This window comes from Schistocerca serialis, chromosome 1 (assembly GCF_023864345.2).
Source record: "Schistocerca serialis cubense isolate TAMUIC-IGC-003099 chromosome 1, iqSchSeri2.2, whole genome shotgun sequence".
Lineage (NCBI taxonomy): Eukaryota > Metazoa > Arthropoda > Insecta > Orthoptera > Acrididae > Schistocerca > Schistocerca serialis.
The window spans coordinates 444,546,225-444,690,403 of NC_064638.1; positions in this window are offsets into that span (position 1 = coordinate 444,546,225).

The following is a 144,179-nucleotide window of genomic DNA, read 5'->3' on the forward strand; positions in this document are numbered from 1 at the left end:
ATATCTTATGATGATCCTATTGTGATTCCAATGTGTAAAATCAGTGATACTGAAATAACCACTCAAAGCTACTCTAAATATTGTAAGTGAAGAATCTGCACTGCCAGTTACATTCCTATTAGATTTTATATTGTATATGCCATACAAATAAATTTATAAGACAAATGCCGAAACTGATAATCGGTCTCATTTTTTGCGTGTTCTGAACTCCACTACCAGCTCACACGGTATTTGGCTTAAAGGCGCTGATGCTCTACAATAGGCTAAATTTCAAACACCTGCTCTACTCCTTGGAGAAGAGGGAAAAATCTAACAATATTTCCGCAACAGACAAGGTTTTGAGTTCGAGACCATATTTACTTCACAGTTTCAGTCTGCAGGACGTTTCATTTAATTATTGCCAATGTCTGAACAGCCGCTCAGTCGTGTTACAAGGGGAGATCCCAAAACGTGGAAGTCGACATTTTGAAGCCACCAACAAGGTGGTGCAGATTACAGTCCCAGGTATCGTGCAGCAATTCACCAAAGCGAGCCCATGTTCACGAGTAATGGACGAAAAAGATTTTCGCCAGATAGTCTAGAGCCTTGAAAGTAATAACAGTAATTAGAGTAGCTGCATAGCGTAGTGGTTTCGCTGACGCACTGAAAGTTGTGGGTTTGAATCCCTTGGGTTGCGTTGTAATTTTTATTTGCAAATCTTTTTCGAAATGACTTAGATCATTATTTTTATTCACTTGATTTAACAGTGACTTTTATTCATTATATAAACTATTTAAATTGCTCTCGTTTTGTATTCCTGTTATTTTTCATTAAGAGTGTTTGTGCATGTGATTTAAATTACTTTTATTTATGTATCATAATATTTGGCTGTAGAAAACTGTCGATCTGTCGGTTAAAAAATAAACAACTAAACTATATGCTTATATTGTCAGAGTAGTGACGTCAAAAATACAATTTTCGTTACAAGATGTACAATTTTTGGATGGTAATCCTCAAACAAATATTTAAAACATACAGATTTTTAGCGTTATGGACAAAATACCATGGATGAAGATTTAAACGAAGGAAGGGATTACGAATAAAATGGACTTCAGTCAAAATGAGGAACAGGAATAATGAATACAGTAACGTGGAAGAAAATATTGATCAAATGGCTCTGAGCACTATGGGACTCAACTTCTGAGGTCATCAGTTCCCTAGAACCTAGAACTCCTTAAACTTAACTAACGTAAGGACATCACACACATCCATGCCCGAGGCAGGATTCGAACCTGCGACCGTAGCGGTCGCGCGGTTCCAGACTGTAGCACCTAGAACGGCTCGGCCACCACGGCCGGCGGAAGAAAATAAAAAATAGGAAAACGGAAGAAATTAAATCGAAGTTCATACATAAAAATAATTAAACTCACGTCGACTAAGATTGTAAGTGAAAAATGAATGATAGAAAGAAAAAATTACAACAAGAAAAACGTAGTACGATGATTAAAATGATACAGCCGACGGTTAGTAACAAAAAAACTACATTAAAACCCGTTAAATGAATAAACGGCTAATTTCTATAAAGACTCCCAAACAAAAATTTCAAGACATCAGTATTCCAAGCCATGTCGTTCAGTAACCCACGTGCGTATTTTAACCCCTACGCTACGCTGCCACTCTGGTTATCTTTATAGCTTTCAAGGATCTAGACCGGTGATTCCCAACCTGTCTGAAACAATTACCCCAAAAGTGCAATCAGGTCTTACATAATACCTGCTCCCCCTTTCCCTTCACGCATCAACATTAGTTTTTGTGGATGTGTTATTAAACCACGAACCAGTGAGTCAAGTTCTCAACGCATCACGAGTGCCACCTTAAGCCCTATCTCAGGAAAGGACACCCAATCTCCCTATTGAGGATGGACACTCGCTACAAATCACGTTTCCTCTTTACCTAGTGACACTTGCGTCACCCACACGCTCCACGCATATTTAAAGACAATCAAGTTAAGACTTGTGCACTGCACTTCGGTCTCTTGTTTGAAAATCTCTTCGTTGCTGGACACCTTACTTCTGAACTCACAGAATTTGGAAGATTAGGCTGCTAGTAGTTTGTATCTGACCAATAAGATAAATAAACATAATTACTAATAATAATACTGTGTACAGCACTATAGTAGCCATTACATAGTTGCTGTAGTGTTATGCTGTAGCGTCAAATAGTTCTTTTATAAGTTGCGGAGTGAATAACGAAGCCATTTATGGTGAGTTGCTGGAACTAACTTCAACTAAGAAGGTCCTTTTTTGTAAGATATTTAAGCAAATGTAACTTAGATCTCTCAATTTTAGTATTATATCCAAGGCACAAAGTAGAAAATGTATAGAACGGGTGGAATACGTGAGGGAAACGTTCCTATATTAGGTTGGTGCGTAAGTTGATAGCGTTTTTGTTTAACATGTTGGTATTCCGGTTACTATAGGTTTATTTTCCGACTGTCTTTTTTATTTGTAGTTAACTGTTTTGTTTGGGGAGTAAAGGGACCAAATTACGGGTCATCAGTCCCAGTTCACAGTTGCTGTTTGAGTTTACATACTCCCATTCTGTCATTTGGAGATAGTGAGTGGAGCTGTGCACGTTAGAAACTGGAATGTCAACTGGAGAAATCGGAACATTTCAGACATTTTCTTCTGCTTGAGTTCAGTAGAGGGGTGACAGTAGCGGAAGCAGCCAGAAACCGTTGCCTCGTGGAAAGGGATACTGCTTTTTGACAGAGCACGGCAAGAAAACTCTTTTCTCGTTTTAAGAAGGATTGTTTTGACTTTAGTGGCTCTTTACGTTCAGCAATATGTTCGGGGTTTGATAAAGATGGTTTAAATGCATTAATCTACAATGACTGACGTCAGTGTACTCGAGAATTGGCAAATGCGATAAACTATGATTATTCCACCATTATGATACAGTTTCATGCAGTGGTGAAGGTTCAGAAATCTGGTATATCGATTCCGCATGCCCTAAGCGAAATTAAAAAAAAAACCAGCAGGTGGCCAAATCTACATCTCTGCCCGCTCGTCGTCAATTGGGTCGTGAACAGCGACCATTCCTATCCTGTATCGTTACTGGTGACTAGAAATGGCGTCTTTATCAGAGCCCAAACAATGCAGCAACTCCCTCTCCATAGAGAGACCTGCACGCATTCAGATAATGTTATGCATCTGGCGGGACGACGACCATGTGGCGTACTACGAATCGCTTCCCCGAGATGTAACCATCACCTCTGACATTCATTGTGAACAACTGAGCCGCAGACCTAGAACAACGACCAGAAAGAGTATATGAAGCGATGCTACTCCACGACACCGGCTCACCGCATTCTGTTAGACTGACTTATTCGTCGCATTTGGCCCCCTCTAATTGTCACCCGTTTCGCTCTCTATCGAACATCCTTGAAGGAACTTCCTTTCCGGATGAAATTGTCCTCCGAACATGACTCTACGTGTTCTTCGTCTCAAAATCATGTGATTTCTGCCGTACGGATTTAAAAAGTTACCTGAGCGTTGGCGGACTGTTGCACATAGTGAAGGATAATGTGTTACTGAAGACTATAGTGTCAATTATGTGTATCTGCATAATGGAAAACGAACTTGTGCAACAATCCAATACTTGTGTCACGTGCTGCAACCTGCATTACAATGTGTGAGGCTTGAATGCAAGTACGAAAAAATGTATTCATTAGTAACTTACGTAATCAGTGTTACAGTGCTATGAATCAGTAATAATAGTAATGATGTTTCTAAAATAATTTTGTTTGGTGACTCAAACACGATCGAACCGTCTTGTTTTCGCCCCTCGGCGTGAGGGGGGTAAAGACCCCAAGCTTGGAAACAACTGTCGTAAACCGTCACCCGAAATTGTTTTTCGTGGTAGACTTACAAAGGTTCATTTCGATAAATGGCTGCAGGGTGTTGGGACCATAACTTACACCACTGTGCAGATGTTTTCAGAAAGTGGTATTCCTCCCCTCGGGTGCTGCCCTTGATAGTCTGAGCCGTTAAACGCAGAGCAACGCGTCTCCTCAGACTATGGCAGTAGCCCTGTAGCGGCTCAGACGCACCAGCACCAGCAGCAGCAGCTGCAGTGGGTACGTGGAGGGACCGGAGTGCCCGCTATCTGCTGGCGCCGCCCGATCCAATTACTGCGGCCACCGGCCCCGTCTCCGCTGCCGCTGCCCGTGACTCGACTCCAGCCACTCTGCTCGCATTAACAATTTCCAACCTGCCGCGAAGCGCTCCTTGCAATACATTGTTCCGCTGGCTTCCTCTGCGCGACTCATTCATTCTCTTTGATGTGCCTTTCCTGCACCGCCACCGTGGCCGCCGCCGCCGCCGCCACTCCTAGCGACCAAACACACCGGCGCCTCGGCGGCAGTGAGGTGTGTGCTGCGGCGCCATTGCGCCTTTGATCGCAGTCCTTTGTCCCCTCTTTTTCCCTCCCTCGGGCCGTCGCCGCCGCGTGTATCGGGCTGTGGTTGCGGCGCGATACAGGCAGCCATTCCGGTCACGTCGCGGTTGCTCATATTTCTGCGACTCTAACTCGACCGCCTCGACGCTCCACATATTAAACAGATGCTCTGTGCCGTAAAAGTCGAGATACTGCTAATGCCATTCGTCTGCTGCCCAGAGATACGACTCGCCTCGCCCTGCAGTGGTTTCTGGCGCCGGTGCGTCGTGGCGACAGTACAGCTCTCGTGCCAGAGCAACTACGGGCTCTCTACACTGCAAATTAAAACCGCAGAAGTGTCTACTTGCACCCCGATTACGTCCGATTGCATTAAAATTGTTAACGGAAAAACAGACGGTGTGCACCATGGGAAAGTCTGCGGAAATGTCAAACACTGATCATCATCACATATCGACTATCGAAGCGATAGACATTAAAGTGTTACGAAAGTCGCCTTTTCCATTAATCTTTATCAGATTGAAGGGAGGTACACGTAAACGTTTTTTGCGAATAATATCACCTAGATCGTTTAAAATATTACTTTAGAAATACAGGGTGGGCAAAATTAAACTGACCTGCAAAATATTCATGCACCTCACGATGGGCAACTCCGGTCACATCACCAGTCGTGAGTAGGTATGTGGTAAGAAGGAGGAGGAGGATAATACCTTACAGACGTGTAAATGAAAGAATTTTAGCAGGCAAATTTAAAATGGCTTGATGCTATATGAGCGTTATGTCAGTACATGCCCCAGAAGAAGGAAGGAAGAGTAAATCTGATAAATTTTAGAAAAGCTTCGAAACTGTCTTTGATTCCATAAATAAGAAAGATTATACTGTCAGAAAAAGAGAGATAAATGCTAGAACAAGAAAACAGCCCAGTAAGAACTTAATCTGAATAAATGATAATCAACAGTTAAACCAGAATGGAAAAATGTTTCGAGATCATGTGAACTGAAATACATTGCTTCTCCTGAAATAGAGGGAGTCACAAATTTACCTGGGCGTCCCGCAGATGTTTATCAATATAGATTATTACATACCAAATGATAAATTGTTGTCTAATAACCGGCGGTCGGGAGAAGAGGAGAACTGATTTATTTCGAAAATTCATAAAACAGATTTCAAGGAATTTCAAGAGGCCTTACAGAGGTACAAAATCCGAAGAACTCCTGGAGCTGGCAATCTAAATATAGAACTTTTGAAATAATTATCAGAACAAGCAAGTACAGGCTTTAGACTTTGTATATCAATACTGGCAGCAAAGAAAATTACAGATGGAATGTAAGAAAGAAATAGCAATGCCCATTTTCGAAAGAGGATCAATAACATACTGTGGAAATCAGGCGAATAAGCCTCTTAAATACGGTATACAAAATACATGTGACGATAACAGTAAAGAGAATGAGACTCATAGACAGCATATTACTCGAAGAACAAACTGGTTTTCGGAAAGGAAGGTCCTATTAAGACAATTTTCTAATTAGCACATATAATAAGAAAAGAAGAGAATACGTCTTAAAGATGTACAGTCTTTGCAGAATATAGTTAGGCCTTTTGCACAAAGGAAAACTATGGAATAATGGAATATTATGGGAAAAGAGGAATACCGTTAGATCTCGTAGAAGTTATACGAAGTTCTTATGAGGAAGAAAGTTAAAGCTAAAATCCGGAATATTAGTTAAGTGTTGAGACTACGATGTACTTTACCGATACATCTCAGTTTATGTTTAGACGAAGTTGTGTGGGAATGGAACCAACGGAATAATTAAGTTTATTTACTTGGCAGCTTCAAAGCAATAAATTGTGTGAAAACACTACGTTTACTTAAGGCATGATTCTAGTTGCCGATAACAAAGATAAGTTACAGAGTATGCCTCTTTTTTTTTTTTTTTTTTTTTTTTGACTCATCAGTCTTCTGACTGGTTTGATGCGGCCCGCCACGAATTCCTTCCCTGTGCCAACCTCCATCTCACAGTAGCACTTGCACTTATTTCCACATATTCCTTTCCGCTCCGATTATGCGCAGAACCTCATTCCCTGCCCTATCAGTCTACTTAATTTTTTAACATTCGTCTGTAGAACCACATCTCAGATGCTTCGATTCTCTTCTGTTCCGATTTTCCCACGGTCCATGTTTCACTACCACACAATGCTGTGCTCCAAATGTACATTCTCAGAAATTTCAGCCTCAAATTAAGGCCTATGTTTGATACTAGTACACTTCTCATGGCCAGGAAAGCCCTTTTTACCAGTGCTAGCCTCCCTTTGCTGTCCTCCTTGCTCCGTCCGTTATTCGTTATTTTGCTGCCTAGATAGCAGAATTCCTTAACTTTATCTACTTCGTGATCGTCAATCCTGATGTTAAGTTTCTCGCTGTTCTCATTTCTGCTACTTCTCATTATCTTCGTCTTTCTTTGATTTAGTCTCACTCCACTCATTAGACTGTTCATTCCAGTCAGCCTATCATGTAATTCTTCATTTTCCCTCAGGATAGCAATGTCATCATCGATTCGTATCATCAATGTCCTTTCCCCTTGAATTTTATCTCCACTCCGTAAGCTTTATTTTATTTGCATCTTTGCTTTTTCGAAGTGCAGATTGAACATTAGGGGTGAAAGGCTACATCCCTGACTTACTCTCTTTTTTATCAGAGCACTTCGTTCTTGGTCTTCAACTCTTATTATTTCTTTCTCGGCTTTTGTACATGTTGTATATTACCCGTCTCTTCCTATACCTTACGCGCTTTTTCCTTACAATTATTGTGATCATCTTGAACCATTTGACATTGTCGAATGTTTTTTCCAGTTCGACAAATCCTAAGAACGTGTTTCGATTGTTCTTTAGTCTTGCTTCCATTATCAACCGCAACTCCAGGACTGCTTCTTGTTGCCTTTACCTTTCCTGATCGTCATCTGACACATCCTCAGTTTTCGTTTCCATTCTTTTGTACATTATTCTTGTCAGCAATTTGGATGCATGAGCTGTTAAGCTGATTGTGGGGTAGTTCTCCCACTCGTCAGTTCTGGCAGTCTTCGGAATTGTGTGGATATTTTTCCGGAAGTCAGATGGTACGTCACCACATTCATACATTCTACACAGCAACTTGAATAGTCTTTTTGTTGCCATTTTCCCTCATGATTTTAGAAATTCTGATGGAATGTTAGCGACCCCTTCTGTTTTATTTGATCTTAAGCCCTCCGAAACAATCTTAAATTCTGATTCTAATACTGGATCACTGACCGCTCTTGAGTATATATTCTGGATGTTTACAAATTTTTAGATTCACATAAATCTGAGAGTGTGAAACTAATAGCAGCTGCTGTATAACAGTTGTGCTTATCAACAAGGTTAAACAACTACAGGCAGTGCCAATAACAGTAGGAGCAGTAATAATAATAATAATAATAAATGCATGACTCATCTGACAAAAAGAAGAACTGTTTTCGTGAAATTTTGTGGTTTTCTACATAATTCAGTATAGTTTAGAGCAATAACGAAATAATGTGTAAGCATTCACAACTCTCCATTTCGCATTTTTTTGTGCTTTTCCATGTTTTCGGACAAATATATAAGATCCTTAACAGATATATTTGTTCACTAATTAACTTCTGGGGTGAAAATCAGATATCTCACTGTGCACCCACCAACACCTTGTGCTAACTGTACACTTTCTTGTCAAATGTTCGCTTGTAGTCGCGCTTATTTGATTTCCTCACTCTCAATCGAAGAATATGTTCTCTGAGGCCCTAATTCCTTGGCGGCTAACTTTTCCTAGTCATTTACTTTTCTGTTCCCAGGATGAAATTTTCACTCTGGAGATGAATATGCGCTGAAATGATACGCAAAAGCCGATTCCCGAATAGTAAACAACCAACTCCAAACACAAAGTGCCGTTTATGGAAATGAATAAACTCGAGTACTAATATCTACCAACATGGTTACTTAATTACAATACAAATGAGGCGCTGAGATTCATAAGGGCCTAAAGCACATCGCCGTCGATCCTACATTTAAGTGAATACAAGAGAGACCAGTGATACAGCTTTTCGTAAATTTTCATATGTACGATGTGAGCCTACAGCACAGATGGAAGCTGACTCACAAATTTCAGAAGCCTAAATAAATGCTACAGTCTCACAATCGACGGTGACGCGCTTAGGGCCCTTATGATTCTCAGCACCTCAAATGAATTACTGTACGATAAAATTAATAATTTGATATATTATAACTCACTCCGAAACCTACAAAATAGGTTTACTGCCAGTACAGTTTTCACATATACAGACGTCCGATCTAATTTTACTACAGTATAGTAGTGAATGGCTTAGCATATCTGAGGAGTGTCTTCTGATCTAACAGGATTTATGCCGAGCGAATGGGCATAAACGTCTGTCGCAGTGTGCTGCCACCTGGTGGCTCTGGCGTAAACTTCTAGTTGAGTGGCAAGGGCTACGTGTGCATCGTGAACCGTGTACGTTGTTTATCAAATTCGTATGCTTTTGGCCAAAAAGTCAATTATATCACGCGAGTTGCGCATGCGCAAAAGCTCATTAAAACGTGCACAACTGAAAATGAGCTCGCTATCCTGATGCCAAGTTTCCATCGAGTCTAGAGGAGCAGCTGCGCGGTAGATTTAAGTGCCGTATCTTTCAGTTTGCTGCATTTATGTTACTTTTAACAGCATTCAAAGAAAATCAATCAATACATTCGCAAGGTGTCGAAACGTAAGGTGTTCATGTGCTCTTACAGAGCAACTGCCACTGCGCTGGATCCCCTACCTCTTCTAAATCGGCCCTCGTTTCTTCTTCGATCACATCAGACAAATGTAACCCCTCATAGAGGCCTTTAATGTACTTTTTCCACCTATCCACACTCTCCTCTGCCGTTAACAGTGCGATTCCCGTTGCGTTCTCAATGTTAGCACCCTTGCTTTTAATTTCACTGAAGATTATATTTTACTTTTCTGTATGATGAGTCGGTCCTTCCAACAATCTTTTCTTTTTCAATTTGTTTAAATTCCTCGTGCCGCCACTTCGTCTTAGTTTCCCTGCACTACCTATTTATTTCACCCCTCAGCAACTTGCATTTCTCTATTCCTGAGTTTCCCACTACATTTTTGTACTCGCTTCTTCCGTCGATCAACTGAAATACTTCTGTTACCCATTGTTTCTTCATATTTATCTCCTTTGTAGGCCTACCTGTGTTTCTTTCCAACTTTTGTGACTGCTATTTTTAGAGATGTCCATTCCTCTTCAATTGTACTGCCTACTGATCCATTCCTTATTGCGGAACTACAAGAGTATTTCGCCATTACTTAGTACTTCCGTAACACACTCCTTTGCATATTGATTCTTCCTGATTAATCTCTTAAACTTCAGCCTACTTTTCATCTCTACTACATTGTGACCTGAGACTATATCTGCTCCTGGGTAAACCTTACAATCCAGTATCTGATTTCGAAATCTCTGGCTGACCATGATATATTCTAACTGAAATATTCCCGTATCACCTGACATTCTCCAAGTATACCTATACCCCTGTGATTCTTCCACGCAGTATTCGCTGTTAGTAGCTGAAATTTATTACAGAACTCAGTCTTCCTCCTCTGTCATTCCTTGTCCCAAGCCCATATTCTCCTGTGACCTTTTCTTCTACTCCTTCCCCTACAGCTGCATTCCAGGCCCTCCGTGACCATTAGATTTTCCTCTCCTTTTATGTACTGTGTTACCTTTTCAGTATCATCAAATACTTTCCCTATTTCTTCATCTTAAGACTGTTTCGTCGGCGTGTATGCCTGAACTATCACTGTCGGTGTTGGTTTGCTGTCGATTCTGATAAGAACAACTCTGTCACTGAACTGCTGACAGTAACACACTCTCTGCCCTACCTTCCTCTTCATAACGAATCCCCCACCGGTTATATCATGTTCTGCTGTTGTGGATATTACCCTGCACTCATGTGACCAGAAATACTTGTCTTCTTTTCACTGCACTTTACTCACTCCTATTGTATCTAGATTGAACATGTTCATTTCCCTTTTCAGGTTTTCTGACGTCCCTACCACGTTAAAGCTTCTGTCATTCCACGCCCCAACTCCTAGAACATATCCTTTCGTTGCTGTATGAACTGTATAAAATAGCGAAGTAACAAGTATATCGGCAAAGAAAACCGAGTCCATGGAATTCCAAGGTTCGCAACCTTCAATATTTATATTCATATTCAAAAACAAAACTACTGAACAAATCTAAATACACGGCTTGCAGTTCCTGGTTGCCTTGGGATCGGAAGCACTGGATCAAAGGTGTACTGAGTATCATTTTAGGCACCAACAAGTTTTAAAATATATTTATTGGACATACATCAATTAAATCACTGAAAACACTAGGTTTTCCTCCACAGTTGTTAAAGGATTGACAATACGGATCTCAAATAAAAAATGATGAAAGTGTGTTTCGTATCAAATCACAAAACCAATACTTTAATTTAAAAGGATTATTAAATGAAAATTAGTCAAAGGTTAAGACTTGCGTGAGCAACTAGTATTCTTGACGTTTGCTTAAGAAAAATCACTGAAAACGTTACAGCTCAAAGTAAGTTACCGAACTTAGCACATAGCAAAAACAGTAAAAATATTTACATAAGTAAACTCTATTTGGGAGTTAGCTACTCAATGGCTAATAACAGGCCCCGACGTTGCAATAACTTTCGGAATATCTTACAGACCGTCACCCCCAGATTACATATATGCATATTTACAGCCATTGCGGGACCCGTCCGGAGGTCCTGTTTGCTTTAAGTGTCAACAAGCAATGAAAGCCAAAGGAGTCGGCAAGTTTTCTTAAGCTCCAGACCGAAACAAAACAATTATTTCTGACCTAATTAAAAGGGACAAAGATATTTACAACGACAAGACTTCGACCCTGAATCTTACGGGACACCGAAATGACTGAGTTAACATAACGCTCGCATATAATAACTATTTAAAAATGTAATACCTCATTAAAGAAAGACGAGCTTAAAGATCGGCGCCATATGCACCCAAAATGTGAGAGCACGACTTTAATCATTCCTTAAGCCTGTGGAAGGAGCTGTTCGTTACGCTGTTTTAACAGCCGAGAGAATAGCACAACAGGTCAAAAACCATTGTTAATTCTTGTCAAAGTTTACAATCTTAAATGGCGATATCAGCATTGGCCCATCAACAAGGCAACAGTAGAAAATAGTCCACTCAAAAGCTTAAAGCCTGTGTTAACTACTTTGTACAAGTTCACGTAAGACGACATGCATCACAAACAAACAGCTACAAAACTTTAGCTCTGGTACGAGCGAACAGAGCTCGACCAGCCACACGTATCTCGCAGTTAAGATCAAACGATGGTTACGGAACCGTTACCAAAATATAATCGCGAGGAAGATCTCATGGAACTTCAGGTACACAGGAAACACCTCCTGAGATCTAACAACACGGATCTCAAAGGAAACACTAAAACTAACACTCTGCAAATACATACGTCAGTACTACTTGAAGCTAGGAAGTCTCAGCAGTGATTATAATTTGACAGTTAATGTTGTTACTCTCAGACTCCAGGTAACAGGGAATCAACTGTTTCAAAATCAAACGGAAGACAGGCCGTGGTGATGGTACTGCAAATGACCACTGGCGACGGAATGCACACGCGCACACAACGACACTGTGTCAGAAGGCTTAACACCGAACGTAGACATTTTTACAAGGAAGAATGTTCTCGAAAGTTGCTCACCTGGCATAATGAAGGAAGCTGACGGCGCAGACGAAGAAGCTTGCAGAGGACAAACGTGCTCCCATTTGCTCCGAATTAAACTGCTTTCCCAAACGATGTTCACGGAAGAATTTCCCAAGACTAACTTCGGGTGTCTTCCTGCTGACCGGCCAGCCCCAAGTCAATCCGTATATGTTGCCTTCCTTAATCGCCAACAAAACTCGCCCCGCGTGCTAGAACCAACACCAGGCAACGAACCCACGCATCTATAGAAGAGGCCCACATGGCCACAACACTGACCGACTCGATCGTTACTGTCTCCGTTAAGCCCCATCCCCTCTCTCCGTGCACCACGCCGGTCACTGCACAAGTGCCTCTAATTCTCTCGACTCACTCCCGCCATGCCTTGCGTCCTCTTCTCTGGCCAAAGATAACGAGTGCAAGAGCATGATGCGAGATATCGCTCGCGACATGGCTCAGAGTTAATACCTTCAGATTCTTTGGTTGTGAGATATCATATCTCAGAGAAGTGAATACGAAAAAAAAAATGAAGAGAGAAGACTGAGAGATTCAATGTGATGTGTGTCACTATCAAAAGAACTCTAAGGGAAAAAGTACGACTGCACCAGTGCCAAAATTTTATGATGTGATGGCAGTTCCCTGTGGACTATATGGAAGTGAAAGCTGAGATATGAATTCAACAACGCGTACTGGATTCCAAGCAGCCGAGATGAGATTTTTTAGAACAGTCCATGAAGTAACAAGAAGAGATAGATTACAAAAATGAGATCATGAGGAATAATGTAGGATTTTAGAACTTGAATTAAAAGGTTAAGGAAAGAGCATATAGAAAGAATGTGTGATTAAAGTATTCCAAAAAACTGCTACAGTACATCGCCAAAGGAAGAACGAACATTAGTAAATCCAAGAAAAGAAGTAGTGATCAAGACACTTCAATGAAGAACACCAAAACACAATAGCATATTACTGTTAAATTATAATATTATTCTTGCTTACCTGTATCCGATACTATGTCATAAGTTTCACGCAGAGCATTTCACGCCTCGTCTCTATCACCAATGGGTATCATTTTTAGTGTTCGGGAGGATGGCCACAGAAATGTTGCTGTTAAGTGCAACGTCCGGAATTCTACTTCATGAGATTCAGGCAACCCTCTTTCAGCGCTCGTAGCACCTACAGTTAACATAAAATAACGTGACATTCGTACTATACTGCCAAATACCAATGATACTGAAAGTGGTGTTTTTCAATGAAATACAGTCTGTATCTGCTGCACACGCAGCGCGTATGAGTTAAGAAAAGCGGATTTACAGTAATTAAAAAAGTTGCACGTCTATATCGTCGTCCTGCGTTGCAATGACTTTTTTTAAAACCATAACAAAACAAACTGAACTGCAGGATATTTCTCGCCTTCGAACATTTCTGTTGGATGTTTGAATAGTTCCTTTGCAGATTCGTTATTGTGACCTATTAAGTTACTCGGCAAGAATCTCCATGATTTTGTCGTACTGTCTAACTACAGACTGTAACAGTGTACATAAATTGATCCACACAGTTGCCATTTCTTTTTTCAGACTGAAACTCGTGTATACCAAATTCACGTTACATGTATTCTTTATGAAACGGAAAATGTATCTGGCAGCATAAATCGTGGAATAAAGCACTGTAATCTAATTTTTTAGATAAAGGTTATTGAAAAGGTGTTTTAAATATGTAATTCATGCATAATGCAGAAATAACTCCAGTGTCTTGCATATATTACCGCCTCGGTCGGCGACATATGAAATCTCATTAAGGTGCTGGGGATTTACCCGTAAGTTAAATAACGTTTCCTCAGTACGATTCTTAAAAAATTACACACTTCTTTTTTCTTCTCAGAAAAGTGAGTTGCTGCCAACACCACGGTTTGGGGTGTCCAATCGTGATCAACGAAGTGTGCAGTAACAGATAGGTAACACCTTTACAGATGTGAATCAATCCACAAATCCGCTGTGCAACCACATGCCTGCATGGTCAATGCTAGGTCTCATACTCCCCCCTTGAAAGACAGCTTGCCATTCATTTTTCTTGACCCTGTCGTAGGACGAGGCACAATGTTGGAGACATCCACCTGTCCAAATTCAGAACCGACGTTTATAAGATCCTGAAATAAAGAGTAAAACTCTCCACCAAATATTAATGCAGATGTTGAAGGTCGCTAGCACACATGTGTATGCAGTTTTTAGTGGCATAGTCTTTCACTATCGTTCGTAATCTTTCACACCTTCCACTCTGTGTGCAGACAACGTGCCTTCGGATGCGTCTTAACGGATCAGTAAGACAAGAGAGCCACAGTACACATAAGCAACATGATTTTCCTGACGAAACTTGATATTGTAAATGCAAATCTCTCCCACACATCGTTACTATCGCCTTCTTTTGCACTCAGGATGTATACTTTAGAATCAAGCTTCCATCTCACACGCTCCTATGTCTCACGTTAACGTGAAATGCTCCGGCAACGAGAAACCGAGTGGCGGTCGGGTGAGAGTAGACAGACGATCGGGACAATGGAGCGTGGCACAAGTATAGTTCGGCCCCTCATCGAAACCAACTAACTTGACATTTGCCTGACTTTCCTGTAACATCACTCATGCTCACAAATTAAGGATAATTGCAGAATGTGGCGCCACACAACGTAGCACAACACAAAACTGGCGCTAATAGCATATGCACATAGGGAACACACACGACACAGATCTGAAGTCCACGGTATTGGTGATAAGTTGAGAAAACCGTCCCGAAACACATGTGCTACAATACGCCACTGTTTCCTGCGCATGTACCCCCGACATCAGTATGGGATATGATCACCATGCACACTTACACAGGACGCACAACGGGTTGGCATACTCTGGATCAGGTTGGCAAGCAGCTGCTGGGGTCTAGCCTCCCATTCTTGCACCAGCCTGTCGGAGCTCCTGAAGTGTCGTAGGGGTTTGAAGACGTGCAGCGATACGTCGACCGATAGCATCCCAGACGTGCTCGTTGGGGTTTAGGTCTGGAGAACAGGTAGGCCACTCCATTTGCCTGATATCTTCTGTTTCAAGGTACTCCTCCACGATGGCAGCCCGGTGGGGCCAAGCGTTATCATCCATCAGGAGGAAGGTGGGACCCACAGCACCCCTGAAAAGGTGGACATACTTGTGAAAAATGACATTCCGATACACCTGACCTGTTACAGTTCCTCTGCCAAAGACATGCAGGGGTGTACGTGCACCAATCATAATCCCACCCCACACCATCAAACCAAGACCTCCATACAGGTTCCTTTCAATGACATTAAGGGGTTGGTATCTGGTTCCTGGTTGATGCTAGATGAAAACTCGGTGAGAATCACTGTTCAGACTGTACCTGGACTCGTTCGTGAACGTAACCTGGGACCACTGTTCCAATGACCATGTACTGTGTTCTTGGCACCAGGCTTTATGGGCTCTCCTGTGACCAGGGGCCAGTGGAATACTCCTTGTAGGTCTACGGACGAATAAAATATGTCTTTTCAGTTGTCTGTAGACTGTGTGTCTGGAGACAACTGTTCCAGTGACTGCGGTAAGGTCCCGAGCAAGGCTACCTGCAGTTCTCCGTGGCCGTCTGCGGGAACTGGTGGTGAGATATCGGTCTTCTTGTGGCGTTGTACACTGTGGACGTCCCGTACTGTAGCCCCTGGACACGTTTCCTGTCTGCTGGAATCGTTGCCATAATCTTGGATCACATTTCGTGGCACACGTAGGGCCCATGCTATGACCTGCTGTGTTTGATGAGCCTTCAGTTACCCTAGTATTCTACCCCTCATAATGTCATCAATATGTGTTCTTTGAGCCACTTTCAACACTCAGTCACCATTAGCACGTCTGAAAACGTCTGAACACTTACTCGCTGCATCGTACTCTGACATGCACCAACACATCTCTGAGTATGTGGACTGCTGCCAGCCCTGCATGGTCATACCGCGAGGTGATTTAAACGCGCAAAGCGCCCACCAGAGTGTTGTTTCACCACGTATCAGCATTATCCTTGATTTTTGAGCTTGGGTGTACATGTACCAAGCAATTCGAGCGAGAACAAACGACTGTAGTCGGGAATAGATAAAAGATGAGTGGCATGATAGCTGCATGACTGCAAAAACATAAGAATACGTTCATAAAATTATAGACATTGTACGGAAAGAGTGATACCTGAGGATTCGGATGATAGCCAACATGGTAAACAGCAATAGATCTTTTTTAAATGGTTCGAGGGTTTAGCTAAATGTTACGATATGGTGACAATTTTTATTTCAGGACCGTCTGATTACTATTGAATGAAACACAATTTTTGAGGCGTACGCTTTTCTCCTTTATTATTTGCACAGTATCTTCAGTGACAGACATAATGGATGTTAACGTACATGTTGTGTCTTTATTCCGTTGTTACCGCTGTCCTGCTTCTTATAATTGCCTTTTGAAATTATGTTTTCAGACTTCACAATACAAGGAACTGAACACTTGTTTAAAATGATTTGTCTAAAAGTAAGGAAGAAAATATCTTGCAGAACCACGTCACGCGCCTTCGACCAATGCTTGAATTCGTGTTCAGTAACTGCGTTGCCGACTGACAATCTAAATTTTACCTGAGGTCTTAGCAATTTAAAGAGCACTAGAGGATATTCGTCTGGTGGATTATGTACACCTTGTACTATGCTGTTGTGTGACCTTGCTGTCGTCTAGGCCCAAAGGTGTAGAAAAGTTACAACAGTCTCAAAATATCTTGAATAGAGAATACTTTATATACCAGGAAATATAACACACAATTTTTATCGGCACCTCATTTTTGTGAGTGATCTCGAGCATCATTCAAAGGCATGCCGATTATTTCCATAATTTAATTTAGTTCTTACTTTCAACAAATCGTATCACAAAATATATGACTACATTTTTGCATTATTTTTACTTTTATTTTTGAGTTTTCTTCAGAAACCATGCCCTTTTTTGAGACCTTATTTCCATCCCTAGCGCCCTCTATTCTCTAAATATCCTGATTTCGTATTTGATTCAAAGGAAGCCATTTTGACAGTCAAATAAACCACCAGTGCAATGTGAAAAACACCTAGGCCTTAAAGAGACGAACTTTTTGACATACGCTTCTCTGCCTCCAACGTTGCTGGAGGACCTTGCGCGTTTACCAAGGGTCTTTTGTGATCGGCCAAGCTTGCTCACCTTGGATAATAGCTGACACGATCTTACCCATGACCTTCTATCACCATCGACAGGCGTACTGTTATCTACCAGCAACTGACGAAACCTTTTGTTATCTACGTGCAATACGAAAATATGTGACATTTGGCGATTTGACCAGACATGCCCGGAGAAGTGTCAGTGCGTGCAAAGAATTTTCTCACTACTCTTTAGGTAACTCTGCATTTCTGGACGATCTTATCCGTTCCTGAGCCTTCTGACACGCTTTTCTGCTTTCAGTGTCGCTGAAAGTACTTCTACGTTTAGCAGGTGTCTTTGGTGGTCGACCATGCTTGCACCTTGCACCTTGCACCTTGAGATATCCTGCAGCCAAGTCGGGATAAGAAGATTTCTGACAGCTAACAGCACTGTTGCCAGCTTTCAACTGTGATGCGCTAACGGGTACAGCCGAAATAATAGTCACCTGTATAGCTGAGACAGTTCTCAGGTGTTGACATACGTACATATACACAATCGCTTTCCTAGTGCCTTCTGTACTCGAAATCTCCTGAATTAAGTACTTGGGTCGAAGGAAGCCATTTTCACTGTTAAATACTGCACCAATGCAACTTTTTATACGCAAAATGTCTAGGACTTGAAGAGATGAACCTTTTCGCACGTCATTTATATAGATTGCAGCACATTTGTAATACATTTCGTTTTCCCTCAACACCTGGACGAAACATCCGATTCAGATGTTGCAACACTTCAAATACTCCCTCACGACCACGTATTTCAAATGGATCGAAGAGTTCTACGAACAGATGGATAGTGTCGCTATGGGGAACCCCTTAAGCCCGGCTATAGCGAACTTTATCATGGAAAAATTCGAGGAGGAGGCTTTGGAAGCTGCGAAAAAGAAACCGAATATCTGGCTTCGTTACGTGGATGATACGTTCGTTCTGTGGCGGTATGGCAGGAATGAACTTGATCGTTTTAACAGACATCTGAACGGGATGAAACCGAAGATTCAGTTTACCGAGAAGGGGAGATAGGCAGATAGGCGGAAGATTAAATCTTCTTGGTGTACTAGTTTTCAAGAAAGAATGTGGCAGCTTGGGCCACATGGTTTACCAAAAACCCACGTACACAGACCGTTACCTACACCGGGATTCGAACTATCAATCGCCACAAAAGCGAGGCTCATAAAAACGTTGGCGGACAGAGCAAGGAAAATATGAGAACCAGAGCTGCTTGATGCAGAATTAAAACATCTCACCAGTGCATTGCTCAGGAATGGCTATTCGTTCACTGAGATGGAAAGAGCGTTAAAACCACCAAGTAGAAATAATAGCTATGCTCAAGCGCCGGTGAAATCGTAAGTTTTCTTGCCATTCATTAAGAAAGGGACTGACCGCATAGGAAAAATGCTAAGAAAGCGGAACGTCACGATAATCTACACACCTGCATAGAAGATACAAGATTACCTAAAATTGGCCAAGGATGCTCATCAACCGCTGGAAAAATCTGGAATTTATAGGAATCCGGATAGTTGTCGGGAATTCTACGAAGTTACTACAAAAAGAACTGTCAAAAAACGACTCGAAGAGTACAAGGACAAATGCAGAAGTGGGGAGATTGACAGATCAGCTGTTGCGGAACATGCCTTACGGCCAGGAGACCATCACATCGATGTTGATAGAACTCAAGTACCGGCAGTCACAAGTGGATACCATGAGACGGTATTCAGAGAGGCCACAGAGATTGCTCAGCACGCCAGGAAGGAGGAGAGCATGAAGGAGGAGGGCATGAAACTGAATGAAGTTTGGATTCTGGTGTTGAAGAAGATGTGCACCAGTCTTCCACCATGGGATGATAACAATAGCAGACGACGGCAGTCGACAACGGCCAATTGCCTTCGTATATTAATAACATGTGACGTCACGTCACGGCGCGAAATCTCGCGGAAATGGAATTTTGCTGTAGTCAGTAGAGAGCCAGAGAGCGAATCAGACATTCAACAGAGTTACGATCCCCCTTGAAAATGTCCTCCGCAAGTGAGGACGAAACGTCGGGTCTCAAAGTGAAATCCATTCGACCACGCACAATAGCCCACAACATTTCATGAATTGATGCATCCCATTTTCTCGAGACTGGAAACAGATAGCGATTTCCATCCAATTTTTAAGTTTCATAAGCAGCAACATACGACACAACAAGCAAGAAACGCACATTCATATCGACCCCTATTTTTCGCTGCAAACTTTAAGAATTTCTCGCAGTATGTTACCTAACATTGAAATATCGCAATAACTATGACCATTAACGAAATGGCTAGGCTGTTCATGAAGGATCTGACTAATTAAGCTATAAGACGTGCGAGACTTAGAGTTTATTACTGAACAGTTTCTTTAAAACTGTTTGAGAAAAACTGCAGGTCGGCCAGTTCACGCAGTATAGCGGGCTTTCAGGGTTCCACGCCGAAAAGGCCTTCCATTATTGTCACTTCCTTCTGCGTTCAGTACACGCTGCCAACTATGCTTTCCTCCACTCACTCCGTACTGAACTGTCAAAAGTCCCAACTACACACATCAAAAAAAGGTTTGCATCACCCCGGTTCCCAGAACTCTGGAAGATAGACGATGACTGCGAATATTGTATCACAGACACAGTGCCTTTGATTGTTCAGAGGTGTCACTAAACCTGCCCATAGATGTAAACAACCATGTATGAGCAGCGCCTGCTAGACGGAGGGGGTCCGACAACCGATCAGTTGCAGTCATTCCACCAGGAAGCAGGTACACAGCTTGTGTTGTCTGTAGTTCAACCATGCCTAGACGGCCAACACCGTGGTTCAATCGCGTCCGTATTGTTACTTTGTGGCAGGAAGGACTCTCAACAAGGGAAGAGTCAAGGCGTCTCAGAGTGAACCAAAGCTATGTTGCTCGGACATGGAGCAGATGCAGAGAGACAGTAACTGTCGATGACATGCCTCGCTCAGGCCGCCCAAGGACTACTACTGCAGTGGATGACCGCTACCTACGGATTATGGTTCGGAGGAACACTGACAGCAACGCCACCATGTTGAATAATGAGTTTCGTGCAGCCACAGGATGTCATGTTCCGACTCAAACTGTGCGCAATAGGCTGCATGATGCGCAACTTCACTCCCGACGTCCATGGCGAGGTCCATCTTTGCAACCACAACACCATGCAGTGCGGTACAAATGGGCCCAAGAACATGCCGAATGGACCGCTCAGGATTGGCATCACGTTCTCTTCACCAATGAGTGTCGCATGTTCCTTCAACCAGACAATCGTCGGAGACGTGTTTGGAGGCAACCTGGTCAGGATGAACGGCTTAGACAAACTATCCAGCGAGTGCAGCAAGGTGGAGGCTCGCTGCAGTTTTGGGGTGGCATTATGCGGGGCCGACGTACGCCGCTGGTGGTCATGGAAGTCGCTGTAACGGTTGTGCGATACGTGAATGCCATCCTCCGACCGATAGTGCAACCACATTGGAGAGGCATTCGTCTTCGGGGACAATTCGCGCCCCCATCGTGCACAGCTTGTGAATTTCCTTCAGGATAACGACATCGCTCGACTAGAGTGGCCTGGGATAGATTGAAAAGGGCTGTTTATGGACGACGTGACCCATCAACCACTCTGAGGGATCTACGCCGAATCGCTGTTGAAGAGTGGGACACTTTGGACCATCAGTGCCTTGATGAACTTGTGGATAGTATTCCACGAAGAACACAGGCATGCATCAATGTAAGAGGACGTGCTACTGGGTATTAGAGGTACCGGTGTGTACAGAAATCTGGACCACCACAAATGGTTCAAATGGCTCTGAGTACTATGGGACTTAACATCTATGGTCATCAGTCCCCTAGAACTTAGAACTACTTAAACCTAACTAACCTAAGGACATCACACAACATGGACCACCACATCTGAAGGTCTCGCTGTATGGTGGTACAACACTCAATGTGTGGTTTTATTGGGCAATAAAAAGGGCAGAAATGATGTTTATGTTGATCTCTATTCCAATTTTCTGTACACGTTCCGGAACTCTCGGAACCGAAGTGATGCTAAACTGTTTTTGATGTGCGTAGTACGTCCAACACAGACTTATGATTTTTTTAGTGGACACCCAATATTATTTCTTACGCTATCAATAACATGAAAAATCGGAAAAAATATGGCGTTCTTTACATCACAATATACCAATTACATCCGGAGAAACTGCAAAGCGAAGTTGACGTTCGAAGTAAACGAAACGCGCTGCTGTCGCACATCCAGAGATGCAAGCGTGAACCTCACGTTGCTCGTAATCACGATGTAATTTACGCGCCAGGGTCGAAAGTAATAATGGGGTCTTCTGCCACAAATACTGATGTGTACATAAAGGTATACCTCTTTATGTTTTATTTATCAACGTACATGCTACAGAACAGTAACGGTCAAAATACGCAGACCCGTTACACCACCCAGTGCAATCCCTCGCGCCTGCACTTGTGTCTGGAATGGGCCGTTATCGGTGCTGTGTGTCGGAACAACTCACTGCGAAGCAGGTGAGTATGTGTGGAGATTCGTATAGGTAATTGGCAATGATGTACCGTATACTATTATTGGTATCAATGCTGTAAAGCTGATATTAATTTCTCTGTCCATCCGTTGTATACATTCGACATTTTTTTCACAAAATGAAAAAGTGGGTGACCTGTTGGTTACTCTTACGCCCGTGGTAGCCGCGCGGTATGAGGTGGCTTGCCACGGTTCGCGCGGCTCCGCCCGTAGGAGGTTCGAATCCTCCATCGGGTATAGGTGTATGTGTTGTCCTTAGCGTAAGTTAGTTTAAGTTAGATTAACTAGTTTGTAAGCCTAGGGAGCCATGACCTCAGCAGTTTGCTCCCATAGGAACTTACCACAAATTTTCCAAAAATTTGTTGTTACTTTACGGGAATGTCATCAAAATGGCACTAGAGCCTCACAATTATATATCCAGAGTTAAACTAATAGTCATGATCCGAACCCCCCCCCCCCCCCTCCCCAAACTTCACAGATATTGTTAGAAGGCTTCGCGAGACAGGACGCATATCTTCACGGACTAGGATCCGGAGTAAAATAGTGAAGCAGCAGAAGTAGCTCTTCTGGAGACTCCAGAATGCGCCCTCTCGTGAAATGGAGCGACTGGTGCGAATCCCTCGTACAAGCGTGCTGCACATTCTTCACAGGCATAAATACCTACCGCACCAAGTGTCGCTATATCAAGGGCTTCTTGGCAATTCCCCTGGATTACTGTCAGTGGGTTCCGCATCAAGGATATGACTTTATGTTTGGGGGGGGGGGGGGGGGGCTGTATACTAATGAAGCCAAGTTAACAAACCATAGAAACTGGAAAACCCACACTGGCTTCGTCGGGTAGGACATTAACATCAGTGGAGTGTCAATGCATGAGTGCTATCGCAGGACAACACATCATTGGCCCTTGTTTCTTTGAAGGAACTCTTAGCAGGAGGTTCTTGATTGGTTGGTTGATTGATTGGTTCGAGGGGGGGGGGGGAGGGAGGAGAACAAACAAATAAAAGTTCAAATGTGTGTGAAATCTTATGGGACTTAACTGCTAAGATCATGAGTCCCTAAGCTTACACACTAGTTAACCTAAATTATCGTAAGAACAAACACACACTGAAAGGTGGCTACACTGAGCCACAGCGCCAGAGATTGCGCCAAAGAGTTTTATTCCGCCGCCTCCACTGGCAGTGCTTGTCGAGATGTGGCAGTAGTCAGTGCTTGTTGAGAAGTAGTAGGAGTCAAGTCGTTGTTGAGATGTCGTCGTAGTGAGTGCTTGTGCAGATCTTGCTCAGAGGATATTGATAGCTGTGCTATTTGTGGCCATGTTGTATGCAGTTGTTTGATGGGCTAGGCAGCAGATGTTGTTCGAATGGAAATATTGTAATGATCAGAGTGCTTTTCGTCAATATATATGAAGGTAAAAAAAATTCCTTTTTTTTATTATTTCAGTGTCTTAAATAATGCGTCATTACAGGTTCAGTCAACAAAGCATCTGGCTTGTGTTCTTGTATTAGAGTGTAATTCTGGTTTTCTTGCGCAATTATAGTATTTCTATTTTTTTAATTACTTCAGTATAAATGGTATTTAAAATTTCTTGTCTTATTGAAGATGAACCGTGCCAGATGTGTACGTTGAATCACACTTCCACACACAGAACAGTTACACTTGTGCTTTGGTTTCGTACGTTTTATAGTTGCTGGGGACTTAATTAATTAATTGTGTTAATGGAAATTTACTTTCATTCTTTGTTGTTATTCTATGCAGTCAGATTGCGTACTAAAACTAGTCAGGGCCAACCGTTTACGAGACTTCGTAATCGGACTTACAGCTACTAAAAAAAATTAAAAAGAATTTGCATTCATAATAATAATTAAGCCCCCATGCAACACACCCGTGCCAGAGGGAGGACTCGAACCTCCGCCGGGACCAGCCGCACAGCCCATAACTGCAGCGCCACAGACCGCTCGGCTAATCCCGCGCGGCGGGACCAAACAACGAGGTCTTCGGTTGATTGGATGAGGGAAGGATGGGGAAGGAAATTGGCCTGAAGCGATTTAGGGAAATCACGGATAACCTAAATCAGGATGGCTGGAAGCGGGTTTGAACCGTTGTCCTCCCGCTTGCGAGTCCAGTGTGCTATCCACTGCACCAATTCGTTCGGTGGCGGTTCTTGAAATATATCTTATTTGGGTTTATGGAAGACCTACCTCTTCATTTACGTCAGATAATGTGGTATCAGCGTGATGGATGACCTGCCCATAGTGCCATGGTGACAAGAAATGCACTAAAGCAACAATTCCCAAGTCAACGGATAGGACGGGGCAGCAATATTCAGAGATTTCCAGGACAGTCGCCGGACTGCACCTCCATGGACTTCCTTCTCTGCAGACATCTTCATCTACCATCTACATTATTATGCTGGAATTGCCCATTAAGTGCTTGGCAGTGTGTTCATCGATCCACCTTCACGCTATTTCATGTGGAAAATGTGGTATATCAGCAGGTTCTAATGACAATATATAACATGGAAGTCCGTATTACCGATGCATGTGCTGCGATTTGAAGCTCAGTGACCTTCTTATGTCTGCATATATACTGACGAATCCCAAATCCATAAGAGGAGTGTAATGGATGTGCTTTTCTACGCCCTCTGATGCAAATCACTAAGAATTACAAACTGCCTAAAGGTGCTTCAGTTTTTACGGCGGTAAATGTGGCCATTTTGGAAGCAATTAATTTGTATCTTCATCTTCCTTCTTAAAGATATTAATCGTGTCCGACTCTCAGAGTGTTCTTAAGAGTTTCCAACTACGAAGATGAAATAAAACTACCAATCGTTATATTTTGGATGTGGTACCGGAATATATTCGCTGTAAATGGGGCAGACCATCACTCTGCTCTGTGTGCAGTCCCATGCTGGCATCCGCTATGATGAGGAATTTGATGTCTTGGCGAAGCAAGCTGCATTTACGGGAACTTTTCTGTATGTGAAATTACCGTATACATGCTACTTACTTGAAGTCAAGAGCCAGTGAAAACAGAAATGGCAAGTGATGTGGAAAGTGTGGCAACAAACGAAAGGTGGATATTATGCGGCGTTACAACCCCAAATTACTACAAGGCCCTGGCTTATGAGAACGTATTTGGACCGACGTACGATTTCCACCATCGTTCTACTCAACTCTAACCATACCTCGTTTCCTCTACATCTGCATAGAATCAACATTTACGATTCCCTTGCATGTGAATGTTATTCTGAGTTAGAAGCTGATATAAGCCACATCTTGTTTTCGTGTCACAAATTTGGCAGTGAGCGATCGAAATTTCTGAGGACTTTGATGAGTGTGGGTTATGTTCTTTCTCAATCTGAGTCTTCTCTTTTGGTTTCTAAAGATTTCCGCCTATACAAAGTGATTGTTTTCTTAAGAGTATAGGAAAAAATCTCTAGGACTCATATTATTTAAGCAGTAGTGGGAATTTCTTACATACATGTGTCTAGTTTTCTTATCATTCTATTTGTTAAACGTTTGTTACGGCTAAAGTTGACGGCTTGAGCTTTCAATTCTGTAAATACGCATTTTTGTGTTTTCTTCGTACAATTCTGTATACTACGTAAACAAGTGTTATCGATGGCTAAATAGAGTTCAAACTCCGGAGGCCAAATCAAACAAAAGAAAACGAATCAAATACCAGAAACACTGACGGCAATGAGCCGATCAGTGTTGGAGCTTGCACAGCGGTGTTGACATGTAAATGGTGATCTCTTCTAACAAACGTTGTAGCGCTTCTGCTGTGACGAATGTGCGTACCGGCGTTTATTTTGCGTGTTTCTGAGAAGTCGTATGTTTGTGTTGTATTAGCATTGTAAAATTTTTCACCTTGGGCAATAATTCAGTTATCAACCAGTCATCGCAAATGTTTTGTGACATGTCCTGTATATGTCATCTAATATTATGTAATTGATATACACCTATGCACTAGCATTTACCCCTGTGTTACATCCTTGATCAGCCATTAACTATGTTTACCTCGGCCGGTGATACTTGGTATTTCGTTAATGTTATGTCCGTTCTACTAATGTAGTAAAGGTCAATAAACCGTGAACGAGTAAACCCTTCCCTTATTTTTCATTGCGTGTGACTGGACATTTGTACTGTTTCCCGTCCACTTAAAAATAGAATAAATAGTAATAATTACAGCATTTGTCGAATCGTAGTACGTCAATCACACCGTGATTTCGAGAAACGTGGGGTGTACTCTTGCATCTCGGGATGTGCAATACCGTTGCGTTCCATTTATTTCATTTATTGCGATACAACCAACGCTATTCTTTTTGTGATTTTTTTCATGTTATTTACTGCGTAGGAAATAATATGGTGTACCTATTTAGAACAAACCTAAGTTTGTGTTGAAAGTAATATTTCCTTACGTTTTAGAATGTCTCATAGTATTTGCTTTCATGAGCCCCTGCCTTACATTCATACCCGTGATAATCGTTTTACAATATCTATTCTTGTTCCACAGATGTTTGCGCTGAAATTCTTAAGTGAGCCATCGCTTATACACAGAACGCATGAAATTAGAGTGGACCAGAAAAATATATAAAATAATGAGCACACAGTATAGCATAGAAAAAGTTTTTCTTTATTTTTCAAAATTTAAAAATAAAAAAAAAATAATGATCTTGAGATTGTATTACTTACATGTTGGACATGATCAGCTTTCTATAAACGAAGTTTTTCGAAATATACTAATCTTAGTTATATAATGCGTGTGTCACAGCATAAAATCGAGGATATGTTCACAAACTGTCTGGCAGAAACAAAACAAAGAAGATGTGTAACGTACATTGAATAGCAGTGCAATAGAATCGTCACCAGGTACGGACGTTATGTGTGCAGGCACCATCATCTCAAACCACACTGCCGAATTCACTAATGTGATAGAAGCGAAAGGTGAACATCGTAGGCTATCAATCTGTATGGCGTTCTCTACGGTTGGCTCCAGAGGAGTGATGAAATCATTAAACTGGAGTTAAATAACTGGAATAAGTTTCATGTATCTTTGGTTGATCGTTTCATGCTGCAAATGCATAATGTAACCAAATGGACATTCGAGGAAATTAAACGATGGTAGGAGGGGCCTGTCACATGTTTTATATTTCATAGAATATGAAATGTAATCGTGCCCTAGTACATCATAGGTCACCTGTAAAGCAAATTTTCGTAATCATCTGTCGAAGTGTATTATAGAGCGGACCTATGGACCACACAAAATCATTCATTTCAAGAGAGGGCATACCAATATTTGTCACACAAAATTTCCGTAGCACATTGTAACAACATATTTCAAAGCTCTACTAGACACAAATTGTCACATGTGTAAGGACAGTAGTTGACAGAAAAAAGTCGTGGGTACAGAGTGGCGGGCAGTTCGGAGTAACATGAAAAAAAAAATATTTCGGGAATAATAAAAATGTGCTCCGATTTCGACTTGCAAAACATCGAATATTTCGTCAAAGGCTTGGGTATCATGTTGCGTTTTACTACTGCCTGTACGTTTGTGATCATACATATTGACGTTGAATAATTCGAGCATAGGAGTGAATGGAACGAATTTGACACACGAACCGCAGTCTCTTTGCAATGTGAATCTTACCATCACGTTATTCTGAAGTACTTCAAGAGACAGATTGTTGCGTAATTTATTTTTAATTACACTTTATGTCGAAAGAGCACGTTCGACACTTACGTTTGATGTTGTTAGCGTGAGTAATGCCACTGAAAATTTGGATATATTTCCAAAACGATTTTCTCGACCGGAGTCACAATCTTGAAATACCTCGGTATAAAATTCAACGGAGTTGGTTACATTCGACCACGACTTATTTCGCAACTGATTCCATTCCGATTCTATCGCATTCTTGTCGCCGTATACGTGAATTCTGTAAATTTTTGTGAAAATGTCAGACAGACTCAGTTTTATTTGAGGCAACGCAACTTCAGGGTGAAGATTGGCCATCGTCTTCAGAATAGACAAATTATCAGGCAATCTTTTTTTTTTAATTTCTCTTCCCAAAGTACAGAGAAATTTCTTGCATCGTTCGTTGACATCTGGTAAATCTTTTTCATCGATATTGTGCGCAATTGAATGAAACTCATAGCCAAAATACATTGCGGATGTATGAATTAGATGGGACTCGAAATAAATCAAAATGCGCTAATTCACTCTCACTCACTTTCTGTAGGCTTGATGCTATAACAAGTTTTTGCGGTAAACTTTTGAGCATCAAAAATACATCTTCGAAAAACTTAGTAGGTTCCACGTGGTCACTTTGGAAAAGCAAATTCAGTTGCGTTATACTTTTCAGTTCAAATTTTAAGAAGACTAGGAAAGCTTTGAACGGTAATCTTGTCACAATTTCGTAAAGCTGTTCAGCCATAAAGCATTTATCTTCCGAGTTAGCAACTGAAAACTGCAGTTGCAGTTCTTCCCACTGATCTAATAATGTGCTAATTGCCTCAGACCGTGCAAGCCAACCTGTTCCACTAAAGCCTTCAATCTTTTTGGTTTTCCAGTACCATTCATAGTTTCGTACAGTACTTTATACTTTTGTGATCGTTTAGGGCTGTAGGAAAACCAATTAAGCGTTTCCCGTACTAAGAATTCCACTTGACGCGGTAATGTCTCCGATGCGTTTTCAACTCACAGATGAAGTGAATGACAAACGCGCCTCATGACAATTATGTCAACTATTTCATTCTTAAACAAAGCGCTGACTGACTTGTGTTTCCCAACCATCACACTCGAACCATCGACGCCAATTCCGACCATATTTTCAATTCTCGAACCACTTTCTTCTAATTGAGCTTTAATGGCACTGTGCATACAGTTATTTTTATCAGTCTGTAAAAAGGTGTGATCAGTGACTTTTTCTTTGCACAGAAAAGCCGCCGCATAACACACAAAACTTTTTGCGTCGACAGATCAGTGCTCTCATCGATTATGGTCAAATACGGACAATCACCAGATGCTTCGACCAAATCCTGAAGTATGCACGGACCGAGTGCATTTTTAATTAAGATCGAACATTTAATACGATGGAGTTTTAGATCCGAAATAGCAGGCGACGAAGAGTCTAGCTGTGGCAGTATCTCGATCCTGTGGACCGCAGTCTATAACGAACTGTGCTCTGCCATGAATGCAGCAGTTTTCAATTCAGCGATCTTGGTTGTATCTGGCAAAACTGGTTTGAACTTTAAGTCAAAGTTTTGCAAGACTTTGCAGATTTGTCGAATGCTATAGCCTTCTTTCGTTTTTTCGTCTTTGCGTGACTTACGAGATCCTTTTTGTGCGCTTTTAACGTAATTCGACAGTACTTCCAAGTCGCGGAGCATAATCAGTTGGATCAGGTCCCATACAACCTGTACTATAAATAATACGATATTCAGTAATATATAACGGTATTTATCAGTGCAAATTAAACCAGACTGACAAGTTTCAGACAATTTTTTAATGAGTTGCAAAGATCGCCTCAGCTGCCTGGGGGACGGAATAAATCTAAAAATACTAGTTAAAAAGAACTTTCACACCACCTTCATATCAAACGTCACAAGTGCAAGCATGAAAATATTCAGAATATCTTGCCGATAGAAATATCCCTATGATTCGTTCGTAAGCAAGACAGATTAACGAACTCATGTAGAGAAACAAGCAAGCGAGTACACGCAAACAGAACAAAATTGATGTGCCACACCTGGAAGTAATAGTCAATCACTGCCAAATCAAGCTCCTGTTCAAAGGCATTTCACGAACTGAACTGAAAAATACTGACAACTGACGTACATAACACATTTTACCTTTTTCAAGAAAATGTTGCGAAAATCTTGGCTGGTCTCCTGGTCTGGAAGGTTTGAAGAAATTCTTGCATAATAAATATCGAAAGAATCAAAGTTTACATGACTATTCATTACGTTTTGCTGCAGTGACCGATGGAAACAATCTGACTGCGGAAATTAGGTTATCTCCCTAACCTCATTTTACTTTTCAATTTAGATTTTCCGTGATCACATTCGGTTATTCTTTTTCTCGGAGGGGGTGTGGTAATACGAATATAATATTTCGACTAGAATGCGATATATTATGAATAATTTTTATACCAATTTTAAAAAAAAGCTTGGCTACATACCTTTGACTTCCGGACCAGTGGCCGAGCGGGGCAGCACACTGGACTCGCATTCGGGAGGATGACGGTTCAAACCCATCTCCGGCCATCCATGCAACATACATAACAGTAGACGAAAATGTTCCTCGAATTTTTCAACTTTACAGATTTACACACACATTGCGACAGCTCGTTAATTACTCACTATGGGATGTGACCTGCTCTGGCAGCAATACGGGCCTGACAAGGACGCAGCATGTGTGAATAACGTCATCAGTGTAACGTAGAGGCTACTATTCCCATTCGTCCTGTGGAGTTGCTCGGAATTCTTTGAGAGTGGTTGGTGGATGTTGACCTGGTGCCACCCGTCTCCTTACTGCTCCCCAGATATGCTCTATGGGATTTAAATAGGGAGAGAGAGCAGGTCACGACATGCGTGCAGTATCTTCCGTTTCCAAGAAAACATCAACCACTCGTTCTCTATTAGGTCGAGTACTATCGACCATCAATACGAAGTTTGAGTGCACAGCACCTCGCAACAACCGTGCATGAGGTCTCAAGACCTCGGCACGTTACCCGACAGCAGCTAAACCTTTCCGATTCACCTGTACAATTCCATGCAGAAGTGTTCGAGTGGTCAACACAATCCCTGCCCACACCGTTAGCGACCCTCCTCGATTTCGGTCCCTTTACACAATATTCTGGTGTCGAAATCGTATTCAGATGCAAATCCGTCGAGAATCACTCTCCAGACCAGATCGGGACTCATCCGTGAAAAGAATGTAGGTTCAGTGTTCGACTATACATGTGGCATGCTGATGACTCCACTCCAGATGTTCCCTTTTGTGAAGATTCGTCAGAGGCATACATACAGCAGGTCTCTGACAATGAAGGCCACTTCATCGAAGCCTTATCTACTCCGTTTGCTTTGATACAAGACGTCCAGTGGATGCTGCGAGGTCAGACGCCAGACGCTGCGCAGAGCTAAGGTGGTACCGTCGTGCCCATACCACCACGTAACTGTCCTCTCTTTCCGATGTCGCACGTGGTCGGCCCAGCCCTGGTCTTCAGGACGCCGTTTCGGTCTGCATTAACTGTGGCTACATCCGAGAAACAACAGCACGATTCACGTTACGCCATTGGGCCACATGAGTTTGCGACTGTGCTGCACCCATTCTTCCTATGGCCCCCCACCGCAGAGAGTCTGGTAGACGTCTTCTCTGTGCCATACTGCACCGTCTGTGACTGTGTACACAGCGATTGTGGATGTGGGACTACCCGACAAACACTACTCCGTTAGATAGGTGCTCTGACGTCATCGTTGGCATCGTTTTCCGTTGACCGAAACGCCATCTTCCGTGCAGAACACAATGGTACGGACATCTGTTGACAGTCTGTACGATTATATCGAGAATTAGACGGAGGGCGACGAAATAGCGGTTTGTTGCTTTAATTTTCGACACCAGTGTATATACTCTTGCAAAACTTGAAAATGGCCGAAGTGAGAGATATCCTGATTGTACAATAGACAAAATGTATTACGTGTATGTGGTCCCAAACCGTGGTAAAATTGGTTGTAAGTGTCTGTAATAAATTGCATTATCCACAGCGGTATCGTGCTGTAATAGCTGCAACTCCAATTTGCACCGCTACCTGCGCAGCTAGTAGTGAATTGGGGCACGACTCTAATGAGTCGCCTAGAAGGTACTCAGCTGTGCTTCTCCGCATCAGCCAGCACTGCTGTGCTCCTTTCGCTTCATGCCTTTATGGCTGCGATAACAGAGGCACCGGCATCGCTGCATTTCAGCAACGACCGTTTTCGATCGACGACAGCCGATCCTTTAAAATCAGTACTCCAGTACGTACCCGGTCATAATGCAGCCGATCTCATCACCCGTAGGTACAGAGTGCGATATGTGAAATTCATACCAGTTTGCTTCCTTCGCCCGAATGTGTCGACCTCCCACACGAAATAAGGACTGTGACAAACTGAGAAGTTTAGTCCTAGAAAGGCGTTTGTGACATCCTCAGGACGAAAAATATAATCTGAATATAGCTAGGAATGTTTTTTTTTTTTTTGGTCATCAGTCTACTGACTGGTTTCATGCGGCCCGCCAAGAATTCCTTTCCTGTGCTAACCTCTTCATCTCAGAGTAGCACTTGCAGCCTACGCCCTCAATTATTTGCTTGACGTATTCCAATTTCTGTCTTCCTCTACAGTTTTTGCCCTCTACAGCTCCCTCTAGTACCATGGAAGTCATTCCCTCATGTCTTAGCAGATGTCCTATCATCCTGTCCCTTCTCCTTATCAGTGTTTTCCACATATTCCTTTCCTCTCCGATTCTGCGTAGAACCTCCTCATTCCTTACCTTATCAGTCCACCTAATTTTCAACATTCGTCTATAGCACCACATCTCAAATGCTTCGATTCTCTTCTGTTCCGGTTTTCCCGCAGTCCATGTTTCACTACCATAAAATGCTGTACTCTAGACGTACATCCACAGAAATTTCTTCCTCAAATTAAGGCCGGTATTTGATATTAATAGACTTCTCTTGGCCAGAAATGCCTTTTTTGCCATAGCGAGTCTGCTTTTGATGTCCTCCTTGCTCCGTCCGTCATTGGTTATTTTACTGCCTAGGTAGCAGAATTCCTTAACTTCATTGACTTCGTGACCATCCATCCTGTTGTTAAGTTTCTCGCTGTTCTCATTTCTACTACTTCTCATTACCTTCGTCTTTCTCCGATTTACTCTCAAACCATACTGTGTACTCATTAGACTGTTCATTCCGTTCAGCACATCATTTAATTCTTCTTCACTTTCACCCAGGATATCAATGTCATCAGCGAATCGTATCACTGATATCCTTTCACCTTGTATTTTAATTCCACTCCTGAACCTTTCTTTTATTTCCATCATTGCTTCCTCGATGTACAGATTGAAGAGTAGGGGCGAAAGGCTACAGCCCTGTCTTACACCCTTCTTAATACGAGCACTTCGTTCTTGATCGTCCACTCTTATTATTCCCTCTTAGTTGTTGTACAATTGTATATGACCCGTCTCTCCCTATAGCTTACCCCTACTTTTTTCAGAATCTCGAACAGCTTGCACCATTTTATATTGTCGAACGCTTTCTCCAGGTCGACAAATCCTATGAAAGTGTCTTGATTTTTCTTTAGCCTTGCTTCCATTATTAGCCGTAACGTCAGAATTGCCTCTCTCGTCCCTTTACTTTTCCTAAAGACAAACTGATCGTCACCTAGCGCATTCTCAGTTTTCTTTTCCATTCTTCTGTATATATTCTTGTAAGCAGTTTCGATGCATGAGCTGTTAAGCTGATTGTGCGATAATTCTCGCACTTGTCAGCTCTTGCCGTCTTCTGAACTGTGTGGATGATACTTTTCCGAAAGTCAGATGGTATATCGCCAGACTCATATATTCTACACACCAACGTGAATAGTCGTTTTGTTGCCACTTCCCCCAATGATTTTAGAAATTCTGATGGAATGTTATCTATCCCTTCTGCCTTATTTGACCGTAAGTCCTACAAAGCTCTTTTAAATTCCGATTCTAATACTGGATCCCCTATCTCTTCTAAATCGACTCCTGTTTCTTCACATCATTTGTCTGATGTGATAGCTAGGAATGTACTGACTGAATTACTACGTTTATTGTAAACCAGAATTAGGAAAAATGTGTATTGGAGATTGTAGTGTAAATTATAACCTTAAAAAAATAATTGTTTCAGTTGAGAAGGGTGGCGTATCTTGTGCTCTCTGTTGCTATAGTGGATCTTTTCCAGGTTGTGATAGGTGGTCAATTTAGTTATCTCCTGCTGCTATCGGAAATTGTAGGCTTAGATTATAATAATTTGTTCATCAGAAAAAGGTGGCATATCTTATGCTTAAAGTCATTGGTAATGTATCTTTTTTGGGTCGTGGTAGGAGGAAATTAGCCGTCCACAGATTCTTATTCGTATTTACCGGTCTTTTTAAGCAGTAGGCTGGTGATGCTGTTATGTGAGGTTGTTTGCAAATGCGATATATGTATTTCCTGTTTTCAGTGCATTTAGCCGTTCAGAGAATCATTTTGTAACATTTATATTTGTCTCCCCGAGTGACAGTCATTGAAGGTTAACTCACATCGAATGTTTCTCTGAACTTATTTAACGTCGTGCAGAGTGCTTCTAATCTCGCTTTTCAACGTCACTGCGAATCATCGCACTCATGTAACAGAACATTTTTCTTTTCGTCTCATATAAGTGCAAAAGGTGAGTGCCGGCCGCTGTGGCCGAGCGGTTCTAGGCGCTTCAGTTCGGAACCACGCTGCTGCTACGGTCGCAGTTTGGAATCCTGCCTCAGGCATGGATGTGTGTGATGTCCTTAGGTTAATTAGGTTTAAGTAGTTCTAAGTCTAGGGGACTGATGACCTCAGATGTTCAGTCGCATAGTGCTTGGAGCCATTAACATTAAAACGTGAGTATAGTTGAACACACGCCACGTTCTTTTCCAGACAGACGTAGCCAATTCCAAAGCACGCAGAGTCTTTTTGATGGCAAATGCCAGCATGCAGCACTCGTTTTGAAGTACAGTGCCGTTGTGCCATCCATTCTGGGCAAGAAGGTCGAAATAGATTCTAATCTCCTTGATACATCAGATTCTACCCTAACCTAACCTCCTTGATCCCACCAAAAACTCACGAAGGAGAACGGACATTATCGGGCGGCCTCTGGCGATTGCGTCTGCCGACCTTAGCCGGTGCCACTCTGAAAACGGCTCTTAGAGCTGCGCCCTTAGCGTGGACCTGGAGTATAGGCTGCTTCGCACGGCACAGACTCGTGACCTGGATGACGGCTGCTTTTGCTCTGGAGAACACCCTACCTGCCCTTGTCCCTACTTTTCCGCGCCAGTGCGCACGTGGAGGTAGAGAAGGAGGGTGGCTACAACGAGTGCGCTACCTAGACTCGGTATCTCAGTTGGTGGAATCCTGTCCGATCGACTGCAGCGAACACTGTCTTATGTCTCAGCAGACTCCAGAGCAACAACGTCACTTCCTCCATATCATTAAGTCTTACACGTGTTTCACACGCAGCACAATTCAACTGAAAACAATAAATTTTTATAGACTATCGTAAGTATGCCGTATCTTTTCTGTGTTACACATGGTCAATGTTTTTGACAGTATCTTCGATTTTAACCGTGACGTGTTTACTTCCTCCATCAGCTCTTTCTCCCTGAAGACCTGTTGAACACGGAGTGTCCATTCCTTTCTATAGTACTGTTCTTTTGCTGGAGCCCTCTACAGCCGTCTTCATCACCCATCCAGCAAATTGGGTCTGATCGCCCTTCCCCCTCTCTCTGTCAGCCTCCCTCTCTCTCCCTCTCTCTCTCTCTCTCTCTCTCTCTCTCTCCCTCTCTCTCTTCTCTCTCATCACGCCGAGTTTATACAGAGACTGCACGTGTGTATACAACAGCCCAGTTGTTCATGATCCACAAGCGAGCACACTGCTCACAACCCTGTACGCACTAGCAAGAAGCTTTGTTTTCCTGTGAGCACACAAAGGCTCGTAACTGGTGCGCAGCCGTGAGCAAGGTGGCTCACCAAACGCCCAGGTTAGCCTCTCCAAGTCATTTTGTTTTCCACATCCATTCGCGTGTATGATGCTCGCAAGTGTACACTGAGATCAAAAGACTCAAAGGCTATCTCCTATTACCATGTCGGGCCTCCTTTTACCGCCTTAGTGCAGTAACTAGGCGTGCCATGGACTCACAACGTCGTTGGAGATCCCCTGCAGAAATATCGAGCCATGCAGTTTATATCGCCGTCCGTAATTGCGGAAGCGCTACCAGTGCAAGATTTTGTACACGAACTGATCTTTAGATTAAGTCCAATAAATGTTCTATGGTGTTGATGTCGGGCGATCCGGGCGGGCAAATTATTCGCTCGAACTGTCCAGAATGTTCTTCGAACCTATCGCGAGCAATTGTGGGCCGGTGAAATGGCGCATTGTCATCCATAAAAATTGGCTACAAATGGTCTCCAAGTAGCCCAACATAACCATTTCTGGCCAATTATCGGTTCAGTTGGATCACAGGACCCAGTCCATTTCATGTAAACACAGTGGACACCATTATGGAGCCACCACCAGCTTCAAAAGTACCTTTTGACAACCTGAATCCACGGCTTGGTGGGGTCTGCACCACAGTCGAATCCTACCATCAACTCTTACCAACTGAAATCAGATCTCATCTGAAAAAGCCACAATTTTCTATCGTCTAACGTCCAACCGATATGATCATGAGCCCAGGAGAGGGGCTGCAGGTAATTTCGTGCTGTTAGGAAGGGCTTTAGCATCGGTCGTCTACTGCCATAGCCCATTAACGGCAAATTTCGACGCACATTCCTAACAAATACGTTCATCGTACGTCCCACATTCATTCCTGCAGTTGTTTCACGCAGTGTTGCTTGTCTGTCAACACTGACAACTCTAGGCAAACGCTACTGCGCTCGGTCGTTAACTAATGCCTGTCGATCACTGCATTATCCATGGTGAAAGGTAATGCTTGAAATTTCGTATTCTCGACACATTCTTGACACTGTGGTTCTCGGAATACTGAATTCCCTACGATTTACGAAATGGCATATCCCATGTGTCTAGCTCCAACTGCCATTTGGTATTCAGTCTGTAAGTCCTGTCATACGGCCATAATTACGTCGGAAACTTTTCACATGAATCACTTGAGTACAAATGACAGCTCTGTCAATGCGCTGTCCTTTTACAGCTAGTGTATGCGATACTACCGCCATCTGTATATGTGCATGTGACTCTTGTCTCCTCAGTGTATACGTACTGTATGGTGATGGATTTGGAATAGGAGGGCCGCGGTTCCGTTACCCAACCAGTCAGTCAAATTTACGTTCCGTCAGCAGTTTAGAACAAATTCTGGAACGGTTTCTTTCAAAAGTCGATGGCCTGTTCCCTTTCCGACCTTTCCCCAACCGGAGCTTCATCACTAATGGCTCTGAGCACTATGGGACTTAACTACTGAGGTCATCAGTCCCCTAGAACTTAGTACAACTTAAACCTAACTAACCTAAGGACATCACACACATCCATACCCGAGGCAGGATTCGAACCTGCGACCGTAGAGGTCACGCGGTTCCAAACTGACGCGCTTCATCACTAATGTTCTGGCCGTAGATGAGACGTTACGTCTTATGTTTCTTCTCCTCATGACACATACATACTACTGTCGCCTTCTCTTCAGGGCGTTGTCAGACACATCAACAACTTTTAAACTTTCTCATCATTCTGGGAACTGTACATCCATCTCATCAACAACTAACCTCGTGTACTGGTTTTTAGTAGATGCCCACACTTTCGTTCCATTCAGAATAGTTTCGTTTAATACCATTCTCATTTCGCTTTGAGGATTATTTGCGTGTCACAGAACTCAAGATAGAGTTTCTCAGTTCCACCATCCATCTTACACTCCGCTTAACTGAGGATCCTCGTTTACCTTACCACAGGTGGCCCGAGGAACTTGTTCTCCGGCACTTATCTCCAGTACTCCTTCTTGGAAATGGATCGTCCTTCCTGTTAGTGCTGAAATCGACGTCACCCGCAAAGAGCATGCAGCCTAAAATTTATTGTTAGTCTCTAATTCACTCCGACGGGACATCAACAGTTAAAATAACAATCTGCCAGGAAGTTTCTTTAACAATTGTAGGGTCTGGATGATTTGTGATGCAAACCAACCGGCCCCGGTATGCATTCTGTCAAACTAGTACTGGTACTAACCGTTATGATTACATTATCAGCCGCGCGAAGTGGCCGCGCTGTTCGAGGCACCATGTCACGGATATCGTTACCCCTCCCGCCAAAGGTCTGAGTCCTTCGTCGGGTATGGTTGTGTGTGTTGTTTGTGGTGTCACCGCCAGACACCACACTTGCTAGGTGGTCGTTTTAAATCGGCCGCGGTCCATTAGTACATGTCGGACCCGCGTGTCGCCACGGTGTGATCGCAGACCGAGCGCCACCACAAGGCAGGTCTCGAGATACGGACTAGACTCGCCCCAGTTGTACGGACGACGTAGCTAGCGATGCACACTGTCGAAGCCTCGCTCATTTGCAGAGCAGATAGTTAGAATAGCCTTCAGCTAAGTCAATGGCTACGACCTAGCAAGGCGCCATTAGTAACATTGCACGTATCTACAGAGTCTCACTTGTATCGTCAAGAGCGATGTACCACAAGTATGGATTAAAGTTAAGTATTCCAGAAGCTACGTACTTTTCTTTATAGCATTCATTACGTATCCTGTTTCAGACCTCACGCCCATCTGCGTGAGCTTAGCGCGTGCCTTTCGGCTACTTCCGTGGCGTGGCTGTCTTGCTACGCCACAACATTGTTCTTAGCATAAGTTACTTAAAGTGCGTAAGTCTAGGGACCAATGAACTCAGTAGTTTGGGCCCTAAGGAATTCACACACATTTGAACATTTGAAGTTACTTTTTCATACATGTGTTGCATAAAGTGTATATACCTCAATAGCACTGGTTTTTCTCTCGTAAATGTTCAGACCACATTTTGTTTCTCGTTCCTGTGTCGACGTATTTCCTTAAGCTATTCCAGCACCAAGGCCGCGTATGTTGCCACTTTTCCTGCCATAAGTCTAAACTGCTGCTCTTATATTGGCGTTACGCCTCTGACTGGTCTTCCTTTGCCCACACTTTCATAGTGAGTGACGTAAGTCGAATTTTTCGATAGTTATCACAGTCTTGTACGCCAGCTTTATCGTTATACACTGTCTGACAGCAACTGAAGCATACAGAAAATATGGTCAGAAGTCAAGCTTCGAACACATGCACTGCTTTGGAAGATATCTACATCGTTAGAGTTACAGTTCTCTGGAACGTAGTACAGAACGGTCACCAGAGTGCATTAGTGTTTTTCGTGGTAAGTGTTGTTGTCAGACCTGGTAGGGTATATAAGGGACGTGAACACTGTCACGTGTTGAAGAACGCGAAGGTGCCATTTATTCATGTGAAACAGTGTTACCGGCACCTGACAAGAGTTTGCTAGTGGCCTCATGGCAGGTTTCATTTTATCTGGTTGATCAAATGCTCCAATATCCAGATTTATGGGGCATCCCAGTTTGACAGCAGCCCTATGTTGGGCTGCGTGGGAATGTGGGGCTGGCATACTAGTCGTCACGGTTCTGGTTACCACGTCTAACCACCACAACGTGGACCCCGTATTGTGCACCAACCATACTGTAATTCTTTTTCACAGTGCCCACCATCCGTAAGGACTGGAGTCCTCGCAACATTCTGTCTCATCCCGCACCTGGCTGCAACCGGGTTAGGGATTTCACGTCTCGCGCGCAGGCTGCCGCTACTACCACGACACAAACGGCTGTATTTGGTGTGGTGTCATGTCCGGGAAGCAGGGACTGCTGTCTAATGGTGGAGCACTATCTTCAGCGCTGAATCGCGGTGTGTACTACTCCGGATGACTATGGCCGGGGAGTATGGTGGCGAGCTGGCGAGGGGTCCCATTCTTCCAATGTTTTTGAGACGCACAGCGATGTTACTCCTGGTGTTATGGAGTGGCGAGCCATCTGGTATTTCTTCATCGTCACGACTGGTAGTGAGTGAGATAACTGTGACGGTACTAACCTCCTGTGTCTACTCATGCGACAGTATAATGGTGCCATTTCTCAAAGTGGCAATGCTGGTCCACACATGGCACAGGTCTCCAAGGACTGTCTACTCCATTTTAAGGTCCGCTCGTGGCCAGCATCATCCACAGATCTGACTCCAATAGAACATTTGTGAGACCAGGTCGAACGTCAACTCCGTCCAGGAGGCCAAGAGCCGCTTACAACAGTTGTCGGCCAGCTTGCTTCGGGATGAGATGCAAGAGCTATACGAGATCCTTCCCAACCGAATCAGCACATACTTTCGGGACAGACAGGGTGCAACGTCACACAGGTAAGTGGGCTCGTACTGTCAAGTTCTTTGTAAATTTGATTCGACTTCGTAATCACTGAAATAATGTCATATACCCTCTGAAGCCATGATGTCTCATTTCATTCTCCCCCTCGGGGCGTTTAACTTTCTTGCAGGCAGTGTACTAGTAGCTCAGTGCAATTGCGTACCACCAACGTTTAATGTGAGCTGACTGACATTGCCGACTCCGTTAGGACTCTTTAAAAAAGAAACTAATTGTGTAGAAGGATCACGAAAAGGAACCCTGGTGAATCCAAATGTGAAGTCAAACTAAGCTGATTTTGTACTTGAGACAGCAACAGGAAGTACCATTTCCTTGTGTCAACACCATTTACCCTTCCTCTGTTACATTGGAAGCAAATTTCTGCGTCTGGAATAGTTTCAGTTCTGTACTCTGGTAAATCATTTAGTAACCCATTTTCTTGCCTTTTCGTTCTGGCAACACTTGTGCAACATCGTGTGTCGTGGGAGGAAATATTGTGAGCAAACTCAATGGAAAAGCGAGGAAGTCGGATGTCACTGTGTGTCCAAAGTAAAAACGGTGCTCTGAATGGAGGTGACGCCAGATTCTGAACGGTGGTCTGTGATGAAAACGTCTGATACAAAATTGTTAAGGCTTTCGTGGCCACTTGTTGACAAACTGCCTATTGGCTTCTGTCTCGGGTTCTTCGGCCGACGTTCATCTAATGATTTTTCTGACGTTTCGCCAGCACGAGTGGCTGGCATTGTCAAAGCTTCACCCTCCATTGCCGGTGGTGAACTGGAGGCGAGCTCGCGGCCGCAGACTATATATACCTGGCGCGCCAACGTCCGAGGGCTTCTCCGCGGTCATTTCCGGTGCGGTTCTCCTCTTGCTACCTGCGACGGTCGTTCGCTGCAGTACGGGCAGCCAGGATCCGTTTACCTTAAGGCTTTCCTCTTTCTTGTTGAAACTGTTCGCGTGTTTTTGGATTTCTACAGCTTCTCTGAACAAGCGCGTGTGATAGTGCTTCTCTACAGCCAGAACTTCCGTGTCAGCGAATTTTATTACGTGGTCGGTCTCATTCAGTGCATGCTCTGCCACGGCCGATTTCCCCACCTGTCCCAACCTGCAATGTCGCTTATGCTCTTTGATCCTGGTGTTAATTGATCGTCCAGTCATTCCGACATAAACTTTTCCGCATGTGCATGGTATACGGTATATTCCCGACATTGCAAGTGGGCCTCTTTTCTTCTTCCTCGATCTAAGACACTCTTTGATCTTCCTTGTCGGTTTGAAAATCGTCTTTACGCCGTGTTTGCGCAATATACGGCCGATTCTGTCCGTCACTCTGGGAATGTATGGCAAAAAGGCCGTACCCGACATTTCTTTTTCTGGTTCCTTACTTCGCCGAGTGTTTGGCTCTGTTACACTTCTAATGTAATTTCTGGAGTACCCATTGCTCCGCAGAACAGTTTCCAGGTGTTTCATTTCTCGTTTGAAGTGTTGAGGCTCACATATTCGTCCTGCTCTCGTTACGAGCGTACTAATCATGCCTCTTTTCTGGCTCAGGTGGTGGTTTGACAGATTGTGCAGGTATCGGTCCGTGTGTGTCGGTTTCCGATACACGCTGTGTCCCAGGTTTTCGCCGTCCCTTGTGACCAGCACATCTAGAAATGGCAGTTTCTTGTCCTTTTCTACTTCCATGGTAAATGTTATGTTGGCATGGAGGCTGTTCAAGTGTCTCAGGAATTCACCGAGCTGTTCTTCACCATGGCTCCACACCACGAAAGTATCATCGACGTACCTGTACCGCACCTTAGGTTTGCAAGTCGCCGAGTCCAGTGCCTGTGCTTCGAATTGTTTCATGAAGAAGTTGGCCACCACTGGACTAAGAGGACTACCCATGGCGACACCTTCCAGCTGTTCGTAGAAATCGCCATTCCACGTGAAATAGCTCGTGGTGAGACATGCATGGAAGAGCTTTTTGATGTCTTGCGGGAACATGGAACCGATGTGCTCCAGAGCGTCACTGAGTGGCACTTTCGTAAATAACGAAACAACATCAAAACTGACCAGGATGTCGTTCGGCGCAAGTTTCAGTTTCTTCAGCTTCTCAATGAAATGTCCTGAGTCCTTAATGTATGTGTCGGTCTTCGTCGCGTGTGGCTGGAGCAGAGAGGCCAAGTGTTTCGCCAGTTTATACGTTGGTGGGCCAGGAGCGCTAACGATCGGTCTCAGTGGAACGTTGTTCTTGTGGATCTTGGGTAATCCATACAGCCGAGGCGGTAGGGCTTCTGTGTTGCGCAGGTTTCTCTGTATGTCCGCCGGCAGAGAAGACGCCTTGATTAATCGATTCGTATTCCGAGTGATACGCTGCGTCGGATCTGCGCTTAGTTTTCGGTACGTCGTCGGATCTAATAGGGGATATCACACGCGCTTGTTCAGAGAAGCTGTAGAAATCCAAAAACACGCGAACAGTTTCAACAATAAAGAGGAAAGCCTAAAGGTAAACGGATCCTGGCTGCCCGTACTGCAGCGAACGACCGTCGCAGGTAGCAAGAGGAGAACCGCACCGGAAATGACCGCGGAGAAGCCCTCGGACGTTGGCGCGCCAGGTATATATAGTCTGCGGCCGCGAGCTCGCCTCCAGTTCACCGCCGGCAATGGAGGGTGAAGCTTTGACAATGCCAGCCACTCGTGATGGCGAAACGTCAGAAAAATCATTAGATGAACGTCGGCCGAAGAACCCGAGACAGAAGCCAATTGAAAACGTCTGATGCTGGTAAAAGGCGAGGAAAAGCTAAAGTACACATTTAAACTGCTTTCTGTTTCAGTACTTATCCATAAAAACTGAAGAGGCAGCTGAGCAGTGCTTCTGTTAGGCTTTCAGTCCGATAATTCCAGGGAAATACTAACCGGAAGAGCCAACTGTTCGAGATGCGTTTAAGTGCTAAGCAAAGGAGAAAGTCTAACTGCTTATTTATATTGTAATCAAGACTAATAAATTCATAGTTTACTAGTGTGGCCAGAGCTATGTCAGATCGTACGAAAGGTGGTGAGAATGTGTCTGCTGAACTATGGTTGGCTATAACGCGTTTCCTGCAAGTGGCCTATTTTCCGATCGCATGTAGAATATTGTTTACGGTTTTTAGTGCTCATACTGAAATTAGATGATTTTGTTATTTTAGAAAAAAATATTATTTTTAAATAACCTTCCGAATTTTCAAAATCATTGGCAGTAGTGAGAACTTAATGATATTCAAGTTGGTGTGAAGAAACTATGGGCCGACCGATGTGGCCGAGCGGTTCTAGGCGCTTCAGTCTGGAACCGCGCGACCGCTACGGTCCCAGGTTCGAATCCTGCCTCGGGCATGGGTGCGTGAGATGTCCTTAGGTTAGTTAGGTTTAAGTAGTTCTAAGTTCTAGGGGAATGATGACCTCAGATGATAAGTCCCATAGCTCTCAGAGAAATTTGAACCAAGAAACTATGAGACTGGCGACGCACCATCAGAGTTTCGGAAAAACATTATCTTCACAATTCCTAAGATAGCAAGGGTACATTAGTTCGAAAACTATCGCCCAGTCAGCGTAACAGCTGATGCATCCAACTTGCTGTCAAGAATAATATACGTAAGAATGGAAAATAAAATAAAAGAATAGTTAGATGACTATCGGTTTGGCTCTAGGGAGGTAAAGGCAACAGAGAGACAGTTTCTCACGTTGCGCTTGATAATGGGAGAAGGCCGAAGAAAACTCAAGACACTCTCGTAGGACTCGTCGACCTGTAAACAGCATTCGACAGTGTGAAATAGAGAACAATAAGACTGGAAGACCAAGAACGAAGTGCACGGATTTAAAGAGATGTGAGAAAGGAATACAGTCTTTCGCCCCGACTGCTCAATCTTCACACCGAAGAAGCAATGACGGAAATAAGTGGAATTAAAATTCCTGGTGAAAAGACATCAGAGAAAGATTCGTTTGATGACATTGTTACCGTCAGTGAATGAGAAGGAGAATCACAGAATATGGGGTGAAAGCACAGTGGGAAAACAAAACAAAGATAATGAGATGTACTAGAACTGAAAACAGTGAGAAGTTTAACAGCAAAATTGGTGATCACGAAGGAGATGAAGTTAAGGAACTCGGTTATCTTCGAGGGAAAATCACCCGTGATGGACGAAGCAACGAGGACGTAAAATGCACAAACGAAGTGTGCGCTCCTCACCAAGAGAGATCTTCTGGTATCAAACATAGGCCTTAATGTGAGGAAAAAATTTCTCATAATGTATGTTTGGAGTGCAGCACACTATGATAGTGAATCATGGACAGTGGGAAACAGGAACCAATGAGAATCGTAGTGTTTGAGGCGTGGTGCTACAGAAGAGGACTGATAAATTAACGAATGAGGAGGTTCTCCGCAGAATCAGTGAAGAAAGGAACGTAAGGAAAACACTGACAAAAAGAAGGGACAGGATGTTAGGACATGTGTCAAGACATCAGGGAATTTATCGTGCCAGAACGAGAAGGGGGAGATAGAGCTTTGCAATAAAATATTTCGTTCAAGAACATATTCTCTAGCTGCGAAGATATCAAGTGTTGCTAGGGGGAGGCGTCGACTGAGTGTGCTCTATGCGCAGTTATTTTGAACTTGAATGGAATAGTGGCAGTCTGAATTTAGATCTTACAAGTGTGGTGGACAGAATAGCTGCTGCACTTAACATTCACCCATCTAAGTTGATGAGAACTGGGAAGGAGAAGGAAAGAGAGGAAGACACGAATACTGGTACAATACCAGTTCAGCCTGTACTAGAAACTATGGATAAGAAGAGATGTTACGGCAGATAGGAAACCAAGGTGGACGCACTCAGCAAGATACAGTGTCCAGGCATGTGTCTGCTGATTATCAACGCAAGGAATACCCTACTTTAAATAAAATTCCTTTCGGCCTCAAACAAGCAGAGCTGTTCAGTGAGGTAGGTCGTCACTTTCAAATTATCTTCATGAGCTTTGTTTCCGGCAGGAAAAGTTTTTGTCTCTGACATTTATCATCGAGAGAAGTGGCATACTACCCTGGAGAGGCCAATATCTGCGTGCCGAGCGAGTGTTTCCTTCGAAGTCAGTGTACGGCTGAACGAGACGTGCATCAACGTGTGTCGTACGTTGACAAAGGGGTGCACAAACCGCACTTTCTTTTTATTTTTCATTTACTGACGCATGTGACATCAGAGAAAAAAAGGTGAAATTTCAGTCAAGAAAAGCTTTATTGTTGATCATTTCGGATAGTTACTTGAGAGCATAACGGCTTACCATTTCCAGTAGCCCCCGTAATTCAGGATTTAGTAATAAAAGAAACTTGCTACAGTCGGCGACGTATGCCTGTGAGAACTGCGGTGACACAGCATGAAATGTAATCTACAACTATTACTTTGTCCTACCACCCGTGTCGTTCACTTGTGCTGAATATAAATATTGCTTCACAGTACTGACGATGTCAGTGCAAGCTTATACAGTGCAAGCTTATACAGTGCAAGCTTATGCAGTGAAGCAGCTAAAAGTCCACCAGTATCGAAGTTCAAAGCCCACAGTTTTTATCATCCTGGAATTTTCTGCATAAAAATTCCGAAAACGTTAAATATATCGGAAACCTGCTGAATGTCCGTGAGGCAGAAAAGCTGCACTATTTTGTGTAACAGAAAAAATACGGTAAAACTGTGAAACCATAGGCGTATTCATATCGTCGGTATTGTGTATCTGACGGTGATACGCATCAGTAAGCGATATCAAACATTACGCTCTCCTTTCGGCATTGCTGTCAGTGTCAGAATAAATCTTCGCATTGTTTCGATACTCAGAACGCAATAAATAATACAATCAAACTGACAATCTGACATGAGCACAATCGAATAAAACATGAATACGTGTTTCGGAGGTACGAAACGAATTTAACAGTTAAGTGGCTGAATGGTTAAGGCGCCGGAGCTCTGTTCCGGAGGCGTTCAAATCTACATCTCGGGTTCCCAATACTGGCGTCGAGTAGTTTCAAAAAAAATCACTACTGTAGACGAAAGAGGAGTGATTCCTCCGTTAATGCCATGGCCGTCAGGTCCCACTCCCGCCCCCTTTATCCCTATCGCTACCCCCTGCAAGATAGTATTTTTACTAATTACTTCCATATCAACGAGATTTGTAACGCTAATATTTTAAGAAACAGAAAGCAGCAAGTGGTTTTATAACTAACAGAAGTGTTACTGCTAGAAATTCACTGATTATATAATTATGAACCAAAGCATTATGACCAACTTCTTAATAGGATATTTGTGCATCTTTGGAACGCAGCATAACGGCGGTTCTACGTGTCATGGATTCAACAAATCCTTGGCAGCTTTCGAGAAGTATATGGCGTCAGATATCTATGCAGATGTCATGTAACAGGTAAATTAGGGACCGGTTGTTAGCAGGCGTGCAGCTGACGTCTGATGGCGTCTCTGATGGGTTGAGTACGGTAGAGGAGAGGTGTACCTGGTAGCCAAAACATCAACATGAATTCAGTGCCATACTTTTGATACCGTTGTACCACGATACCGGACTTGTGACACTGACAGTTATCCTGCTGGAAGACGTCACTTCCACTGGAGATGTCATCTAGCGGGAAGGGATGCAGGTGGTCCACACGCTAAAGCAATTCTCAGCTGTAACAGTGGCCTCAGTTTCCAGAACAGGTGCCGTAAATGTTCAAATGATTATCCTGTCATAACATAATACGGCGTAAAATAAAAATATGATTTTTTGAATTACTGCTGGATCATATCATTAACATTGTTTTACCATAGATTAAGTGTTGATGATCCCATTTGTTCTAGGAATAACTTACATTCTAGGGGTCTAGTTGCTTTCACCACCGTGAGTGAAATGCATTAGAGTTCAGTTAATTTTACCTGCCAGTCATCTTCAGGTGAGGTGAAGGAAATATTTCCAACGAGGGGAACAAAAACAAGGGACTTTTCTGGCGCATTCTCTTCTTTATCCACTTCCCTGTTCTTGGTTTTAGGTGAGACTGTCCTGTTAATTTTCCGGATCGAGCGTCCACTGTCTCTGAACACTGTCCTATAATGTGTAAGCTCTTGAGGTAAGCTATCTGCATCCGACATTGTATGTGCCCCGTGTACGTGGGTATTAATCGCACTCATGATTTCAAAATAGCAAGAAAATAATTTTCAGGTAAAAGTGATTTTCCGCCCACCATCTAAGATTTCGGACATGTTAGCATCAGTGAAGGATAATTTGTAACTGCGGAAGACGGGATAGCAAAATATCTTGCCAGTGTGGTATTGCTTATATAGGACAAACTTCACGCACAGTGGAAGAACGTTGCACAGAACACAAAAGTTGCACTCGCCTCCTGCAACCCAGCAAGCGTGCATTTGCGGAACATTTATGTCCAACGAACATTAAATGGAGTATGATAAAAAATTAATTTTGGCCACGGCATCTTTTTGGGACACCGTTATAAAAGAATCCGTTTAAATACGCATCGCGGAAAATCTAATGAACCACGACAGCGACTACCAGCTGGATAATGCATGGAATCCAGTCATCTCCGAGATTTGTTCCAGACGAGGACGCCAAAATACTCCGATAACTGCGGTGAGCGGCAACGCCGAAGACAGCTGATCCTTGCAGTTCCACTACCGAGGGCGCTGCCGCTGGTTCGTGTGGTCCTTCTGCCACCGTGACTCCGACGAGTACGCGGAAATACTATCAGCGAGCTATATGAGGCGGAGGGGAGAACGTCTTCGTCAGTCTTCGATGGCTCACCTGAAGATGAGTGGCAGGTATCCAGGGGAAATATCGTGGAATGAAGTTTACGACGACTCGCTGCAATCTCCAAGTCTCTTAGATCATGTACGTCGCTGGGAAAATTTTAAATTTCACAACCTGCAGTCTTCTAAATATGTCCCTGCGCAGACAACAGCACGTAGGTAGTAGACCCATTGTCTTGAGGCTGTGAAGAACAGTTACGGGGAATCATTTGGTAAATTTCATTGGTCGATCTACAATAACCTAACACAAGAAATTTCATCTTTTTCATACCAGCAAATTCTCTTTTCACCAGTCGTCTATGAATTAAAAAATTAGAGTACTAGCTTGAATAAAATTAATAAATAAAATGAAAACTGTAGGTTCTGCTATATCTTCAAAGATGAAGTTGTGTATGTTAATCACATGCCAAAATACTCTTCTCTCTGCATGCTAACACTTTCTAAGGTCTTGTTTCGATATCTCGAATTGTTTACGAGATACGAGAGATAATATGAATATTTCATTCCCTTGCGCTTGCGATCGAAAGTAAACATGCTACGCTAACTCTATTTTATGAAGACTGGAGGCAGATACCGATCCCCTCCCAAGCTTAAAGAAAACTTCGAAATGTTAGCTGCGTTTCATACACGTAGTTCAATATGCACCAAATGAAAATTCAGAGTGATGTAGGATTGTACATTTTTTGCCCTAAGCTATTATCAGGAATCTAAAACTGAAACATTATATATTCACTGGATACATTTATATCACTTGTGAATTGAACATGCGAAAAGTCATATCCCAAAATATACTAATAGGATTATAAGTTACATAATTGACGATTATTTAATGGTATATTTTGCTACGTGCGCCTTTGCTTCTATGACTGCATATAACTGTCATAAAATAAATAGAAATAGTTTTCGTTATTTTAGGAGAACGTTATTTTTGAGGAATCGTTGCAAAACTTTCATATATAAGGTTGATGCTTTTTAATGTACTTACACTAGGAAGATCAGATTTTTTTATAGAAATTCGTTAATTAAGCTATATATGTCTTTGTTCTCAATTATATTTAATTAGCGTTCATCATTGGTGTAAATATGACTATACGTAATTTCCTTAAAATATGTTGTATATAATTGTTCTATTACTGTGGGAGCATGTCATTTTTTAATACTTGTTACAAAGATCTATATATAAAGTCGATGACAGTGCTCTAATGGAACAGCACTGAAAACCATGAAATTCTAGTATATCCCTTTATGACCTGGTTTATAGTTGCCTTATCTTTCGCACAGCACTCATGTTAATTAATGAGTAAAGCTATAATTATACATTGTATGGTTCTATAAAGCTTCGTCGCAGAACTCATGAAAAGTTGTCTACGAATTTTCAATTTCGCAGACATTTTTGCTCATTTAAAGCCCTGTCTGACTGGTCTTTTAGACGGATTTCAAAATTCCATTCCTATCATCACATACATGATTTTTACCTTTCTGTAATTTATGTAATAATTATAGTGATTCATTAATTTCAGGTATTTTGTGGTTCGTATCTTTTAAGTTGGACGTGCTACTGTCGTTTACTGTCGCATGTTTTTTAAATCGGCTGCCATATTTCATTCCTGTTTGTACAATACAAAATTCTGAGCTTTGTTGGTTTGTACTTACTCTCAAGCAATCTTCCTCCATTCTCGTGATCCCACCGAAAATTGTCTAGTATTCTTCAGTACTGGTAATCTGAGTATAACAAGTGCGATGGGAGCCTGGGGGCTACCAAACTCCTCTCCTTTCAGAGAAATGCGATGAGGAAAGGAATCAATGGATGCGGTCCTTCTGTTGAAGTGGCCACCCCACTCGAGTCAGTGCCTACCCCGCCAACTGGCCCTGGGGCATGTGCGCCAATGCCCCAAATGCCACCGCACCTTCACAATGAAGATTAATCTTGTCGTTCACTGCGCCGTCAACACTCAAAGGCGACGAATGCAGAGATCGATATGGACATGAAGAGGGGATGATGGAGTGAGGAGGAGACTCTGTCACTCCCGTGAGTTGAAGCGGAGCTCTTCCATTGGGGCGACACTCGCATCTGGGAGCGCCTCACAGTCCTCCCTGCCTCGCCTATGAAGTTCTAGGCTCTTGGCATTCTTATGGATTTTGTCTGGGAACTCTGCCCGATGTCATCTTGGGCATCCTTGCAGATGCCGTAGACATTGTCAGCAGCATGGGGGAGCAGGTGAAGAAGAATCCATGGCCTCCACCATCTATGCTGCAGTCTTATCCGAGCCCTCCCATGCGGAAGTGGCGCAGGCAGAGGAGCTGGGAGTATGCGCACTGCTAGGAAGCCTTCCGCCAGTGCCGTGCCCACGTGTGCATAGCGACTTCGAAGAGATGGTATTCCGGAAGTAACCAAGCATCCACAACCTAGTGGACTTCTGGGCCGACCTCTTCACTAAGAGGCTGACATCCACCCTTGGCCTCATCAAAGATCGGCTACTACCATACTCAGAGCCATTAGCCTTCGACATGCTGTGGGCAGCAATCCCCACTGAAGAGGTCACTCCTTTGTTGCCACCCAGAGGTCCCGCAGCTGATCTAGACGATCTTACTTCCATCCAGCTTTGCCGTCTGCAGAGGAAAGTACTGGACAAAATCCTAAAGCTTTCCCTCCTATTCAGAGCCCTTCATTACCGTCTCCTTCTTCTGAGGCGCTCACTGATTCCCAAAAAGGCTACACCAGCATCCCTCGTTGACTTCCGCCCAATCACCATCTGCTCAGTGCTCGATCGGGTGTTTCACATAGTTCTAGCGTCGCGTCTGTTGCGGGTGAGTGCGCTGGATGAACGTCAGCGGTAGCTCATCTCTAGGGACGGAATATTGGAAAACGTCTTCCTCCTTGACGTTGTCTTCATCGACGTGACTCGCTGATTTTGGTATGTCAAAGTGGTGTCAGTGGACGTATTGAAGGTATTCGACTCCCTGGACCATGCAGCTCTCGGCCCTGTGCTAAGGGCCCATGGTCTAGCAGACGAATTCCTTTACTACATATTGCGCGGTGGATGGTGATAATGAGTCCAGCAATTGGAGTCTGTCAGAGCGACCCGCTGTAGTCGTGGCCGGGAAGTCGAGAGGAGATAAAAGGAAGGTTGCAACGCCATCGAGACCACCAACTAAGTTGTCCAGAGCTGCGGCAAGACCCATAGCTCACACATAAAACGTCAACCCAAGTTGTCGGCGACCACCTGTGTCTAAACTGGTGTCACCAGTAGAAGACCACCAAGTACGATAACGAGACGTCCGTCGTGTTGTTCAATGTCTGCACTGAGATATTAAGACGTACGAACAACTTTTGAGACGCTGAACTGGAAAGGGACACAGGCACAACAATCTGCAAAGCGCCTCCTCAGCTAGGACTGTCCATATGGGATCTCAGGTTCCGTGTACGCGTGTGCTAATATTTGGAAACTTTTCGTTCCGCATTTATCAGAGCATGACTACTAGACTACTAGTAGTATGAAGAACAGGGTCGGTGTGGGTTAGAGTAGCGAGTGTGTGTGTGGCGCTGCGTCCTGGCGCGTCTACTCAGGCCCAATACCATCTTCATTCTTTTCAGTGTCTGTCTTTTATAATTTCTTTCCATTTTGACTTTTTTATCATTGTTTACTACTTAATTTAAGTTATTAAGCACCTTTGTAACTTTCAGCAGTTGTTCAAACCACTTCCGATGTAACATTCACTGAAAGTGAATAAAGACGGCTTTAAATAGCCAAATGCCTCGTCATCTACTTCGTGATGCGCTTGTTGCTCGTTGCCAAGTGTTGTTTTCAGGCGCCTGCATAGTTGGTAGATGATATACAGGCACTGTGACGAAATGACAACGCCGGCCGCTGTGGCCGAGCGGTTCTAGGCGCTTCAGTCCGGAACCGCTACAGTTGCAGGTTCGAGTCCTGCCTCGGGCATTGATGTGTGTGATGTCCTTAGGTTAGTTAGGTTTAAGTAGTTCGAATTCTAGGGGACTGACGACCTCAGATGTTACGTCCCATAGTGCTCAGAGCCATTTGCACCATTTGAACGAAATTGCATTTGTGAGAGCAAGTAAACGCTAATTGCGGCCGGAAAGTGTGGTGACCAGAAAAATAATCACTGTTAACAGAGGATCCGAAGCTGACTTGTCGGGACACATTGCTGCATTCACTCGTTACAGTCATAACACGTTGAAAATTAAATAAATAAATACATTGGTTGGCTAGAGCTATAACCCTACCCGATTGACCTGGAGACAGTTTGCCATACAAATTGAAGCATTGCAATGTTGTGTTATCCGTTCAGGTCAGTCAAAAATTGGGTTTACGGAATTACACTCAAATTTTTAGAGAATAAATCGTTTAATGCCTCAGTAGTAACGTTTATTGTTTTGTAACAATGTCAAATTCAAGGATTTCCATTTTGTGTTTTTCGTATCGATATTCTACATATTATAAAAGTGGTTGTATGTATGTAAGTATGTTCCACATCTTCTCCTAAACCACTGGGTCAGTTTCAATAAAATTTGGTACACTTATCACTTAGAGTCTGGAAGGAACCACTGTGAAGGTAAGAACTACCGGCCTTCCAAAGGAGTTGGTGTGGGTGTGAAAAAGGCGCGTAGCTCACGACGCGCAGGTAGCCTTATTAAATTCATACAATATTTGAGAATGAGAGCACTTTGTGACTTGCAACAAACTGTACGCGAGCAAAGAGGGAAGCAGGAAGTAAACTGATGGAAAATAGGAATAAATACATAGCTGAACAACGCCGAGTATTCATTTAGTAGGTACACAGGGTGAGTCAGAAGGAAAGGCACGTGTTTTGACAGGTGATAGCAATAGTGAGTCAAAACAAAAAACTTGGATAATGTGGACATACGCGATATTCCGAATGGTTTCCGAGAGAGAACACTTTTAATGTACATTTCAAATTATTTTCAGTATTATTCATTGTTATTGTTTACAACGTACCACAGTAGTATAAAAGAAGTTGAGACGGACATTTTGATACAGAATGCTTGTGGTTAATCAAGTCGGAAAACTAACTCAAAAAGTACCTAAGGTGTAGGTAACGCGCGTCCCGTGAGACTTTCTATATTCTCGCGATCTCTTCGCTCGAACTGTTAGTCCTAGACAAAAAATAAACAGAACATTTTTTGTAGAAAACTTAATTTAGTTTAATTGTGTACTGAGACTCGTTTTCGTCGGAGTGTGGGTTTTTCGAGTTATTAAAGAAAAACGCGCAAAAGTGATATTAAACGTCGTCTATCTCGGGAATCATTAATTCTCAGCCGGTATTATCTTTAAATGCCAGATACCTTTTTAATAACAATTTTGTACAGTTAAAACCTGCGACTGATGTTGTGTAGACTGTCTATTCAGGCCAAAATTGCCTGACAATGGCCTGGAAATCCAAAAGTTGGTTCACAGCAAAACTGAAAATAAATATTGTTGTGGAACGTTGGTACAATGTCTTTCGGTTTTTAATGTGTGTATGTTTCTCCATGTACAGTTGGAAAATTCCGTATATATTATAAATTGTAATTTTTTGATCTGATGCGTACAATGAATGAAAACAAACATTTCAGTACCAGCTCAGTATACGGGGTGAAAATTATTTAAACTGATAGCTCTGGGAGGTTGCACAAGACACGACATAAGACATGACATATTTTCCGGTGTGAGGATTTTATAAACCAGAGGAGGGAGTTTTAAAAAGTAACACAACCAAGTTTTAACTCTTTATTACCAAGAGACAACAGCATTAACACAACACTGTTCCTTTAGTTACAGTAGAGGTTAAGAAATGCTTCAGTTTCCTTGTAAACAGAGGTTACACGGGCAGGTCGTGTTCTGTCTGACACGGTAAAAACTACAGGAATGTCCTTAATTCAATTACTATCCGGGCACTCAGGTGCTCTTTTGATTCAACAGGGGTTTTGTAAACAAGGTTGCACATCTCCCGATACACAATAACTCCAGAGGAGTTAAACCAAGGAATCGAGTAGGTCATGGTACAGGTCCACCACTGCCAATCCAGTTTTCTGGAAACTGTCGATTCAAGAATCGACGCCTAGGACGACAGCAATGCGCCCACGCCCTTTCACACTGGAACCACACGCGCTGTCTTGTAGCGAGTGGCACGTCATCGAGCAACTATGGCAATGCTCAGGCAAGGAAACTTTAATGATGCCTGTGAAATTGTAATAATGCCTGTTATTTAATGACCTACGTGGGAGATACAGTCACCAACAACATCCTCCTACATGTTCATGTAGCACGGCAATTCATGAGCGCGAGTAAATGTAGTATGTGGATTAACCTTGTAACACCACAACAGGTGTCGTTACACGACTAAAAAAAAGTGAATGCAAAAAACTAATCTCCATAGTGTCTGACGTATAATACTGTAAAATTAAATCAATCTTTATGCAACTAATTAATCTCTGCTCCGGCAGCTGCATGCCTGTAAAAACAGTTTGGGTCGACACATTTCTTTTCAGTCTTATGAGCACGTCCTGTGTCCTGATTTTCATTTCTCACCCTTCCTGAAAGTGTGTGGTCAAGTGTGAATGAATTAAATGAAGTAGCAGACGGACCAGAGAAGTGGTGGGTTTCCTAATCTTCTACCAACTTAAACAATGTCGGTGGAAGCAAGAGAGCAGGAACAGGAGGGCTTGGTCAAAGATGAGTAAAGCAAAAACGTTTTTCGTAGCAGAGGTTGGTCATGGGCCTTCCCCACCACCTGGGATAGTTCGGATAGGATTCCGCGCGAGGGTTACAGGAAGTTGTTCGGAAGACAGGTAAGCGACCAGATGTTCCTTCAGAACGTCTGCGTCGAACGAAGGACAAAAAGGTATTTTAATGTGATAATAATTTTTAATCTCAACAATTGCTCCTCCTTGCTATTTTGAATTACCATTTAGGTTCTGGTTACAATTTTTGTTCAGTTAATCAGTGGCGTAATAAGATGATTTCCGTTAGTCGAGACCACGCGGTCTCTAGATTCAAATCTTAGCCCAAGCCTTAATAATTTCTGCTTGCCATATTATTTTATTTGTGGTGGACTTTTAAATTATCAGTAAAATTGCATAGAGCGTACATTTGGCAAAGAATTAATCGATTTCATTCGAAGCGCTTCACGCATGGGTATGCAGCCACCCAAAATCCTGCTCGATGCCAACCACGAGGTACATACAACACTTGTTACTAAAATGCTATCAACATTTTGTTCGGCATGTGGATTTAGTGCACGTGAGTGTTTGTGTTTCGAAACTGAGCAGTGACCATGTGCTTTCCAGATCTCCCCCAGCCCACAGGACTCGCCAGATTAAGGCAAACGTGAGGCCATAAGTTCATTTATGTAAATGTATCAAGAATGGTTTGTCTATCCGTTAAATACAAAAGACTACTGTTATCAAGCGAAATCTTAGCCAAAATAAATATTTCATCATTTGACGCTATTTCAGTGCTCGTTTAATTTATCCCTTTTCCACACGTCTGAAAATAGAGTCACATTCGTTTCATTGATGATTATCCAACTAAAATACGCAGTTCTTGGCTCAATTGTAGCTAACGGGGCGTATTTTTCTCTGACTGCCCTATAATAATTCACTACGTTATCCGTTGCGACCTTTATAAACTTAATCTGTGAAAGGATTGTTACCTAAAATTTAGATGGGCCTAAACCTTTTTTCAAACAACGGGCGAAGTTATTCTGAGAACCTTACGTTACGTTATAATCTCACTCAAAATATGCGAATTGTGGACTTTGAAGACCCCATCATGATCGAAAATTGCTTCATCTATAAACAGCACACAGGATGGAAACGTAGGTTGCGTTTGTCACTGTTCTGGGTCCCATTGGGAAAATTATGCTGCTAGTGGATAATCGTCTAGTTCTGGTTGTGAACGCACTGTAAGCGAAGTGAATTAACAATTGCTTATGAAGGAGGTTTCTTACACCCGTCTGACTCGTCCCCTTGTTGTGTCCAATTGCACGAGTACTAAGAGATTACGCCATATACCTGAATAAAAAAATGCTCACAGGTAGTTTCGAGAAACAGATTTTTTTGTGTCCATTGCAATCTCTCAGAGTTTGTCGGTTTAAATAATTTTCATCCTGTGTTAAGAGAAACACGCATTGACCTGCTGTCACTCAGGCATTCGCAGTCACCTGGTCACTGAACGAGGGCAGTCGGATTTGTGGCCCCAGTTGTCGGCAATCAAATCTGCTCGCAGCGCGTGCATGTCGTTTCGGATCGTCACGGCGCTCTCCGCTGCCCAGCTTGCGCCCGCGATACATTTCCTTGATGACGGGTCTCCAGTCTGTGCCCGCACGCGCGCACCTCAGCGCCCGGTCAGCCCACTTCCCGAGATGGGCTTGTTCCGCTGAGTGGACACCATTGCTAGCCGCGCACAACAGCTTCGCTGCGTGTTACACGCCCGGGTCGGACACGGTCTCTATAGAGGCAGCCCCCGCTGCAGAGCTTAAAGCCTCGTTTAATCTGACCTGTGTTCATTCAGTGTCAAACATGAGAGCAGAAGTGCACTCCTTTTCCATATGTGACGATACTGTACTTCGCAGATAACGACGGGCCACTGAGCTCCAGAGCACCGACTCCATGAAAGGTTCTATAAAATTTCTTTTTGACGCTCTCTTCATTATGCTCAGCGTATAGACTGGTTAGCAGCACATCTCGTTCTCCCTTTCTTCGTATCGTCGACAAGTCTCTTCAGTTCACAGTAACTGGTTAATTTGGGATCTCATATTTTCTGCCGAATCTACTATTATTTTTCTTTCTACGGTTTTCACCGTAAAATGAGATAGAAAATCGACCGAAATCGCTCAACACAGGAAAATCCACTGGGCCTGATGGGGCACCAGCACCATTCTTATAGGATGGCTCTGAGCACTATGGGACTTAACATCTATGGTCATCAGTCCCCTAGAACTTAGAACTACTTAAACCTAACTAACCTAAGGACATCACACAACACCCAGCCATCACGAGGCAGAGAAAACCCCTAACCCCGCCGGGAATCGAACCCGGGAACCCGGGCGTGGGAAGCGAGAACGCTACCGCACGACCACGAGATGCGGTCTCTTATAGGATGCCACAAAACTACTAGAGGAGCGAAGCGTTCCTAACGATTGGAAGAAAAGCCCAGGTCATTCGCGTTTTCTGTTTCCGGAAAAGGTCGTCGAACATCACCAGGTGAGACTACTTTCGTCTGGGCAGAACTGTGCGTTCTTTGATTGATGGGTGAGGTAGCACATCGAACTAGAGGACATTAATTCCTAGTTCATTTCATTATATAAATGAATAAAAGATTTACTTAACTTCTTTTCTACAGGATTTCTTGATACTTTAACACTGTCATGTATTAGTAAAGCACCACTTAATACATTAAGTTAAGTAATGACAAAAGTACGTGCCCATGCGAAGCTTCATCTGACATTTCTTTTGTATGTTCATCCTTCTGACAGGAGGTCTTGGGACGACGGCCGCTTACTATTGGGAGAAAATGAAACGCCTGCTGCTGTCCTTATGATTTTATTTATTTTGTAGCTACCAGTTTCGGCGCTTCAATGTGTCATCTTCAGGATGTAGGTGATACTGAAGGGGTTGAAGCGATCCCTATATATACCGTATCAGCGGCCAACATAACTAGTTAGGAGGACTATCTCAAACCCTTGGTGTCAGCTCTCCAACCATCAACTGTCACTGTCCTACTCGATGATGTTGACTGCTGTAGCTGAGATCTGCAACTAGAGCAGAGACGTTGCTAGCTGTAGACCCTAATGACCTCAGCGTGAGGGCGCTGTTGCGCTCAATGCGCAGGTGTGATCGTCAGGAGAGCCTCCCATACGCCGTTGCGAATTGCACTGAGCCCTCGCTAATATCTGTGGTATCGATTCGCGTTGCCAACTTTTGTGATACGACATTTTGGAACACGTGTGACAGTTTTGTATTACATTTCGAAGGAATCAACTTGTCCCCTGAAACAATGACTATGTGAAACTTAGTTCGCTGTTTTCGTCCGTGAGACACAAAATGCTGCAGTTTCCGGGTGAAGACGACACCAGGAGTCGCTCAATACAGTCTCACGCTATTCCCTAGTGAAAAAAAATACAAATAAATAAAAACTAAGCACGTACGGAATATCAAGTCGACTGTCTGATTAGACTGAAAAATTCGAGGGAAAGAACACAGCACGTTATTATCAACGGAAATAAATATCCAGACATAAAAATAACTTCAGGAGTATCCAAATGGTTTGCAATAGCACCATTTCTTTTCACTATATATCTAAATAACCTAATTGATAACGTCGTAAGTTCAGTGAGGCCTTTCTCGGATGATGCTCCCGTATACAGAAAATACGCAAAATTACAAAATTGTAGCGAAACGCAGGAAGACCTTGTAATAGTTCTTTATTTACGTGACCATTACGGCACTCCAACCCCAGTTCTCGATACCAGTAATATCGTACTACTTTTCTGCGAAGTAACAGACATACACTCCTGGAAATGGAAAAAAGAACACATTGACACCGGTGTGTCAGACCCACCATACTTGCTCCGGACACTGCGAGAGGGCTGTACAAGCAATGATTACACGCACGGCACAGCGGACACACCAGGAACCGCGGTGTTGGCCGTCGAATGGCGCTAGCTGTGCAGCATTTGTGCACCGCCGCCGTCAGTGTCAGCCAGTTTGCCGTGGCATACGGAGCTCCATCGCAGTCTTTAACACTGGTAGCATGCCGCGACAGCGTGGACGTGAACCGTATGTGCAGTTGACGGACTTTGAGCGAGGGCGTATAGTGGGCATGCGGGAGGCTGGGTGGACGTACCGCCGAATTGCTCAACACGTGGGGCGTGAGGTCTCCACAGTACATCGATGTTGTCGCCAGTGGTCGGCGGAAGGTGCACGTGCCCATCGACCTGGGACCGGACCGCAGCGACGCACGGATGCACGCCAAGACCGTAGGATCCTACGCAGTGCCGTAGGGGACCGCACCGCCACTTCCCAGCAAATTAGGGACAGTGTTGCTCCTGGGGTATCGGCGAGGACCATTCGCAACCGTCTCCATGAAGCTGGGCTACGGTCCCGCACATCGTTAGGCCGTCTTCCGCTCACGCCCCAACATCGTGCAGCCCGCCTCCAGTGGTGTCGCGACAGGCGTGAATGGAGGGACGAATGGAGACGTGTCGTCTTCAGCGATGAGAGTCGCTTCTGCCTTGGTGCCAATGATGGTCGTATGCGTGTTTGGCGCCGTGCAGGTGAGCGCCACAATCAGGACTGCATATGACCGAGGCACACAGGGCCAACACCCGGCATCATGGTGTGGGGAGCGATCTCCTACACTGGCCGTACACCACTGGTGATCGTCGAGGGGACACTGAATAGTGCACGGTACATCCAAACCGTCATCGAACCCATCGTTCTACCATTCCTAGACCGGCAAGGGAACTTGCTGTTCCAACAGGACAATGCACGTCCGCATGTATCCCGTGCCACCCAACGCGCTCTAGAAGGTGTAAGTCAACTACCCTGGCCAGCAAGATCTCCGGATCTGTCCCCCATTGAGCATGTTTCGGACTGGATGAAGCGTCGTCTCACGCGGTCTGCACGTTCAGCACGAACGCTGGTCCAACTGAGGCGCCAGGTGGAAATGGCATGGCAAGCCGTTCCACAGGACTACATCCAGCATCTCTACGATCGTCTCCATGGGAGAATAGCAGCCTGCATTGCTGCGAAAGGTGGATATACACTGTACTAGTGCCGACATTGTGCATGCTCTGTTGCCTGTGTCTATGTGCCTGTGGTTCTGTCAGTGTGATCATGTGATGTATCTGACCCCAGGAATGTGTCAATAAAGTTTCCCCTTCCTGGGACAATGAATTCACGGTGTTCTTATTTCAATTTCCAGGAGTGTATTTTTGTGACAATATTCACATTGGGCTTTATTAATGTATAGGTACTCCGATGTATCGATATATTAAAGTGATATGGTTCTTGTGTGTATTCATTTCTGTGAGACTGTCATAATCTTTGACTTACTTGCAACCGTTTTGGCGCGAATGCCCACAGAGCAGTCTTCGTTTCACTTTGCAGAAGTTAAGTTGTTATTTCACGTTGTAAAAGAACAGTCAAGTCTTGTGTTTGGTTAAAGTGGAAATTAAGTATATGAGGATTGATTAAAAACTGTTTTCTTGATGATGTGACTATTAAGAGGAAATATATGTGATTTTACAAGAAGTTTAATAAAAATGTGGATCGTGAACACCAAGTCAAAAATTATTTCTACCATACCATTGTTCTGATCTGGGATTGTTTGATCATTAAGAATTTCCTGATAAACGCATTTGTTAGGACTTCAAATAATGGTAAAATACAGATCTGGACCTTCTAGCAGTAAAAGTGGAATCACCCTAGAATCAGCAAGATGAGCCATAACAACTTCGACGAAATCTACGTGGGAATCCATTCAAGATAAGTGCCAAAATTAATGACTTTTTTACAGTGACTTCATTATTTCCATTCTGATGATACCATCCACAGTCAATAACTTTGTTGTTGCCCGATAAAGCGAACATATGCTGCGAGAGCAACATTATTAATCTGATTTCTAACCTACTTTGCAGGTGTTGGTATTGTTAGACCCTGCAGGGGATGAACACTTTTGTGCAGGGATTGCCGCTTGACCATTAACATAAATGCGCAGAAATTAACTGTAAGACTCATTACTGTAAGACTACCCGCTTGCAAAACAGTCATAGGGAGCAGTCACGTCTATAAAATATGTAGGATTATACATACGGAGAGATTTAAATTTCAGTGAGCATATAAAAATAAACTCACATAAGGGAGATGCCAAACTAAGATGCTTTAGAAGGATCCTCAGGCCAGCGTAGTCCATTAACAAGGGGAGTACGTTACAGAATCCTTGTCCTAGCGATATTTGAATATTTCTCGACAGTCGAGATCCGTAGCAGATGGAACTGATGAAGAAAACAGAGAAGACCAAGTGAAAGGCAGCGAGTTTCGTGAAAAGTTTATTTTGTAGCGCGAAACCTTCACGGAGATGCTCATCCAACTCCAGCCGTAAACGCTACGAGAAAGGAGCTCTGAACCTCTGTGTGATTCACTATTAAAAATTTCTAGACCGAGTGGCACAACTTGACTAGAAGAAGGGATCTGTTGGTAGGACATGTTCTGAGGCATCAAGGGATCACCAATTTAGTACTGGAGGGCAACATGGAGGGTAAAAATGATAGAGGGAGAGCAAGAGATGAATACACTAAGCAGATTCAGAAAGATGTAGGTTGCAGCAGGTACTGGGAGATGAAGAGGCTTGCACAGGTTAGAGTAGCATGGGGAGCAGCATCAAACTACTAGAAAAATTCGAGCTCACAGGAGGCTTATCCAATCTCTCAGTTCCTCCATTCCTTAAAAGTCCAGAATAGTTATCTTTTCTCTCCTATTCTATGAAAGACTTCTTCATTAGTCATTCTGTCTGTCCATGAAATCTTCAGGAGCCTTCCCAATCATCCGTAAAAGGTTTGTAGCTAGCATTGTTCGGCTATCCCACTGTTCACTTCTCTTAGTCACACAACACTCCTAATTCCTCAAAAAGAAAGAAAAAAGAAAAAAATAGGTTTACGTACAGTTTCCTCGAGTTTACACTACTATCGTTTGATGTTAGTAGCTTCTTCTTAACGAATCATTTTCTAGTTTGCAGACTTCATCTCAGGTTATTCTGTTGCAAAGTAATATAAAATTGTTGACATGTTTCGAATTATTTCTATCTATGTTTCAGTTTGTTGGTATTGGCATTTTGTAGCATGCCATTATATCATTTTTCCTCTTATTTATTTTAATATTAAATATTTCTGAAAAGGTCTTACTCATACAATGTACGGACTTCTGAAGAGCGTGTTCATATTCGGCTAATACTGCTGTATCGCTTGCATACAGAAACATTTTTATGATTCCACATCAAACACGGCTGTGTCGTCTTAGGTTCGTAGCATATTCAGCACAAATGTTCAGCAGTATGGGATGAAGGCTGTACTCTTGCCACATACCTTCACACGCTCTTGCAAGTGTTTCCACATTTATTGTTGGTTTCTAAATTTTATCTATTAGAAATTATTGGTAAAAGCTTGCGACCGTAAGGACAGTAGTTCTGTTCGTTATTAGAAAACATTTACTGTTGGCAGTAACGATTTTCCTTTATTTATAACTTTCGTGGCACGTTTCGGAAGTAATTCCTATTATCAAGAGCCTTTTTCCTATATTAAGGCATTAATACGTGGTGTGGTTTTCGTGATGTGTTAGTAGCTGCATTATTGTGGTGCGTTTACTGTAATATGCAGCACGTAAATGATATATGTTTACAAAGTTCCATAGTTATGTACGTGACGTCGAGAGGAACAAGTTGTGGTCTCTCAAATCGGAAGACAGCCTCAAGATATCCTGCAGAAGCTACCTAAGCTACAGTTCATGTGCGCCGCATGATATTTTTGTTAAAATCGTCCTTGACAGAAACTTCTTGTCCCTCCACGTACAAAATGTAAAGTTGACATTTGTGTAAATTAATCAAAACAATATTGTAATGTAACAGCATAATAATAATAACAGTTAATTAGTTTATTTGTATGGCCTTCTTCCTAGGAAACTAAAGTGCTTGTAAGGCTTATATTGCACTTTAAATGTAATTAGCTGATGCGTAGCGTTTGCAAAAGTCGTTTTTATTTTATTAGCATTATGGCGAAGTTCAAATAGGTAATGTTAACGATATAGTTGACTAATCTGGTGGCTCAAATTGGCGAGACGATATTGAAAAATCTCGTGCTTCATGCATGCGCTGCAGCTTAGGGGCTTTTGAAAGACATTTTGAGGTATTTTAATGGTTTTATAGACCACAAGTGTCCTCTATCAAACTGACTGTCTCGAATTCTCCTACATCACTGTCCTACGATGAAAACAGTTATCGTTGCTGGTGAGTCTTCGGGACTGTATGGCTATGGTCGAAGAAAATTTTCGATTACTGCCTTTTGGCCCAGAGCTGCTCTGGACATCTTCGAAGGTGATCCTGGCGACGCTGAGTCTTCTCGACTGACGAGTTTGACGTCGTAGAGCGACATAAATACTGTGAAAAGTAGGCGGGATAGAGTTTGTACTTAATTAGCAGAGATAATCGTTTCCGGATATAAAACTTAACCATCGGTTATCGGCTGTCTAAGATAAAAACTTGCTATTCTGTCTTACCCACTGCCCGCATATCACTGAGATTCATTGCTTATTCCTCTTTGTTAAAATTATAATTATGCTTATATATTTCGATGGCTTCTCTATATAGTCGTCGATAATAGTTTGTAATAGCTTATAAAATACTGTTTTGGGAAAACTACACTCCATTATTTCCTGACTGAAGAGTATGTTCTGCTACAGCTGATTGTTCTGTTTTCCGTAGTCGGCAAACACTTCTATGTTTTTTCAGTCTAGTATTCACGTTCTCTTGGTAGTTTCAATGTAGACCTCTCCACAATACACGGAATCTTACATACTCCACCTGCTAACGGAGGAGAGTATTTATCCTTTAGAGATCGGAGTGCCTGACATATTTTCTTAGTTAGTCAAAAAAACCGATCTGACATAATTTTTTTCGTATAGAAATCGTGTTCTTCCATTGCTGTATTTTATCGTTGTCCTTTTTCCTACTGTAATTAGGTCGCAGAACCCTCTTCAGTTTTTTGCTTGAATAGCCATTCTTCTCGAATTCCTGTTTCACATGTTTTAATTCGGCGTCCGGACCTTCCGGCGTGAAAATTCTTTTGGTTCTGTCATCAAGAGTTTTAATGCTACCTGTCTTTTGTTGCATATGATGGTTGGAGATCTTATGCAAAGGCAAAGAAATAAATAGGATTCTGCGATCGAATGACGGTAGGAAAAAGAAAAAACGATAAAACACAGCGATGGAAGTACACGGTTTCTCCTCCCTTTATCAAAAAAGTAACTGATCAGATCGGTAAGAGTTTATAGAAGCGTGACATAAATACCAATTAGGTACATTACAAGCTACTGTAATAGAAAGAATAGTATTTTATCTATCCTTAACAATTTTAGTTGTATATAACGAAATAATAAGCAACATTTGCATAAAAGAAATGTAATTTCTTTGCCGGTTTCAAGCACATAGTGCTCTTCTTTGGAAGATTATGCATCACGTGCGATACGTGCCCGAAATCGGTATGGAAATTAAATTTATTTTATGGAAATTGCTGCCTATTATTTTGTTATAATAGAAAGAAGAACTGGTATTCCGTGCAGTAAGGGTGCTATATATTCTCACGTGGCAGTGTAACTGTAAAGTAGTAAGGATCGAAAATTTCATTCCCATGGATTCCACACCATACACTAACAGACTACCGACTTGGATGTTCGACAGGTCTCAACCACCAACGATTTTTTGCTGCCCAGTAGTACATGTTATGGCGGCTCATTGCAAGATAGTTTGTGAATGCGGACTCATCAGAGAAAATACCGCTTTGTAAGCAGTCTAGAGTGAAATTACAGATGACCCATTTACAGAAAGTAACTCTTCGATTGAAATCGTTCCCATGCAGCTCCTGTCTCATTCAGTGGCGGTACGAGTGAAACCTGTCTGTTACTGTCTCCCTCTTGCTCTCTCTTACTGCTACCATCTCATCCATTAATTCCCGTTGTTGCTGTCTCTTCTCACTATCACTACCTTTGCCTTCCTCGTTGTCATTGTCAGACTCCGACTCTCATTATCACTGGCTCTCAACACTTCCATTCCCTCCTTGCCTTTACCCCTCTCCCACTGACGCTCTATCCTTCACTCTATTTCTAGCACTGTTCTGCCACTGTCAACTATGTTTCCCTGCCAACGTGTCCCTCTTCTTGTCTTACATTGACACGAAACTGATAAAGATATCAAAAACATTTTCAAGATTATTCGAGGTGGGAATCTTAGGATTATATCGCAAAAATTACAACCACTTGCAGTGCATAGCTGTCTTGCAATACGTGCTCGGTACTGGTGTCCAAAAAGCAGGTTTTCCAGGTGTTTCTCGATACCGGATAAAGATTTATGAAAACGACAATATGGCATTTCTAGATAAATGTATGAATACACTATTAAAATTTGTGCAATTTTCTTTTCGAAGTTTTTTAGATATCAGCTGCTGACCGTGAAGAAAGGAGAAAAAACGCTTTCTTCGGGTTTTCTCAAGAGCTTCCCATGAACTAACACATGCCACAACAACCCCCTTAAGGCGCACCGTAGACCGCATATGATACAAAATAATTAAAAAATAATCAACAGATTTCTCTGTTTGCCTTAGATGGACGAAGTGTGTAACGTTCAAATTTTGATCCTGTACTGCAGGATAATTACAGTAATACGATCCTTCTGTTCGGCATACATATGGTCCCTAGGCCAGCGGCTACCCAAAACACTTGACCCTATGTTTCTATCACCAATAGAATCTGAGGCACCAGCTTTGGAAAAGTTCCGTTTCTCTGCGTGGCTCCTACAAAGAAGAAAGACGCACAGCCAGGACTTAATTATCCACCGAATGGCAGTATGAAAGCTGCAACTAACGAAACACGTTGTTCAATCGAAGAAGAGCTGGTTGCTAAATTAAACCACTTATCACCGGAGGATCGGGAAATAACTTCACCAGTAATACTTAGCTAGTCTGTTCGTCTTCTTGAGCGGGATAATCTCCCAGCACCTCTGTTATTTGAACACAGTATACCAGGATACGTACGGGAGGAGCAGCACCGATCACTCAACAACCATACAGAAATACAGAATTATGTGTAGCCAAAAAGCCTTGGTGAACAAGATGACTAAACAACAAATGGAAGTCGAGTTCAGGGAACCTAGGGAATCATCGAATCCCACCTGCTCATCGCCAATTGTAATGGTGAAGAAGAAATCGCCTACAGGGCAAGCGAAGTATTGATTTTGTGTTGATTACCGGAAGCTGAATGCTGTAAAGTTGCCGGATATTCATCCATTACCGGATCTTGTACACTCATGGATTATCTTTGTTCGTACAGAATCTCCTCTGATTTTGACTTAACGAGCGGGTACAGTCAAGTGACTGTACATCAAGACTATCGGGCTAAAACATCATTCATTATGATTACAGCTGTGTACAAGTGTAGGAGTTACTCGGAGATGGAGAGGCTTGCACACGATAGACTAGCATGGAGAGCTGAATCAAACCAGTCTTCGGAATGAAGACCACAACAACAACAACGAGTGTAACAGTCTTACTTTGGGTCTTCAGAATTCGCTATCAACGTTCCAACGGCCTATGGATACTGTCGTCAGAGGGCTCAATGTCTGCATTACCTAGAGAATGTTAGGTTGTGCGGTAGCGTCCTCGCTTCCCGCGCCCGGGTTCCCGGGTTCGATTCCCGGCGGGGTCAGGGATTTTCTCTGCCTCGTGATGACTGGGTGTTGTGTGCTGTCCTTAGGTTAGTTAGGTTTAAGTAGTTCTAAGTCCTAGGGGACTGATAACCATAGATTTTAAGTCCCATAGTGCTCAGAGCCATTTGAACGTAGACAATGTTATCATTTACAGCCGAGACATGAAACAACACTATGAAGATCAACTAGATGAGCTTTGGGGGTTGAGTGTGTATCAACTGAGGTAGTCCACCGACACGGGAAGTTGCAAAGCAAAGCGGATGGACGAGGTAGGAAGGTCAGAACATGTTTAAAATCTGGCGGGAAGACCAATTAGTAAATGATCAAGAGGCTGACAATTAGTTTCAGTCATGGAAACACGATACTTAATTCGAAGTTTTGATGGGATATTGTACAAAATTACTGTTAAAGGAAATCGCATAATCGTACCTGAAGTGCTAAAACGGGAACAAGTGTTAAAAGAAAGTCATGGTAGTACATTGACTGGTCATAGTACGAAAAAGGCAACTAACCTACGAATAAGACAGCTCTATTGGCGGCCAGACCAGAAAACTGATGTTTACAGCTACGTTTCGCTTTGTGACTCATGCAATTAACGGAATTATATGGGTAAAACTAAAGCACCTCTGCAAGAATTTCCAAAAACGAGCATTCTTTTGAACGAATAAGACTTGGGTTTGTAGAATCACTACCGAAAACAAAAGTTGGAAATCGGTATATTTTGACTATTGTTGACCATATTTTCGGTCATATTTCGAGATATCTATTAATGACACCAATCCCAGACCAGAGTGCTGGAATTGTGGCACGAATATTTGTTAAAGAGTAGATACTAAAATAAGACTCACTTCTCCTGTAATTAGTGAGCAAGATTCCATTACCCTTCGAACTGCTATATCAAGTGTGCACGTTATTTAAGACCATTCCCCTGATCCAGAGCGAAATGGTCGAGTGGAACTAGTTCATCAAACTCTCATGAAAATGATAAGTCACTATGTGGGCATCAAGCACGATTCGTGGGATACCCACATTCAATACGTGCTCAGTACTTACAACATAAAGGTGCACACCAGCACGCAGCTAAGCCCCTTAGAAGTCGTCTATGGTAGGCGAATGACTTCGCCGTTCGACTTCGCAACTTCAGAAAGAGGCTGCAGCAATGTACACGGCAGGGACTTAACCTGCAAACTGCAGGAGGTATAGAAACATGTAAAACGTCGGAACCATCAGTCCTATCTCCAACAGGCCGTTCAACGCGAAAGCGGAGCTGTCATAACTAAGAAATGCGTTGAAGACTTAGTCTATTTGAGTAACTGAGTTAACAAGTTCAAATTGTATTCAAAAGTACGACATAAAGTCCTTGAAATCATCTGCCTTGTCAAATTACCGTTTCTCTCTATCATAGTGCACGAAAACCGTGCAAAGCCGTATCTGAGCAGCCCAGTCCCGAAACCAGTTGATGAACCGGAAGAACGACACCGAGGCAGACCACGGAAGCAACTGAGATACATGCAGGACATCCCGAGACCCACAGTTTCACGCTGCCGGTCGAGCACTGGTGCAACCCTGAGTTCCACCTCGTCACTGTATCTACTACGGCCGAGGCAACGTTAAGTGTGTGCTTAGTGGCTGCACATCGATTACAGTAGTGTGCGAGTGTCTAAGTGAGCATGTGCAGAAGTGAAAGTGTGTTATTTCGTGTGACAACCAACTGAGTCAACATTAACAATGTCCTTACCACAGAAAACTAACTGCCGGACTTTAGTACATTACGTTTTACAATATCGATTACTGTTTTTGGTTTGTTCACTTGTTTTTGTTTCAGGTTTTGTTCGTCTGTTAGAATCCTCCTACATCAGTGTGGTGTTCTTTTTGAACCACAAACAAGTATGGTAGTAGCTAGTGGTAATCTTAAGCTTCTTTTAAGTATAACTTAAGTGAGGTGGAAAAACAGCTTCAGAACATACGTGAGCTCATGAATCTTATTGAGGCTATTCCAGACACCCACACGATATGGGATTCTGCAATGTCATGGTGCCATAACTGTGATACGGCTAAATCAAAAGTTTAGGTACCCTTTACTGCGTATAGAAGGGAAATCGATTACTCATAATAGTCTCGTAAGACGCAAGCGGCTATGGTTTAGAATTTGGTGTTACGATACTTAGAGCTGTCTTAGGCACATGACTAACAACGACTGAGTCGACGAGACAAACAGCTTAGAGCAAATAGTGGAAGAAGTAAATTCTAATACTATGGAATTCGCTAAACGTTTTGTGATACTACCCAATATGCAACAGACAATTGCTAATAATAACCTCTTTATTGATAAGGTTAAGAGGTTAATGTCTCCATAGCTCATCTCTACAGTGAGACAACAAGAATCCAAAATGAATTCTAAAACGAAATCTATATCCTGAACACCCATGAAGAACTAAATACTTTCCTGTTTAGAATTACCAATTGCACATGTAATGCACGACTGAATGGTTGTAGGTTGAGGCAGGCCATTGGAACTAGGGCCGATGATCATTTGAGCAATGTTTTGCTAAATCCTAAACATTCTTTGCCATTGTTGATAGCCGGGGAAAGACAACCAAGCAATCCTACGACCATTATCGTACCTGTCAATATGCAAAATTTTTATTCCCACTAACAAATGAGTGACGTTGATGCCATAATGACGGACAGTGAATTGACCCAAAGTGTCACCGTTCCCTTGGCCGACTCCAAACATCACTTTGAAGTTTACCGTGCGTACACCAATCCAGTGTTCTGAACACACTTTCATACTTACATTTACTACCATGTGCGAGAGTACTTTTTAATCAGTCAGGATCGAAGATATTTCTTAGCTTTACCACAAACGACTTCACATGAATGTGAGAAAACAAAAAAGTAACTTGTCTAATACAGTATTTTACGACAGCCGTTTTCACAGCTTTGAGACAGATCTCTTCATTAATGTTCAGCTTCTTAACTACTGTCTCAGGAACCTGAAAATACTCACTCAACCCTTCCTACAACGGTTCGCAGATGGTATCATCTACTCTTTCAACTCAAAACTTGACCTGACCTCACTTTCTTTACCCACAAGACAAAGATAGATACGGAAAGCTGTGAGGTGTCGAGCGACTTTTTACACGTACCCCAAATATCCCAAGGCGCCGAAGTCAAGTTATTCCCAACTCCCATTTCTACAGTATTACACAACAGTACTTACTTATTCCAGCCAATTAGTTCATTCAGCTTTAGTTTAAGTGGAAAGACGAACTATACAACCAAATCGTTCAAGTTATAAGTACTAGTGGTAAAGACTGGAATTTAATTCATGCTTTCAGTAGTATTGACCAGTATCAACAAGCTAATCTGAGTACTATTACTTTAAAACTTTCAGTTGAACTGGATACAACTTTGGCAATCATTTTGTCGTGTTTGACCACCTTAGGATTCTTTGTGTTAAAGCGGCCAAGCAACTTTACACCTTCCGAGCTCAAACGCGTTACCACTAGTGGCAATGTGGTTGACTTAGCGCCTACTGCGGATGAAGTGTAATAATATTAGAGTTTTTCGGTAGAGTATTGTTTTGATGGACCACCTGGTAGTCACTTTTATTGGGGAGGGTACTGTAACGGGACGAGGATGTGGTCGTCACCAGCGCAATTCAGATATCAACACGAAATAATGCTGGGTCTTTCTAACAGCCGGGGGACGCTGTTGCTATTGTCAACCACCGGGCTTCCACGTCGGGCTTCCATGTCGTGTACGAGTCGGTAGGCTGCAAGGACGCTGACCCCTACAGAGTGTGTTTGTTACATTATTTGAATAAAACAAATCAACAGACGGGGTTCGAATGCTGTTCACGTAAGAACCTCTCATTCATACCTCCAGCCATCCAGACCAACAAAATACCTTATACTATAGTTATTATCGGGGCATTTCTCTATTCAGTGTACCGTACAAACTGTTACCATTAATAACTCTTGGAAAGATAAGGCCTTTTGCTGATTATATTGTTGGAGAGTACCAGTTACGTTTTCAGGCAGGAAGATCACCAATGGATCAAATTTTCAGCATGAGACAAACCCGGGGGAAGTGCTCGGAATTCAACCTCAAGTCCCTGCTAACGTCCGTAAATTTCTCAACGGTGTATAATAGTATACACAGATAAAGTATGTACAACTTCCTGAGGGAGTTGGGCATGCCAATAAAGTTAATTGACTTGAAGATGTGTACAGCAGAGACAAAAGTCCAGGGGGATTTACCCAAGAAATTCAACGTCAGAACGGGTATGAGACAAAGTTATAGCATTTAACCATTGCTTTTAATTTAGTCCTGAAGGGAGTAACTCGGAAAATGAAAAGAGAAGGTAGAGGGGTGAAGCTAAATGGAAGAACACAGCTATTGGGATAAGCAGATGACACTGGAACCAACGCAGAGTCAAAGGAAGAAATGTTAGAAACGGCAGAGGACTTAGCAAAGAATTCCAATAAGACTAGACGAGGATTATTATAGGGAAGACTGAAAGGACAAAAGTATCAAGAGGAGCTCCTAATGACCTACTGCAAACTGTGATATGAGACATAACCAGGATGGAAATTTTTAAGTACCTTGGCACAATAACCTCTAAGAAGAAATTAATCAACAAATTAACGTATTTTCAATAGAATCGAAATTTATTTTAGTCTGAAGTACACAACTTCATCAAAAAAATCTGTCAGTTAAGACCCAACTTGACGCCTATAATACAGTAATAGTACCTGTATTGTTATATGGGACAGAAACGTTAAGCACCACAAAAAAAGCTGAAGTGAACATGCAGATCATTAAACAGAAAATTATAAGAAAGGTCTTTGGACCAGTCCACGAAGAGAACACATTGTTGTTGTTGTGGTCTTCAGTCCTGAGACTGGTTTGATGCAGCTCTCCATGCCACTCTATCCTTTGCAAGCTTTTTCATCTCCCAGTACCTACTGCAACCTACATCCTTCTGAATCTGCTTAGTGTATTCATCTCTTGGTCTCCCTCTACGATTTTTACCCTCCACGCTGCCCTCCAATACTAAATTGGTGATCCCTTGATGCTTCAGAACATGTCCTACCAACCGATCCCTTCTTCTGGTCAAGTTGTGCCACAAACTTCTCTTCTCCCCAATCCTATTCAATACTTCCTCATTAGTTATGTGATCTACCCATCTAATCTTCAGCATTCTTCTGTAGCGCCACATTTCGAAAGCTTCTATTCTCTTCTTGTCCAAACTATTTATCGTCCATGTTTCACTTCCATACATGTCTACACTCCATACAAATACTTTCAGAAATGACTTCCTGACATTTAAATCAATACTGGATGTTAACAAATTTCTCTTCTTCAGAAACGCTTTCCTTGCCATTGCCAGCCTACATTTTATATCCTCTCTACTTCGACCATCATCAGTTATTTTGCTCCCCAAATAGCAAAACTCCTTTACTACTTTAAGTGCCTCATTTCCTAATCTAATTCCCTCAGCATCAACCGACTTAATTAGACCACATTCCATTATCCTTGTTTTGCTTTTGTTGATGTTCATCTTATATCCTCCTTTCAAGGCACTGTCCATTCCACTGAACTGCTCTTCCAAGTCATTTGCTGTCTCTGACAGAATTACAATGTCATCGGCGAACCTCAAAGTTTTTATTTCTTCTCCATGAATTTTAATGCCTACCCCGAATTTTTCTTTGCTCAATATACAGATTGAACAACATCGGGGAGAGGCTACAACCCTGTCTTACTCCCTTCCCAACCACTGCTTCCCTTTCATGCCCCTCGACTCTTATAACTGCCATCTGGTTTCTGTACAAATTGTAAATAGCCTTTCGCTCCCTGTATTTTACCCCTGCCACCTTTAGATTTTGAAAGAGAGTGTTCCAGTCAACATTGTCAAAAGCTTTCTCTAAGTCTACAAATGCTAGAAACGTAGGTTTGCCTTTCCTTAATCTTTCTTCAAGTCGTAAGGTCAGTATTGCCTCACGTGTTCCAGTGTTTCTACGGAATCCAAACTGATCTTCCCCGAGGTTGGCTTCTACTAGTTTCTCCATTCGTCTGTAAAGAATTCGTGTTAGTATTTTGCAGCTGTGACTTATTAAACTGATATTTCGGTAATTTTCACATCTGTCAACACCTGCTTTCTTTGGGATTGGAATTATTATATTCTTCTTGAAGTCTGAGGGTATTTCGCCTGTTTCATACATCTTGCTCACCAGATGGTGGAGTTTTGTCAGGACTGGCTCTCCCAAGGCCGTCAGTAGTTCCAATGGAATGTTGTCTACTCCGGGGGCCTTGTTTCGACTCAGGTCTTTCAGTGCTCTGTCAAACTCATCACGCAGTATCATATCTCCCATTTCATCTTCATCTACATCCTCTTCCATTTCCATAATATTGTCCTCAAGTACATCGCCCTTGTATAGACCCTCTATATATTCCTTCCACCTTTCTGCTTTCCCTTCTTTGCTTAGAACTGGTTTTCCATCTGAGCTCTTGATATTCATACAAGTCGTTCTCTTATCTTCAAAGGTCTCTTTAATTTTCCTGTAGGCAGTATCTATCTTACCCCTAGTGAGATAGGCCTCTACATCCTTACATTTGTCCTCTAGCCATCCCTGCTTAGCCATTTTGCACTTCCTGTCGATCTCATTTTTGAGACGTTTGTATTTCTCTTTGCCTGCTTCATTTACTGCGTTTTTGTATTTTCTCCTTTCATCAATTAAATGCAATATTTCTTCTGTTACCCAAGGATCTCTACTAGCCCTCGTCTTTCTACCTACTTGATCCTCTGCTACCTTCGCTACTTCGTCCCTCAAAGCTACCCATTCTTCTTCTACTGTATTTCTTTCCCCCATTCCTGTCAATTGTTCCCTTATACTCTCCCTGAAACTCTGTACAACCTCTGGTTCTTTCAGTTTATCCTGGTCCCATCTCCTTAAATTCCCACCTTTTTGCAGTTTCTTCAGTTTTAATCTACAAGAGAACACATAGAGACGTAGAAATAACGACCAACTGTACGACATAATGAAACAGTCGAGCATTGTGCAGAAAATGAAAGCGCGAAGAATAAACCTGACAAGGCCCACTACCTGGAGGCCAGAAACGTGCCGGGCGAAAGCTGTCCTTTGGGAAAACCTGATGGAGCTCGTCCAATTATAAGAGTAAAGAAGCGATGAGAGGATGAACTGGAGAAGGACCTTCAGCAATTCGGTGTCCGTGAGAAGTGCACAAGATCGTTACCTATGGAGCAACAATGTACGGTTGGCGCATGATCTTCAGGGTCAGTGATCGCCGATAAGTATTACGTTCCCTTACATGAAGGAAATTTGAACTACGTAACAGCTTGTGTTCTTAAATACTACTGTCCCTTACAAAATAAAGACATGACGACAAATTATCTTTCAAAATGATCAGAATAGAGGGTGCCTCTATGTGAACAAGGGAAGGAATTTTAAACGCTTGGACACGATCCAATAGGCTGCAACAGAAACAAGTGTTGCTGAGGTCAAAGGACAAGAGAGAAAGTTGATATTACTCATTTACAGACATTCATGGATCTGAAAAACTTACAATTTCGATAAATGATTTACGTGGAAAAAATGAGCAGAGCGATAGAGAAACTGATGTTATTTACAGTCATTAAAGGAAGAGAACTAACATATCAGTTAACCTAAAACAGTACTGAGTAAGGAATTGAGAATACGACACATATGGTACAGATTTCAGCAATTGGGAAAGATTTTCGTAAAAAGAATTATGGTTAAGAAGAATCTCTGATCACGACCTAACTAGCAGTACACCAGCAAGCACTTGCATTGCAGCGTTACAGCTGCACAGCGAGTCCCCACCGGCCCACACCATCTCCAACACTTCCAGACTGTAACTCGCTCGTCTACAATTGGCCATCGTTCACTCCTCAGCACCCCGAGAGGATACTCTTCTTTGGCGCGCGCACCTTCCGGTCAGTCACGGGACTATCTTCCGGGCGCAACACAACAGCCCAACTGGTCCGCGTCAGAAAGTGAGCTACGGATCCCTTGTTCGTCCGATTTAACTGACAGATTTTGCAGAAAGAACTCGAAGCTTCTACCGTGAACTTCCAGCAAGCAGTAGAAACACTAGCCCACGAATTCGGCGGGAAAGACCGTTCACCAGGACGCTCCAAGTCACCTATGTCAAGACAGATAGAGCAGGGTCCTCTGCCACCATTTCTCTCCTTTTATTCGATTCCCCAACACCCTCCCCACTCCTTCGCCCCTTTGCTATTGTCCTGTCCATTCCAGCGGGTAAGCCCTCGGAGGGTGCAGAAAATTTGTCTTCGCCCATAGCCAAACTAACAAATGGGTTTCATGCAAGGCAGGGAGTGTTCATGAAATACGAGGAGGTTGCTGATCAGAAAAGGCAAGTGTTAGGATTAAATAAAACACTTACCCCACAGATCACTCCCCACAGCCACTGGCCCGAGTAGAATATAATAAAAATAGCATAGAAAAATGATTAGTAAATCGAACCTAGTTGATGGGATAAATTGTAATGAAAGAAGTACTCCAATATACGTACATCTTTCACTCGTATGCTCCCGTGTTCTCCAAAAGATACAGGTCACAGACTGCGTAGAATAGCGCCGAGTTTCCTATGACTCAGGTGCGATTTCTTTTTTCACACACACACACACACACACACACACACACACACTCATACATAGGGTGGCCCATTGATAGTGACCGCGCCAAATATCTCACGAAGTAAGCATCAAACGAAAAAACTACAAAGAACTCGTCTAGCTTGAAGGGGGAAACCAAGTGGCGCTATGGCTGGCCCGCTAGATGGCGCTGCCATAGGTCAAACGGATATCAACTGGTTTTTTTTATATAGGAACCTCCATTTTTTATTACATATTCGAGTAGAACGTAAAGAAATATGAATGTTTTAGTTGGACCTTTTTTTCGCTTTGTGATAGGTGGCGTTGTAATAGTCACAAACGTATATGTACGTGGTATCACGTAACATTCCGCCAGTGCGGACGGTATTTGCTTCGCGATACATTACCCGTGTTAAAATGGAACGTTTACCAATTGCGGAAAAGGTTGATATCGTGTTGAAGTACGACTATTGTGATCAAAATGCCCAACGGGCGTGTGCTATGTATGCTGCTCGGTATCCTGGACGACATCATCCAAGTGTCCGGACCGTTCGCCGGATAGTTACGTTATTTAAGGAAACAGGAAGTGTTCAGCCACATGTGAAACGTCAACCACGACCTGCAACAAATGATGAAGCCCAAGTAGGTGTTTTAGCTGCTGTCGCGGCTAATCCGCACATCAGTAGCAGACAAATTGCGCGAGAATCGGGAATCTCAAAAACGGCGGTGTTGAGAATGCTACATCAACATCGATTGCAACCGTACCATAGTTCTGTGCACCAGGAATTGCATGACAACGACTCTGAACGTCGTGTACTGTTCTGCCACTGGGCACAAGAGAAATTTCGGGACGATGACAGATTGTTTGCACGCGTTGTATTTAGCGACGAAGCGTCATTCACCAACAGCGGTAGCGTAAACCGGCGTAATATGCACTATTGGGCAACGGAAAATCCACGATGGCTGCGACAGGTGAAACATCAGCGACCTTGGCGGGTTAATGTATGCTGCGGCATTATAGGAGGAAGGAAAATTGGCCCCCATTTTATCGATGGCAATCTAAATGGTGCAATGTATGCTAATTTCCTATGTAATGTTCTACTGATGTTAGTACAAGATGTTTCACTGCATGACAGAATGGCGATGTGCTTCCATCATGATGGACGTCCGGCACATAGCCCGCGTGCGGTTGAAGCGGAATTGAATAGCATATTTCATGACAGGTGGATTGGTCGTCGAAGCATCATACCATGGCTCGCTCGTTCACCGGATCTGAAGTCCTCGGATTTCTTTCTGTGGGGAAAGTTGAAGGATATTTGCTATCGTGATCCACTGACAACGCCTGACAACATGTGTCAGCGCATTGTCAATGCATGTGCGAACATTACGGGAGGCGAACTACTCGCTGCTGAGAGGAATGTCGTTACACGTATTGCCAAATGCACTGAGGTTGACGGACATCATTTCGAGCATTTATTGCCATTAATGTGGTATTTACAGGTAATCACGCTGTAGCAGCATGCGTTCTCAGAAATGATAAGTTCACAAAGGGACATGTATCACATTGGAACAACCGAAATAAAATTTTCAAACGAACCTACGTTGTGTGTTTTCATTTAAAAAACCTACCTGTTAACAACTGTTCGACTAAAATTGTGAGCCATATGTTTGCGACTATTACAGCGCCATCTACCACAGAGCGAAAATAGTGATCCAACTAAAACATTCATATTTCTTTACGTGTTACAAGAATATGTAATAAAAAGTTGGGTTCCTACTTTAAAAAACGCAGTTCACATCCGTTTGGCCTATGTCAACGCCATCCAGGGGGCCAACCATAGCGCCATCTGGTTTCCCCCTTCAGGCTAGACCAGTTTCGTTCTTTGTAGTTTTTTCGTTTGACCCTTATTTCGTGAGATAAATTGCCCGGTCACGAACAATGGACCACCCTGTATACAGGGTGTTACAAAAAGGTACGGTCAAACTTTCAGGAAACATTCCTCACACACAAATAAAGAAAAGATGTTATGTGGACATGTGTCCGGAAACGCTTAATTTCCATGTTAGAGCTCATTTTAGTTTCGTCAGTTTGTACTGTACTTTCTCGATTCACTGCCAGTTGGCCCAATTGAAGGAAGGTAATGTTGACTTCGGTGCTTGTGTTGACATGCGACTCATTGCTCTACAGTACTAGCATCAAGCACATCAGTACGTAACATCAACAGGTTAGTGTTGATCACGAACGTGGTTTTGCAGTCAGTGCAATGTTTACAAATGCGGAGTTGGCAGCTGCCCATTTGATGTATGGATTAGCACGGGGCAATAGTCGTGGCGCGGTACGTTTGTATCGAGACAGATTTCCAGAACGAAGGTGTCCCTACAGGAAGACGTTCGAAGCAATTGATCGGCGTCTTTGGGAGCACGGAACATTTCAGCCTATGACTCGCGACTGGGGAAGACCCAGAACTACGAGGACACCTGCAATGGATGAGGCAATTCTTCGTGCAGTTGACGATAACCCTAATGTCAGCGTCAGAGAAGATGCTGCTGCACAAGGTAACGTTGACCATGTCACTATATGGAGAACCAGTTGTTTCCGTACCATGTACAGCGTGTGCAGGCACTATCAGCAGCTGATTGGCCTCCACGGGTACACTTCTGCGAATGGTTCATCCTACAATGTGTCAGTCCTCAGTTCAGTGCAAATGTTCTCTTTACGGGTGAGGCTTCATTCCAACGTGATCAAATTGTAAATTTTCACAATCAACATGTGTGGGCTGACGAGAATCCGCACGCAATTGTGCAATCACGTCATCAAAACAGATTTTCTGTGAACGTTTGGGCAGGCATTGTTGGTGATGTCTCGATTGGGCCCCATGTTCTTCCACCTACGCTCAATGGAACACGTTATCATGATTTGGTACGGGATACTCTACCTGTGCTGCTAGAACATATGCCTTTACAAGTACGACACAACATGTGGTTCATGAACGATGGAGCTCCTGCATATTTCAGTCGAAGTGTTCGAACGCTTCTCAACAACAGATTCGGTGACCGATGGATTGGTAGAGGCGGATCAATTCCATGGGCCTCCACGCTCTCCTGACCTCAACCCTCTTGACTTTCATTTATGGGGGCATTTGAAAGCTCTTGTCTACGCAACCCTGGTACCAAATGTAGAGACTCTTCGTGCTCGTATTGTGGACAGCTGTGATACAATACGCCATTCTCCAGGGCTGCATCAGCGCATCAGGGATTCCATGCGACGGAGGGTGGATGCATGTATCCTCGCTAACGGAGGACATTTTGAACATTTCCTGTAACAAAGTGTTTGAAGCCACGCTGGTACGTTCTGTTGCTGTGTATTTCCATTCCATGATTAATGTGATTTGAAGAGAAGTAAAAAAATGAGCTCTAACATGGAAAGTAAGCATATCCGGACACATGTCCACTTAACATATTTTCTTTCTTTGTGTGTGAGGAATGTTTCCTGAAAGTTTGGCGGTACCTTTTTGTAACATCCTGTATATTAGGTCACCAGTCTTCTGACTGGTTTGATGTTGCCAGCCACGAATTCCTCTATTCTTCTCGTGTGCCAATCCCTTAATCTCATCTCAGAGAGGCACTTGCAACCTACGTTCTCAATCATTTGCTTGACGTATTCCAATCTCTGTCTTCCACTACAATTTTTACTCTCTACAGCTCCCTCTAGTGCCATGGAAGTTATTCCCTGATGTCTCAACAGACGTCCTATCATCCTATGCCTTCTTCATCCCGGTGTTTTCTATACGTTACACTCCACGCCGATTCTCCGGAAACCTTCCTCATTCCTTACTTTATCAGTCCACCTAATTTTCTACATTCTTCTGTAGCAGCACATCACAAATTCTTGAATTATCTGCTTTTCCGGTTTCCCCACAATTCATGTTTCACTATCATACAGGACTTTCTTCCTCAAATTAAGGCCTACTTCTGATACTAGCAGACTTCTATTCATCAGAAATTACCTCTTTGCCAGAGCTAGTCTGCTTTTTGTGTCGTCCTTGCTCAATTCGTCATGGGTTATTTTGCTGCCTAGGTAGCAGAATTCCTTAACGTCGCGATCTCCAGCCAGGATTTGAAGTTTTTCACTGTTCTCATTTCTGCTACTTCTCATTTTCTTCTTTTTTAGTTTTACTCTCAATTCATCTTCTGTACTCGTTAGACTGTTCATTCCACTACACACACCATGTAATTCATCTTCACTTTCTCTGAGGATAGAAATGTCATCAGCGAATCTTATCACTGATATTCGTCATCGCTTCTTCGGTACACAAACTGAACATCCTTATTACACCCTTTTTAATCCGAGCACTTTCTTCTTCTCATTATTCCCTCTTGGCTCTTGTATATATTGTACGTTACATGTCTTTCCCTATAGCTTACCCAATTTTTCTCAGATTTTTTTAAAATTTTGCACCATTTTACAGCATGGAATGCTTTTTCCAGGTCGACGAATCCTATAAACACCTCTTGATTTTTCTTTATTCTTTATTCCATTATCAGTTCCAACGTCAGAATTGCCTCTCAGGTGTCTTCACCATTCCTAAAGCCAAACTGATCATAAACTAACACATCCTGAACTCTCTTTTCCATTCTTCTGGATATGTCTTACCGGCAACCTGGAAGCGTGAGCTGTTAAGCCGATTGTGCGATAATTCTCGCATTTATCGGCTCCTGCAGACTTTGGAACTGTGTGGATGATGTTTTTCAGGAAATCAGATGGTATATCTCCAGACTCAAACATTCTACGCACCAACACGAGTAATCGTTTTGCTACTATTTCCCCCTATGATATTAGAAATTCTGATGGAATGTTATCTATTGCTTCTGCCTTTTTGAAAATTAAGTCTTCCGAAGTTGAATTAAATTCTAGTTCTTATACTGAATCTCATACCTCTTCTTCATTGACTCCTGTGTGCGTCACGATAGCCTAGTGGTCAGTGCAGCAGAATGCCAAGGAAAGGGGCCCCGGTTCGATTCCCGGCTGGGTTGGAGATTTTCTCCGCTCAGGGACTGGTGTTGTCTTCATCATCATATCATCCCAATCCCCACTCAAGTCGTCGAAGCGGCGCCACCTAAGAAGACTTGCACAAGGCGACGGGTCTACCCGACGGGAGGCCCTCGCCACACGACACTTCATTGACTCCTGTGTCTTCATCCACCACATAAGACAAATCTTTCCCCTCAAAGAGGCTTTCAATCTAATCTTTCCGCATATCTTCTCTCTCCTCTGCATTTAACATGTGCAACTTATTTAAGGTTTAACTTCAAAGGGGACACACGATATGTACTACAGTAAGTTACGCTCCGTCTGGCGTCGGACAAAAAGTTCGCATATAGAAGTCCATCCGCCAAACGTAAACGTGAGAAAATACACAACTCCACTCAGCAGTTGGTCATGTTATCCATGTTGGATATTGTGAACTCCGCGGCCATTGATAATTGTTAGTGAAAAACTGAGCCATCAACAAATACTTTTAAAATGGCTTATTTTAAAGCAATAGCAGCTTTCTGGCTACCACTCCCACGTTCAGATGACTGGCATTTCCTATTATTAGGTCAATAGCTTTGCTTCCGCCGTTTTTCTCTAAATTCTAAATTTTATTCTAAAACACTTGCAAAATATTTGCTTTTCAGTGTAATGTCATAGCGGGCTACTACTTTCTTCCAATTTTCATGCGCTGTAATAATCCCGCTGTGGAAGAGTTGATCGTCTTTTGAAGAGATCCATGAATCGATCGAATTTAGCATATCACCAGAAGTGCTGATCAGCCAGGTCGCATGGCACTGATCGAAAAATGTGACAGGCAGAGAGACCAGTTTCTGAAGAACATGGATGGTGGTGTAGAAGTTCCCATTTCAATGTTTCCACGTATGTTTTGACAGGTTTTGAAAAATGGAGTCAAATACTGTCAAGTTGCGAAATTGCCTTTTCATGTCTATTACCATAATGATGCCGTTTGTCTTTCAGTGCTCGGCTCAAACACATTAGATGATTGCGATAACGATCTTCTGTGATTGTTTCCGTTAGCTTCAGTAGCGTCGAAAACCTCTTTTCCACTCCCATGCCGGTCATCGGCGCCAAAATCAGCCTTCTTGAAGCGTTGAAACCATTCTCTGCAAGTTCTTTCACTAAGAGGTGGCTCACAGTCTGTCTTACCCAGTGCTTTATGAGCCCCGATCGCAGATTTCTCCAAGAAATTAAAACTCCTCACAAATGACAAGAACTGGGCTTTTAAGTTGACATAACCCCATGATGCAATCACAAATCGTCTAATATTTGGACAGCGTTATGCTTAAAGGTGCCTAAGCTTATTACACGACACTTAAGACCTATCGCCTTAAGTTTTAGACCTAATACATTCATGGTTTGGTGAATAGCATGTCGTCTGCTCCGGAAATGTATTACAGTAGATGGCGAATTGTTTTGTTGTGGTCCTTATGGTTATCCAGGACGATACGTACGTTGATGCATTACAAACAGCGCACATATTGTCAGCAAATGAGTTAATTTTCTTCTTTTTCTTCGTCTGTCATCCGTTATTTTGCTTGCAAGGCAGCAGCATCCGCTACATCTCTTACACAGTCCCCAAGTTTGACCTAACGTTTTAGCTACTATTCATTACTTTCGTCTATCTTCGACACACTCATGGTCTATATTGTGCACTCGTTACACAGTTTACTCCATTCAGTACCGGTGCTGTATTTACTCATTACTTTCTCTGAGGATAGCAAGTCGTCAAAGAGTCTGACAATTGACATATTTACACCCAGAATTTTAATCTCACTGCTGATCATTTCCGTTGTTCCTGCGATATGCAGAAGGAGAAAAGGACTGCTTGCCTGTCTTACACAGTTTTTAATCCGAGTACTTCTCTAGTGTTCATCCAGTCTCATTGTTTCCTCTTGGTTCTTGTAATAGTGTATACTATCCACCCTGTCCTACACTTTATACCTATTTCTCTGAGTATTTCGAACATCTTGCACCAGTTTAGGTGTTTGAAAGATTTTTCTAAGTCGTTAAACATTACGACAGTGTCTTGACTTTTTATGTGTTGCCTTCATAGTTTTCCTGAGTTTAGATGTTATACAAGTAGCTGTGTTTCTTCCCACTGCTTTTCATCATATTCGTCTTACCATTACCTACCCTTTGCTAAGTAAACTGACCTTCGATAGGTATACTGTCCATTCAAAATATTTCTACATTATTCCTACATTCATACCGATTGGTCATATCGTCATAGACACACTTAGTAGTTCCTTGTCCTAAATTCCTTCCGCTACTTTGACGTTCTAGTTTGGATAGATGCTAGCACCGCCTTGACGTCATGTGCATTATTTTGTACTCCACCGTCATTACGCATAGACACTCTTAACTGGAGTGTCAAAACTGCGTGTCTGTTTACTTATCTCCTTGAACAAGGCCTCTTAATATTTTCTCTTTCTTTTTACCTCTGTATATTTTCCTGGTTATTCGTTTACAAGCATGAAATGTTAGATGTAAACTTCTACATATAAATTTCAGCTGATATTCTTCGCGAGAGAATTCAGCAACTGAATTGATATTTGAAAAAATTATACATGATTTATTTTCATCCCCAGCTGCAGAATACCTGGGTCATCTTCAGATCTTTGTACGGGGTGATAATCCTTAACGCTATCACTTTAGCTGCATGCGCCTGGCTGTTGCGTCCATCGCGTGGGTGGCAGAAGTTTTGTGGTAAATATACGCTGAAGAGCCAAAGAAACTGTACACCTGCCTAATATCGTGTAGGGCCCCCGCAAGCACGCAGAAGCGCAGCAACTCGACATGGCATGGACTCGACTAGTCTCTAAATACTGCTGGAGGGAACTGATACCACGGAAACTGCAGGGCTGTCCATAAATCCGTAAGAGTACGAGGGGGTGGAAATCTCTTCTAAAAAGCGCGTTGCAAGGCATCCCAGATATGCTCAATAATGTTCATGTCTGGGGAAAATGGCTCAAATAGCTCTGACCACAATGAGACTTAACATCTGAGATCGTCAGTCCCCTAGAACTTAGAATTACTTAAACCTAACTAACCTAATGACATCACACACATTCATGCCCGAGGCAGGATTCGAACCTGCGACCGTAGCGTATCTGAGGAGTTCGGTGGCAATCGGAAGTGTTTAAACTCAGAAGAGTGTTCCTGGAGCCACCCTGTAGCAATTCTGGACGTGTGAGGGGTCGCATTGTCCTGCTGGATTGCACAAGTCAGTGGGAATGCACAATGGACATGAATGGATGCAGGTGAGCAGACAGGATGCTTACGTATGTGTCACCTGTCATAGTCGTATCTAGACGTATTAGGCGCCCCATATCACTCCAATTGCACGCACCTCACACCATTACAGAGCCTCCATCAGCTTAAACAGCTCCTGCTGACATGCAGGGTCCATGGATTCTTGAAGCTGTTCCCATACCTGTAACACGCCCATCTGCTCTATACAATTATCGCTACCTCGGAAATGCTGTGTCCCATCCCTAGTGCGCCGACTATAACACCACGTTCAAACAGACTGAAATCTTGATAACCTGCCATGGTAGCAGCAGTAACCGGTCTAGCAACTGCGCCTGATAATTGTTGTCTTATATAGGCGTTGCCGACCACAGCAGTAATTGGGCAAGGCCGGCGTCGCCCCACTCTGCATTGTTGAAAGATTTATTCAAGATGGCGAATCCCAGATGACGACCAAAAATGTGGTAACATTGCAATGACGTCATAGCCGGAAGTTCCAATTTTGGCAGGAAAAACGGCCAATTGGGCTACCTCCACTAACCTAAAGCCCTCCTCTCCCCTCCCCCATACCTCCCTCCCCCCCTCCGCAAGAAAATGGCGGGAGGTTCAAATATTTGTGGGAAAAATGTCACTTGGGCTACCTCCATTAACCTAAGGAAATGACGGCGAAAAAAGGTCACATGGGCTACCTCCACTAACCTAAGTCATCCAACCGCCCCCGCTTGCTTGGAATTGGCAGGTAGAGGTCTGCCCTGTTCTGGGCTGCTGGATAGGATGGATGTAAGTCTTTATTTTGCATGCATTGTTAAACAATTTGAGTGGACATAGGCAGTAGCTCCATCCATTCTGTTCACCATAAGGTCCAGATTCCGGCTGACCTAGTACACAATACTGCCACCAGTGGGTGCTGTTATCCCACGGTGGTCTGGGGAAAAATGGTGGGAAAAGGACTGTGTCCAGCTGCTGGAGAGAGAAAAGAGTGTACTTTATATATTTTCGAATAATTTTATTTAGGGATAGATTTCACGTAGTTTATTTATTACACTAATTCAAAACAGTCACCCTAGAATGCTTGAGGTCAAAGTAAATAGCCTACAGATCCGCAAAGGTCTCGTAAATTACCGAAATAGTGCATTACCCTGATGTACAGACATGAGAACAACTCTTAAAATTTCAAAACAATGGACATATAACACTCTGCAAACATCCTCAAAAACTGTAAAGTGTCGAAATAAAGCATTGCACAGCCTACAAACGTGCAAACTACTCATAAATCATCGAAATAATGCAGTACACTGATGTACAGAAACGGAACCAACTCATAAATAGTCAAAATAATGCATGTATAGTGCTCTGCAAACAAGCTCACTGAACTGTCGAAATACTGCATTGCACAGCCTACAGACCTGCAAACTACATGCAAATTACCAAAATAGTGCAGTACACTGATCTGCAGAAGCGCAAACAACTCAGAAATCACTAAAATAAATGTAAAAGGATGTGAAAACACGCTCAAAATGTTTAAACATGCGGTGCACAAACACTAGTTGCATATAAAAACGCTTTCCAACTATCGGTAAGAAATTCGATTACGACATATCATCGAACTGTTCCCTCACAGAGGCCCCAAGGCATGCACGCCGGTGGCCAGATGTCTCCATCCACGCTCGTGTTTACTGCTGCTGGCGCGATGATGCATAACTTTTTCACGTGAGGTCCACCAAAAGATTTTGCCTACCGAATCACCATCACAAGCGCAGCTAAACGGTGGTATGTGGTATACTGAAGTTACATGTATATGTAAACAACAGCCAAGTCTCCCCCTGGACGTGCTGCAGAAATCTTTTGCAATGCTCCTCAGAGTAACACAGGATGTGTTGCTCTTAGCAATCCTAATAGGACAGCACTTCCATTACATATCATTCCGTTCTTGGAATTCGTGAAGTGTTACAGAAATAATTAACGGCCACTTTTGAAGGAGCTTCTTTCATGTATCAGCTTGTCTCCATGGAAATTCTTGTCTTACCAGAATCTGTTCACGATATAGCTCAGAATTCATTCTTCCTGACGGTCCTGACGAAGCATCCCATCCATCATGTGTTACCCTTCCTGAAAATCGGGAATTCCTGAATTCAACAAACATCTCTGAAACGAGAAAATTTCTCACCACTATGGTAGAGGCTCCTCTGTAAAAAGCACAAAAGTTGTCTTATGAACAAATGGAGCATCCTTGTTGATTCTTACTGAAATTACGCGCCAAATTACTGATGCTGCCGTTGTGGAAGCACTGTCTGCCTTTTTCTTTCTGCAGCTGAGACTTTCATCACCAAAACTATTTTGTACAGAGTGCCACATTTCACTAAAAGTTATACCCTGCAAAAGCGGTCGACAGATCATCAAATACAGAAAGACACTTCATCAATTACACTGCTCTGGCACTACCGATGGATGCTTCTATATTTCAGCGTGAAACCGATCTCCACATACCATATCCATGTAGTAACACTCCGTCTTAAGGCCACAAGTGGCCCATCGGGGCCATCCGACCGCCGTGTCATCCTCAGATGAGGATGCGGATAGGAGGGGCGTGTGGTCAGCACACCGCTCTCCCGGTCGTTATGATGATTTTCTTTGACCGGAGCCGCTACTATTCGGTCGAGTAGCTCCTCAATTGCCATCACGAGGCTGAGTGCGCCCCGAAAAACGGCAACAGTACATGGCGGCTGGATGGTCACCCATCAAAGTGCCGGCCACGCCCGACAGCGCTTAACTGCGGTGATCTCACAGGAACCGGTGTACCCACTGCGGCAAGGCCGTTGCCCTATATCCATGTAGTAAACACAAATTTATATCCTGGGCAATACAAAATAACCACATTGGCAATCTGCATATAGCTATGATCCCATCAGTTACTCGTACATATACTGCTAAGACTGTTGTACAAACGCAGGGTCCGTTCCCTTCGCACAAAGGCGTTACTGTTTCTGGTCCTTAGTTGCTTGCTTACTACACCCATCTCCAGACTCTCGGATTGCAAGAACGTGTGTATTTTCACATGGATTGCCAGAATATCATACCATTTTCGCGATACTTTTCTACATCAAGCACATAGCAGTATGCATTGCGTTTCCTCTGTTTTCTGTATGTCTGTGTATATGCACGTGTTGCAGATGGCTCCAAGGAATTTCAGTAGATTCGAGTTAGCTTCAAGTGCAGATCCTCCACGTGTTATATCCAGAGCAATGTTGGGATGTGGATCCTCAATTTACCGCATCTGGGATAGCGTTTAAAGGTGTATCTTCCACACACAATGTCAGGAGCGATTTTGGGTTGCAGATATACGATATACCACATCCGAGTTACCGTTCAAGTGTTGGATCTGTTGCACATTATATTGAGTGCAATATTTCGAGGAGATCCACCACACATTACATCCTTGATGGGGCTCGAAGGTGAACTAGCCACGCGCTATGCCGGAAGATGTGTTCTATGTTGGAGTTGGGTCCACCAGCAGGAGGACTGGGTCCTGTGAGCCATCCATGACACACACACATACACAGACATACAGAAAACAGAGCAAACACACTGAAAATGTAGAATATGTAGGTGGTGGCGACTGGATGCATTCGAGTACAGTTCTATACTATGCCACTCAACCAGAAAAATAGCGCATTTGCGCTAGGTGCTGGCAGTTTTACTACATTGACAAGCAGTTTTAGAACATGGAATGAGACGTGATGTCATGATTGCATGAGTAGGACTGACATGAAGTCGATAGAATTACCAAAAATGACAGAAAATACGAATAAATTGAAGGGAAATACACTGAAATGTGGGGAACTTGAGGAGGTACTTGCGTTTCTTATAGCTGGTGCAGAACAATTCTTGTGCATGGGAACGAGTATGTGACAGAAAGAGGAATATGAGAAAAAGTTAACTGGGAAGCGCTGGGAACCAAGGAAACAGTCATTATTTCTTTCCATCGAGGCAACATTCTACTGTGTCTCTATTGAGATAACAACGATACACACGAGTAGAGTACTGTATATGACGCTTTCCAGGAAAACAGAGAACCATCTGCCTCCAAATGCACTTGCATTTGCGTTAAAGGATGGCAGAGAGTGGATGAAGTGATGGGTTGAGCTGGAGTTGTAACAAGATATGATTTAATGGTAGACCAATGATGCATTCTAGAGAGAGAGAGAGAGAGATGTTGTTGCAGGTCATTTGACCATTTCTTCTGTTGTTATGTCAGGATAATTCAGTTGTATGACATATTCTTCATTTAACTCGTATACAGCTGCATGTTCTGTGTGTGATTTAGAGTACTATCTACTTGCGATAGTTAACAGCAAACCTCTCCTTCATCAGAGGACTTCCTTCTCATGTATGATGAAACGTGACCATCCTGTTTCGGTACATTCCTCTAAACGAATGAAGATTTATGCAATGTACTCCACCCCTTGTCGCATCTTGGGTATTAAATCGAGACTTCAGTTCCATAACTTAGATGATTCTAAGTTAACAATAGGTGTTTGTGATTCACTGCAATCCCTGTGAATACATTTGATGAAAGATACCCTGTTTACAGAATTAGTAGTGGTCTGATGTGTAATTTCACTGTCAAACGCCGCAAGTGTTTATCTGTCCTTGTAAGAGGTATTCTCGATTACTAATGATCATTTTATATAGGACTGAAGTGGGTATAGTATAATTTCTGAACCATGATAGTATGTGAACAGTGGACGCTATACATCTTCAGAAATCTATATTGTGCATATAGCACACACAACCAATGTTTTAAGGAAGTAGATTTTTTTTTCATTTTACAGTTTGTTACCATGGTTTATCGTAGAGAAACCTGCAAGAAGGATGTATGTCATGCGCTGAAAATGTATTTCTTATATTGGAATATTAACAGCATTGCATTCCAGATGATTAATAGGTCGAAAAATGCAGTGATCTAACATTGTAGCCTGTTTTAAGTGCATAACCGAGTAGCCCTAGGAGTGCGTGTGTTTATGTTCTCTCTTACCAATACCCTCCTGGCCTGGTACTGATCCCAGACACTAGAACAATACTTAAGAATTGATAGCGTAGTTGATTTACATAAAATGCTTCAAACTCCATCTGTCTGGAGCTCTGCCATGTAAAAAAGCCACCCATTTCTTATTCTTCTTAACCGTCTCCTGTTACATCACAACACTTTCAAATCTACTACTGTACACCAATAAATGGTGCTAACCTCCTCGATATGTGTGCATCTGGAGAAATCTTGTCCATTTGGATGGGTGTGGACTTGGCAAGCTCCATTCATTCATGAGACATGGAACGTGGCAGTCTGCTTCTGGTCAGCTGCAGATTAAATCGGTAACTGTGCTGCCGGGTGGGTTGGTCAAAGACGGTGTGAGGGAGTCTTTCAATCTCTAACTTTATCCTAAGAATGCAAGAATGCCCTGTGACTCCCATCGGCATAGAGACAGATCATAAATTGTGCACCATGCTTGAGTAGCTACAAATATGAAGATCTCTGTCTGATATATCTTGATGATGTATATGCTCGAAAATTAACATTGAATGGATGTACTGCACAGTCATCTATCTATATTCGCAATGGTGCTCGCAAAGTAGAGGAGCGGGAGGTTTAGCGATGATACTGAAACTGGGAAGCATGCTGTCGCATCATTGGTCAGTGTTGAAATTACTGTAAGATTGCTAAAATTGCTCATACTATCAACTGTGATGCTTATTATTATAGTACATCGATAGTGGTTTTTCCATCCCATGTGTTCACTGGAACACTGTTGATTACCACATAATGGTTGATGGACATTGTTTGTTTAAGATGGAGAAAGAGCTTTTGGTGGAGGGGCAACACCTTCTGAGGATGGGTAGCACCGAAGCTGTGATTGCATACGTGACTACAATTTGAGGAATCAATCAAAATGGAACACAGAGTCATCAGCTACCCCATCACTGTGACAGATGAGATTAAATGTAGACGTCATCAGTCCCCTTCGGAGAGCAGTTTAGAAATGCTCCGCAATGCGGCAAAACTCTTCATTATGTTTGTTGTAACTGTCTTTTATATAAAACCATCCATTGTGTGTGTGTGTGTGTGTGTGTTTGTGTGTGTGTGTGTGTGTTATGGTAGCAGCAGCAACAACATGATTTACACTGTGTGATGTCTAGTATTCCGTGAGAGGCAATGGGTCACGTGTTCATGCTAGTTTACAACTTGTCACATACCTCGAAGTCATGGCGGAAAAAACAAAATATATGGCCATGTGCAAAGTGTGTTACAGCAGAAAAAAATGTTTCAAACAACAACACAGGGTCACAGGGAGCGTCTCTGGCGACCTATAGTATAGTTGGTGGGATACAGTCATCCTCCTACAGTACAGGCGATGAAACTTTGCACCAGTCTCTGAAATGGATCAATACCTGTATATTTAATAGGATGGCCACATGTGCTCGATGCTGGCACACAGACGGTATTTGTTTTCATTATATGGGAAGAGAGAGATGTAGTGAAAATCTCATTGAGTTCTCTATTGGATGCAGTTAATGGAGCTTTTTTTTTATAGTTCGTGATTTTTCTCTGTTGGATGGTACAGAATAACGATGATAGCATGTTGTGGTGATAGACGCGAGTGGGCCCTGACGGATGCGGATCTGCTTCAGACTGCAGTACCTGTATGTAGTTTGGAGACACACCAAAATGCAGTAGCAAAATCCTAATCCTTCTCCCCGTTCCTGCACCCTCTTTAATACTGCCTCATGTTGCAGGAGCAGACTTTGTTTGTTGTTGACCTTACACATCATGCATGGATGGTAAAGCTACGAAAACATGTTGCCATTTCCAATGCATGGTCAATACACAGTCGAGTCGCACTAACTCAGCTTAGCCTGTTTCTACATGGACTGAAGAATGTGGTAGATATATCTTTCTCTGACTTCTACTCAGTTCCGACTTAAATTGGAATGCTCATATGCGCAAAGCTGCAGGTATGGTAGCACAGCGTCTGAGGGGCAGTTGAAAGATGCAGAGAGACTGGCTAAAATCTTACTGTTGCAGATAGATTCGAAAAAGGTGACTTGTTTCGAGATATGAGAGTGCCAGAAACATGATTCACTACTAGCTGCAATCATTAAAAGATTTCTTCTTAGGATGCAATGCAGGTATGTGCTTGAATGGAAAGACTTTATTGCAAAGCACAGATATCGTTTCTACTGGAAAGTATAGCATTAGAGATCTGAAAAACTAATGTACATTTCTTACAACCTCAATCAGCATACCATCTACTGTTTGCGATCCTTCTCAATCAACCAGCGCCTATAGCCGAATGGATATATTGCAGAACCTCTCATGTGGCATCGAGACAGAATGCATTATAAATACTGAACAAATATCTCACGGTGGCACAAAGGAGTTGCAAATACTGGTTTCATACCGCATTTGTTAGCTAAATCACTTTCTACATCAGGTGATTTTACTACAAATCTGAACCTGTAGGCGACGTTTAACCGCTCTGTTAGTCTGATAATATACACTCCAGCGATCATTGGTTATTTTCGGTGTCAAGATATTCGTCTGAAAAACCTACTTCATTCGGAGATGATGCCATACCTTTATTTATAATTCTATAGTTTTTGATATGGATACGTTAGCAATACTTCTGAGCACCTGTAGAAGCAATACCACTTGTGACAGTAGCATAGGCGCTGCGATCGTGTTTTTAAGATATGGCGGCTTGTAAGACCATTTCCTTTCTTTTTCTAAGAGACTGTGGTACCACTCGCAAGAAGAACTTATGAGACATGTCCACTCCCTCATCTCTGATTTTCAGTCAGTATTGTTTCGTATCGCCAGCAATCAGTTATTGGACAAGTATTATACTTAGTAGTAGGGGACACGTGATAGTTTCGTCTTCAGCATCAGGCTTATAAAGTATGTGTTTGTGTGTGTGTGTGTGTGTGTGTGTGTTCCGACAGGTGAAAAGAAAATGACCATATCCAATCGTAAGGCAGGTATGGATTCAATGTGGAATACTGTGATAGCAAAGGGAAAGTATGTCAAGCCATGAGAATGTTAGAGATATTTCTATTTCCAGAGCCAAAGTCATAAGCAAGGTGTATTCATGATACTTTGCTCACTGTCGAATATTGTCCAACTGAAACTGCGACCTCAATATGTAATTGTAACCACAGTACATATGCAGCCAGTTTCCTAGGACAGTTCTGTCTAGGGATGAGTGGCGCATGGCGGAGGTGGCTGTGGCAGTGATGATTTTCATTACTGGCTAATGGTAGAAGCTGTCCTAACAGAAAGGCCTGTTGGGGTAGGGGATATACCTGACCTAACCGTGTCATCCTCTAGACGGCTGAATAGCGAACTAACACTCAGTATGTATTGGGCAGCTCTCACGATCACGTGTGTTCTCCTTTGAAATTTGACAAGATTCAATATGGACGTGTGTTTGTGCTGGACCATTATTCCCTCCCATGTCAATTGTCCGGTTGATTGCTTCTGCACATTTCTTGTCTTTATTAGATTGAGATGACATGGATTGTGGTGTGTGTTGTGTGCATCTAGCAGGTGAAAGATGCTTGGGAGACACGTATGCAGTTTCTCTAGACATCAGAAACACCTTAACTGACTTAATAATTATAAGGATGATTTGGAATCTGTTATATCACAGACATAGATATACGTGAATGGAGATACCAGTTTCCTCTATGTTCTTGGGTTTTGACATAAAGGTCTTTGCAGATGAGGTAAGTTCCTAGTTACTCAGTGGTTTACAGCACTTTCCACCTCGCTAAAGTTTCGAGTTTCTAAGGAAATTATTTCCAGTCTATATTTTCGGATTTACTTTGTAAGCGATCAGTAACCTTCTGCTATGTGCTTGATATAGAAAACTATCGCGAAAATAGTATAATATTCTGGTAATCCATGAGAAAATACATACGTTCTCACAATCTCTGAGTCTGGACATGAGTGTAGCAAGCAAGCAGGAAGGGGCCAGAAACAGTAACGCCTTTGTAACGAGGGCAACGGACCCTGCCTTTGTACAACAATCTTCACAGTATATGGACGAGTGTCAGATTGTCGGTAGCTATATGCAGAATAATAATGTGGTGATTTTGTATGGCACAGGATACAAATTGTGTGTTTACAACATCGATGTGGTATGAGGAGATCAGTTTTATGCTGCAATATTCAAGCTTCCATCGTCAGTGGCAGAGCAGTGTAATTGAGGAAGTGTCTTTCCGTGTTTGACGATCTGTAGACCGCTTTTCAAATATGGCGATCTGTACAAAATAGCTTTGCTGATGAAAGACTCAGCTGCAGAAAGAAAAAGACAGACAATGCTTCCACACTGGCAGCATCAGTAATTTGGCACGTAATTTCAGTAAGAGCCAACAAGAATGCTCCATTCGTTCCTTTGTGCTGGTACATTGGGGCCTCTACATTGCCATTTTGGAGATGTTTGTTGAAATCAGGAATTCACGATTTTCAGGAAGGGTAACACACGATGGATGGGATACCACGTTAGGACCATCAGGAATAATGCATTCGGTGTTATTCTGCGCTATTTTCGTGAACTGATTCCGTTAGGACAAGAATTTCCATGCAGATAAACTGAGACATCACGAATCCTCCTTCAGATGCGGCCGTTAACTATTTCTGTAACACTTTACGAATTCTTAGAAGGGACTCATATGTAATGGACAGGCTGTCCCGTTAGTATCGCTAGGAGCAATTGTATCCTGTGTTATTCTGGGAAGTGTTGCAAAAGATTTCCATAACGCACCCAGAGGGAGACTTGGCTGTTACTTACATAGTCACATAAAGTCAGTATACCACTGACAACCTTTTAGATGTACTTGCAATGGGGAGTCACTAGGCAAACGTATTTCACTGGACTGCAGGTAAAAAAGGTATGCATCATCACGCCAGCAGTGGTGAACACGTGTGCGCAGATAGAGGCATCTCGTAGGCTCGACGCCTTGCTAGAGCCGCCCAGTATGCACGGCCTTGGGGCATCTATAGGGAACAGTTCGCTAATATGTCGCAGTCGAATTTCTTACCGATAGTAGGAAAGCAGCTTTTTGTGCAATGAGTGTTTCTGCACTACATGTTTAAGCATTGTGAGCGTGTTTGCACACCCCTTTACATGCATTATTTTAACAATTTACGAGTTGTTTGCGCATCTGTGCATCAGTGTACTACATTATTTCGGCAGTTTACGAGTAGTTCGCCGGTCTGTAGGCTATTTACTTTGACCCCAAGCATGCCAGGATGAGTGTTTTGTATCAGTGTAATGAATAAAGTATTTGAAATCCGTTCCTAAATAAATTGTTCCGAAATATACAAAATACAGTCCTTCCTCTCTCCAGCAGCCAGAGACAGATTGAGCCCTTTTTCCACTATTTTCTCCAGACTGCCATGGGACGACAGCGCCCTCTTGTGGCAGTACTATGTACTAGGTCAGTTAGACTCCCGACCACATGGTGAACACAATGGATGGAGCAACTGCCCATGACCAGACAAATTGTTTAAATGAACACCGCATGCAAAATAAAGAATTACGTCCATCCTATACAGCAGCCCAGCACAGTTTGAGTCTTTCTCCCACCAATTCCAAGCAAGAGGTGGCAGTCGGATGACTTAGGTTATTGGAGATAGCCCAAGTGACCTTGTCGAGTGTCGTCGTAACTTCCGTCTGCTTCACATCTCCTGTGCAGCAAGCTACGTAAATTTAAGTATTAGCTGTGTTCTTCTTACTTATCACTTCTTTTTCCATGTGTTTTTGCTTTTAGGAAGCTTTAATTTTCGAGTACTAGTAATAGTGTTCCATAGATTTCGTGTTTGTTTTGAATACAGTCCAGAGACAGTTAGTGCTTATTTTCATTGTTTCCAACAAGAAGTGTCTAGTAACCACAGTTTAGTCAGCTATCAGCGGCCTTTAGTGAATTAGCAGTCTACTTAAAAGTAGATTACTTAACTCTTTACAGTAAATTGTTGATTTCTTAGGACGGATAGGATGTGTGACTGCTGTGCACGGACGCAGAATGAGCTGGCCACTGTTCGCGAACAGCTGAACGTGCTGATGGCCATGGTCAGCCATCTTCAGGCTGCTGCCTTGGAGTGTAGCGGCAGTGGAGAGTCTGGTGCGTCGCATGGTACACCCCAGGTGTTACATGCTTCACCCATGGTCCCTATTGTTGAGACATCTTCGAAGGCACCGGGCGCGGTTGGGCCACCCTCTCCCCAAGGGGAGTGGCGGGTTCAGCGGCGTTCGCGGCGCACGAGGCGGAGGGTTAATGTGGAGGCTGGCCGTGTGGCATCGCCCGCTCTGCCTGTAAGTGGACATGTGGCCGCTCCTTCAGCAAGATCCGAGCAGGCACACGGGGGGAGGGGTTTATTAGTTATTGGGAGCTCCAACGTTAGGCGGGTGATGGAGCCTCTTAGGGAAATAGCGGAAAGGTCGGGAAAGAAGGCCAGTGTTCACTCTGTCTGTTTGCCAGGGGTTCTCATCCGAGATGTGGAGGAGGCCCTGCTGGCGGCGATAGAGAGCACTGGGTGCAACCGATTGCAAATTGTTGCTCATGTCGGCACCAATGACTTCTGCCGTCTGGGTTCAGAGGTCATCCTCAGTTCGTACAGGTGGTTGGCGGAGTTGGTGAAGGCGGAAAGCCTCGCTTGTGAGGTGGAATCTCAACTAACTATTTGTAGTATCGTTCCCAGAACCGATCTCGGTCCTCTGGTTTGGAGCCGAGCGGAAGGCTTAAACCAGAGGCTCAGACGATTCTGCGGAGATCTGGGGTGCAAATTTCTCGACCTCCGCTATCGGGTGGAGAAATGTAGGGTCCCCTGAATAGGTCAGGCATGCACTACACGCAGGAAGCAGCTACAAAGGTAGCCGAGTACGTGTGGAGTGCATATGCGGGTTTTTTAGGTTAGAGAATTCCCTTCCTAGGCCCGACAAGACGCCTCCTGAGACATGACAAGGTAGATGTTGGCAAAACGCAACAGGGAATGAAAATATTAATGTGATAATAGTAAACTGCAGAAGCGTCTATAGAAAGGTCACAATGCACACATAGTACTAGGGACAGAAAGTTGACAGAAACCAGACGTAAAGCGTAATCAAATTCTAAACTCGGGCTGGAATGTATACCGCAGAGACACGCTGGACAGTGTAGGGGGAGGCGTGTTTATAGCGATATAAAATGCAATAGTATCGAAGGAAATTGATGGAGATCCAAAATGTGAAATAATTAGGGTGAAGGTCACGGTTAAAGCAGGCTCAAACATGGTGCTCTGATGTCTCTACAGACCTCCTGGCTCAGCAGCTGTTGTGGCAAACACATGAAGGAAACTTTGGAAAATATTTCGAGTAGATTTCCAGACCATATTATAGTTTTGAGTGGAGACTTTAATTTACCAGATATAGACTGGGAGACTCAAACGTTTATAAAGGGTGGCAGGGACAAAGAATCCAATGAAATTTTTTTAAGTGCATTATCTGAAAACTACCTTGAGGAGTTAAACACAGAACTGATTCATGGCGATAACATATTAGGTCTTCTGGTGACAAACAGACCCGAACTATTTCAAACAGTTAACGCAGAACAGGGAATCAGCGATCATAAAGCAGTTACAGCATCGGTGACTTCAGCTGTAAATAGAAATATTAAAAAAGCTAGGAAGATTTTTCCGTTCAGCAAAAGTGACAAAAAGCAAATTTCAGACTACCTGACGGCTCAACACAAAAGTTTTATCTCAAGTACAGATAATGTTGAGGACCAACGGAAAAACTTCAAAACCATCGTACAATATGCATTACATGAGTATGTGCCAAACAAAATCGTAAGAGATGGAAAAGATCAACTGTGGTACAACAACCGAGTTAGAAAACTGATACAGAAGCAAAGGGAACTATACAGCAAACATAAACATAGCCAAAGCCTTGGAGACAAAAATTACAAGAAGCGAAATGTAGTGTGACGAGGGCTATGCGAGAGGCGTTCAACGAATTCGAAAGTAAAGTTCTATATACTGACTTAGCAAATAGCCTAAGAAATTTTGCTCCTACGTCAAAGCAGTTGGTGGATCAAAACAAAATGTCCAGACACTCTATGACCAAAATGGTACTGAAACAGAGAATGACAGACTAAAGGCCGAAATACTAAATGTCTTTTTCCAAAGCTGTTTCACAGAGGTAGACTGCACTGTAGTTCCTTCTGTAGATTGTGGCACAGATAACAAAATGGTAGATATTGAAATAGGTGACAGAGGGAAAGAAAAACAATTAAAATCGCTCAAAAGAGGAAAGGCCGCTGGACCTGATGGGATACCAGTTCGATTTTACACAGAGTTCGCGAAGGAACTTGTCCCCCTTCTTGCAGCGGTGTACCGTAGGTCTCTACAAGAGCGTAGCGTTCCAAAAGATTGGAGATCACAGGTCATCCTTGTTTTCAAGAAGGGACATCGAACAGATGTGCAGAACTATAGACCTATATCTCTAACGTCGGTCAGTTGTAGAATTTTGGAACACGTATTATGTTCCAGTATAATGACTTTTCTGGAGATTAGAAATCTACTCTGTAAGAATCAGCGTGGGTTTCGAAGTAGACGATCGTGTAAAACCCAGCTCGCGCAATTCGTCCACGAGACTCAGAGGGCCATAGACATGGGTTACCAGGTAGATGCCGTGTTTCTTCACTTCTGCAAGGCGTTTGATACAGTTCCCCACAGTCTTTTAATGAACAAAGTAAGAACATATGGACTACCAGACCGATTGTGTGATTGAAATGAAGAGTTCCTAGGTAACAGAATGCAGCATGGCATTGTCAATGGAGAGAAGTCTTCCGAAGTGAGTGGTTTCAGGTGTGCCGCAGGGGAATGTCGTAGGACCGTTGCTATTCACAATATATATAAATGACCTTGTGGATAACATCGGAAGCTCACTAAGGCGTTTTTGCAGATGATGCTGCAGTATATCGAGAGGTTGTAGCTATGGAAAATTGTACTGAAATGCAGGAAGATCTGTAACGAATTGATGCATGGTGCAGGGAACGGCAATTGAATCTCAGTGTAGACAAGTGTAATGTGCTGCAAATACATAGAAAGAAAGATCGTTTATCATTTAGCTATAATATAGCAGGTCAGCAACTGGAAACAGTTAATTCCATAAACTATCTGGGAGTAAGCATTAGGAGTAATTTACAATGGAGTGACCATATAACATTAATCGTCGGTAAAGCAGATGCCAGACTGAGATTCATTGGAAGAATCCCAAGGAAATGCAGTCCTAAAACAAAGGAAGTAGGTTACAGTACACTTGCTCGACCACTTCTTGAAAACTGCTCACCGGTGTGGGATCCATACCAGACAGGGTTGATAGAACAGGTAGAGAAGATCCAACAGAGAGCAGCACACTTTGTTACAGGATCATTTAGTAATCGCAAAAGTGTTACGAAGATGACAGATAAACTCCAGTGGAAGACTCTGTAACAGAGACGCTCGGTACAGGCTTTTGTTGAAGTTTCAAGAACATACCTTCACCGAGGAATCAAGCAATATATTGCTCCCTCCTATGTATATCTTGTGAAGAGACCATGAGAATAAAATCAGAGAGATTGGAGCCCACACAGAGGCATACCGACGATCTTTCTTTCCATGAACAATACGAGACTGAAATAGAAGGGAGAACTAATAGAGGTACTCAAGGTACCCTCTGCTGCACACCGTCAGGTGGCTTGCGGAGTATGGATATAGATGTAGATTTTCTTAGGTTAGTGGAGGTAGCCCAACTGACCTTTTCTCCTGCCTAAATTTGAACTCCCCACCATGACATCATTGCAACATTGCCACAACTATCGCCGCCATCTTGATTAAATTTGGCAACAATGCAGAGTGGGGCGATGCCAGTCTTGTCCCACTACTCGCAGTGCTGTCTTATGCTGGTTTACATATGTCTGTATTTGATTACGCATGCCACGTGGGGTAGCTGCTTGGTCTGCGGTGCCTTGTCGTGGTTCACACGGCTTGCCCCGTCAGAGGTTCGAGTCCACCCTCAGGCATGTGTGTGTGTTGTACTTAGCGTAAGTTAGTTTAAGTTACATTAAGTAGTGTGTAAGCTTAGGGATTACGCATGCATATAACAGTTTCTATGACACTTCAGTGTGCTACGGTTTGTCGTGTAAGATATTTCAAACTTATGGATGATAGAAACTTAATAATGAAAGTAAATTACTTACGTATATTGAGCAGTGAGATGCTGAAACTGCTTCCCTTCGTTTTTCAAGCATTTCTGGCAACTGTTAACACTCTGATGTTCGCTCTGAGAAATGGAAGCACTTTCTTTACGAATGTTAGTTTTAAGTTCATCTAAAGCGTACTGATTTGCAGATTCTGCAGTATAGTTGAAACAACCTTGGCAACATGTGGATGGGCATTATCCTACAACAGAATGATGTCAACCCTCAATGTTCCTGGGCCCTTGCACTTGAGGGCAAGCTTTAGTTTTGCAAGGTGATGCTGTGTTCCTGCAAGTCAGTAAGGAGCGATCGCTTGCAGTTGTGAGGTGCCGGCGCCGTCTGTATTTACGAGAGCCTGAAAACTTCTTTTGTGGTCAGCTAGGAATCGATGAAGGACATACTGACCATAGTTTCCAGTCTGCAAGTACAGTCTTGTCTTGTTCACTGAAAGAAATGTTTCTATTCTCTGTTTACTCTGCGTTATGAGGATCTATAATTTAAGGAAATTTCATCCGCACAACACAATAATATTCCCGATAAAAACAATAACAATGATGTCTCTATCATAAATAGCAGTATTGGCAGTTCAGAGGCGACCTCTATGGTAAGTTCCCAGTATACTCTAAGTTAATTGCTCGCCACAAAATTGGGAAATAACCTCGCCACTTGCCACGTGGCTTTGTTAGCGTTACGGGCTGCACATAAACATTAACTCCCGCGAAATTCAAGCGATCCAGGACGGTGCATAGTCCTCGCTAGTTCACTTTCTACTCTCACCGAACACGCGTTTAGTTAGAGCCTGGTTGTGACGTCACCTGTGGCAGCATGTAAGACAGTGTTCGACTGTCACGGGTCGTATGGTAGCTGGGTGCGAAGTGAAGTCGTTGTCCCTCAGGCCGTATTTATATATGGGCGCAACGGACGGCAGAAGGAGACACTTGCCGTCAACCGCTCTATCCCCAAGTAGCAGCCTCTAAATGGCCACTTTCTCGGACAACATATTTTACAACACTGTTGTGCATTGATTAAGAATCTTTGTAGTACTTTAATTAAGAATCTTTGTAATTTTTGTATGAGTGGAGTTAAGTTAGCTTTAACCACAGAAAAAGTTTTAGCTAGCCTGCATTTAAACTTTGTCGTTAAGAATTTTTAGAACGGAACTGGCAGTAGACCAAGACCACTGAACCACAGCTTTAAGAGACCTTGTGTTATTCGTTATTTGCTTCAAAGTCTTGAAATTTGGTATACTTTCATTATTTAATGGATGTAATCAATTTCTGCAGCCGAAAAGTCTGTCATTAATATAACTGATACTTAATCTACTACAAATAAGGACGTTGTTGTTCCAAATTTAGATTTCAGTACATTACTCGACAACTATCAGAGGTAGCTTAATGGTGTCACATAGTTAAGGTTTCTATATCAAACAGACGTTAATAACAGTTTTCATATTTTTGCGTCTAATCCTTAGCTCTTTCAGTTTTTTTTTTAAACTCTGACTTTTAACAATATATTGTTCGGATCAAGATGTAACTTGTAACAGTTGATTTTGGTATACATTTGCACATATTGACCAATTTTTGGCTTTCCAGCTTTATTATTTAGCGCTACTTGTTTCTCCTTTAAAACGATGTATTTAGGGAAACATAATCGTTTGATCGCTCTGAGATTTAACGGTTTAAATCAATGTTGACAAAGCAACTTCAGTTCTTAACTTCATCCTTAGATTATGGTGGAATACGCACAAGCGCGTTACGTGACGTGGCGCTAGTAGCAGTGAACTGGGGAACGCCCCGGCACACTCGCTCGCCTCTAAACATCTGAAATGAGCGCTTGTTTCGCCCCACACTCAAAGAAAAATGTCATCATGACTTTTTTAAGCTGACGTGCTTGTTGTTTGGACGGACTACGATGCAAAAATTTCGCTAGTACGCTCTTACACATCCTCCATAAAGTCCCGATGTCACCCCATGCGACTTCCATGTTTTTGGAGCCTGAATAAATACATTCATGGCTTTCGATTTCTTATGGACGAAATGGTGCACGCCTATGTACACTCATGGTTCCGTAGGCAACCGCAAAAGCTTTTCCATGAAGCCACTGGCAGTCTTTTCTGGCAATGGGATAACTATATTAACAGGATGGTCATCGCTATTGAAAGAATAAAAACTTACATTTTACATCTGTCTCTTTTTCATTGATCTGCCCCTTACACATAAATTCTCTTTGGCGAATAGGTTACTTATATGTCCCCATTTCACTTGAAACACTTTGACTCAGTAAACTGAATTGCGTCGCCTAACAAACACGTGCTGCTTCAGCAAGATTTCATCTCAAGCTCAACCCTCGACGAAGGGGAAATATACTTTCTGCCACCCCACCCCGCCCGCGACGCCATCAGCTGGCTGTGCGAGGGGAAGAAGAATCCCTCGTCAGCCAGTTTCGCTGAGGACTGATCATCCTGTAGTATTCTGAAGTGCACTTCCGATGCAGAAACGACAGCCTACTAGAGCAACGACATGAGTCTGAAGATGATCCAGAGAGATGGAAATTAGTCATACCGTAAAATACTGTATAGCTGGGACTACAAGACAAAAACATAATCCATAGCTGTTGTTACAGGCGGATACACTATGCAATCTTGCACCCGTGTTCTAGGGTTAGTGTCATTGATTAGTTCTCGGTCCCGGGTTCGTCACCGCTTAAATTTTGATTATTAATCAGCATTGGCAGCCGAAAACTTGCGGCATGAGGAAACGGTCTCCTCAAAGAGGGCGGAGGAATGGTCAGAGGTTACGAGCACTCTCCTGTCCTTTGGGTTGGAAACTTCCCCTAAAGGCAGAAGAATTAGCAATGATCAACGGCATGAGGATGCAGAAGGCAATGGAAGTCACTGCATTACAGACATATAACGTGTATCCACAAGACATGTGGCTGGCTCTGAGCACTATGGGACTTAACATCTATGGTCATCAGTCCCCTAGAACTACTTAAACCTAACTAACCTAAGGACATCACACAACACCCGGTCATCACGAGGCAGAAAAAATCCCTGATCCCGCCGGGAATCGAACCCGAGAACCCGGGCGTGGGAAGCGAGAACGCTACCGCAGGACCACAATTTGCGGACAGACATGTGGCCTGTAATTGAAGAAATGTCACGATGAACTTCCCATTTGCCAACGACTCCACAATAGTTCCCCATTCGGATATCCAGGAGGGGACTGCCAAAAAGAAGATGACCATGAGAAAGAAATAGAATAACCAACGAAAGGATAACGTTCTACGAGCCGGAGCGTGAAATGTCAGAACCTTGAACGTGGTGGAAAAACTAGAATAAGGCTAAATCTTGACACAGTAGGTGTCACTGAAGTGAAATAGACAGAAGACAAGGATTTCTGGTCAGATGAGTATAGGGTAATATCATCAGCAGCAGAAAGTGGTATTACGGGAGTAAGATTCGTTTTGAATAGGAAGGTAGGGCAGGCAGTGTGATTCTGTGAACTGTTCAGTGACAGGTTTGTTCTTATCAGAATCGACAGGTATACATGCTGCCGTCGCAGGCTGAACATGAAGAGACAGAGAAAGTGTATGAGAATATCGAAAGGGTTAACAGTAAGTAAAGGGAGATAGAAAACTAATAGTCATTGGGGACAAGAATGCAGTTGTAGGGGAAGGAGTAGAAGTAAAGGTTACGGGAGAATATTGGCTTGGGACAAGGGAAGAGAAGGCAGAAAGTCTAATTGAGTTCTGCAATAAATCTCTGGTAGTAATAGCAAATACTATGTTCAAGAATAACAAGAGGAGGAGGCACACTTGCAAAAGGCCGGGTGATACAGGAGGATTCAGTTAGATACATCATCCTCAGACAGAGACTGCAAAACCAAATACTGGAATGTAAGTTGTATCCAGGAGCAGATGTAGACTCAGATCACAATGTTGTAGTGATGAAGAGTAAGCTGAAGTTTAAGAGGGTAGTCAGAAAGAAAGATTACGTAAAGAAGTGGAATACGGAAGTACGAAGGAATGACGATATACGCTTGAAGTTCTCTAAGGCTATAGATACAGTTATAAGGTATAGATCAGTAGGCAGTACAGTTGAAGAGAAATGGACGTCTCTGAAAAGGACAATCACAGAAGTTGGAATGACAAAGATCGGTACAGAGAAGGTAACTGCGAAGAAACTAGGGGCTACAGAAGAAATACTTTAGCTGATCGATGAAAGAAGGAAGTATAAAAACGTTCAGGTAAATTCAGCAATACAGAAATACAAGTCGCTGAGGAACGACATACATAGGAAGTGCTGGGAAGCTACAACGAAATGGTTGTACGAAAAATGTGAAGAAAGCGAAAAAGAAATGATTGTCGGAATGACTGATTCAGCATGTAGGAAAGTCAAAATAACCTCTGGCGAAATTAAAAGCAAGGGTGGCAACATTAAGAGTGCAACGGTTATTCCACTGTTAAATGCAGAGGAGAGAAAAGGTAGGTGGAAGATTTGTCTGTTGCGATAGAAGAGGAAACTGGAATCGATTTAGAAGAAATAGGGGTTCCAGTATTAGAATCAGAATTTAAAAGAGCTTTGGAGGACTGAATACCATAAGGCATGAGGGATAGGAGAGATAGATAACATCCCATCAGAAATTGTAAAATTATAGGGCAAAGTGGCAAAAAAACGACTATTCACGTTGGTGTGTAGAATGTACGAGTCTGGCAACATACCATCTGACTTTCGGAAAAATATTATCCATACAATTCGGAAGACTGCAAGAGAAGACAAGTGCGAAAATGATCGCACGATCAGCTTAACAGCTCATGCATCCAAGTTGCTGACAAGAATAATATACAGCAGAATGGAAAAGAAAACTGAGGATATGTTACATGGTGATCAGTTTGGCTTTGGGTAAGGTAAAGACACCAGACAGGCAATTCTGACGTGGGGGGGGGGGGGGGGGGGTGATAATAGAAGCAAGAGTAAAAAGTAATCAAAACACATTCATAAGATTTGTCGACCCTACCGTTCAGTCTGTACGTCGGAGAAGCGATGATGGAAATAAAAGAAAGCTTCAGGGGTGGAATTAACAATCAAGGTGAAAGGATATCAATAACACGACTCGCTGATGACGTTGATATCCTGAGTGAAAGTAAAGAAGAATTACAGGATCTGATGAAAGAAATAGACAGTCTAATGAGAACGGAGAAAGTAATAAAAAGTAGCAGAAGTGAGACCAGCGAGAGGCTCAGCATCAGGCTTGATGGTCAAGAAGTTGATGGATTTAAGGAATTCTACTAGCTAGGCGCCAAAATAACCAATGACAGACCAAGCAAGGAGGACATCAAAAGCAGACTAGCACTGGCAAAAAGAGCATTCCTGGCCAGGAGAAGTCTTCTAGTATGAACCATAGGCCTTTATTTGAGAAATAAATTGCTGATAATGTACGTTTGGAGCACAGCATTGTATGATAGTGAAACATGGACTTTGGGAAAACAGGAAAACAAGAGAATCGAGATATGGTGCTACAGACGAATTCTGAAAACGAGGAGGACTGGTACAAGGTAAGGAATGAGGAGGTTCTACGCAGAATCTGAGAGAAAAGGACTATGTGGAAAACACTGACAAGGAGAAGGGACAGCATGACAGGACAGCATGTTAAGATGCCAAACAATGACTTCCATTGTTTTAGAGCGAGCCGTAGGGAGCAAAAACTGTGAAGGAAAACAGAGGTTGGAATACATCCAGCAAATAATTGAGGGCGTAGCTTGCAAGTGCTACTCTGAGATGAAGAGGTTTGCGCAGAAGAGGAATTCGTGGCGGGCCGCATCAAACCAATGAGAAGACGGATGGCTCAAAAAAAAATTATAAGTACCTCTCCTTTCCTTTCGTTCGTTACCCACCCCTATGGCCTGCCCAGTATCTCGACCTATATGCCGTCGCTTCCTGTACACACGTTCAGCATCCAGCATTAATGCAGTCTATTAGAGACGCACTCACGCACCACCCCAGGTTAGAGCGCATCACCAGCGCGCTGCAGACAACCGTCTGACGCCACCACTGGGAGCGTCAAGGATCTCAGATAGTGCCTGAATGCGGTATCCCTTATGATGTCTGACGCTGCAGCAGCAGCTTAGCGCTGATTGCATTGGGCGGACACAGGTCTGCCACAGTGCCGCCAGCGCCACCAGGGGTCTGGCGGCGGTAGCAGCCATATCCGTTCCTGTGTCTCAGAACGGAAGCGGGGATTCCCCGGGCTCGCCCCTGCAGTTGGCAGGCTGTCACCCGCAGTCAGCGCTGTGGTTCCTGCTGCGGCCGTCCGCGGCGCCTCGGAGGCGCCGCAGCTGCTACTAGCCCCGAACCACGTCTCAGACGCACTGTAGCGTGTATCTACCTAGCCTAGCACAGCAGGTGCTGACGTAGTGGACATTCACTTATTTCCGGAAGAGCGAACTGTATATGCGATAGTTGCGGGAACTGGCTTGGTCACATGATTACATGCAAACAGACTCCAGCTTAAAGAGTTGCGCATTGATACAAAAAAGTGTAAGGTTGCTCTTAACAAAAATTTATTCGATCTTCGTTGATCCATTATGCACCATGGGACAACGGCTGGCATGTATTTCTTGATGCAATAATTTACCAACAGCCGTATGGATTGTAGAAATTTATTTTATGAACTCCGGCATTACATTGATGCCATCTTCAGGCCCCACACTTCATTTTACGACTATGACGTGTGGGGCCTGAAGATGGCATCAGTGTAATGCCGAAACAGGTAGCACATAAGAAGTTCATAAAATAAATTTCTGCAATACATAGGCTGTTGGTAAATTACTGCATCAAGAACATTTTTGGCGACTAGCTTAGAGCCCGCTGCTTCGCTGGCGTAAACTGTGTGGTCTGCACAGATTATTTTGCTTTCCTGTAATCGAATTTTTATGTTGTTCACAAACTGCAAAACGTTGTAAAATTTTCACTCTAAACAAGACCACAGAAACAAAGCCTTTGCCAAATGTTCTTCTGGCGAAAAAGCAGTTCTGATATCTGGATTCCAAGGTTTTTTAATCATATCTTTTTCGTTCTTGTGGTGGTATTTCCATAGAAACTTCGTCCTCTAACGCATACGTCTTCACATCTAACCGAACACCAGTTTTCATAAATGTAACTTCAATTTTTTTAATGTAACGAAATATTTTCTTAAAAAATTTCGACACGTATTTTACGCCCTTAGCCGCTGAATTTCCAAAAGCGCTAAAACACGTAGGGGAGAGAGAGGCTTGTTGCAACAGGGGTAAATTGTAAGATCTGCATCTTTTTATGAAGGACCCCATCATGTGCTGCCATCGCGTGGAGGCACTTTCAACTGTGTAGTATCCTCACTGTAATGGTCAGAGTCGGCGCGAGAAGACGTTTTTTTCTGTGTTCTCTTTCTTTCGTCGAAATCGTCATTGCTAACTGTTTCAAAAGTATGTATATACAATAACACGTTCGGTGACAAACATGAGATTTCATAAATGATAAATAGTTACGTTTTGTAGTTTAACAATGTAATAACTGATTTTAGTTGTAAGTTATTGTCGGGTGGGGGGGGGGGGGGGGGTACTTGGATTTATATGGTAGTGCGAAGCGGGGCAAATTTTTATTTTCAGGTAAAGAAAATGCATACTGACAAACGCAAAACAGAAAATGGTTTGACACCTATAAACGTGATGCAGAGAGCAGCCACTTTGCTTCTGCTAAATGGAGGAACTGGCGATGATTCTATTAGAAAAAACTGCATAAGAATTTTAATTTTGCTTCTTTACCCTTTATTGATTCATAAAAAAAAGTAACAGACAGAAACGTTACTTTTGGGTACACGTGGAAGTATTTACAGAGAGTCAGGAAAAATTACTCAAATATTATAACGCGAGATCCTGCGAAATTATGTTCTAGCTGACCAAAGAGAATGTACGAAAACTGGTGTATCTTCGTGCAAAATTTTTTTACTTGACAGTGCCATCATCTTGGGCACAAAAGGAAATAGCTGGGGCCGATTGGCTTTCAGGAGTTTTGGAGAGAAACAATGATCAGTTCATCAGACAAACTGAAAGCACAATTCTGGAAAGAAACAGCATTCCTAAGGAAAAATGTTGGGGAGTTTTTCCAAAAGTCCGGAGATGTTTATTCTCGACACCATCTTCCTCCTTCCAGAATTTGGAACGTGAATGAAGTGGTTGTAACTACAGTGTCGTAAACAAACAGGATAGTTACGCACAAAAGGTGCTAAACAGGTTGGAGTTGTGTGTTCTGCTGAACGGGGAGAATTGGTAACCGTAGCAGCTGAACCCATGATTACTAAAAAAATTTTAAAGATCATTTTATCGGTGACGGCCCCTTGGATCGGTTCAAGGTCACTTTATTACAAATAAAACATTTTTTTACATTCAAGGTCAACTTTATTGTCTGTAATACAGCATACAGTCACCTACATTCTTTATCTTACAATTTTTATTGCCTTTCTTGGCCTGAATAAACAAGTACTCGTCAGAGTTAAACTTTTTCTTTCTTCTAGTTGACAAAACAAAAAGCTTATGTTGAACTAAAGTACTGTATGTCACCTTAGCTAGTATTCCTGAAGTCCGTTATACTGCAGGACTTCCAAGCAGGAATACTTGCATCAGGGAAAGCTTCAAGGCCACCGCAATCTGCATGGTTCCCCCATACAACAGCCAAGGTCAACCATGTACTGCCTCCAAAGACAGCAATAATATGACAGGCGCACTGCGTTCTGGGTGCACGAAAAACATTTTCACCACTGATAAGCTGCTGCTTATTGAGTTGGCCAGCAAGATCAATGTCTATTGCTAACGTCTCGTAGGCGTTGCAGAGGTGCGTTAACACATGTGCATTACAGAAAAATTACTCAAGGATATGTACATTAACTTAATAAATACAATGTTAAGCCTTTCTTACATCTCAAACGAATCAGCCTGAACGGTCTACCCAACGGGAGCGCCTAGTCACATGACATTTACACTTACCCTGAATAATCAGGGAGAGGTTCGTACAGCGTTGAGCAAGAGCTCCATAAGGCATACCTATCGATGGTACACAATCGGTTGTTTCTTGTTTTTGACTGCTAGATGGAGCCACTCTCGTGATGCAAGGAGAGAACGCAGCAAAATTGTAAAGAGTACACATCGCGTTTCTTGTTTTGTTTGTTATGGCTTAAGATTTCTCTGCAATGCGACAAAGATAAACTAATCATGATATCCCCAAGCACATTTCACATATCATATGGGTGCGCGCTATTTTGAAAATTATGTCTGAAGTTTCAAACCAGGACATACATTACTGCAAAGTGAAAACTCGTACTGCAAACAATTGCTAGTATATAAGTCATTTAACGTATCTTCCAGGACTGCTTTTTCCGCATGATATGTAGGAGAGTTTCTATAGTATGAAAAGTAGAAAAGAGATGCTGCCGGAAGGAAAGTTGTGACGAGGTTTAGTGAATCCTATCTAAACAGCCCTGTAGGTAGAGCGTTTGCTCACATAAGCCAAAGGTTTCGGTTTCGAGCTCCGCCCCGCACTCAGTATTTATCTCGCAGTGAACTTATAATGTACATCTACGTCTACGTGGATACTCTGCAAATCACACTACAGTTTCGTCAAACCACCTTCACAATAATTCTCTATTATTCCAATTTCGAACACTGTGCGGAAGAAACGAGCACTTATCTTTCCGTGCGAGCTGAGCTTTCCCGTATTTTATTACGATGATCGTATCTCCCCATGTAAGTCGGCGTCAACTAAATTTTGGGAGAAGATTCCGACGCCACGAAAAATGCCTTTGTTTTTGTGATGTCCACCCCAAATCCTGTATCATGTCAGTGACACTCTCTCCTCTATTTCGCAATAACACAAAACGTGCTGCCCTTCTTTGAACTTTCCCGATGTACTCCGTTAGTCATAACTGGTAACGATCCAACACCGGGCAGCAGTACTCCAAAGGAGGACAGACAAGCGGAGTGGTGGCAGTCTCTTTAGTAGTTCTGTTGCATCGCCTAAGTGTTATTCCAATAACACGCAGTCTTTGGTTCGCCCACCCCACACAATTTTCTATGTGTTCTTTCCAATTTAAGTTGTTCGTAATTGTAATTCTATGGTATTTACGGCCTTTAGATTTGTGTGATTTATCGTGTAACCGAAGTCTAACGGATTTCTTTTAGCACTCATGTGGATGACCTAACACTGTTCATTATTTAAGGTCAATTGCCAATTTTCGCACCATACGGATATCTTTTCTAAATCATTTTGCAATTTGTTTTGCGAGCTAACATCCCAAAGATGTTCGGGATCACATGCGGTTCCTCTTCGTCGAAATGTCTTGGCACAAACTCGTTTAGGGATTGAACCGCACGTGTATCATTACGCGCCCTAAATCAATCACTTGTGACCCTTTTGTTAAATTGTCTGGCTGGCTGCATGCTTGCGAAATACAAAGTTAACATAACATACAATAACAGTAATAATAATATCGGGAACTAAATTACCGACCCGTAAATGATGTAGGCCACACAGTTGCGATTTGGTTAAAAAACGAGCGCATATCCATTTGACACAGCTCGACCATTCACAATCTCATTCTGAAAAGTTGACGAGTTCACACCAGGCGCGCGGCTGCTCACGGCTCAGAGACTAAGTCCCGCGATACCGCACAACGTGAAATTTTCCAAGTCGTTTCACTTCCTAGCTGCCTAAAGACCGACTGTCCGCTTTCGCGCCTGCATCAGAACTCCCTCTGCCCGTCTCCGGCTGTGTTTCCCGCACGCCGAATATCCTCTCTCAAATGACTAGGGCAGTTCCATTTCTTGAAGTCGTCCATCTGATTGGCTACAGCTTATTCTACATTATTTTACATATTAACATATTTAAATAATAAAAGCTTGATCATTTTCACGTACTAAATTGTTAAATTCCTTTACATAAAACCAATACAATTTCCTTCTTAACTTTGAATTCCACGGCCAGTAGCCTTGCACCAATGTGCTTTCTGATAAATAAATAAAGAACAAAAGTAACCATTACGGACTAACCTTTACAGCAAATATTCTATTACCTAATGATACAATAAGATGTCATGCTCTCATCGTTCATTGTGTTTTGTATGGAGGAAATGATGATCTGATGCTTAACTGTAAATACTAATAATATAAATGTACTATATATTTTAAACAAATAAAATTACAGAGTTGATATTTACAACGGTTGTCATTTTAATGATGTGCTTGTATATGAAATATCAATAGTTAAGATCGACCAAAGCGCTCAGATATTAGCTATCAAGTCTTTGTTATAAAACTTGTTGATTTCAAAAATGGTTCAAATGGCTCTGAGCGCTATGGGACTAAACATCTGACGTCATCAGTCCCCTAGAACTTACAACTACTTAAACCTAACTAACCTAAGGACATCACACACATCCATGCCCGAGGCAGGATTCGAAGCGCTCGGCCATCTCGGCCGGCCTGTTGATTTCAGTTTAACAGTAAATCCTAAACTATTATAGATATTATCAATATTCAAGTCTTATTGGGATCTCCATGAAAATTTATGGAGGATGGCAGATTAAAATTACTGTGGTTTTATTCCCTGCACTACTACAGAATTAAAAAGTTTACATAAATGTTTTCCTTTATGCCCGATCTTAGGTCCGCCATATTTAACACTGCTCCCTGTCCTTGGCTACAAAAGCCTTCTACTGGGTTTCTTTACGACGTAGGTTCTCGGCTGTCTCACTCGCACACTACAGTGCTTAGGTCCCAATTGACAATAAACGCCTGTGAGTTTCTCCATCTCGTGGTAAATCTGCACCCTTTGTGGCACGCGGTCCTGGACGACAGGGTTCGTTTCACAATTCCTGTAGGATGACTCTTCGTCCATATTTTTAAATGAGAGTTCAATGCTCGTTAACTCACAGTTTTTATCTTCTGATGACTTCTTAATAGCGATACAGTTAAAATAATTGCGATCTTGGACTATATATTGTTCCGTCTCTGTCAAACAAAAATATCACGTGTGCACACGCTTTTTGGAATGTAGTCACTATACGAGGAAGTTTCCCGCCGTCGAGTTGTTTATCTTTGCATATAAAAATGATGGGATCGTTACGTTAAAACTATCAATCAATACCATTTTTAATATTATGTCGTTTAATCGAAGAGTAGTTATGTATGGGGTTGCAGAACATTTTGCTGCATATGAACTGTATTACTGATGTTGACAATATTGAAAGACAGCGGTCTAATACAAGCAAACAGCATCGCTGTAACGTAACAACCCTACATCCATTTGAACATGCATGCTGTTGTCTAATGTTACCCTCCCCCTGCAATTTCCACCATTACGATTCGTTACACCTCGGTTTGTAACTGTTAACGGGTACGTTCCTGTGGTCAAATTGTGACACAGATTCTTTTCTCCCCAATCCGATTCAGTTCCTGCACATTGGTTATTCATCTGATCTCCCCATTAAGTGCGGCGGCGTACCGCGATGGTTAGTACACTGAACTTGCATTCGGGAGAACGACGGTCCAAACCACTGTGCGGGCATTCTGATTTAGTTTTCCCGTTATTACCCTACATCGCTTAAGGCAAATGCCGGGGTAGTTCCCTCGAAAGGGCACGGTCGCTTTCCTTCTCCATCCTTCCCTAATCCGTGCCTGTGCTCCGTCTCTAATGACCTCGTTGTCGACGAGACGTTAAACACTAATCTACTGCTCCCTTCTCCTTAATTAAGGAATACCACAGAGCAACCGGAGACTACCTGTTAACTTTCATGCAACACCGTTCCTTGCTGCCACTATGTTTGTCGTTCAAATAGTTCCTCTTACAGAAATCACGAGTTATTTTTACCCACAGATAAATTAGGGTTGTGTAGTATTTAAGAGATTTTTCCCTCTCATGCCTTGTCTTATGTACTGGGTGCCAAGTAGCAATGTAATACAAACACTGTGTAACCATACAGCTGCGTCTAGAAAGGGAAATACTTTATTAATGTCGCTGAATTACAACAGCTTCTGGATCCTCCAAGTAATATGTTGTAAGGTGGCGATAATTTCGCACCTTACAAGCACTAATCCACATTCTTTGCCATGATCTACAACTACATTAGGTATTATTTAACAGGTAGTACATCGTATATATGAATATACAGGGTGTTACAAAAAGGTACGTCCAAACTTTCAGGAAACATTCCTCACACACAAATAAATAAAAGATGTTATGTGGGCATGTGTCCGGAAACGCTTAATTTCCATGTTAGAGCTCATTTTAGTTTCGTCGGTATGTACTGTACTTCCTCGATTCACCGTAAATTTTCACAATCAATATGTGTGGGCTGACGAGAATCCGCACGCAATTGTGCAATCACGTCATCAACACAGATTTTCTGTGAACGTTTGGGCAGGCATTGTTGGTGATGTCTTGATTGGGCCCCATGTTCTTCCACCTACGCTCAATGGAGCACGTTATCATGATTTCATACGGGATACTCTACCTGTGCTGCTAGAACATGTGCCTTTACAAGTACAAGACAACATGTGTTTCCTGAAAGTTTGGCCGTACCTTTTTGTAACACCCTGTATAAAGGAGGCTGACATTGTCACGTATGCCTTGTAAATAATTTTTAACGCTTATTGCATGAAAGGTGACGGAGTGTCTTTACAATAGAGTCGCGACCGGCCGCTTTGTAGCCGGATGGGAAGGATTATAATTCGGAAACTACGAAAATCTTGGACGCAGCTGCGAGGAACGAGGAAACATCACCTCATAAACCAAGCAGGCAGGGTTATTTCCAAGGATTCTTACTCAGCGTTCAGTAATTGAGAGCAGTTCCGCTGCCTATACTTATGTTGAGACGTTATTTGAACTCCGTCCTTGTGGCTCGGAGTTTGCGTTTCTCGTCTGTAGAACACAGAGAGGAGAAGTGAATATTAAAATATATTAGTCAGAGGTTCGCCTTATGCCGTCCTAGTGTTTGAAAGAGTTTATTTGTATCTGGAGTTCTTCCATCGTCGCAGACGAGTACGAGAACCATCACTTCGATGCACCGGACGCTGTACATACGGTGATATCGCAAATTGGGGCTGTAAAAGCTAAACAGCTGTGATCACGTTAGTTTATTTCCACTGAGGTTCCACACCACTGTATATCATCTTTGAAAGTATTGTCTTCTGGTGTTTGGTATGTAGATGATGTCAGTCGTCTCGCGTTATTTATATTAGACCGCGCAGTCACAATAAGGGGCAGAGTTGGGCTATTGATTAGTAATTTTACTTAGAAAATGTAAACTTTGTAATCTAACTTTTTTAATCTGCAATAAATATATGAGTAGGAACAACGTTTATCATTTCGTAGCATTAGTTGCCTTCATTATTCATTTATGTTTAGATTGTAATTTATAGAATTAAGAGAGCCTAAGATGTACTTCTGGGGGTGGTCAGACAGGGCCAAATCTTCGTTTTAGCGTTTATTATTCCCCGTTGCGCACATACCTTTTAAACTCGCCTGGAGTAGCATCTTGGAATTTTAGTCGTGATAAGTCACAGATCTGGTGTCAGCGATGCTATTTAGAGTTACTGTAGCCAGCTGCCAGTGGATGGGGTATCTATAACAATAACCTAATGACGCATGCATTCCTTTCCTACGAAAAATATCTTTGACAAGCGTTGTAAAGAAAGCTCTTCTAACTACATGGTTGCCGATAGCGTTTAGCGTGCACATTTTGTGATACATCCCTAACGGCGTTTGTCCGCAGCTCGTGGTCGTGCGGTAGCGTTCTTGCTTCCCACACCCGGGTTCCCGGGTTCGATTCCCGGCGGGGTCAGGGATTTTCTCTGCCTCGTGATGACTGGGTGTTGTGTGCTGTCCTTAGGTTAGTTAGGTTTAAGTAGTTCTAAGTTCTAGGGGACTGATGACCATAGATGTTAAGTCCCATAGCGCTCAAAGCCATTTGAACCTAACGGCGTTTCTGGGAATATATCATTCTAGTCACGTTAGAGGTAAAGTGCATCTACATCTACATCTACATCTATACTCTGCAAGCCACCTGACGGTGTGTGGCGGAGGGCACTTTGAGTACCTCTATCTGTTCTCCCTTCTATTCCAGTCTCGTATTGTTCGTGGAAAGGATTGTCGGTATGCCTCTGTGTGGGCTCTAATCTCTCTGATTTTATCCTCATGGTCTCTTCGCGAGATACACCTAGGAGGGAGCAATATACTGCTTGCGTCCTCGGTGAAGGTATGTTCTCGAAACTCCAACAAAAGCTCGTACCGAGCTAATGAGCGTCTCTCTTGCAGAGTCTTCCACTACAGTTTACCTATCATCTCCGTAACGCTTTCGCGATTACTAAATGATCCTGTAACGAAGCGCGTTGCTCTCCGTTGGATCTTCTCTGTCTCTTCTATCAACCCTATCTGGTACGGATCCCACACTGCTGAGCAGTAATCAAGCAGTGGGCGAACAAGCGTACTGTAACCTACTTCCTTTGTTTTCGGATTGCATTTCCTTAGGATTCTTCCAATGAATCTCAGTCTCGCATCTGCTTTACCGACGATCAACTTTATATGATCATTCCATTTTAAATAACTCCTAATGCAAGACGAGGGCTAGTAGAAATCCTAGGGTAACAGAAGAAATATTGAATTTAATTGATGAAAGGAGAAAATATAAAAATGCAGTACACGAAGCAGGCAAAAAGGAACGCAAACGTCTCAAAAATGAGATCGACAGGAAGTGCAAAATGGCTAAGCAGGGATGGCTAGAGAACGAATGTGTGGATATAGAGGCTTATCTCACTAGGGGTAAGATAGATACTGCCTACAGGAAAATTAAAGAAACCTTTGGAGAAAAGAGAGCCACTTGTATTGAAACACGTATGTAACATAGCAGCGATGGCGAGGCATTGTAGCATCTGTGACCAGAGAGTATGCGCTTGACCGCGCGAGTGTTGCGAGCGGTTCTCAGTCTGTCAGTCAGTCGTTGCGAGTCTGTAGCTCTGTCTAGTTGAGGGCAGTACTCTGTCAGTAGTCGTCGCGAGCAGTAGCTCTGTTCAGTGGCGGGCAGTACGCTAGTAGTCGTCATGCAGAGCGGTCGGTCAGTGGTAGCAGTCCAGTGGGATTGCGTGATGTGGTCTGGCGACAACACTGGTCAAGATGCTGAATGAGGTATACTGTTAATTAAGATAATCATCGGATAATGTAAAGTTTTAATTATTGTAACTAATTTTCAACAAGTGCCCCCAATAATAACTTTGATTTCAAAAGCAATTTTACATAAAATTTTCATTTAATTGAAGTAACTATTTCGTTCCACTTCCCCTAAACAAAAGTTTCAGTTTTCAATTAGATTACATAAAAAAAAGGAAATAATATTATTTGCAATGCAGTTCCTCCAAGCGGTGCGCAACAACAAGAGCAGAAATTTGACTAGGTGTTGTAATGAGGTAAGAATTTAATTTTGATTTTTTGCACAGGGCCATAGACCGATATTTCGGTTTAATTGAATTTCATTAGCACTGAATTGTTTTTCATTGTTTTTGTGGGAGCTTACACCGGAGTCAGATTGCGAATTTCACATTTTTGTTGCCTTGGTCAGTACATTTCATTGCAGGGAGGTTATTCTTGGCTCCTATTCATTTATTATTTCTGTCTTCAAAATTTCAGTGGAGAGGTTACACTTAGCGCAATGTCCATTGGCATTCCTAAATAATATTGATGTCGTGTAAAATTTTGTGGGGAGGTTACACTTGGCGACACCCAGTCCAGGATCGTATTTCGTTGAGAGTCTTTTGAGCGACAGTCAGATATCTGCTCTTATTTGCTTAGATATAATTAGGATTTGGCGCAACGCTTTTATTAACTTGTGACTTTCTTTCTACAGGTCAACGGCAATTCGTTGCTCTATTGTATTTGTGTGCTGCTTTTGCATTTGTGCTTATTTGTTTTTGAATAATTGTGACTATTGTAAAAATGCCGCGAAAGACTGTGAATAGTGTATCGCGAGGTATTATGAACGAAATTACCGACTTAAACAACGTGACCAATAGTAATTGTGACACGCAGTGTAATGATGACAATCCTGCGTTCACTGACAATCAATGCATTCCAACCACTAGTGATGACTTTTACCCTGATAATGAACAAACAAACTCAATTGTCTCGTCTGTTAATTTGACGACAATTGATGACGCAGAACGCTCTATTGTAATGAGCGCTGCCCAGCTTAACACACCCGATTCGGAAAACTCAAGTAATGTACAGACAAATTTGTCTAATGAAAATGAACAGATCACACAAAGTAGGACAGATTTATTTAATTCCGAAACAATGACTGATAGTATACATTTGACTGACAAACCTTTTTGTAAATTTCAAAATGACCAAATGGTTACAGAAAGTGAAACAATTCCAGATCCACTTTTGAACAGCACAGAGAATAGAAATGCTGACCTTGAGTCGAATCCAATTATGGCTTTGTTGCGACAAATGAGCAAACAACTTAGTGAACAGGACGAAAAATTTAATAAAATTAATGAAAAACTTGACAATAATGACGTAAATATCAAACAACAGAGTGAGAAAACAGACAACAATTTCAGACAACAGAGTGAAGATTTTAAACAACTTAGGGAACAGAACAGACAGCTTAGTGAACAAATTAGAGACGTTGCCGCGCAGTGCCATGACACTAAGGAACAGTTGCGCGTGGAAATTGAGGCTTGTTCTCAAAAAAATAGCGCAGAAATTAAGTCTGTTGCGCAAGAATTAAGGGAAATGCAGACAGCCGCAACAGAAACACTCAGAGACGAAATTAGCGGAGTCGCTAAACAATGCTCTGAAAAAGCTGCACAATTACGGGACGAGTTTAAAGTAATGACGGTAGAACATTCGCGCACAATGGACGCAAAGATAGACGCGAAATTCGAACAGCAGAACACTCAGATTAACGAGCGCTTTAATCAGCACATACAGAACAGTGATACGCGTTTCCGCAGATTTATTCAAGATCAAAACAAGGTAAAACGACAAGTCATGGAAACAATCACTGCACAAAGACAAGAGGACAAACGTAAAATGTTCGCGAAAGCGAAGACGTATGTAGACAATAATATTACTACAGTGTCCGACAAAATTAATACCATAGAACAATTGAACGCGGAATTACGGGATGAAATTTCTGATCTTAAATCAAAAACAGATACACACACAGTAAATATTCAAACAGTGACAGACAGATTCGAACAATTAGAACTAACACAGGATTGCGATGTCATCAAAGCTGATATTAAAAAACTGAGCGAAACTACGCGTAAGTTGCAAAAACAGATTAATGCGTCTGATTCTAAAACCGATGATCAGGTTAAAATGCTGTCTGAAAAATGTGATGAATTGGCCAGTCGTATTGATGTCATCGAAAATACTAATGACAATAAATCAGACGATACTGCACCGGTTTCATTTAATCAAACACCTGAATTTCAAAATTTACAGCAGACAATTAATGAGATCGATTCATCTAACAACACGTTACGTAGGAAGTTGTCAAATTTACAACAAGAAGTAACAGAAATGAAAAGCATTGCAGTTAATAACACATCACAGCAGACGCCACTTTGCGAACATTTGTCTGACTCACACAGCGTGTATAATGTGAGCAATTTACAGCAACTACGCGACTTAAAATCCGAAAAGCCACGCGACTTAAAATATGAAAAGCTACGCAACTTGAAGTACGAAACGACACAGACGAACAGATTCACACACAAACCTGAACGTGTTCTCAAATTCAGTGACGAGAGCGTTGATAATAAGCAATTTGTATTTGTAAGAAAATGTAAAGAATTTAATAATGACAGAACACAGGTACACGCCTTGAGCTATATACGACAATTTGTTTTTGTACTTTCACCGCTATTATCTGTAATGGAGAAACTAGCTTTGACTCTGAGGCGACAATTTGCTATTGTATTTTCATCAGCATTATCTATTATGCAGAAATTTGAATTAACATGGTTACAACAATTTGGTTTTGGAATTTTACCGCCATTGCCTGCAACGCTAAAGCTAATATTTATTTGCAGTGCGTAATTGACCTCAGGGGATTCATTACGCTTTAATGAATATGTGCCGTAGCGAGCATAGGGCCCCGAGCTGTAGTAGTGCTGTTTCATCTTTAGTTTTCTGCACTGCTGCCTTCTCTTCTACTATCCTTTATATCTATCAAAACTGCTCTTTAACTATTGCTCTATGTAGGATTAAGAATATGTAATGAAAACCGGATATGACAAATTTTTACCGAATGTGACAATTTTCATTAGGCACTCCAGAACCAGCGTAATTTTAATTACAGATAAAATCGTAATCATCAGTATATGTAAAATTATTAGTAACAGGAACCATATTTTTGTAACAATAGATGTTTTTCCACCACAATAGCATGAAAGTCAACCGCTTAGCATACCTAACCAACAATGCAGTCTACAAGGTCAACCAAACATTAATGTTCCGCCGCGTGCACGTATAGTCCCAGCTCCAACAAATAGTAACGCATGGCAGCAAAGAAATAACCACGTACAGACAACACACTATTTCAACTCGTATCGCAATGCGCCGTATAGAAATTACTATCATGACAGAAGTAAAAAAAATAATGAGCACAATTTTCAGCGTACATTTTAATAACAGTCGATCTTATGAGCAGCAACAACATCAGCAACAACGAATAATCATGAATGAAACAGACAATAGGTGTCGTCCATAGCGTAACACGTCAGTAAGAAATAACAGAACAGTTCATATAGTGGATATGCCACAACATTCTCCCGTAAATAATAACACATACGATAGATTTTAACCAGATACAGCACAGATTGCATATTCCAGTAACGTAAGCAATAATTTAGACACGCAGAATTTTGTTCACGAATGTTATTAATTTTGACGCCATCCGACACACGTTTGCATTAAGGACAGAATTACGACGTATGTAGACGACATTCTTATCGCAGAAGCTAACTGGTCTGAACACAATGTGATTTTAGAACGTCTGTTACAAACTTTCCATGCACAAGGACTTACAGTTAATCTTAGTAAATCGCACTTTGGGAAAACTTCTATAAAATTTCTTGGACACGTAATTTCAGCAGAAGGCATTGCACCTGATCCGGAAAAACTTCAAGCTCTACGTGACATTACTGTTCCTACGACGAAGAAACAACTACGCAGTTTTTTGGGCTTAATTAACTTTTTTCGTAAATTTATTCATCACTCTGCTTTAGACACATCCAGATTATGTCAATTAACAGGTAAAAACAGTATTTGGTCTTGGGATAAGCAAGCACATTCTGAATTTGTGAACCTGAAACATGCTTTGTTGAATGCTCCACTTTTATCGCACCCAGATCTTACCAGAAATTTTTCCATTGCCACCGACTGTTCTAACACCGCTTTAGGCGTACACATTTTCCAGGAAATTGAAGAAGATGGTTCTACAGTAATTAAAAACATCGCATTTGCAAGTCGCATTCTGTCATCTGCTGAACGAAATTACTCCGTTACAGAATTGGAAACATTATGTGTTGTATGGGCTTTTACGAGATTTCGGCACTTTCTTTATGGCAGACATACCACCGTTTACACAGACCACAGAGCGATACAATTTTTACTTTCGGCCAAATTCACGCATGATAGATTAAGCAGATGGAAACTTTATTTACAGGAATTTAATTTTACAATAGTTCACATTCCTGGCACACAAAATGTTATAGCAGACGCACTATCGCGTTCTCTCGGCAACAATCAGCAAGACGTAGCAACCAACTTCTGCAAAACAAATTTCAGTGTCATGTACATTCAGCAAGTCGCATTTGAAAACTTTATTTCATCGTCACTACAGGACATAGCGCAAGAGCAAAATAAGGACAATGTGTGGAAAGAAATTAAACACCTTTGGCAAGATAGGAAAAATGTTACGATTAGGAACCACTACACTGTACGCAATGACATTCTGTTTCGCCGCTCTCATCCTGACAGCAACAATTGGTTATTATGCATTCCTGACGAACTGGTTAACAAATTAATTTGGTACACTCATTTAAGTTACGCACATTACGGAGCACGAAAATGTTTTCTTATACTGAGACAGAACTGTTATTTTACCAACATGGAGAAACGTATACGACGAGTTTTAGCGTCTTGTAAAATTTGCCAGAAAGCTAAATCAGACACCACTTCACATATTCCTCCATTATATCCTATTATACCTATTAAATTAAGACATATGGCCGCAGTAGATATTTTTGGTCCGATTCCGAGAACTAACAGAGGTTTTTGCTACATCTTTGTCGCTGTTGAGCTCACTTCAAAATTTGTTACTTTCACTCCATTACGCAAAGCTACTGCTAAAACTGTTTCGAAAGCATTTATAAAACATTTTCTATCTCATGTAGGGCATGTGATGAAAGTAATTTCTGACAATGGATCTCAATTTCGTAGTAGCGTATGGACACGCATGTTACGAGCCAGAAACATTTCTCCGATCTATATATCCAAGTACCACGCTTCTTCGAACCCCTGTGAACGATTAATGAAAGAAATTGGTAAACTGTGTAGAGTATACTGCCACAGAAGACATATTGATTGGGATACACACATACTCTCATTCCAAGATGTAATTAATTCCATTCCAAATGAATCCACTATGCTATCTCCGTCTGTTATATTGAAAAACGTTGAACCACCAAACAAAATTAAAGAATTAGTAAACTTTCCTAAATGTCGTCGACTAAGACACCACGAAATAATTGACATTGCGCTGAACAACATCAAACGTGCCGCAGAGCGCCGGAGAAGACAGCAAAAACAGGTTTGTAGACGCCGAGACTTTCACGTTGGACAGAAAATATTAGTACGTACACATTATTTATCCAGTAAATTAAAAGGTAAGTGCAGTAAATTTGAACTTCTATACGCAGGTCCATATCGGATTCGCAGCATCCCTCACCCCAATGTTGTACACGTCGAAACTTTGAGAACTAGAAAATCGAAAGGCAACCACCATATCTCAAACATTAAACCGTTTATTGAATGAAGACACTTTATGATTCAACACACTATGATGTCATTTATTAATGCAATTATTTCACTTGACTAATTACTGATGATTATCGCATTTTTTCTTGGCAAGTGCCCGGCAAGGTAAGGTTAGCAGGTCGCTTTTCTTGTCGTTACACATCAGACCGTGCACATTTTCCATTTTTTGTGTATATGATTGTACTCCAGTTTTGTTCTTATGCACTGTGAAATAGTTAAGATATAACACACCTGTTGACTTTGACATTTTTTTGCCCTATGATATCTCAACATCGTGACTGTTTTACATTTTTTTGCTGCTGCATTGTATTATTCTGTGTACATTTTTTGCATCCGAACACTGTCAATGTCTTTGACATATTACGTTTTCTGTCATGTTATGCTGTATGGTTCATTGTGTCACCATAAACCAGTCATTATTTAGTGGGTATATGATTTAAATGCAAGACATTAATCTTTGTTCATCAATTTCAGAAAGAAATGATGCGTGTAAGAAATAAATTCAACAGAAATGGGAATTTCACCTACGGAATAAACGATAGAAGATGCAATAACTTTATGAGGAAGAGTAAATGGATCAGAATTAACAAGCATTAACAAGAATATACTATACTCATCGTAGAATAGCAGTCTTAACTAATTTTTTCTTTCAGAATACAAGGTGATTGATGCAGGCTGTCAGACAGAACTACACATCTTAGTTTTAGTGATGAAATATGCTAGAGATAAGGAATAGTTGTATAATGAGTAATGAAGTGATTTTTTTTGCAGATGATAATGAATGCTGATGAATAATGATGAAGGATATGGTATTATGAATAATGAAGTTTTTCTTTACAGGTGATGATAATAATGAAGTTTTGATGATATGGATAATGAAGTTTTCTTTACAGATGAGGATGATGTTGAAGTTATGTATTTATGCTATGTAGTTATTTAAGTATTTGTTGCAGTTTGTTTTGACAGCAGGTGTTATATTACATAGTAGGATGACGGAAAGTTTTGGAAAGGACAGCTATGGAACACATTTTTATACACATTTCACTACCTGTTAATTTGAAGTTCACTACTTTTCAACATAGTGTGCGTTTCTTCTTTCAGGTCAATAATCCATTTTGTATTTTTTCCAGGAGAAGCTTTTCATGATACTTACTAAACCAGTTACTTATTATACCTGTTCTAGTACTTGCATTTTTATTTTTTACCCATTTGTGTTTATCATTTATAAATGTGATCACATATACTGCCTTGTTACATAACCTTGCTACAGCTGACTCATGACGAATGACGTTACCTATCCTCATTTGCAGCAATAGGTCAAAAGCAAATAGTGTTATGCCTCAGCAATTAATTATCGACCCTAACGCAATGCATTGCTAACAAAAAAAAAAATGTATTCCCAGTCCCAAATAGTGATACCAGTTTGAGAAAGTTCTGAGTAATACTGATTAGCTCTGAATAGTATGTCACTTGAGTAATGACTTCTTAATGAGACAAAAAAATATATATAAAATAATGCTTTGTAACTGGCTAAGAACTGCCACTGTTTATTGTAATGAGACTACTTAAAATGCCCATGATTATTAATGCTATGACTATAATTAACTGTAATTAGAAGAAGGCTAATGATTCTTAATTATGCTTTGTAACTGGAAATGAATGCGATTGTTTCATAATGCTTTGTAATTAGAAGGCTAATGATTCTTACTATATTGAAATGACAAATGATTAATTAACTATGCTTTATAATTGGAAATGAATGTGATTGTTTAATAATGCTTTGTAATTAGGATAAAGCTAATGATTATTACTATTGGAATGACAAATGATTAATTAATTATGCTATGCTTTATAATTGGGAAAGAATGTGATTGTTTAATACTGCTTTGTAATTAGGAGAAGGATAATAATTCTTACTATATTGGAATGACAAATAATTAATTAACGATGCCATACTTTGTAACTGGAAAGGAATGTGACTGTTTAATAATGCTTTGTAATTAGGAAAAGGCTAATGATTAATACTATTGGAATGACAAATGATTAATTAACCATGCTATACTTTGTAACTAGGAAAAGAAGGCTACTGATTCTATGTAAAACAATTCATGAACATTTTTCTGTAATACTACATACTTGGTACAGAAATGTTCAATAAGTGGGCTATGAATGCCACAAACTACTAATGAAGACTGTAATTGTGAATATTATGTGACATAATGTCCTTCTCCTCATAAGCTAACTACCCTGAATTACTGCAATGTCCATTTGTCCTGTTTATCCTAGTGATCATGGAGCACTATCTTTGGTTTTGCACTAATTCTACGTTGGTGTGCCTTGTAAGAGCGTGGTGTTGACACGACATGCTGTCCACCACCGTGAGCGATGAAGACGTTATTATGGTCCCACTGTTTGGTGTACCTAGTGTACTGCCAAAATGAAAAGATGGAATATTACTACGACAATTCAGTGTCTTGGCTACGCTGATAAATTCTGATGGGAAAAGAACTTCAAGTTGTGTCACTTGGTGTTGTACTTCTGTGGAAAGATATGGACTTTCAGAGCAGCTGTGTGCAATCTAAAGTGCTACAACCATGATGCAATCCTTCCCTTTCCTATCCTAATTCTTGTCACATAAGGAAAAAATTTTTTTTGGTTAACATCATTTATGTTCGTGGGTTATACATTTTTTTCGATTCACTGAACTCCAGTGCGAGTACACTTATGTCACTGGTCGACATGATGTTTTGCCATTATGTTTATTTGTTGTGAAAATGCTAAAGACATTTTTTTCAGTGCATGTGCACTTTGGACATGAGTTTTTTGCCATTATGTTTATTTATTGCGAAAATGCTAAAGACATTTTTTCGATTTGTTCTGAAGTACAGTATATGTACAGTCTTGTCTTTTATATTGTATATACATTTTTTATTTTTTGATGATATGTTCTGAACTACAGTGCATGTGCACTTCTGTTAGGTGTTAATATGTTTTCTACTGAACTTCAGTGCCTGTGCACTTTTCTCATTTTTCAATATGATTTGTACTATTCTGTATATTCAATACTTCAATGCGTATGCACTTATGTCATTTGTTACTAATTGTATATACATTTCATCATTTACTGATATGTTCTCAACTGCAGTGCATGTGCACTCATGTCACTTGTCAACATAATATTTTCTGCCAGTCTGTTTATTTGTTCTGAATATGCTAAAGAATTTTTTCAGTGCCTGTGCACTTTGTTATCTGTCAAATAATTTGTATATACATTTTTCTGATTTGTTACTATGTTTTGTACTCACATTTTGCCTTTGTCTGATATATTTTGTACTTAGTGCGTGTGCACAACATTTAATTCATGTACTACATTTAAATATTCTGTAAGTTGTAGAATTTTGTTAATTAAAGAAAAATTTTGCCGCGCTTGGCAAGTCCAAATGACTCACCATCGCTGCCAAATTTTTGCCCCCCCAGTGGAGGGTTATGAAACACGTATGTAACATAGCAGCGATGGCGAGGCATTGTAGCATCTGTGACCAGAGAGTATGCGCTTGACCGCGCGAGTGTTGCGAGCGGTTCTCAGTCTGTCAGTCAGTCGTTGCGAGTCTGTAGCTCTGTCTAGTTGAGGGCAGTACTCTGTCAGTAGTCGTCGCGAGCAGTAGCTCTGTTCAGTGGCGGGCAGTACGCTAGTAGTCGTCATGCAGAGCGGTCGGTCAGTGGTAGCAGTCCAGTGGGATTGCGTGATGTGGTCTGGCGACAACACTGGTCAAGATGCTGAATGAGGTATACTGTTAATTAAGATAATCATCGGATAATGTAAAGTTTTAATTATTGTAACTAATTTTCAACAAGTGCCCCCAATAATAACTTTGATTTCAAAAGCAATTTTACATAAAATTTTCATTTAATTGAAGTAACTATTTCGTTCCACTTCCCCTAAACAAAAGTTTCAGTTTTCAATTAGATTACATAAAAAAAAAGGAAATATTATTATTTGCAATGCAGTTCCTCCAAGCGGTGCGCAACAACAAGAGCAGAAATTTGACTAGGTGTTGTAATGAGGTAAGAATTTAATTTTGATTTTTTGCACAGGGCCATAGACCGATATTTTGGTTTAATTGAATTTCATTAGCACTGAATTGTTTTTCATTATTTTTGTGGGAGCTTACACCGGAGTCAGATTGCGAATTTCACATTTTTGTTGCCTTCGTCAGTACATTTCATTGCAGGGAGGTTATTCTTGGCTCCTATTCATTTATTATTTCTGTCTTCAAAATTTCAGTGGAGAGGTTACACTTAGCGCAATGTCCATTGGCATTCTTAAATAATGTTGATGTCGTGTAAATTTTTGTGGGGAGGTTACAGTATGAATATCAAGAGCTCAGATGGAAACACAGTTCTAAGCAAAGAAGGGAAAGCAGAAAGGTGGAAGGAGTAAGGAGTATATAGAGGGTCTATAAAAGGGCGATGTACTTGAGGACAATATTATGGAAATGGAAGAGGATGTAGATGAAGATGAAATGGTAGATATGATAATGCGTGAAGAGTTTGACACAGCACTGAAAGACCTGAGTCGAAACAAGGCCCCCGGAGTGGACAACATTCCTTTAGAACTACTGACAGCCTTGGGAGAGCCAGTCCTGACAAAACTCTACCATCTGGTGAGCAAGATGTATGAGACAGGCGAAATACCCTCAGACGTCAAGAAGAATATAATAATTCCAATCCCAAAGAAAGCAGGTGTTGACAGATGTGAAAATTACCGAACTATCAGTTTAATAAGTCACGGCTGCAAAATACTAACGCGAATTCTTTACAGACGCGTGGAAAAACTAGTATAAGCCAACCTCGGGGAAGATCAGTTTGGATTCCGTAGAAATATCGGAACACGTGAGGCATTACTGACCCTACGACTTATCTTAGAAGCTAGATTAGTGAAAGGCAAACCTACGTTTCTAGCATTTGTAGACTTAGAGAAAGCGTTTGACAATGTTGACTGGAATACTCTCTTTCAAATTCTGAAGGTGGCAGGGGTAAAATATCGGGAGCGAAAAGCTATTTGCGATTTGTACAGAAACCAGATGGCAGTTATAAGAGTCGAGGAACATGAAAGGGAAGCAGTGGTTGAGAATGGCGTGAGACAGGGTCGTAGCCTCTCCCCGATGTTATTCAATCTGTATATTGAGCAAGCAGTGAAGGAAACAAAAGAAAAATTCGGAGTAGGTATTAAATTCCATGGAGAAAAAATAAAAACTTTGAGGTTCGACGATGACATTGTAATTCTGTCAGAGACAGCAAAGGACTTTGAAGAGCAGTTGAACGGAATGGATAGTGTCTTGAAAGGAGGATATAAGATGAACATCAACAAAAGGAAAACGAGGATAATGGAATGTAGTCGAATTAAGTCGGGTGATGCTGAGGGAATTAGATTAGGAAATGAGACACTTAAAGTAGTAATGGAGTTTTGCTATTTGGGGGGCAAAATAGCTGATGATGGTCGAAGTAGAGAGGATATAAAATGTAGACTGGCAATGGCAAGGAAAACATTTCTGAAGAAGAGAAATTTGTTAACATCGAGTATAGATTTGAGTGTTAGAAAGTCGTTTCTGAAAGTATTTCTATGGAGTGTAGCCATGTATGGAGGTGAAGCATGGACGACAAATAGTTTAGACAAGAAGAGAATAGAAGCTTTCGAAATGTGGTGCTACAGAAGAATGCTGAAGATTAGATGGGTAGATCACATAACTAATGAGGAAGTAATGAATAGGATTGGGGGGAAGAGAAGTTTGTGGCACAACTTGACTAGAAGAAGGGCTCGGTTGGTAGGACATGTTCTGAGGCAACAAGGGATCACCAATTTAGTATTGGAGGGCAGCGTGGAGGGTAAAAATCGTAGAGGGAGACCAAGAGATGAATACACCAAGCACATTCAGAAGGATGTAGGTTGCGGTAGGTACTGGGAGATGAAGAAGCTTGCACAGGATAGAGTAGCATGGAGAGCTGTATCAAACCAGTCTCAGGACTGAAGACCACAGCAACAACAACAACAATGCATACTCCCAGATCATTTATGGAATTAACTGCTTCTAGTTGCTGACCTGATATATTGTAGCTAAATCATAAGGGATCTTTATTTCTATGTATTCGCAGCACATTACACCTGTCTACATTGAGATTCAATTGCCATTCCCTGCACCATGTGTCAATCCGCTGCAGATCCTCCTGCATTTCAGTACAAATTTCCATTGTTAAAACCTCTCAATATACCACAGCATCATTCGCAAAAAGCCTCAGTGAACTTCCGATGTCATCCACAAGGTCATTTACGTATATTGTGAATAGCAACGGTCCTACGACACTCCCCTGTGGCACACCTGAAATCACTCTTACTTCAGAAGACTTCTCTCCATTGAGAATGACATGCTGCGTTCTGTTATCTATGAACTCTTCAATCCAATCACACAATTGGTCTGATAGTCCATATGCTCTTACTTTGTTCATTAAACGTCTGTGAGGAACTGTATCGAACGCCTTGCGGAAGTCAAGAAACACGGTATCTACCTGGGAACCCGTGTCTATGGCCCTCTGAGTCACGTGGACGAATAGCGCGAGCTGGGTTTCACACGATCGTCTTTTTCGAAACGCATGCTGATTGCTACAGAGAAGATTTCTATTCTCCAGAAAGGTCATTATACTCTAACATAATACGTGTTCCAAAATTCTACAACTGATAGACGTTAGAGATATAGGTCTATAGTTCTGCACATCTGTTCAACGTCCCTTCTTGAAAACGGGGATGACCTGTGCGCTTTTCCAATCCTTTGGAACGCTACGCTCTTGTAGAGACCTACGGTACACCGCTGCAAGAAGGGGGGGCAAGTTCCTTATCTTACTCTGTGTAAAATCAAATTGGTCTCCCATCAGGTCCAGCGGCCTTTGCCCTTTTGAGCGATTTTATTTGTTTCTCTATCCCACTGTCGTCTATTTCTATATCTGCCATTTAGTCAACTGTGCGACAATCTAGAGAAGGAACTACAGTGCAGTCTTCCTCTGTAAAACAGCTTTGGAAAAGACGTTTAGTATTTCTGCCTATAGTCTGTCATCCTGTGTTTCAGTACCATTTTGGTCAGAGAGTGTCTGGACATTTTGTTTTGATCCACCTACCGCTTTGACATAAGACCAAAATGTCTTAGGATTTTCTGCCAAGTCAGTACATAGAACTTTACTTTCGAATTCATTGAACGCCTCTCGCATAGCCCACCTCACACGACATTTCGCTTCGCGTAATTTTTGTTTGTCTGCAAGGCTTTTGCTATGTTTATGTTTGCTGTGAAGTTCCCTTTGCTTCCGCAGCAGTTTTCTAACTCGGTTGTTGTACCACGGTGGCTCTTTTCCATCTCTTACGATCTTGCTTGGCACATACTCATCAAACACATATTGTACGATGGTTTTGAACTTTGTCCACTGATCCTCAACACTATCTGTATTTGAGAGAAAACTTCTGTGTTGAACCATCAGGTACTCTGAAATCAGCTTTATGTCACTTTTGTAAACAGAAAAATCTTCCTACCTTTTTTAATATTTCTATTTACGGCTGAAATCATCGATGCAGTAACCGCTTTATGATTGCTGATTCCCTATTCTGCGTTAACTGTTTCAAATAGTTCGGGTCTGTTTGTCACCAGAAGGTCTAAAATGTTATCGCCACGAGTCGGTTCTCTGTTTAACTGCTCAAGGTAGTTTTCAGATACAGCACTTTAAAAAATTTCACTGATTCTTTGTCCCTGCCACGTTATGAACGTTTGAGTCTCCCAGTCTATATCCGGCAAATTAAAATCTCCACCCAGAACTATAACATGGTGGGGCAATCTATCCGAAATATTTTCCAAATTACACTTCAGGTGGTCAGCCACAACAGCTGCTGAGCCAGGGGGCCTATAGAGACATCCAGTTACCATGTCTGAACCTGCTTTAACCGTGAACTTCACACAAAGTTCCGGAGTATTACTGCGCAATAAAACTAATTTCTTTTCAGTCTTGACAGTTTAAAGCACAATTCGATTTTCGTTCCGAAAACTGCCTGTTAGCTATAGTATGAAGCTCATCAGTAGCCCTAACAGGGCTTGTGATTATTTAATTTTTTTTAAATTATCTGTCTCTTTTAAAGGAACACACCGCCATTTGATTGTTTTATTGTTTGTTTAAGTTGATCCCAGGTGTCGGTCGTTTATGACATTTTCAAGTGTTTGATTTCATGTCTTTAACATAACATAACATGTTAAGTCTCCTGCAATATACGTTAAAGACATAAAATCAAAGAACTGAAAATGGCAAAAAAGGCCGAACCTGGGTTGTACTTGAATAAACAATAAAACAATCAAATTGTGGTGTATTCCTTCAAAAAATATTGTATGACCGCTGCTCGGCAACATCAAAAACTGTGCACTCAGTTTTGTTTCTTGTAATTACCTTACTCACACCTTCGTAGTAAAATTGTTATGTGATATGCTACGAACATGCGGCTGCAGATCGATGAAAGTAACAAAATATCTACCAATGTTGAGTTTTGCAACAAGAATAGAGCAGATGTCTCTCTAGATTAAATTGCATATTTGTGAACAGGTAACAGAGAGCATAGATATAGACAATCTCAACTTAAATGGTGAATAGTCAGCTTGTGAAACATTATAAAAGGCCTATCGTACAGAATAAACAAGAGGACCAACCGTATTATTATTCCTCGACAGCAGTTTCCTGCTCAGAAGCAAAGACGCTAAAGAAGAATCAAAGTAGAAAATCTGAGATATTCAGAAGAAGAGTAGTGAAGTGAAACCATGGACGAAGATAGAATAGATGGAGCAGGTGAACAAAGGGATGTACCTGACATGATGGAGTCTAGATCACAGTAGCTATAAGAGCAAGAAGATTTGTTTGCGCTCTCTGTAGATTAGTTCAGACGTTCTTAGCAAAACAGTTTTTAGCATGGATAGGGACTGCAACTGCTGTGTTCGGATGCAGGCTGAGTTGGCATCCCTTCGCTCCCAGCTTCAGGCAGTGTTGGCTTCGGTCACACAGCTTGAGGCTGTTGCCAGTGGGCATCACTGTGGGGGTCGGGATGGGGGTTTGTCGGGGACGGCCAGCTCGTCCCACGCATCCCCTGATCGGACTACGACTGTGGTTGCCCGGGATACTGCCCGCATTGAGGCTGATCCCTCACCTGTGGTAGAGTGGGAGGTCGTTTCAAGGTGTGGCAGGGGGCGAAAGACATTCCGGAGGGCTGAACGGAAAGCCTCTCCAGTTTGTCTGACGAACCGGTTTCAGGCTCTGTCTCAGGCTGATACTGATCTTCGGCCTGACATGGCTGCTTGTCCTGTTCCAGAGGTTGCCCCTCAGTCTGCAAGATCCGGGCAGTCGCAGAGGGTGGGCTTACTGGTAGTTGGGAGCTCCAACGTCAGGCGCGTAATGGGGCCCCTTAGGAAAATGGCAGCAAGAGAGGGGAAGAAAACCAATGTGCACTCCGTGTGCATACCGGGGGGAGTCATTCCAGATGTGGAAAGGGTCCTTCCGGATGCCATGAAGGGTACAGGGTGCACCCATCTGCAGGTGGTCGCTCATGTCGGCACCAATGATGTGTGTCGCTATGGATCGGAGGAAATCCTCTCTGGCTTCCGGCGGCTATCTGATTTGGTGAAGACTGCCAGTCTCGCTAGCGGGATGAAAGCAGAGCTCACCATCTGCAGCATCGTCGACAGGACTGACTGCGGACCTTTGGTACAGAGCCGAGTGGAGGGTCTGAATCAGAGGCTGAGACGGTTCTGCGACCGTGTGGGCTGCAGATTCCTCGACTTGCGCCATAGGGTGGTGGGGTTTCGGGTTCCGCTGGATAGGTCAGGAGTCCACTACACGCAACAAGCGGCTACACGGGTAGCAGGGGTTGTGTGGCGTGGGCTGGGCGGTTTTTTAGGTTAGATGGCCTTGGGCAAGTACAGAAAGGGCAACAGCCTCAACGGGTGCGGGGCAAAGTCAGGACATGCGGGGACCAAGCAGCAATCGGTATTGTAATTGTCAACTGTCGAAGCTGCGTTGGTAAAGTACCGGAACTTCAAGCGCTGATAGAAAGCACCGAAGCTGAAATCGTTATAGGTACAGAAAGCTGGCTTAAGCCAGAGATAAATTCTGCCGAAATTTTTACAAAGGTACAGACGGTGTTTAGAAAGGATAGATTGCATGCAACCGGTGGTGGAGTGTTCATCGCTGTTAGTAGTAGTTTATCCTGTAGTGAAGTAGAAGTGGATAGTTCCTGTGAATTACTATGGGTGGAGGTTACACTAAACAACCGAACTAGGTTAATAATTGGCTCCTTTTACCGACCTCCCGACTCAGCAGCATTAGTGGCAGAACAACTGAGAGAAAATTTGGAATACATTTCACATAAATTTTCTCAGCATGTTATAGTCTTAGGTGGAGATTTCAATTTACCAGATATAGACTGGGACACTCAGATGTTTAGGACGGGTGGTAGGGACAGAGCATCGAGTGATATTATACTGAGTGCACTATCCGAAAATTACCTCGAGCAATTAAACAGAAAACCGACTCGTGGAGATAACATATTGGACCTACTGATAACAAACAGACCCGAACTTTTCGAATCTGTATGTACAGAACAGGGAATCAGTGATCATAAGGCCGTTGCAGCATCCCTGAATATGGAAGTTAATAGGAATATAAAAAAAGGGAGGAAGGTTTATCTGTTTAGCAAGAGTAATAGAAGGCAGATTTCAGACTACCTAACAGATCAAAACGAAAATTTCTGTTCCGACACTGACAATGTTGAGTGTTTATGGAAAAAGTTCAAGGCAATCGTAAAATGCGTTTTAGACAGGTACGTGCCGAGTAAAACTGTGAGGGACGGGAAAAACCCACCGTGGTACAACAACAAAGTTAGGAAACTACTGCGAAAGCAAAGAGAGCTCCACTCCAAGTTTAAACGCAGCCAAAACATCTCAGACAAACAGAAGCTAAACGATGTCAAAGTTAGCGTAAGGAGGGCTATGCGTGAAGCGTTCATTGAATTCGAAAGTAAAATTCTATGTACCGACTTGACAGAAAATCCTAGGAAGTTCTGGTCTTACGTTAAATCAGTAAGTGGCTCGAAACAGCATATCCAGACACTACGGGATGATGATGGCATTGAAACAGAGGATGACACGCGTAAAGCTGAAATACTAAACACCTTTTTCCAAAGCTGTTTCACAGAGGAAGACCGCACTGCAGTTCCTTCTCTAAATCCTCGCACAAACGAAAAAATGGCTGACATCGAAATAAGTGTCCAAGGAATAGAAAAGCAACTGAAATCACTCAATAGAGGAAAGTCCACTGGACCTGACGGGATACCAATTCGATTCTACACAGAGTACGCGAAAGAACTTGCCCCCCTTCTAACAGCCGTGTACCGCAAGTCTCTAGAGGAACGGAAGGTTCCAAATGATTGGAAAAGAGCACAGATAGTCCCAGTCTTCAAGAAGGGTCGTCGAGCAGATGCGCAAAACTATAGACCTATATCTCTTACGTCGATCTCTTGTAGAATTTTAGAACATGTTTTTTGCTCGCGTATCATGTCATTTCTGGAAACCCAGAATCTACTATGTAGGAATCAACATGGATTCCGGAAACAGCGATCGTGTGAGACCCAACTCGCCTTATTTGTTCATGAGACCCAGAAAATATTAGATACAGGCTCCCAGGTAGATGCTATTTTTCTTGACTTCCGGAAGGCGTTCGATACAGTTCCGCACTGTCGCCTGATAAGCAAAGTAAGAGCCTACGGAATATCAGACCAGCTGTGTGGCTGGATTGAGGAGTTTTTGGCAAACAGAACACAGCATGTTGTTATCAATGGAGAGACGTCTACAGACGTTAAAGTAACCTCTGGCGTGCCACAGGGGAGTGTTATGGGACCATTGCTTTTCACAATATATATAAATGACTTAGTAGATAGTGTCGGAAGTTCCATGCGGCTTTTCGCGGATGATGCTGTAGTATACAGAGAAGTTGCTGCATTAGAAAATTGTAGCGAAATACAGGAAGATCTGCAGCGGATAGGCACTTGGTGCAGGGAGTGGCAACTGACCCTTAACATAGACAAATGTAATGTATTGCGAATACATAGAAAGAAGGATCCTTTATTGTATGATTATATGATAGCGGAACAAACACTGGTAGCAGTTACGTCTGTAAAATATCTGGGAGTATGCGTACGGAACGATTTGAAGTGGAATGATCATATAAAATTAATTGTTGGTAAGGCGGGTACCAGTTTGAGATTCATTGGGAGAGTGCTTAGAAAATGTAGTCCATCAACAAAGGAGGTGGCTTACAAAACACTCGTTCGACCTATACTTGAGTATTGCTCATCAGTGTGGGATCCGTACCAGGTCGGGTTGACGGAGGAGATAGAGAAGATCCAAAGAAGAGCGGCGCGTTTCGTCACTGGGTTATTTGGTAACCGTGATAGCGTTACGGAGATGTTTAATAAACTCAAGTGGCAGACTCTGCAAGAGAGGCGCTCTGCATCGCGGTGTAGCTTGCTCGTCAGGTTTCGAGGGGGTGCGTTTCTGGATGAGGTATCGAATATATTGCTTCCCCCTACTTATACTTCCCGAGGAGATCACGAATGTAAAATTAGAGAGATTAGAGCGCGCACGGAGGCTTTCAGACAGTCGTTCTTCCCGCGAACCATACGCGACTGGAACAGGAAAGGGAGGTAATGACAGTGGCACGTAAAGTGCCCTCCGCCACACACCGTTGGGTGGCTTGCGGAGTATCAATGTAGATGTAGATGTAGAAGATTCAGTCACACTGCTGCTCACGCGACGGAGATGTCTCAAAAGCCGTGACAAGGGGAGAACCATGGAGCATGTGTCATCCTGGCAGAGGAAGGCTGATAGCAAATGACACAATTTAAATCGGAATTTGTGCATGGGTGCATTCCATCGTGAGGGATCCAGTATAGGCAACATGTGGAATTTAGAGCCTGCGAGATTGCTTAAAGAACTTTATTATAAGAGCTTCTGTCACCTTAGGCGTTCCTGAAAAATCTTTTGCGAATTCCGATAAAGCTGGAAAATTCTACTTTTTAACCCTACGTCTAAAAAAATATAAAAAGAGAATTAATAGTTTTGAATGGCATTTTCTCAAATGTAGTAGAATTTTAAAAATTGTTAAGGCTTGGCATCTACTCTGACTTTTAGTACGTTTAAAGCAACGGTGGTTAATGCACACTGGAGCCAAAGAAACTGGTACACCTGCCTAATATCGTGTAGGGACCCCGCGAGCACGCGGGAGTGCCGCAATACGACGTGGTATAGACTCGACTAATGTCTGAAGTAGTGCTGGAGGGAACTGACACCGCGTATCCTGCTGGGCTGTCCCTAAATCCGTAAGAGTACGACGAGGTGGAGATCTCTTCTGAACTGCACGTTGCAAGGCATCCCAGATATGCTCAATAATGTTCATGTCTCGGGAGTATGGTGGTCAGCGGAAGTGTTTAAACTCAGAAGAGTGTTCCTGGAGCAACTCTGTAGCAATTTTGGACGTGTGGGGTGTCGCATTGTCCTGCTGGATTTGCCCAAGTCAGTCAGAATGCACAATGGACATGAATGGCTGCAGGTGATCAGACAGGATGCTTACGCACGCGTCACATGTCAGAGCCGTACCCAGGCGTATAACAGGTCCCATATCACACCAACTGCACACGCCACACACTATTGTAGAGTCTCCACCAACTTCAACAGAACTTTGCTGACTTGCACGGCCCATGGATTCATGAGGTTGTCTCTATACCCGTACACGTCCATCCGTTCGACATAATTTAAAACGAGACTCTTCCGAATAAGTAACCTGTTTCCAGTTATCAGCAGTCCAATGACGGTGTTGACAGGCCAGGAAGAGGCATAATGCTTTGTGTCGTGCAGTCATCAAGGGTATACGAGTTGGCCTTCTGCTCCGAAAGCCCATATGGATGATATTTAGTTGAATGGTTTGCACGCTGACATTTGTTGATGGCCCAGCATTGAAATCTGCAGCAATTTGCGGAAGGGTTGCACTTCTGTCATGTTGAACGATTCTCTTCGGTGTTCATTGGTCCCGTTCTTGCAGGATCTTTTTTGGGCCGCAGCGATGTCGATGATTTGATGTTTTACCGGATTCCTGATACTCACGGTGCACTCATGAGATTATCAAACGGGAAAATCCCCACTTCATCGCTCTCTTGGAGATTCTGTGTCCCATCGCTCGTGCGCCGACTATGACGCCACGTTCAAGCTGACTGAAATATTGATGACCTGCCATTTTAGCAGTAGTAACAGATCTAACAACCCCCCACCTCCCTCCATCTTCTTAATTGTACCTCAGTACTGTAAGCTAAACGGATGTTTTTCGGGTTTCTCATTTTGGTACCATATACGTGCTTCAGCTTTTTAAAATGTTACCCAAAAGTTGTAGCATCTTTCAGGTTGGAAAGATAATAATGTTTCTGTCGTTTGAATGGTCGGACGCCTACACAATAAAAAAATGGTACTGTGTTCTATAAAACTTCTATGAGACACGAATTTTTATATATTTCAGCCTAAGTATTTCAGAAACATCTACAGAATTTTTACGCGTGAGAAATTACACATTACGGCAACATACCGATAAAATGCTCAGGAAAATAATCTATACCAAAAGAAAGATGAAAGCCTTTTGATCACGGTCAGCGAAGGCCACATATCTTCAAGAGCTGCAGGCTCGCCCTGTCTCGGAACTGCTCGGTATGTCTGGGATTTGCTCCACCCTTCTCAGTAAAGTGCGACTTTTTGTTTAGCAGTACGATGCGACACACCCTACTAGCATTTGGTGCGGCTTCTTTTCGTCGGCACGAGTTTTTACAATTTGCCAGAATCTTGATGTATGAGCTGTTTATCCTTCTCCTTTGTTCGTGATATAAACGAAATGCACAAATCCAGTGGCTTTTGAGGCAAAAAGAGGCAATCTAGCGATATATCGTTGCAGTTCTTTAAAATGGTTGGCAGTCACGGACGAGAAGGATGAGAAATATCAGTATTCATCATATATTCGCGTTATCGACGGGTAAAGCAAATTTTCTGTTGAAACTGTCCTATTGGGCATTTGTTATCTGCATTTCTGAAATTTATACATACTTTGGACGTCTCAAACGCTTAGCGACAATTTTAAATCGCTTGCTATAGGCGCGCAGCCTTCTGTCAAAGTAGCTGTGTCGCTGGAAGAGTGCGTTTGTTTTGTCTTCGCTGCTTGGCAGCGAGGAGCGCGCGAGTTCTGTAATTTTATAGTAGTGAGACAGACGCCGATCAGAGCGCTTGTGGCAATGTAGATCTAAAGTTAGGTACATATGTGTTTAAGTAAAATGATTTGTTTTTGAATATTGTGAAACAGAGGAGAAGAATCTGATTAATGTTATAGAATGTAAAGAGCACGAAGAATAATGAAGGTAATATTTTTATTTGTTGACACCACAGTCGCGAGTGGTTAGAATCATTGTAAAATGAGACATCCATATCAGGGAAGTTTATATTTTTAATTGAAGACTGAGTACTTTTCACTGTAAGCTATTTTTCACGTTTATTAATTATTTGTCTAACATTTGTGAGAGTTAGCGTTTGGTATCAATGTCGGCCTTTGTCACTGTTAATGAGTGTTGCGACGTGAATTGTATACAGCCATAATAATATATCAGGTAGTTTAAAAAGAGTTTGTTGAAGGAATATTTAATGTACGAGCATTGTCCACATCCTCGATCCAAGTAATATTTATTTAAATGAGTGTAGCAATCATTGGTGTGTATACAATAGTTTTTTTCTGTCTGGAGCACTGCACTAAGCTCTTCCCTACTCTAGTTAGAAATTTGCAGCTGGCGCTCAGAAAGCAGCAAGCATCACGTTTCCAAGCAATTACATTACGAGGTAAGATATTTTCATTTCAGTATCAGTTTACTGCGAAAATTATCAACACACAGGAGCCGTTTCACGGACAGCATTATTAGGCAGATCATTAACGCACAGGGACCACTTTGTTTAGTTAACGAGATTAGTGGTAAAGTTCAGGATTCAATCGGTTTGCACATTTTTCAGAAAGATTATAAAACAGGCTCATATTCATGCTATATTCTCGCAGTTAAATATACTTGGTTTCTCTCGTAGTTGGAAATGCGTGGAGTCACGCAAATTTAAATAGCAGCAAAATTACAACCAACCAACTAAGCAAGTATGAGGTCAAAAAACAAATAAAACGAAAAATAATTTATTAAAACAAATTTTCACTATGAAACGGCACAACAACACAACGAAGAAAGAATGAAAGAGCCAAAAATTATAACAGTCAATTTGTAGGCGCTTCGTAATCAACACATTACTCTGTACTAAATATGCAGGAATCGAAAATGTAATGGTAGTGTTGGTGCAAAAGGTCTTGTATGTAACAGAACGAAGAATATTGGAGAAGTATATTACTGCAAAGTATGTCACTGAAGAGAAAGGACGTGCCTGGAACGGGGTTTTCCATTACAGATCCACCACTGAATTTCTGAAGGAAAAAAGGAAAGCAAGAACGAAAATTCGAAGATCTGCCCTTAGTAAGATATTGAAAGGTGACAGCAACTTAACATTGAATTCATGGCGAAAGTGCATGCATTTAAAACGAAAATTATACTGTTACGAGACAACTTCGGACAAGGAACTCCGACCATTTCCTTAAGCTCACTGATTCCGAACAAAGCGTGGATTTTAAATAATCTATTGTGACGCTGAAAGAATTACAGCAATAGCTGTAGATACACTGCCAACCCTATATCTGTTTTCGAGCAGTTTTGCATACCGTTTGTGATTTCAGTTTAAAGCGCGTGTAAGCATCTGCAGATGGAACTGGTCGATCTGCAATGTTATTACTATTTAAAAGACAAATATTTGTTAATATTGTCCAGGTATTCTATGTTGTTTTTCTCGGGAAGAGTTTCCACATCTCGCTAATGAAGTTACAAAAGTGATGTCAATATTTTGATAAACTTGTTCATGAAAGGCTTTTTTGTATTATGAAAGTAAATAAGTTACGATTATGTGGCAAAGTGAATGACGAAAATCAGCGAAAGTATCTGTCCATCCGTGTGCCGACAGCTTGTGCCTGATATAACTTTTATTATGCCTTCAGCCGTCAAATATAATTGAATAACACTAATTTTTTTTTTAATTTGTTTTTAGTCAGTGTTGTTGCGAAACACGGAACTTAGTCGCATGCCACATGCGGCGCTTTCGCAGCCCACTCTACCTCCCCCCCCCCCCCCCCCCCGCCCTTTCCTACTACTCTTCGCACTCTGACATCGTGGTGCAGCAGAAGGGTATGTGTGCACTCGGGCGAGGGAGGTACAACACACATGCATGAGCACTGCACGGGAGCAAAGTTCTTGGCTGCCCCTGCATTATCTAAAGCTGGATTTCTTTGTGGCAGCGAACGGCAGATGCAGGCAACAAGGGAAGAACTACACTGGTAACGACTAGGAAAACGTCCTCTGGCGCTGACATGACAAGTACATTTGTATTTCGGCCGGTGGCTCGATTTCAGTCCGCCACGAACAGTGAAGGGCGAATCTTTGGTAACATCAGCCACTCATGGTGGCGAAGCCTCAAAACAACTTCAAACAAAAGTTGTCTGAAGATCCTGAGACGAAGGCCAATACGCAGTTCGTGACCCTGGTTCAAGTTCGCAGCATCCTCAATGAATAAGACAAGGCTTCACCCTCCACACACGGAACGCCTCATTGGGTCATCGCGGCACTCGACGGCCTGCATTACTCGAAAATGGGCAAAATCGCGATTCCTCTGATCGCACAACATGGTCTAATTTCTGTATTGTTTATTCCGCTGGAGGCTCGCAGCTTTATGTACAGCTGTGAAAAACTGCCTTTTACGTGGTATCTGAATCCAAATGTACCTCCCAAACAGGTCCCTTGACAATTTTCTCTCGGAAACTGGTCGAAAATTACATGCATTTCCTGACAGCAGCACTTCCTGTCGAATTTCAAACCGATTGTAATTAACAAGGCGTTTTCGATCCCCGCTGGTTAGGATCTTCTTATGACCGTTGTTCTTACACATTGTTACAAGGTTGCGTGAGCTGCACCATTCCTTGTAGATACTTTGGATTTACACACTTTGGACTGGCCACTATGGTACGCCAACAATTTGTGCAGCTTCAGTCACGATGAGGTCACGGTTCATCCAAATTTGATATCTCCTTATTGCTGTTCTGGAAAGTCTGCTCATCGACATCATCTTACTGGTGCATAGCTTTACAGGGTCTACAAACAGTTATTCTGGATATTCAAGTTTCATCATATTTTAAAACTCTTGCTTACATTGGCAGAATTACACTCAAGAAGAGGCAACAATGTTTAAATTTCATGGCTTGGGTATCGTAGACGTAACTAAATAAACAACGACTAAAAGGAATCAGCCCACAATTGCATATGAGGACGCCAATCACCGCAAAGAAATTCAATGTAAACTGAAAAATACAGAAAGCTCACATGAGGTGTAACTTGTGTAAGTTAGTATGATGGTATCTGTACACAAGAAATTATTTTCATTTTGCGCTGACCGTTCCGAGGACCTCTCTTATTTCGCAAATTGATTATTAAATATGCTTATTACATGTGCTGGTATGGAGCGTAAGGTAATTATTCTTGGTTTATATTGTTTTGTGACATACAACCTCTGACAACAAAGTTCGGTGAATGAAGTCAGATCTGTCGATCGGGCAACACTGGCGACTCACAACGCTGCAGCCGAGTAGCGGCCGGTGTTGACAACTTGTCCCCACCGTAGTTCAGTTGAGCATCGTGTGTGTTCCATGTTAGAACTGTTGGGCGAAGTGCTTGTTTAGAGCATTGTTTCTGAACTGGGAACAGGACAATTAACGAGCTAAGTTTCAATTTAAAGTTTTGTTTTAAGCTTGGCAAGACATCAAAAGAAACGCATGCAATGCTGGTACGTGTTTATGGGGATCAAGAACTGTCCATGAAGTGTAAGTGCGAGTGGTTCGCCCGGGAAAGTGTTTCTGACAGACTCCGTAGTGGACGACCGACGACGGCCGTCAGTGACGAAAACATTGAAAAAGTGAGGACATAATCACGAACGACCGTCGATTAACTATGCGTACGATAGAGGATGAATTGCAGATGAATCATGAATCCATGCGACAAGTACTTACCCGAGAGTTGGGGAAGAGGAAAATGTGTTGCCGTCTTGTGCCACATCACTTGACTGACGATCAGAAGTAGGCACGTTCAGAGGCTTCGCAGGATTTTGTCGAAACGGTGGATGCGACGCCCAATTTCTTGAACTGTATTTTTACTGAGGATGAAACCTGGTGTCTCCAGTACGACCATGAAACGAAACGGCAAAACATGGAATGGCGTTCTCCGACATCATCTCGTCGGAGAAAGGTCAGAGCCTAAAAAATCACGCATCAAAACGATGCTCATCACATTTTTCGATAGTTAAGGCATTAGCCACAAGGGATTTCTACCTAAGGGTACGACGATGAACACTGCATTGTACGTTGAAAGTTTGACACGTATCATGCAACGTCTACGCAGGGTACGATCCCAGTATGCACAAAAAGGTTCCTGGATTTTTGTGCATGACAACGCTCGCTCACTTACAGCCAATATCATCAAGCAGTTCATGGCAAAAAGGGGATGGCGCATCTTCAACATTAACCTTACTCGCCGGATCTCAATCCTCCAGACTCTTCCTTCCCCTCGACTCAAACTCGCTTTGAAAGGAAAGAGTTTTGACGATATTTCTGGCATCCAGCGAAACCTTACAGGCTTTTGGACACCATCCCAAAGGAAGACTTCGTGCAAAGATTCCAGGACATGTACGAGTAACACACAGATCAGCAGTGCATAGTAGTTCATCCACGTTAATGTTACAGGAATATTCAGTAAACTTTATTGTTAGAGGTTCTACATAGTATTACATTTTGAAAACAGTTCTCAATGAAGAACAATATCTTATCCAGTATTATAGCAGTTGTACGGATATGCTCATACTGACCATTTTGCCACTGGAAACGGGTGGTATAGTTACAGAGAAATTTACATAACAATGAGTCAGTAATGCTGGAATTCAGTATGGTGTTGGCCCACCCTTAGCCTTGATGACAGCTTCCACTTTCACAGGGATACGTTCAATCAGGTGCTGGAAAGTTTCTGAGGGAATGGCAGCCCAATCTTCACGGAGTGCCGCACTGAAGAGAGGTGTCGATGTCGGTCGGTGAGGCCTGGCACGAAGTCGGCATTCCAAAACATCCCAGAGCTCATCTATAAGATTCAGGTCAGTACTCCGTGTAGGCCAGTCCATTACAGGGATGTTACTATCGTGTAACCACTCCGCCACAGGCCGTGCATTATGGACTGGTGCTCTATCGTGTTGAAAGATGCAATCGACATCCCCGAATTGCTTTTCAACAGGGGGGAATCAAGAAGGTGCCTAAACATCAATGTAGGCCTGTGATGTGTTAGTGCCATGGGAAACAACAAGGCGTGCAAGCCACCTCCATGAAAAAAACTACCACACCATAACACCACCGACTCCGAATTTTACTGTTGGTGCTACACACGCTGGAAGATGACATTCACTAGCCATTCGCCATACCCACAGCCTGTCATTGGACCGCCACATTGTGTACCGTGATTCTTCACTCCACACAACGTTTTTCCACAGTTCAATCGTCCAACGTTTACGCACCTCACAGCAAGCGAGGCGTCGTTTGGCATCTACCAGCGTGATGCGTGGCTTATGAGCAGCCGCTCGACCATGAAATCCAAGTTTTCTCACCTCCCACCTAACTGTCGTAGAGCTTGCAGTGAATCCAGATGTAGTTTGGAATTCCTGTGTGATTGTCTGGATAGATGTCTGCCTATTACACATTACGACCCTCTTCACCTGTCGGCAGTCTCTGTCAGTCAACAAACGAGGTCGGACTGCACGTTTTTTTGCTATACGTGTCCCCCTTCACGTTTCTACTTCATTATCACATCGGAAACAGTGGACCTAGGGATGTTTAGGAGTGACGAGCTCTCGCGTACAGACGTATGATACAAGTGACACCCAGTCACCTGACCACGTTAGAAGGCCGTGAGTTCTGCGGAGCCCCGCATTCTGCTCTCTCTCACGATGTCTAATGACTACTGAGGCCGCTGGTAAGGAGTACATGGCAGCAGGTGGATGCGCAATGCACGTACTATTAAAACCGTATGTTTTTGGGGGTTTCCGGATACTTTCGATCACATAATGTGTGCCGTCTGGTGTGGCCGTGCGGTTCTAGGCGCTTTAGTCTATAACCGCGTGACCACTACTGTCGCAGGTTCGAATCCTGCCTCGGGCATGGATGTGTGTGATGTCCTTAGGTTAGTTAGGTTTAAGTAGTTCCAAGTTCTAGGGGACTAATGACCACAGATGTTAAGTCCCATAGCGCTCAGAGCCATTTGAACCATTTTGAACATAATGTGTGGTACCTTCCTGCACGATTCTGATTGGAAACTTTACAATTATTATGTCGTACACTCCTGGTCATCAAAACCGTCACACCAGGAATGGCTGTAAATAACGAAATTTTACTTGATATAGATCTACAGAGAGGTAGAAAAAAATATCTGATGACGCATGTAGATGATTTGGAGCTACACAGGGTAGTAAATTTAGCATACACACCTGTCACCTCTGGCAGTAAACAGTGGCTACGTGCTACTGGACCTGAATCGAACTGATTTTGAACGATATGCAAGGGGAAGTCTTTCCACGCTAATTTATCTCTATGCCAGAGTTGATTATTCTTAATTTCAATTCTGACGGTAACCCATGACTAGCTGTTTTCAATGGGTGAGAGCCATGGAGTGCGTCCTGGCTAAGCCAGCAGTTTTTCTCTTGTTGAAAGATAATGTAACAAAGACGAGAACGATACTCTGTATGGGACATCCAACGGCTTGAACTGTTCAGAAATATAACGCCTGTTGTTCAAATTACCAGCTGTGCCGACCAGAGGTGACAGTATTGTACACTACGTGATCAAAAGTATCCGGACACCACCAAAAACATACGTTCCTCATATTAGCTGCATTGTGCTGTCACCTACTACCATGTACTCCATATCAGCGACCTCAGTAGTCATTAGACATTGTGAGAGACCAGAATCGGGAGCTCCACGGAACTCACGGACTTCGAACGTGGTCAGATGATTGGGTGTTCAAATGGCTCTGAGCACTATGGGACTCAACTGCTGAGGTCATTAGTCCCCTAGAACTTAGAACTAGTTAAACCTAACTAACCTAAGGACATCACAAACATCCATGCCCGAGGCAGGATTCGAACCTGCGACCGTAGCGGTCTTGCGGTTCCAGACTGCAGCGCCTTTAACCGCACGGCCACTTCGGCCGGCTGATGATTGGGTGTCACTTATATCATACGTCTGCATGCGTGACTTCTACACTCTTTCTGCACGCGTGATTTCCACACTCTTAAACATCCCTAGGTCCACTGTTTCCGATGCGATACTGAAGTGGAAACGTGAAGGGACATGTACAGCACAAAAGTGTACAGGCCGAACTCGTCTGTTGTCTGACAGAGGCCACCGACACATGAAGAGGGTCGTAATGTGTAATAGGCAAACCCTATCCTGACCATCACACAGGAATTCCAAACTTCATCAGGATCCACTGCAAGTACTATGACAGTTAGGCGGGAGGTGAGAAAACTTGGATTTCATGGTCGAGCGGCTGCTCATAAGCCACACATCACGCCGGTAAATGCCGAACGACGCCTCGCTTGGTGTAGGGAGCGTAAACGTTGGACGATTGAACTCTGGAAAAACGTTGTGTGGAGTGACGAATCACGGTACACAATGTGGCGATCCGATGGCAGGGTGTGGGTTGGCGAATGGCTAGTGAACGTCATCTGCCAGCGTGTGTAGTGCCAACAGTAAAATTCGGAGGCGATGGAGTTATGGTATAGTCTCGTGGCTAACACCCCTTGTTGTTTTGCGTGTTACTGTCTCAAACACAGGCTGCATTGACGTTTAAGCATCTTCTTGCTTTCACTGTTGAAGAGTAATTCGGGGATGTCGATTCCATCTTTCAAGACCATCGAGTACCTGTTCATAATGCACGGCCTGTGCATGTAATGGGCTGACCTGCACAGAGTCCTGACCTGAATCCTGTAGAATACCTTTGGGATGTTTCGGAACGCCCACTTCGTGCCAGGCCTCAC